Genomic DNA, 144,179 nt, shown 5'->3' with positions numbered 1-144,179 from the left:
TCGCTAAAACCGAAAACAACTAAATATAACAAGAAATATCTTTTAAAAATGTAGTAGGCGTATACACTGACTTTGAAATAAAGTTTGCAATTTACTTTTCTAAATAAATAAATCAAATGAAAACAAAAGTTTAACTGTTGTGTTTGTTTTTACTTGTAAGTTGCATATTCAACGCATGAAATGTGTGTTAGCATTGTCAAACCACACATTAGTGTAAGTAGATAACAATATACTACGGGAGTGCACACCATATGTGTCCTCACATGCCTTATTATGAGTATATTTCTTCACTATTGAAATATATTGTATGTTAATATTTTATTTAAACGCCTTTCGACACATTTAAATCACACGTTCATAGCCGCGTCATCCGAAAATGGGTCTTATGCGTTTCGGCCAGCATTTGTTAAAACCAACATGTGCATTTGCGCAGTCAGGTCAGAGGCGATGCTGTTCGCTATAAAATCACTCAATATGTTATGGTCTCATTTTGTATCTCCTGACAGACTGAGAGATGTGCAGGCTGAGTGGGCTATATATATGATGGGCGCATATGGAATAAGACCCATTTCGCATGACCACGGTCATTAAAAATCGCATTGCGAATTGTAAATGGCACATTTTAGCACAATGCTTTTTGATACAAAATTGAATTCAAAATGGCAAACTTGTTAATAATGTCTGCCTATCCAGACGTTCAGGAACGATTTCCAGACGTGCTGACCAAGTACGGCAAAAATGGTGGTTGGATAATTAAACGATTTTCTCTTATCGTGGCACTATACTATTTCGGTAATGATTGTTTTATCATCTTGAAAGCAAAACTGAAATTCTTCGAGATGGATTTTAACGCGTGATTGTAACTGGGCCACAATTTGTGTCGTTTGAACATTCAGAGAGTACCGGTAGTCCGGAATTCCTTACACTGAACAGTGCTTCATCCTTGCACTGAGCACATACACAGTGATGTAGCCAAAGTTCAGAAGTTGTATCTCGAATCAGCCTATGAAATATTCGAAAATATCCATGCGTGTCTGTTGGCGTTATGTTAAAGTCATTAAGATAAAAAGCTGAGTAAAACAGCTATGCCGAAAAATCGCATTAGTGCTCTATACCTATGTTTAGGTCAGACACCGTGTGAACTGCTCGAGTAACAAGTAATGCATTAACAACAATGTACGGGTCAACAGGGCTGTCTTGATGACTACCTAATTCGTGAGAAAAAAGTATTGCTCGCAGATTTATTGTATTATTTATTTTCATCAAGTATCTTATTGTTTATTTTTGAATTTGTATATGGTGTCAAAAATCCAAAGTTTTGTACAGGGAATTTTCATCATGAAATTATATTCTTAGTGAGATAGGTATGCGATATGATGGCGATTGCAAATTGTCTTTATATTCAGTTCTCATAATCATTGTCATCATACATTTTATTTCAGAAGGTCCAAAAAGAGCCATCTTGTTGTTATTTTGTCTAAGTTATCTCTATGAAATAAATAAGATGACAAAAAAATGCACACAAAGCTCGACCCGTATGGCGTGTCAAACGTTGCGAAATTCAATGTTTCCATATGTATGTGTTATATTTGTATATATATGGTGTATATTTCCATTTGTGTGTGGTATAATTGCATATATATGTTGTATAAATTCATATATATATATATATATATATATGGTAAAATCCGATATATGAATTGCATAACAAATATATGTTGTATAATTTCATATTTTTGTTTGATATTTTCATATATATGTTCTAAAAGTTCATATATGTATGCAATATTTTGATATATATGTGGTATAATTCTGATATATGTGTTGTATAATTTTCAAAATATGTGTGTGGTATAAATTCCATATATTTGTGGTAAAATTTTCATATATATGTCCAAAATTTGCATGCTGAGAAATCAATCTCCACGCAGAGTTGTCGTTCCTTGCTCTCACATACAACTCTGCAGGTTACAATATACTAAATCTTTTTGGAGTGCAATGCTATACTCTTTAAAAACCCGAACATCATTTATAAGAAGACACAATTCTCTGTGTGGGCACTTGCCATGACTTTATTTTAGAATGTTTCTTTGTGCATGTGGTAGGGAAAACATTGATGTTTAACAGAAATTCACTCATTTGCTTGAAGGTTAAAGACTACATGAGACTTTGACAGATGGCGGGAAACCCTCATCCACTGGTACGAACCCGGTAAATTGATGGCTGTAAAACAGTGACCGCATCGAGTTCTTTCTTGCAAAACGCATGACCCCCCTTTTTTATTGTCTAAATCATTGCGGCTTGGAATGCTCTTTAAGAAAAGGTAAGGTTATGGGGGTCTCTATGCGCAAAAGTTTGACTTTATTTTTTGTTGAAGTTATTGCTTTTACATTGAATTTGTGTAGGAAATCTTTTGGTATATTGTAACCTAAATATGGCTCAGCACGCCATTTTGTCTACCAAATAGCTAAAACCGAACAAACGCATACAATGTATATTTGAGTGGATATTTAAGATCGCATGCATTTAATTAAGATTTGAGTGGTGGTGGTTTGAAATGCATGCTTAGTGAATTCAAAAATGTGTCCAGTGCCTAGCCAGTGTGTCTGCTGGGCAGTCAAGGTCATGAAATACGTACATGCTGGTTTCTAGCTCCGAAGGCTAATTTTGCATGAATTTTAAAGGTGCCTCCACTCAACTGAATTTCTGCAAAAAACCGCGTGGATGACCCTAGGATTCTTCGGTGTCGGTCAAATATCTGGTTAGTGATGCAGTAAACCAGAAAGTGTTTAATGAACTGGCATTTGCAGTTTAGTGGTAAATTTGTGTTGAAAATCACAGAAATGGCCTCGAAAACAGGTGACATTCAGACCCCTAAATTGGCTGATTTTCCATGATAAAAATATACAGCAAGTGGGTGCACCATGGCTATCCATGTATTTTCTGGAAGACATACCCCCAACAATACTGAAGATATGTTTTGTATGATTTCAGGTGTAGACGTTGTGTTAGCTGTGAGGACGGACAGTGCCCCCACCCCGGCAGCCAGTAGCCGATTTGTGAAAAACTGTAGTGTGCCCCCTAAGTGCGTCTATCAAACATTATGGCCGACAAAGACATGTGAGTAAAATGATTACGCATTTGGTTTCAAATTCTGAGTCTCAAAATAGTTCTTCTTGAATGCTCTGAGCTTTTATGAGTACATACGTACAGACCCGGAGGGTCAATAGCTGGGAGTTGGATTATTGCAACTAAGTCTCAAAAGGCAAACTAATATTAAGTTTTGGAACATTACTACAGTATGAATGTGCAGATTTATTATCCTGCAATTATTTGTAACATTATGGTGTTTGAGCAGTTACTATTAATTCGGATATGCACACTTCGGCTTATGTTTTTATCATGAAAGACGGTGGTTTAACAAATGCTGTTTCCTGTAATTTCATCTTTTTCCAATATTTTATTGATATAATCTGGAGTATCATCGATTTTAAAGCATTATTTTGCCATTTGTTAAAGAAGTCTCTTTAAGCTAAACTGTATTTTCAGTACATTTATTGTCAGTATTGATGGAGAGGAGCATCACATCATAGGATCAGCAACCTTTGTAGAGGCCCTGAATTCAGATGGTATGCTTAAACTTATAATATTTATTTATAATATAGCTTGAAAAAAAGCAACACAATTATTATGTCATATTTGGAATTAATAAGTGTGATTATTGTCAATCAGTTACCAATACTTCAATTTCGATTTTATTCATGTCAAATAAAATATACCTTACCACCTAACTGACGCTCGATTGGTCATTGTCTGCTCGGTTCCGGTTACAGTAAATATACTAAAACGTACCCAGCCGATTTTAGACTGTACCCGACTGTTTATTCCCGCCCCAAAACGGATGTCTTGAAACACGCTACCAAAAACCGTAATTACGAAACAAACTGCTATTTAAAAAAATGCATCAACATGCTTGTTGAGTATGAGTTTCGATAATATAGATGCCATTTTAACAGAAAATTGACATAAATATGAAAATAATTAATTTAAAAAATAATTGCTGACAACGATCGATTTAGCGCTAAAGTTTCCGGGTATGTATGAGTATATTTACTGTACCCGGGGTACATGTACATATTCTTAAGTGTAGATGGGGTACATGTAACTAGTACTCAAGCCGACAATGACCAATCGAGCCTAACTGACCATCCCATTCCTTATTTACGCTCTGAAAGCCTCTTTAAACATTGAAATGCGTTCATCATTATAATTGATTGAAGATGTGGTGACACTTTGTATTTCAGACCATTCAACCAGGCAACATGCCTATGCGTACATTTTATCTGTGCTGAGGCAAGGTTTGTCATTCACATTTTTTCTTATCTCTTTACTTTCAAATGAAACTTGAAAATGTGATTGATTACATGTTTAATGATAATTAGGGATTCAAATAATACAAAAATGTTCATGTGCTTGTATTTTTTTCCGATTGTTTATTGCGAAAAAAGTGATTGATTTGTTTTAATTTCAAAGTAAACATTGTGATGTGGTCACTTTTTAAAATACTGAATGTTTTGTAATTGGCAAAATATTGGGTAGCCGCACATGCGCATATATCACAAAAACTTGCTTTACTTTCTGAAGAAGCACAGAGGTCAGGAGGCATCTAATGCATAAAATTATTTGTGGACCTATTTGATGACTATAATAACCGTGTGTGTAAACAATGTTTACCAATACTGTACATGAATTGATTTTGAACTTAGTTCATTTATGTTTGTTCATTTTAAAGACAAGCCTCTTCATTTAAAATTATTTGAAAATTAAACATCACAATGGAAAATGCCATATTGCAATGTATAAAAAAATCCTATATAGCTGCTGTGTTTTATTTATTTTGTATTGCATGGAAGGCAAGTGCTGGTACTCCTAGTGATGGTGGTGGCGGTGGTGGTGGGGGAGGTTAGGCTGTTGGTGATGATGATTGTGATTATGACAAGGATTGTAATGCTGATACGGATAATTCTGATGATGATAATGGTGACTATGAGTGGATAATTATACGCCCACAAACAAAGTTTAGGGGGGTATATAGGAGTGAGCTTGTCTGTCTGTCATTTGGTCTGTCTTGTCGGTCCGTATTACGTGTCAGCTCTCTAATTCAAGTTGTTTTCATCCGATCTTGACCAAACTTGGTCAGATGTTGTATCAAGATGATGTCTAGGTCAAGTTCGAATATGGGTCATGTCAGATTAAAAACTAGATCATGGGGTCACTTAGTGCGTTTTACACATTTAGCATGTTGTCCGCTCTCTAATTCAAGTAGTTTTTATCCGAGCTTCACCACACTTGGTCAGAAGTTGTATCTAGATGATGTGTAGGTATAAAGTTTGAACATAGGCCATGCCGGGTAAAAAACTAGGTCATGGGGTCACTTAGTGCGTTTTTAACATTGAGCATGGTGTCCTTTGTTTTATGTGAAGACAACATGCAAAATATTCTGTGTCAATGCGGCATGTGGGGGTATTGATTACGTCTGTGACAAAGCTCTAGTTTATGATGTTTATGATAGTTGTGAGGAAGATGATAGTGATGGTAAGGATGGTGAAGATGGTGACAATGATGATTGTGATTGTGGTAATTATGATCATGGCAATGATAATTATGCTTAAGATTGTGACAATTTTAATGATGATGATCACGGCAATGATAATTATGCTTAAGATTGTGACAATTTTAATGATGATGATAAATGAGGATGACAAACAGGGGGGGAGGGGTAATGATGATGGTGATAATTGATGATGTTTATTATAGTTATGATGATGCATAATTAACCAGGTTTTCCGAAGGAAAAAACTGGTTATTAGATTGGCGAATGCGGGCGGGCAGGCTGGCGGGCGGGCGGAGCAAGCTTGTCCGGGCCATAACTTTCTCGTTCATTGTGAGATTTTAAAATCATTTGGCACATTTGTTAACCATCATTAGACGGTGTGTCGCGCGAAGAAATTACATCAATATCTCCAAGGTCAAGGTCACACTTTGAGTTCAAAAGTAAAAAATAGCCATAAATGAGCTTGTCTGGGCTATAACTATGTCATTCATTTTGAGATTTTAAAATCATTTGGCACATTTGTTCACCATCATGGGACGGTGTGTCGCAAGAAAGAATCACGTCAATATCTCCAATGTCAAGGTCGCCACGACTAAAAATAGATTTATTTTAAAACAAACTTACAAAGGGGGTTAATTTTGTTTGTTCATTTCAAAAGTTCAGTTTGAGTTGTCTCCCTTTATCAGATTTTTTTTCACAATGAAAACCTGGTTTTGTGACAATTTTGTCCCTTGTTTGGTGGTTGAATTGGCATGACGCCTTATCTATGATCGCTCCGCCCACTTAATCACGTGGCTCAGCGGGTAGCAAACCTAGACAAGCTAACACCAAAATGGCTTCATTGCCTATATACTGCATGTAGAATAACGCAATATTCCGGATTATTTTTATGGACTTTTTGACACCATATGACACTTGTATAAGGGGTTTGTGTGATTTAGTAATTCTGCGAATGCAAAAAATATACGTTTATAGAGAACATCAGATAATTATAACGGGTTTTTCGGTACATGAATAACGCTCTCAAACGCTTGCGCGCTGACCATAATCGAACATGTTATTACGTATGATGTTGGTATTAGCAATAAAATAACACTTCTTCAACAGCATTTACCCATGTTATTTACGAAACATTTCCACTCGTGTATTTGACAAGAAATAGCGCTTGAAACTGGGATTTCGGTGAAGTTTTACACGCTTTCTGACACCGAGTGTACCAAAATCCCACATGTTATTACGTATAAAAGTGATATTAATATTATTAAACATTGTTTATGGGAAATTTATCAATCACTATAATTGAAAGTGCAAGACAGCACAATAAGTTTGGTTATTGTCATATATAAAGTAGCGCTGTATGAAGGGGAATTCAGTAAAGCTACCTGTATCAGACAAAGGCAGGTACCGACTTCTCCCAAGTTCGGCATTTATTGGTTATATCAGTAATAATAAATCTTATTATGTGGCATTTATCGATTCGATTCTATTAAAATTGAAACATATCATCGTTTGCACTTGTTTCTGACACACACAAAACTCGATTTATAACGGCGATTTTGTTAAGTTACGCAAAGTTTGGTACCAATCTATTCTATTATTCTACAAGCAAACGTGATATACCTGTAATTCATACTTAATAATGCGTAGCTATTTCTAACATAACATTTCCAGTTTTTTAAATAAATAAATGCTCCATTAGGGTGATATCGGTAATTCTACACATTGAAGCTTCCACTTGCTCTTGTCAAGACCGCATGTCCGCGTTTGAAATGGTATATATTTAATTAATCTAACTTATGGATACCGAATGTCAGAGTTACATAAAACCTATTCACACCGTTTTTGCCTTATTTCATTTCCGCTTTTTTTTTTAACAAATCAAACAAAACTCGTTGAAAAAATGAGAACTAGGCATTCGATCTCAAAGGTGGATTAAAAGCGTTCATTGGTGACATCACATGTCTGCACATGTGTAGATACCGTTTATAATATAATATATCACGTATCACCTTCTAATCACATGTATAATGGCAAAAGTGCATTACTATCAGAGTAATAAAGCACGAATTAGGCTTCATGCTGGGTTTTATTTCTCTTTAAGTAATGCAGATGAACCTCGCTTCTGTATATTAATGACCTAGTAACTGATAAAACTATTTTTTTTAAACGTGAAATATTATGTGATAATCAGGTCGATGACATAAACTATTTAAATCTGCTAGTATATCTGATAAAAATATATTATAATTGTCTTTGACAGTGTTGACGGTCAGTTGTTCGTGGTGACGACCGCATGCATTTATACATCTCTTACACTTCTCAAGATATCTTTTCGGCTTTGAAAACGATATAAATTAAATGTCACCAACTAATCTTTCAGGATATTGATTGTCCGAGTTACATACCCCGGTAGTCCCCATCGACACCGTTTAACCATTTTTAATCTACTTTTTTAAGAGGAAAACAAAAGAAACTCGCTAAAGTAAAAGTGAACCTATACATAGCTTGTCTAGAAAAATTGCGGACAGTGCGTTGCTAACTAACACGCCCTATTAATAGATGATTGATAGATCAGTTCTTAGATAAGAACTTGATTGACAGGCGGCGTCATGTCAATTAAGGGTACATGTATTGCTGACAAGGATCATTATAATGATGAATATGGGTGACCATGAGCGGATGATGATTGATGCTGCTGTTGATGTTGACAAAAATGAGGATTTATGATGGTGATGATGAAATTCATTGAGTTAATTTCCTACTTTGTATTTATAACACAAATACATTTTAGGAATGATCATTATATCACACATTTAACCTGTATTGTGTTATAAATTAAATCTTATTGTTACAACATAATAAACTCATGCACAATCTTATGACCAACCTCCAAAAGTGCAGCTTTCTTAAACGCAACATAGAAGTTGGCCTATCATGCTGTGTATGTTACTACACCCTTTAACAATGATTCATAAAGGAATAGTCAAGGCCTGCTCAAAAGTGATCAAAATTTGAAGTGTGTATGTAGGAAAGGGTTATGATATTTAACAGTTCTCTATTATTCACAATGTATTAGTGTTTATATCTTGCCATTATTTATAGATGTGTGTTAATTGTCATTGTTTTTAGATGCTGTAATTATACCCCCATTACCATTGGTAATGGGGGCTATGTAGGAGTCACTTTGTCGGTCTGTCTGTCTGTCCCAAAATTTCATCTGATCTTCACCACACTTGGTCACAAGTTGTATCTACATGATGTGAAGGTCAAGTTTGAATATGGGTCATGCCTGGTCAAAAACTAGGTCATGGAGTCACTTTGTGTGTTTTAAACAGAAAGTTTTTCTGGACTATAACTATGTCATTTATCGTTGGATTTTAAAATGACTTGGTACATTTGTTCACCATCATGGGATGGTGTGTCATGCGAAAGAAGTGCGTCGCTATCTCCAAGGTCAAGGTCACATTGGAGTTCAAAGGTCAAAATGCTTGTCCGTACCATAACTATGTCATTTATTGTTAGATTTTAAAATTAATAGGTACACTTGTTCACCATCAATGGACGGTTTGTGGCTCAAAAGAATTATGTCGATATCTCCAAGGTCAAGGTCACACTTAGAGTTCAAAGGTAAAAAATGGCCATAAATGAGCTTGTCCGGGCCATAACTATGTTGTTTATTGTGATATTTTAAAATCATTTTGCACATTTGTTCACCATCATTGGACATTGTGTCGCGCGAAAGAATTATGTCGATATCTCCAAGGTCAAGGTCACACGTTGAGTTCAAAGATAAAAAATGACCATTAATGAGCTTGACCTGGCCATAACTTTGTCGTTTATTGTGAGATTTTAAAATCATTTGGTACATTTGTTCACCATCATTGGACGGTGTGTCGCGCGAAAGAATTACGTCAATATCTCCAAGGTCAAGGTCAAACTTTAAGTATAAAAGTCAAAAATGGCAATAAATGATCTTGTCCGGGCCATAACTATGCCATTCAGTGTGAGATTATAAAATTACTCGGTACATTTGTTCACACTCATTGGACTGCGTGTCATGTGAAATAATTACGAGGTCAAGGTTACACTTGGGAGTTCAAAAGTAAAAAATGGCCATAAATGAGCTTGTCCTTTCATAACTATGTCATTCATTGTGAGATTTAAAAATGACTCTGTACATTAAGTTTGTTCACAGTCATTGGACGGCGTGTCATGCGAAAGAATTCAAGAGTTCAAAGGTCAAAATGTCAATAAATGATAATGGCATAATAATTCTTAAAAATCGCCATGAATAAGCTTCTTTTTTTGTGAAGACAGCATGCAAAATATTCTGTGTCAATGCAGCATGTGGGGGTATATGTCACGTCTGTGACAAAGCTCAAGTTGTTTCCTGTACAGACCAGTGTTTTATCTATAGGCTATATTAAACATTTGTTTTGATGAGTCTCTGCCTGAGAACCAAAGACCAGAAAAAGATACTTCCAGTACTACATGGACAAGATGACAAACCCTGCTCCTCCTTGAACAGTATGTAACTAGGCGTAAAACTTAGTATAGTTTAACCTGTATATTAAGGTTGCAGTTAATTATGATTTGGTTTGTCCCAAGCGGAAGTCATTCGCTTGTCAATTTTTCATAGAACGTATTTGGAGAAAGAAACAGAAATCCAGTTAGTTTTATATATCTCAATAGCCAGGAATCAGTAAATGATAAGTAAGTTACATTAACCCTTTGAATGCTGGGAAATTTGTCGTCTGCTAAAATGTCGTCTGCTGAATTTCTAAAATTAGCATTTCCTTCGATTTTTTTTCCAATGAATACTATCATAAAAGCAAACAGTTTGGATCCTGATGAGACGCCATGTTCTGTGGCGTCTCATCAGGATCCAAACTGTTTGCAAAGGCCTTCAAAATTCGGTTCCAGCACTGAAAGGGTTAAGAGGTAATATGATTTTAGGTGCTACCTAATTTACGGGCAAAAGCTTTTTAAGTTTTTTTGATAACCATGTATTTTTAATAAATATGGTTGTTACTGGTTGAGTCGTGGGTTCTGTTTGATTCGTGGGTATAGAAATCGCCTGAAATCTCGCGATAGAATGTTCACACATGATGCAGTTCGTTACGGAAAAATGTTTTGACACGGTGACCATTTTTTCCGATCAAAAATGCGTCAAAAACAAGTAATTAGTGTTATTCATCATAACTTGATAGGTCGGTATGAAATATTTCCCCATTTATGTTTTGTTCATATAGTGTTTCAAAGTAAAACAAAATCGTTTATTTAGAAGTATTTACCATGCTACATCGTCTGTTGACATTTTTTCACAAGAAATTAACCTGTCCTGCAAGGTCAGTTTAAAGGCTATTTATAGTATGCAAATCTTGAAATTCTGGCAGCCAATCAGAACCCACGAATTAACCGGAAGCTTATTTTCATGATGGTAGTTTGACACTATCAACACAGTCGATTATTTTGATGATTAAAGACGATAAACATTTGGAAAAAAGCAACAAATCTTAAAGAAGAAAGGTTAATTATTATTTTCATAATGATTCATGGTCATATATTTATAAAATATTTGTAATGTAACAACTTTATGAAAATTACCCACGACTCAACCAGACTATAGCATATATGTACATGATTGTGTTCAAAATATTATAATTGTTGCAATAATTAAGTAATGCATCCAAAAAAAATCAATCTTAAAACGAGTTACATGTTCCAAGCTTAAAGATCTAGCATGTTATAATTTTGTTGTTTTCTAGCCACAGGACTTTATAGCTGGTTCGGTGTCTGTGGTATAGTGGATGGGGTGTCGACTAACTGGCTTAGTCACTGGGAGGTCTCTGTATTGATCCCTTAAGTGGTACCATTTGGGTTGTAAGTCAAGAAGACCTACAAAGTAAAAAGAGAAATGTACGTCAAAGTACAATAATTGTACGTCAACATAAATATAAAATACACTTCGAATTATATATTTGTACGTCAAAGTACAATTTTTATTTCGACATACATGTTTGTACTTCGACGTACACATTTTCTGAACAACCAATCAAAACACTATTCTCTTGAGCCGCTTTTCCTTCAGATTTATTTTTAAAAAATGTTTAAAATCTCTTTTTTAATTGAGGATAATATGAATAAAAATATCAGAATGGCAAAAAAAACAACACATAGAAGTTTCAAGTATTTAATGCATTGAAATAGATTATATACAAATTTGAAGAAGATTCAATTGTTACCTTTTTAAAATTAAAATTATTCAGCATATTGTGAGTATTAATTGATCATGCGGGGCGGAGTATCACAACTGTCCAGCGCATTACTGTGTAGGAAATTCCCAACGGTAACCAAACAGTTACCAAACAAGCATTAACGGGATAAATAATGTATAATAACCTCCCCGTTGGTCGTATTTTTTGATAACGATAACTTGCATAAGTCAGAGGTTAATTCCGCCACGCCAGGTCAATAAATACACAAAATATCTATGAGTTAGCGGTCGATAGTCGCATAATTTGGTATAAATTATAATAATAATAATAATAATGTTTAATAAATAAGCGGTCGATAGTCGCATAATTCGGTATAAATAATAATAATGTTCAATGTCAAATATCTCTAAAAGCAACAGATGTAAGGTGTCTTCTGATTGGCTAACACTCAAGGGTCGGTGAAAATTGTACGTCAAAGTACATTTCTCGTTCTACCTAGTAGGTCTCGTAGACTTTCGAAGTCATGGTACGTCATATAGACACTAAGTACTGGTCCTACCCAGGAAACAGTTTGTTTCATCAAATGTCTCAATTCAACTTGACAGCTTGCTAAAGCAGTTGCATTTAGCATACAGTACACTGATTTAACCAGGGGTGTGATTTTTCCGCGGATTTCTGCGGATCGGGTTGTCCCGGGGGTCACTGAGACGAAGTTCTGAGATTCGCGGAAATTCGTTATAAAAAATGTGGGGGAGAGGGGCTACCACCGATTCCGCGAGCGTATTTCATAAGCGGCCAGAAATATCCGCGGCCTGCGAAATCTCTGCGCATTTTACACTTGTAGATTCTGACTAAGCATTTTTAAAACGAGCGATATAGTTGGCTATCGTTTCCCAATCTTTCAATTAAAATCGTTTTCTTAAAATGTGTTTGGTATTTCTTAGCTGATTCGTTTGCAAATGGCGCCGTTGTGAAGCGAAAATTAAGATTATTGAAATGACAAATAGCAATCGAATAAACGACTGACATCACCTAGTCTGATAGGAATAATGAAATGTGTTTGTCAACGAAAAAGACTACGTTTTAGAAACAAGCAACAGATATTTTGTTAAGAAATGTGCTCAGTGAATGTGTGTCACGGAAACCAGTGTTTGCAAATTGGAGTTTAGTCTACTCGCGAAGTAAAACAATTCATAAGAATATCGTTCGAACATTGACATAGACAAACAGGCATGCCGACAAACATGATATGATTTATATGTTAGTGGGTCTGTGTATAATCAGATTCATATGCATATTCTGCTTTATTATGTTTGTCTCGCTGTTCAGTTAACTGAAATAGCATTGAACTGAGTGAAATGAAAATGTGAAATGCAAGATATTGAAAGGTAAACAAATTAAATATATTAATTTAACTCAGTTTAATACATCAATCACACAAGAAGAACACTCAAGTGTGTTTGTTTATATTAAGTCCATTAACTGTAATTCAATACATTGAAAAACTGCTGCTATTGATCACAATATATACTGACTACTGTGTACTTTGCATCCTCAGTATGTTAAATGTGAAGTTTAACAGGTTTTTATAAAGAAATATTGTTATGAAGTTCAAGAAGATGTTTATTTTAATGTCTGTTTTAAGGTTTGTCATTGCGTTATGCGCGCCATTCGCGTAGTCAAAATCAGTCGACAGAATTTTCCTCCCCTCTGACTTTGCCTCAATCACACACCTGTTAAACATAATCAAAATCATGTGATGTGCCAAATCAATTTTGATTGACAAATTTGACAGGATTTTTTTAATCCAATAAGTTTTAGACTGTCAAATAACACACACTACGTATTGAAAGCCATACCTGGAGCTTTCGTCTGTATATCACTGACTTCATCAGAAGAATGATTTCTACTGTTGGGAAACGTTAACACCACTAATTGTCTTCTTATTTATTATCAAGGTATAATAATGTGTAACAGCATAACAACATACTTGTTTCGCAATTAAAATATTTAATAAATACAGGTATCTTGCAGGTTTCTAATTTTCTTTCGCAAACTATTGTTGAAAAGTTAAATTTTTGTCGCCACTAAAAGACTAGCCATTTTTTAGCAATTCTAAAATCACAGTCTAAACTGCATACACTTAGCTCTATAGTTACAATTTGAATGCAAATATTAGAATGCATCATGTTATATCATCCATATTTTTTATTTAAACATTCAAATAACACATAACACAGTACATATATAAATTGGTATGTGGTATTGTGTGGAGATACAAAACACTTCATATCATTTATTTGCACATAAAATAATAGTTACAAAATAAGTAATACTAAAGCACTGTCATCAACCTACAGGACAAGAATATTTACGTACTAGTATATGAAATTACATACAAAGTGGTTTTATTGTATTACCTTTTACAAAATTAACATTGCTGGTTTTGTACTAGCCATAAAACATTTATCGTGGATTAACAAGTAACAAACAAGTTATTAATTACACAATAGAACGGAAATCATATTAATTGCTTTATGCATTTACTAAACAAGCTATTTGCTACTGTTTGGAATTACACTATCTTACTCAAAATGATCACAGGTACTAAGTGCTTTTACATACTTGTGGCAAGTTTTGTATTACTAGTTTGACATTTATTGGCAGACACTTGTCGATATACAGACAAAATTTGCATGGGAACTTTCATATTTTTTCAGCATAATTGCCTTCAAATTGTTATTTTAACAACCCTTTGTCTTTGACATTGTTTGCACATCTGATCTTATTATACCATAGCTGATTTTGTTTATAGATAGACATATAAAGACTTTACAAAGTTCTATAAAAGTTCACTCATGTTCCATCCAAGTTAACCAACAGAACCAATAAAGATCACCACAGTTAATAACTGTGTGTATAGCTTGGAAATTTTGATAGTTCAGGAATCCCTCCTTTGTTGATTTCTGTAAACCAAAACTTTAGTTTTGCTGGATAGAATGGCTTGTATGATGCCCAGCTCTTGCCTTCGCAGAACAGCTTCTAAAAACGGAAAACCAACAAATATCTTAAAATTTGATAAATAATGCAGACCATTTATAAATGTCTTGTTTTTTGTTGATTTCGAATCTGGAAGATTTTTTTACGTAAGATTGTGATACGAAAATCCAACGGTATCGGATTTTGTGGTTTTAGGCCTAAACTAATCATAGTGATATGTAACCTTTCGGGATATCGGTAAAGTGCGAGCAGACGAGGTGTAAATACGTTAAAAATTAAAGCTAAAAGACTAAAGTTAGATCGGAATATCTTTCAATTTTGTGAATAAATGTGTTTCTGGTGGATAACAACGACAACTTACCAGAATATTGCTCATGATCACACGTAAAACTTCTTTTTGAGAGCGAATGGAAAATGCGTCACAAAATCTGACAAATAAACAGTAGGGTGTTGTTATTGAAATACCGCGAGAATACTGGAAGAATAGAGATGCCAACTAAAATGTCTAAAACAAATAATTTTTTAACAAGCGTTTGTGATTTGTCAGGATAATAATAACAATAAGATATCAAAAAGATCAAAGCAAATAAATTCGACAGAAATCTGAGATTCGGCAATATATTAAAGACGGGTTATGTTCACCTAAATTGTGTTTGGTAAAGACTGTCACTATATGTAGTGAACCAGTCTTCGGCTGAAGATGAGTATTCAGGGGGGATAATTGAGTAATGACTTAATTCTGGAACGGTTGCGAAGAAAAACAAATAATGCGAGAATATTTAGTGCAATTCGCTACACAAATATGATGTCATTGATATAATTTTTCCTGAAGTATGTATTTACATGTGATTTAGCATATGTCAAAGTGTTTTTGATTTGTTCAAGGTCAAAAATAGCATCGCGAAAATATACGTCGAGTGGCAAATTTTTTTTGAGACGCATCCCTATATGGTATTCTTATGTAATTTTATGGTCTAAATTTCCATATATATGAACGGTCAACGCCCGCTTTGCGGGCTTTTGCCCGTATTACTGCTTTTGTATTTGTGTTTATCCAGGGTTTTTTTTCCCACTTTTTGGGAAGATAGCCCATGGCTTTGGAATTGGGAATTTTATCGGCATTTTCATGAAATTGGGAAAATAACTTCATTAACCTTTTTTCACACGAATTCCACTGATTAGGGAAATACTAAATTTTATATAACCCTTTAAAATCATTCAAATTAAAAGAACAAAATCATTTAATACTTTGTTAGATGTAATTGAATTAAAATTGAGATAAAATACACATGAGATTTCTTTCTAAAAAAAAAAAAAAAAAAAAAAAAAATTTTTTTTTTTTGTTTTTTTGGTAATTGGGAATTTTTTGCCACATTTTGGGAAAAAAGTATACTTTTTGGGATTGGGAACATAGCCGAATTTCGGCTATAAAATCGGGCCAAAAAAAACCCTGTTATCATCCCCGATTCTTTCTTCTATTCTTTTATTTCTTTACTCAAACTATCGGGCTATCGGTAAAAATACGCTGTTATGAGTTATCACTTTCACTTTGTAATAATTAATATTTCAGCTAGCAGAACTAACCCCACCAGCCATATATAGGAACAGAAGGTCGTGAATAGCACATATTCAGTGAGTAAATTGTGTTTAGTTAGTCATTTGTATGTATTTGTTCATGTTGTATGTTTGTATCATTGTATGATGCAGTATGTGTAGGAATTAATATCTGTGCAAGATGATTTATTGTTTAACTTGTTTTAATATTAATTATAGTGCTTTGATTCTTGTGTGTATGCGTATTGTCATATACTCTTGAGGGGAACCACACATGTTTTAATAAATGTATGTTGTGTTGTATATTTTCAGGACGTCATCTTCTGCTACTGACTTCTTATAAAAGCTATACGTGTATTGACTTTATTCATTGAATAAAATTAATTGTAACTTGCTTGTTACGAGTACAAGTCATACAAAATACCCCATGTGACAGGAGGTTACAAATTGGCGCCCAACATGGGGCTTGAATGAGGGCTCTGACATACCAGATAGGGTGAGAACCCCGGAGAGTAGCAGCGTTGAAAATCGGTTACGTAACACCAGGATGGACGGGAAGACCAACTCGAGTTGTGTTTAATTTGGTACCATTTTTTTGTGATCACACACTTTGTCGTTATAACAGTGCCGGCACCTGAAACAGGACCAAGGAAGGACATCCAAGGACTCATGAACTCAGTAGACTTAAGTTACTTGTGCTGTGTGGTTCCTCTAAGTGTTGCTATAGGTGGTGAGTGATAGTGTTAGAAAAAATTAAGTGTACATTTTAAATTTTTGTTTTAATACCTTTTGATTATTTTTTCTGATAAGAAGATAATTTCCGAATAACACTACTTTAACATGTGGTTACTGGGTAATTAACAAGCATGCATTATACATAAAAAGAAAATTAACCTGCAACTTAACGTTCACGTTTCACTTGAGATCTGAAGTGCACCGGTATAAGCCCAGGAATTCTGTATATTCTATCTGACTACCATCCTTCTCACGTGATTAAGAGTACAGATGGTAGAGTTTTAGTGTGTATGGTAGTAATTTATGAATAATAATACTATTAAGTAGATACTAACAGTCACAAGTGAAGACTTTACTTATAATACATGATTCTTTCATTGAATAACAAGATTTATTTCAGTGTAGTTTTCTATTAGGTGCTGGGAATTAATGCTGAATAACAGTTCGGGAACCAGATTGCTGAATGGGATTCAGGTACATTGGTGAATGCTAAATGTGAAAACTTGTATATTTTGAGCTCTTCTGGTAAAAAGATTTACAAGAAAAGCTTCGAGTTGTGATCAATAATTGTCCGTGTCCAGGTGTCTTCAACCCACAAAATAACACAAAAAGATTTATTTTGGTACACATTGATTAGGAAAAGGAGGAGAAATTGATAGAAAATTTATGGTGTTTTATTAATACTTTTAATATGATTTTAGTATTGTGAAAACGCTGAACTTGTTCTTACGCAAATTAGGTAATGTAAGTTACTTTAAAGGTAATTTAGTTAGATTAGTGGGTAGTGCTGCAACAATACGTCAAAAACCGTATTGCAATATATTGTCAGTTCAAAAACCCGTATTGCAATATATCGCAATATATTGCTAACTTGTACCAAAAATATAACTTGCCAATTACCCGATAATCCCGTATATTCCAGCTTTAAAGCAAAATATGGTATATATTTACTATAAATGTGCTCAAGAATAACAAGAAACACAAACATTGGCAAATTTTCTTAAGTATCGAATGCATTTTGGCATTCGTTACTATTTAAAGATGTGATGAAATAACGTCCAACCGGGGCATTTTTTTCCACTGAACACTCGTTATTCACCTGATGTGAAGTTCCCGTTTTTATACAACACAAAATACACCCATACTTTCTAGACTATGCCACGTTCTACATGTCTGTATAATTTTCGCGCGCTTTTTATTGAGACAAAGGATAAAGCACTTTTTATTTGAAGCTAGAATTTTTTATTGTCGCATTAGCATTAAAATTTGGAAGCGTAATTCCGAAATTTGGAATACAAATTTAATAATGCTCAATTCAGAATCGAACAAAACATTTACAGCTGTGCGCAATTAATTCAAAGATAATCTGTTCAAAAGCATCGAACGAATGCTCCGATGTAACAACGCTACTTCATATAAAACACTATCAGAATGCTATTTTTATGGCAATTTTTTTTTTACACTGCTTTGTTTTGTTTACCTTGTTATCATTATTTCGAATGGCTTTTCTGGACGAAATGTGAATGCATTTTTGTAAAATGTTCGTACCGGTATGATGAAAATCGTATCGCAATACAATATGCGGATTGCGTATTGCGATATATACCGATAAACCGGTATATTGTTGCAGCACTATTAGTGGGCCCACCAATTATATTAGTGTTAAAATAAGGTAGTGGTAAACTAGTGTACATAATAGTTTAATAGTTATTAGAATACAGAACTTGTTCAGTGTTAAAACTATCATTTGTAAATATTTACATAAAATAAGTGTCTGTATACAATGAAAATGGCTCAAAGCATTAGTGAAGAAGAGATTGCTCTACTAAAAGTATTGAAGAAAATGAAACTCGAGGACCCTTAACAGTTAGAAGATGTGCTTACTAAGAAAAGCATGAAACAAGAAGAAAAGTACCAGGAAAAGGATTCACTTAAATTTCCTCGAATTTCCTTATTTTATGGGGAACCAGGGAAAGGAGAAGTGTCGTTTAGAGCCTGGAGGTATAAGGTCTGATCAAGGAAAAAGCATATTCACATGCCAGTATGCTACTGGGCATAAGGAGATCAGTGCGAGGTGAGGCAGCAGACATGGTGATGAGGCTAGGAGAAGAAGCTAAAGTAGAAGACATCCTAGAATTGTTTCAAAGCTCATTTGGTAATATTGAAACTCCAGAGTCCACTTTTCATGCTTGTGCACAAGGAGAAAATGAGCCTGTCGTGAAATATGCAAGTAGAATTGAAGAAATGTTCTCTAGAGCAGTAGAATTAGGAGCACCTGCAAGAACACAGCAACTCCTTTTGAAAAGTGTCTTCTATGAAGGCCTTAATGTCGAATTAAAAATTGCATCTTCATTTAAATATGAGACTACTTCTGATTATAATATATTCAAGGCAGAGATTAGGAAACTAGAACTGGAATTTCAGAGAAGAAAACCTAGAGGTAAATCAAAACAATGCCAAGCTACCACTTTGAAACCCGAAAACTCAGAATTAGGAGAAATTAAAAGTCTGCTAGAAAAGATGAATGCTAGAATGGAAGTGCTAGAGGAGGAGAAAGGTCAGACTAATGTTATGTAGCAGTACCCACAGAACAGAAAAGGGAATCCAGGTGAAACCGAAGCAAATCCACAGACAAGAGGTTCAGACAGGGGTTACCATGTAAGGGGACAAAGAAGACCTACACTTCAGAGGTATGAGAGACCAGTTTCAAGGAAGACGTCCATTTCGAGGTCAAGGTCGAGGAACAAAAAGTTACAGACCGACACACCCTTTTGGAAGCAATATGTTCAAACCTCATATTCAGTGTAACAACTGCAACGAGTATGGACACTTTGCTAGCGAGTGCCCTTTAAACGAGTGAGTGTTGCTATGTCGGGTCAGGATAGTGACACATCAGGTAAGTATGACCCCAAATTGATTGGTGAAGCAACTGAAGTCAGGGTATTTGTCATAAATATAATGACCAATGCACTTTGCGACACAGGTTCATGTGTATCCACTTGTTCTGAAAAGTTTTACTTAGAACATTTAAGAGAAATAGAGTTAAAACCTCTTAACAACTTGTTGAAAATTGAGTGTGCAGATGGAAATGAGCTACCATACAAGGGATATGTAGAAATTTCTTTGAAAGCTTGTGGTATTCCTGGAGATATTGAACAGATATGCTTGTTTCTTATAGTTCCAGACACTGAATATAATAAAGGTACACCTATTCTTTTGGGAACACATATTTTGACAGAATTAATTAAGGACTAAGGAAATATTTGGCGAGAAATTTCTCTAAAACTCAAAATTACATGTACCATGGTACTAAGCATTCAGATGCATGATTCTAAGAGAAAAGTCAATAAAGAACAATAACTACACATTAGTTATTGTGAGGTCTGCTCTAATTCACACTGTTTCATTAGGTCCAAACCAGTCTTTAAACCTTAAATGTTAAACTGACAGAGAATTGAGCCATTATCCCACGTGTGCATTAATACAGGAGACTAGACAATCTAATTTGCCCAATTTTACACAAATAACACCGGCAATTATACACTACTCTGGTAAGAAACAAGAAGTTGTAGTGAATATAAATAATACTACACAATCTACAGTAAAATTTTCACCGAGAGCTGTCGTAGCTGACTTACAACTAGTTACCTTTGATGAAGAAAAGAACAAAATGCCAACTGATAACGATACAACGGTGCTTAACCAAATTAATATTGATCAGGACTTGAATCCATCACAACATGAGGAGCGAATGAAACTTCTGGAAGTACACAAAGGCATATTCTCAACATCAGAGACAGACATAGGAAGTTGTGATATTATGAAACACAGAATAGTATTTATCGACAAAACCCCTTTCAAAGAAAGATATAGACGTATTCCACCATCAATGATAGAAGAAGTGATGAAACATTTAGAAGATTTGTTAGCCAGTGGCGTCATTAGGAGATCAAAGGCCCCATGGACTTCTGCTGTGGTCATTTGCAGAAAACATACTGGAGCTATGAGAATGTGTGTCGATTACCATAATTGAATGCGAGAACGATTAAAGACTCGTACGCCATTCCAAGAATTGATGATGTCTTGGATTGCTTACATGGATCAAAATATTTCTCCACTCTTGACATGAAATCGGGTTACCATCAAATAGAGATAGAAGAAAAACATAAAGAAAGAACTGCTTTTACAGTTGGTCACCTAGGATTTTTGGAATTTACAAATTACCTTTCGGATGCACGGATTCTCCTGCAATTTACCAAAGAATCATGGAAGAAATAATAGGAGATCTTAACCTTAAAATCTGCATTATCTACTTGGATGATATCATCATTTTCAGTTTCAACTATTCTGAGCACCTTTAGCGATTAAATTTGATATTGTCTCGATTGAAAGCAGCTGGTATTAAATTATCCCCAAATAAATGTCATTTTTTGAAGAAAAAAGTTAAATTTTTAGGTCATTATGTCAGTGAAGAAGGAATAGAAATAGATCCAGAAAAATGTGACAAAGTAAAAAATTACCCCAAACCAAACAATGCTGATCAATTGAGATCTTTTCTTGCTTTGGCAAGGTACTATAGAAAGGTTATAAAAGGATTCAGTACAATCAGCAAGCCATTAACAGACCTTCTTCCTCCAACAACTACGAAAAAAGGAAAAACAGCAAATAAGAAAGAATGGCATTTTGATGAAGTACATGAAAGAACTTTCAATAAAATAAAGGAACTTTTGACCTCTCCACCTATTCTAGGATTCCCTATATTCAACTCTCCTTTTGAATTGCATACTGATGTCTCTGGGTCAGGTTTAGGAACAGTATTATATCAGGAACAAGAAGGAAAAAAGAGAGTAATTGCGTATGCCAGTAGGAGCCTATTAAAAAGTGCAAAAAAACTACTCTGCGTTTGAATTAGAATTTCTGGCCTTAAAATGGGCTAAAACTGAGAAATTTTCTAATTATTTAATTGGACAGCATTTCAAAGTATTTACTGACAATAATCCCCTGACGCTTATTTTGACAACAGCCAAACTTGAAGCAATAGGGCAACGATGGGTTTCAGCTTTAAGTGATTATGATTTCGACCAGGAAAGAGCAATACTGACGCAGACATCATGTCAAGATACCCAGAGCAGAGCAATTCTACTGAAGTCATTATATATGCATATAATGCTATCAGACACGAATCGACAGGAAACTCTCCTTTTGAATTGATGTTTGGACGTTGTCCCAGACTACCTGTAGACTCGATGTTTCAAATAGAAAATGATAATTTAGATAAATACTGAGTATGTCCAAGACCTAAAACAGAAACTAGAAGTTTCATGGGACATTGCATTGAAAACATTGAATAAGTCTCGTGAAAAACAGAAAAGCAATAATGATAAAAAGGCAAAAGCCTCCACCATTAATGTCGGTGACAAGGTTCTAATAAAAATTCTTGCATTTTTCAAAACCGCATAAAATAGCAGATAACTTTAAACATGATGTATACCAAGTAATTAAGCAACAAAATTTTAATATACCAGTTTATGTGGTGAGAAAAGAAGATGATGTTGAAAAGACCTTACACAGAAATCATCTCCTATTGTTAGAAGAAAAAGATATGAAAGGAAATAAAGAAGAAGAAACGAAGAGTATGAAGCCAGTACCGAGACCTAGAAAAAGCGTCAAAGACAGTGTTCCATTAAACACTGGGAAGAAAATGGATATGAAAGTAGGCAAAAGTACACAAAGGGTATGTGCAGAAAACAAAAGAGAACAGAGATACGAGGAATCCAGTGACTCTGAATCAGACGCAGGGTTTGTAAGAAAAGTCAGTTCACCGGCCGGTGAGAAAAGTGAGAATAGGGAAACAAGTATACAGCCTCAAGCATCTTCTGTATCAACAGAAATAGAGGAAGAGGCAGTGCAGAAAGAAGTAGAAGAAAATATAGAAGAACAGGAAAAAGAAGAAACAGAAACTTTGGAGGAAGATCGAGATGGTGTTGACCAAACACATTTGGTAACAGACCCAGGTACAACTGAAGCTCCTAGAAGATCAAATAGAACGAGGAAGAAACCTGCATGGTTTCAATCTTACCACATAGGACAACAACAGAATATCACTTAATTACTGGAAATGCAAATACAGAGTACAAACTCAAATGCAGAATTGTTAAGAGCAATGCTCATACATTAATAACTGTATTGTTTTTGTGGTATGTGTAAATAATGTATGAGAATTACAGTAGTTTTATTATTAATTGTATATAGTATATTTTCAGGAGCAGATATTTAAGGTGGGCGGAGAAGTAATCCGTTTATTTATTTTCAGCTCTTGGAATGTTTGGTATTTTAATATGCAGATAAACACTCTTTTTATTTATTTGTTTTTTTTACTAATTCATAGTTCTTTTTTATTGCAGGTAATAGGTAATCCGGCGCAAACTATCCAATTTATTTGATATTTGCTATATGTATTTTTATTTAGTACTGAAAGTCTTCACTTAAGTAATTAAGTAGTTATTAGCAACACTAACATAGGAAGTGTAGTTGTATTTGAAGTATGGGGTTGTTTTATTTGGTACATTTCAAGTCAGGACGACTTGATTTTCGGAGAGGGGGAGAATGTAACTAGGCGTACAACTTAGTATAGTGTAACCTGTACATATAAGGTTGCGGTTAATGATTTTTTGGTTTGTCCAAAGCGGAAGTCATTCGCTTGTCAATTTTTCATAGAACGTTTTTGGAGAAAGAAACGGAAATCCAGTTAGTTTTATATATCTCAATAGGAATCAGTAAATGATAATTAAGTTATAACATGAAGAGGCATTACTGTTTTCGTATTTGTGTTTATCATCCCGGATTTTTTCTTCTATTCTTTTATTTCTTTACTCAAACTATCGGGTTATCGGTAAAAATACGTTGTTATGAATTATCACTTTTCCTTTGTAATAATTAATATTTCAGCTAGCAGAACTAACCCCACCAGCCATATATAGGAACAGAAGGTCGTGAATAGAACATATTCAGTGAGTAAATTGTGTTTAGTTAGTCATTTGTATGTATTTGTTCATTAGTGTTTTTCCCAGGAGGGCAAAGGGGCATGGCGCATTACTTTCAAAAAGGGCATTTTAGCGCGCAGTTTAGGCAAAAAAGGGCAAAAATGTTCCGTGAATACCTGAATAAGGGAGAAACATGTAATCGCATCAGAGGCAGTTGTGGAAAAAAATATAAACAAGCACATTTAATGGTTATAGATGTATTTAATTAACTATGATTTATATTAATATGTTAACCTTGCAATGTACATTTAAGTTCCATGCTGTTTCAATAAACTGTACAGCACGACACACATAATAAAGCAATATATGCATATGAATCTGATTATACACAGATCCACTGACATATAAATGAAACCATGTTTGTCTTATCCCATTTTCTAACAATAATCTTGACAGATGTTTAAGGTAACATTGCGAGTAAATTGATCGCTAACAATATGCAAACACTCGTTTCCGTGACATACATCCACTGAGTAGATTACAAATAAATAAATAATGTTGTTGCTATCTTAAACATTTTTATGCATCGTTGATTATCTGTTGAATATCACAGACATTTCATTAATTCCTTCTTAATGTATAATCTTCATCGTTAATTCGATCATTTACGACGTTATTTGCCATTTTTGCCGAGTCACAATTTAATTCTGTATTGTCCGCCATGTTGATAAAATGTCAAATGATGTAAGCGACAGGTGCGCATAGCAACGTTAAATCTTATACGTGATTCGCATTTTGTTAAATTAGTGTACGTCTCAGTAATTATTTCAATAATTAGATCTAATTATCTTAAAGACGAAAACGATAAAGAAACAATTTGTTTGTGATTTTAAATGTAATTATGCGTAAAAATATATGTTTTGATATAACTGAATAATGCATGCAATGCCACGATAATCACATCGAGTTTTTCATCAAAAGTCTCCGAAGTAATGATTTTATCGTGGAGGAGTACATATTGACGACCGGCATTATCGATTGATACTGACACCAGGTTATTCACGCATGACTAATTCACAGCTTTGGAGCAGTCAGTAAGACCTACCTATAAATCGAGCACTGTAATAGATTAAATCTGCTCAATTTATATAGTCGATTAGACGTTACGTCTCTCGAGTAAATCAAGCACAGTCGGAGCGTCACAGACAATCAAGGAAGCTGATTTTATAGATCGTATGGCAAAAGATGTTATCGATAAGGGCGCGTGGCGAAATTTGCCTTTGAAAAAAAAGGCTCGTGGCGAAATTTGCCTTTGAAAAGGGCAGAGTGGCGATCCGGGAGGGCGGCGTGGCTTTTCGCCACGCTAAAATGGCCTGGGAAAAACACTATTCATGTTAAATGTTTGTATCATTGTATGATGCAGTATGTGTAGGAATTTATATCTGTGCAAGATGATTAATTGTTTTAACTTGTTTTAATATTAATTACTAGTATAGTGCTTTGATTTTTGTGTGTATGCGTATTGTCATATAGTCTTGAGGGGAACCACACATGTTTTAATAAATGTCTGTTGTGTTGTATATTTTCAGGACGTCATCTTCTGCTACTGACTTCTTATAACAGATATACGTATATTGACTTTATTCATTGAATAAAATTAATTGTAACTTGCTTGTTACGAGTACAAGTCATACACAATACCCCATGTGACAGGAGGTTACAAGTACAAAGCAAATGTAGATAAGTTCAACAACCCCCTGTTGAAAAAAAACTGTGGGAAGAACTGTGCAAATCCCTTAACAGTAAAGGTAACCATTTTAATAGCAAGCAGGTTGAAGGGAGATCGAAGATCATCGTGGCAGCTTATCTTCGAGCTAAAGACAGCAACAGAGCGACGGGAGCAAAGAGAACATCCTTTGAATTTAAAGCAGATTTGGACTATATTCTAGGGGCATGATACTTCTCCAGCATATACAATTTCAAACTTAGAAAGTGCTTCTAGTTCATCAGCATGTACAGGGGACTCGGAGGAGGACACTGACCCATGTTCAAGATACAGTTGAACCGACAAGAAGTAGAAAAAGCTCTTCAAATCAAATATTGAAAATTTTGAAACAATATGGTGAAGAGGAGAAGCAGAGAGAACAAGCACGTTTAGATGTTGCTTAACAAATGCAGAATGAGAAAGTTGATTTATTAAAAATTCTTATTGACATGATGAAACAAAAATAAAAACTTTCAGAATTCCAATACATACATTAGCAACTGAACCCCGCGAACACAGTTTACAATTGGGTATATTGGAGTCACTCTGTCAGTTTGCTCACTGTTTGTTTGCTTATGTTTTAAGTTTGTGAAGTAAACCTCTAAATTTTGTTATGCGATTTAAATGACGAAACTTAAAATATGTCATCATACAATTAAGATATACGACACGCGTTTTCCATGTCCATTGATCCACATGTTCCTTACTTATTTGACCTTGAATTTTCTAATAGCACTTCATGGGGAATCAAACCCAGCACGTTAACGAGCAAAAGCTTATGCAATCACACTACTAAAATGGATTCTCAAAATGTCATGATGTAATTGTTCTCAATTATCAGGCAGTACAAGACCTAAAAAATAATTGACAAAAGGCAAAACCCTTCACTTATACCTTTTCTTTTAGTTCTACACCCATCCATTAACAAAATTTATTTGGCGGGGGATATCAATTCAACGAATTTGCTTGTGTTTACATGAGTGGAAGTTATAGACTAAAGAAGAATGTGCGGGGGTATCTGTACTCCACTGGCACATTATTAGTATTGTTTATTGTTCTTGGCATAGTTTTACTAGTTTTATTACATGGAATCTATTTAATTTATAGTTTTAAGCTCACCTGAGGGATTTTTTTCTTCAAGCACCTTTTTTTTAACTGGATTTTTTTTCTTTAAATTAAGACCCGCATTAGGGTGATATGTTACAGAAAATGCAAGGATTTGTTCAAGTGACACAATTCATAGATTGACAACCTAACACAATAATTCTTCTCAAGTGAGTGCTTTAGTTCCAGTAGCCTCCATGAATTAAAATGTTCTTTTGCCTGCCCTTTTAATAAAGGTAATACAGATTTCAATCTGTTTGAACATTTACATGTGTATTCTATATTTGCCTAGAGCAGTGGATCAGAAAAGAGTTACCTGTTTTTTTGTTTTGCTTTTACTTTGCTAAATATAAGGACACATTTTGCTCTTATATTCTTGAATATGTTGTTTACAATGACAGCTACATGTAGTCATATTGGCAGACAGCTATGTGATACTAAAACAGATTGTGATAGAATTTGACACTTAAAGCAAACATATATCTTACATTCGATCACCAGCTCAAGTATTGAATAATTACTTTGTGATGATTAGAAGTGATCTATGGATTTCAATGAAAGTAAACCAATGAAAACAAACACAATACCTTTATATTGATATTTATCCCACTTTTACAGCGAAATCGGTTGATTAAAGCCCCGTTGATTAAATTTCATCTATAATCAACGGCAAGGCTATAATCAATGGCACGAAATGACGTAATCAACTGCCGAACCGGGACTACTTTTTCCCACGCACCTCGTCACCTGTGTTTGCCAAGTGCATCAATAATAAAAACAATCTCAAATGTTTGTCAATCTTAATGACCTTAAAACAGAGGAAAGTAGCAAAAAAACGTTTTTTTGTCATTTATTTTTATTAAAACCTCAAGTATTAGGTAAATTTAACACTATGCATATCGGTTCTGTTGTTGTTGCTCCCCTTTGAAGAAGTCAGTGCGAGTTGCTCCCCTTTGACCGTAGAAAACAATCGTCTGGACCAAGAAATCCTGTGTTAATTTACAAGCTGTACTCGGATATGCATCCATCTGATTTTTCTTCAAAGCATCTTTTCTACCAGGCAATACGCACAAATGACACTGCATCCCGGTGATTCTTGCGTCAACAATTGGGTGTCAACAAGTTAGGTCAGATGCTGAAGGCCATGGCAAAAGACTCCGGCTTTCTCAAGCACAAGAGAATAACGAACCACTCAGTTCGCAAATTCCTGGTCCAAAAATTTCGAAATACAAATATCCACCCACTGAAACCATGGCAATAACAGGGCACAAAAATGTCCAGTCCTTAACCAATTATTCCAACATATCTGTTGAACAGCTGCAAAAGTGTTCATTCTTGCTCAGTCCAGTAAATGTAACAATCCAACAGTTCCTCTTGTACACCTTCACGCACCAAAACTATGGCCGAAATGCAGCCCAGACAACCACTGTCTACCGTCGAACAAGTTGATCTTGATGTTCGCCCCACCCAGTCACTTCACGGTTCACCAGCGTTCGAACAACTTTGCCTCACAATTCTTTGGTGCCACTTTCAACATCAAAATGTTAATGTATATAATTAGCTTAAATCCAAGTAATCTTTGTTATTTCGTCACGAAATAACCACATATTATAACAAAGAAGCAAATAATGTGCACCTCGTGATCGACTCGATAGTTTGATATCGAAAGTGAATTGTGTGTGGTGTAAGGCTACGTTGTAAACAAATGTAGTTCCTTGTATATAACAACTTGATGTCATATTGATGTCATAAAACTTAAAGATTTGCAATTCAATATGATTACAATTGTAATTAATAACGCTCGACACTTTGTTACAGAACGATATTCTGATTTAAAAAAATAATTATTTGATCAGCGGTTATTTTTGGAACGCGGAGTAATACACTGACCTTGGTTACACTACAGTCATTATCAAAGTACGACAAACACTCGTGAAAACTTATTTTGTTTAAATAAAAAAAGTTTACTGAATAAAAAGTGGGATAAATAGAATAATAGGTCAGTGTTGATTATAGATCAGGTTTATCATGCTCGGCACGAAAACGAAAAAGCACTCGCCAAGGCTCGTGCTTTTTGTTTTCTAAGCCTCGCATGATAAACCTGATCTATAATCAACACTAACCTATTATTCTCTATGTAATCATTACTAATGTCATCATCATAGACACTCTGAACATAAATACCTTAAATAAAGGTCAACCATATGATATTATGTTCCCATGTTTTTGTTTCTATATACATGCCTGTTTAGGCAATTATTTTTTGTGTAGTTCTGAATATATTTTAACGACAATTCCAGGTTAAACATTTGCATTCCAATTATAAATTGCATGCATGCAACTTTTTTACTATACACTGCAGTAAGAAGCTTCCAACACTTTAGCATTTTGCATTCACTCAAAGTTTTAATGAAATAAGTGTCAAATTCCTAATTATGGATGATATTATTATTATTGTTGTTGATTTTTGTTAAAAGATATGTTTTCGTCTGTTATGTAATTTGCTATAAAAGTGGAACAGCAATTGTTTTTAGTCAATTTATTTAAGTGCAATAGACTTATTTTCAAGAACATAGAATTGCATACATTTGAAAACAATTCTGCTGGATACACAAATACCTTATCATTTAACAGACATATGGACACTTTAATTTTTTATTACTTTTAATTAAAAAATATGAAGATTAATGCATGATCATGACTCAAAACTTACCGTCGGATTACAAAATAATGTAAATAACTACTGAGCAGTATTAGTGAAAACCAAGCATTTAAAAAAAAATGGTCAATGAAAATTTTTATCAGTATGTTTCATTATTTTTAATTTAACAAGAAACCGTCGGAGACGGGTGATGCTCCCCAAAGTTGTTTTTTTCACAATATTGCACTATAAATTCAGATAAAAGGAAACGTCTAGTAGTTGGGGGGGACAAGATTTGCACTATATGTACAGATTATAGAAAATTTCAAAGGGCCATAACTCTGTAAAAAATCATCCGACCAGAACCGGCTGATAATATGCACATCTCTTGGTAGTGAAGCTTCCCATAAAGTTTAATTGAATTCCGGTCAGTAATTGCTGAGAAATAGCCCGGACAAAAATTGTGCACGGACGGACGGACTCACACGGACAGATGAAGCGGCGACTATATGCTCCCACCAAAAAATTTGGGGAAGCATAAAATGTAAACCAAACTAAATCGTCTCAACAGGTAGAACAGAAACCGAAGGCTTATTAATTCAGTTTATCGTAAACTGCCTGTTTATAATTGTTCCTTTCATAACGCCTTCGAAATTATTTTGAGGTACAAATAATGGAAAGTTATTATCATTTTCCGGTTCATCATTTTCAAAAAGAATGTCAATTTCATCTTCATTTAAAATGCATAAATTATGCAGTAAGCAACTTGCAATGTCTGTTTTGACAATGACCTCTATAGCCACCATATCAATAAACAAGTCTGCAAAATCTACTCTTTAACATGCCAAAGCTGTTTTCTATGAGGACACTGGTGTCAGAAAGCGCTTTGTTAAAGTTCGCCTGTTCCCTTGAAAGGTGACCATTATCGCTAAATGGTGTCATCAGGTATCTAGAAATCGGATATGCTCCATCTCCTATTATGTGATTCATTCCAGTAAACCCGGGAAGTGCAGCAAATACAGGCGAGTTACAGGCACATTTCCAGGCCATCCACAATACACATCTGTAAAACGCCTGTCTTCTCGACAAACAGCTTGCAAGATTATTGAATAATGTCTTTTTCTTCTTTTTTTTATTCACTTTAAAGCAAAAATTGTATTCATACATGTCTTTCATTTGCAATCAATGGTTTTAACAAATTATACAGAAATATGCCTTATAATGTTTTAGACCTTGGTTTGTAACATTTCAATCAGTGAGAACAGGATGTGTTCTAATATATATATATATATATATATATATATATATATATATATATATATATATATATATATATATAATCAATGATGTTATAAGATTAAAAAGGAAAAAAAATGAATATATCAAATGATAAACTAACAGAAGGATAGTAGTATATTTAAGTGGACAAGCATTATGAAAATTTAATTCGATTCCATTTTTGTTCAAAAATATGCAATGTATCATTACTGAGGGCTATTTCTTTGTTTTTTGTATTTCATGTTAAAGATAAAAAGTTTCATCAATATGATAATAAAATTCACAATATTATTACCGTCTATGGATTTTAATGAGTTAATTCCAAAACTAACATTTAAGAGGGATAGTTTAATGTTTAGTTGCTGTTGGCCAAGAAAGGAAGTCAACTGATTCCAGATAGGTTGGATGTATTTGCACTCCCAAAATAGATATTCTAAAGTTTCGATATTTTCATCCCAGAAGTCACATAAATTAGAGTTAGATAATTTGCATTTAAAAAGGTTTTTATTGGCGATAATTCGATGTAGGTATTTGAACTGAAAGTTTCTTAGTGTGATGTCGATTGTTATTTTGTTAGACGTAATAAATAGTTCTTTCCAGTTTAATTCATGCTCTTGGAATATATTTTGCCATTTTATTTGGAATTTGGGTAGCTCGTTAATCTTGTTGTTTATTTGTATTCAGTATAATAGCTTGTTCGGTTTTTGTTTTGTTATGAGTTTTTCTAGAAATTGAGCTCTAATGTTTTGCGTGTTGTTTGGGTTTATAATAGATTTTATATGTGGTGGAATACTTTTGATCAGCGTGTAATACATAAGAAAGTCTGTTGCTGGGATTTCATACAAGTAGCATATATTATGAAAGGAATAAAAGTCGTTTATTCGGTAATCAAATAGTTGATCGACATACTTTATGCTCTTTTCAAACCAGTTTTTATAAAAGAATGTGCTATCATTTGCGTTTATGTTTTTATTATTCCATAAAATTATTTTGCTGTTACTTTTAACTTCTAACATATCTGTCACTTTACTCCAAGCTGATAGTATATTCGATACAAAAATTTTTTTTTTTGCTACATCAAGTATTAGAGACTCACTAATGTTACATTCAAAAATTAAAGAGCCACCATATTTGGCTAGTGTTTGTTGACAAAACAACGTCCATTTACTCTTGTTTGTGGTATCTAATATACGTTTGACCGAACTGGATTTGATTGAATTTATGAACGAATAAATGTCAGTCAGTTGTAGACCTCCAAGCTCTACAGGTTGTATTAATTGTATTCGTTTTATTTTATCGGGTTTGCTATCCCACAAAAAATCAAATACATGTATAGATGTTTCTATATCTTCAATAATTTTATTATCTGGGTTTGGAAGAACGGTCAGTACATATATTAATTTCGGAAGTGCGAAAGTTTTTAATACAGTTATTTTTCCAATTAAGGTTAGTTTTTTATGTTGCCATGATTTAAGACAGTTTTTGAATTTTTGTAGTTTGGGTAATATGTTTTTTAATATTATTTCATTCTCATTGTTTGTGAATGTTATGCCTAACGTTGATGCCTCGTTTGCTGTCCAATTGAAGTTCAATTCCGTTTTTAGGTGAATGTTTGAATGCCTATAATTACCTACTTTTAGCACAGTGCATTTACATTTGTTTAATTTTAGTCCTGATACGTTTCCAAACAGGGTCAGTGATTCTATCAAGTTGTTAAAGGAGTTAGGATTGTTAGCGCAAAAATAAGTTGCGTCATCGGCGAATAATGACTGTTTGATTTCTTCGCCTGGTTTAACGACTATACCGTTTATGTTTGGGTTCGATTGTATATAATGAGATAGGAATTCTATACATATAATAAATAAAGACGATGAGAGTGGATATCCCTGTCTAACACCTCTTTCGATATTAAAACTGTCAGAGAAGAACCCATTATTTATAATTATACTACTTATGTCACTATAAAAAAGTTTCACCCATTTTATCATATTTTCTCCAAGGTTCATTTTCTATAAACATGTGAACATAAAGGAATGGTCGAGGGAGTCAAATGCTTTTTCAAAGTCTGCAAAGAATATAAGACCTGATTTATTTGTGCTATTGAAGTAATTAATGCATTCTTGTATCAATCGTACATTTTCGCCGATATAGCGTCCTTTTATAAATCCGGATTGTGAACTTAAAATAATCGAAGGTTATATTATCTTAATTCTATTTGCGATGCTTTTTGTTGCAATTTTATAGTCATTGTTTAATAAACTTATAGGGCGCCAATTTGATAAGGTTTCTAGGTTTTTTCCATGTTTAGGGATAAGTGATATGATACCTTGTTTTTGCAGAACAGTTAGATTTCCATTATTGAAAGAGTAGTTTAGGGAGTTGATTAAATATGTTTTAATCTCATTCCAAAATATTTTGTAAAATTCAATTGTTATACCATCTGATCCAGGGCTTTTATTATTTTGCATTTCTTTACGTGCTATCCCACATTCGTATTCAGTAAGGAGTCCTTCACATGAGTGTTTTTCATTATCATTTAGAGTTGATTGAGGAGTATTGAAATTTGTGTTGGTTGAGGTTTGCTTCTTTTTATAGAGGTTTTCATAAAATAATCGTTGTTCTTCTAGAATTTGTATCCTATTGGCTACTTCAATATCATTTACGACCAGTTTGTGAATGTTTTATTGTTCACTTTTACGTTTTTCGATGTTTGCAAAAACAATTGTATTTTTTTCATTGTGTTCTACGTGTTTAGCTCTCGCCCTTAGGATTATGCCATTTAGTTGTTCATGATAAATGTCTTCTAACACTTGTTTTTTTTATGGAGTTCACTTTCAATACTGGCTTTGTCGATGATATTAGTGTTATGTAGTTGTGTTTGTAATTTTTCTATATCATGTAGTGTTTTTTCTTCAAGTTTGCGTGTTTCTTTTTGTTTGAATGATGTGTATCTTATTGTTGTATTGCGTATGTTACCTTTTATAATCTCCCATAAAGTATTTGGGTTTGCATCATTATTGTTTTGTACGGTATATGTTATTTCCTGTTTTATTTGGGCTTGATATTGAGCATCTAATAATATGCTGTTATTTAATTTAAAATAGCCCGGCCCTCGTTCTGGTTGAATGTTGTTTAGTTTGAGAGCAACAAGGGAGTGGTCAGTCATGAAACCTGTTTTGGTGCAACAATTGTCGATTATATTACATAATGATTCCGATATAAGAAAGTAGTCTAGCCTGCAATATATAGTTGGTTTGGAGTTTGAATGACATGTAAATTTGCACTCGGATGGAGTTAATGTACGCCAAATATCTAACAAGTTACAATTATCAATTATGTCATTCAACAATGTCCTATTTTTCAGATGTGTATATAAATTGCCATTTTTCTTGTCTAATATTGGATTTATTACGGTATTTAAGGGGCCTTTTCACGTTTGGGTAAATTAACAAAATTGAAAAAAGTTGTTTCAGATTCGCAAATTTTCGTTTTAGTTATGATTTGTGAGGAAACAGTAATACTGAACATTTACCACGCTCTAAAATAGCCATTATATGCATCTTTCGACGATTTAAAAACCCGAAAATTATAAAGCGTTGCAACGCGAAACGAGTTTATAATTTTGGGGAGTTCTGTTGTTGTCGTAATATTTTGTGAAGCTACGAGGATTGGTTATATGAAGTATAAAATACATCTGTGATTGTATCCGGAAGGATGGCCGAGTGGTCTAAGTGGTAGACTTTTTACTCCAGACTCCAGGGGTCAGTGGTTCGAGCCCTGCTGAGAATTACTTTTTTTTCTTTTTAAAATTTTATTCTTGATTTTTTACTGGAGCTTTTTACATCCAATGTTAACATTTATCAATATAAAGCATTTAAAGAAAAACTTCAAACTATGCCAAAATCCGTGAAAAGGTCCCTTTAAAGTCTCCGCCAATTATTATATTTTTATCTGAATTGTCATTAATAAAGGTATGCAATGTTTTGTAAAAGTTACTTTCATCTAAGTTTCCTATTAAAGTAGTCCGGAGACCTTTTCCTTGGTGCAGATATTTTTATGTGCGTCCCATCTATTTCCCCCAAGACTCCAAGAAAACCTTTCTTATTTTGAAATTCATCACTCACAGTCTGGTTGTCATTGTTTGATGGCCAACATATTACTGTCTTAAGAAGACTGTCACATAAAACTGTTAGCATTCTTTGGTTATGGTCTAAGAAAGTTGACTTTGATACGTTAAAACGGTCTGCAATAGACCTTACTGTCTCTAAATTACCCAAATACCAAAGCGTCATTAGTAAGTCCTTATCCAATTGAACTTGTTCACGACCCCCAGTGGCAATCCTACGAAACTGATAATCAGCTGAAATTCTCTCCAGAACTCTTTTAAAAGTACCCGTTATCATGCGACAAAAGGTCTTAAAGTCATCTGGGAGGAACTAAGGTACTGTAGTTGGCCACTTTTGGGACATCATCTAGAGCTGCATCTGAAAAGAAACCAAATTACTAGTTACTAAATGGATTTAGTTAAAAGCCTGTTATATTTCTTTGATTACGTCAAGCTTATTAATACTTTAAAACTCAATATGACTTTTATGCTTAGTAATCTTTATTACTTGGTTTAGAGCATTTTCAACCCAGGACCCTAATACAACCCTGTGCATTAAAGTTGCAATAATTATTCAAATAAAACTCAAATTTGAGTTTAGATGTTTGTTTTGATGGCTATGTTAACATCACAGGGCTGAAGCATGGTCCTCAGATGTTAGGGAGTATGGGTACACCCCTTTGAGTGATACACGTTATTTAGCATCTTTATCGTTTTTATAATTAATGAATTCCGACTATTAATCCAATAAATAAAATATATACTTTAATTGGTAATTGTCAATAGTTAATGCTCGATGTATACATTTAAACTATTTACGTCCCGAGGCCGAAATTACTGTTCTTTATATTGTCAAAAATTTAGTTAGCCGAAATAACATTGAATATAACAAGTGAATTCATTAATAATGGTAGAATAGATATTTCACAATACGTACATTGCTGCACATACAGCAGCGAATCGTGGCATTGTTCCACTAGCTTACCAAAGAGCAAGTCCATTTCATTTTCTTCTAAAAGCAAGTCATTTATCATAATGGTTGAATTAATTGTGATTCCGTCAAATCGGTATGATTGAATAGCGAGAAGTTCCCCTTTCCAAGGACAGGGTTTTCTATAAACGGGAAGGGTCTCATATGTTTTATTTTGAATATTTTCCGATAGATACAACAGAAATGTACTAATAATCTAAATAAAGAACTCATACATCATTGTTGAAATTTCATCTTTAATGTTGATGAGGCCTTTTCCTTCCACTTTAAGCGAGATTTAGCCATCTCCACTTTTCAGCCACGCCTGTTCAAAATATTTCCCGTGATGCAAATTAAAGGACATATATATGAAAATTTTACAACAACTATATGGAATTTATACCACACACACATTTTGAAAATTATACAACACATAAATCAGAATTATACCACATATATATCAAAATATTGCAAACATATATGAACTTTTATAACATATATATGAAAATATCAAACATAAATATGAAAGTATACAACATATATTTGTTATGCAATACATATATCGGATTTTACCATATATATATATATATATATATATATATATATATATATATATATATATATATATATATATATATATATATATATATATATATATATATATCAATTTATACAACATATATATGCAATTATACCACACACAAATGGAAATATAGAACATATATATTCAAATATACCTCTTAAATATGGATTTTACCATGTATATATCAATTTATACAACATATATATATGCAATAATACCACACACAAATGGAAATATACAACATATATATACAAATATACCACATACATATTGAATTTTGCAACGTTTGACACGCCATAGACCCGTGCGTTAAGACACACTTTTTATAAATTTGAATGGCGTGTGTTCATTTCAAACTTGCGATTTATTATGAAAAATGAATTGCGTTTTAAATTATGCAATAGCGAACAACTTCAGTGCCTTCAGCGCTTTGATTATTCATGTACTTACATTAACGCGTAACTCCTCTACTCCACTCGTCACCAATAAAGTTATAAACGTACCATCTTCTGCAATGTTTAATTCGTAAATAAACGTAATTTTCTATAGTTTCAAAGGGTCAAAGGGTCAATACTTTCACATCATGTGCATGTATTCCGATTTAAATTTTTCAAACTTAAATACTTAATGTATTGCATTGCACGTCTATATTTTGTTACACCACCTGGTTTGTTGCAAAACGCACTCTTACGAAGCGAAAAAAATAGTCGCCAGCAAACCCCGTCATCATTAGCATACTCAGAACCGATTGACGGCAAAAAATACAATTTGGCGACTAGAAGTTAACCTGCAAATCTCTCGGAACGCATCTTTTGAAGCACACATGATTGTAATGTGGCTTGTCAAATTTACATCAGATGCCCGGGTATTCACCAACGAATTCATTTTTATCCAAATAGAGCAGTGCACGGTGGCAAATTACACCTTAATGTGCAATGGAGGACAATTAAACGACAATTCATGTCTGGTTGCCCTTAAAAGAACAAGGTTACTCTGCAAACTGAGTGTTGAAAATTGAAGAAGATCTTCGTCCGGGTCGAGAGATGACGGTACTCGCTTGTGTAACAGAGCCGCCCGAGGAAGTTACCATGTCCGGCCCTCCTCAGGCGATGTAGTGAAACCAAGATCCTACTACGGACAATTACCATTCCGCTTGGCGATTCTTCGCAGTCTTCAAGAAAATCTTCTGCGAGTGACTCTCGCCCCGGTCGCGACGTGCATGCGCCAGCTGCTGACCGAGCTCTGTTAAACTAAAGACTACTAGGCCTTTATCATTTATAAAGTTATCTTTTTTGGCCAATAACCATTTTCTTTTACATTTTCAACTTAAATCGCGAGCTGACAGATTCAATTGTCATTTGCGATTGTGTCGATCGGAAACGCTCAAATATAATATCGTGACTTTGTGATAAAGTTAGAAAAATACGCTTTAAATAATTTAATTAAACAGAAAGATTTAAATTGTCGTTGTTGCTTTTTGTCACTTGTTTGTCGCATATTCCCCGTTGAAATGTGTGTTATTAATTACAAATGTATTCATACCACACGTACATGCTTGTAAATACAAATTATATTGCGGGAGATCAAATCATTTGTGTCCTCAAGTTGCTAATCATGAGTTTATTTTTTCACCATCAAAATATATGGTATTCAAATATTTGATTAGCATGCCGTTTTCTTTAGACATGCAGTTTTCTTTCGACACATTCAAATCATACTTTTCTAGCCGCGTCATGCGAAAATAGGTCTCATGGCGCGTTGGCTTGCGTAGCTAAAGCCCTGTCAGAGCAGTTTCGCAAGGTTTCGTGGTCTTATTATGTATCTCCTCACCTACTGCGAGATGCGCAGGCTGGACCATAGCTACGATAGCCGCATAGGGCATACGACCCATTTTCGCATAACGCAGATATATCAAATATCTTTGTTTCTTATACATTGCTCATCTTAGCACAATACATGTATGTTTTGATAGCAAATTGAAGTCAAACTGTGTTATTTATAGCGAACTGGCAAATTTCGGTAGCATTTCAGTCTTTTAAGAACGACTTCCATACCGAGTTAAGACTGCGGCAAACATCTGTGGATAGATAATGATCCGATTTCCGTCTTTTCATCACATTATTTTTTTCGGTAGTTTGCGTTTCTCAACTTGAAAGCAATACTGTGTTATCAACGTTTATCGAAAGTCTATTGTGTCTTCCCCGGACGATTAAGTACCGAGTCAAAATGCAAAGTATTATTTAAACATATATCGCACACACAATAAGTTCGAACATAATCAACCCAAACAGTTTTGCTGTTATCTGTAGAGTTTTAGAGAAAGTTGATAAATTATTTCTGATTGTCACGAATTTTCCCAATCAACTGCGTTTTACTTATCAATATAGAACACACTACTGAAATGGAATTCATATGAATATTAAAAGAAAAAGTTTTGATTTTCGTTTTTCTTTCGTTCATCTGATAAACAGAACAGAACAAATATTTTATTCACTTAAGCATTTAACAGCTCATCGTGATCAGAGAGGTAGATAACTATCTACGTCTCTGTCGTGATCAATACAAAACATTCATACATGCGTGAAAAAATACCGTAAATAAAGATAATAATAAATCGCTCGTGAGAGTGTTGTGTGTTTATGTACACACTGAATTGAGTATTCATACTCAACTATATATAAGCAAAAACAAACAAACAGAGGAAACAGCAAACAAATCACATTTCATAATCATTACATAATACACTGAAAATGTCAGCAAAAATTGGCGTCAACAGATGAAAGCACAGTATATTCGTTTCATATCAAACGGTAAATAAATAACCATTATAAACGTTGAGTTAAACAAAAATAAAATCATTTCTTTTCTTAAAGCATGTTATACAGTAAATTGCTAAATTCCAAATGGTACCTTTATTATTACTTTTTAAGAGTTTCAAAAAAAATATGCATACTTGGTCTTATTGAATAGTATTTTGATATGTATCAAACCAGAAATCAGTCAAGCGCTATAAAGGTGGTTACGCAAACGACGCATTATAGTGTATTGCAATCTCGCCCAGCAGATGTTTTATTTGTCCAGATTTATTAAAGTCTCAGATTTGGAATTAACCGTGCTGTGCAAAATACCACCTGCATGACGTAGCATGTAGTGGACTATTTTAATAATTCATAAACTTACTCTTCCGCGACACGTATAGCTAAAAAATGTTTTGTGACTTTTATATAAACGATCCTTTCAAAATTATTTTTTTACACGATAATAATATTATGTGTCTATTTGTAATTGATTGTAGTTGAAGAACTGAAACAACGCCGCGAAATGCCGGCGGTGATTAGGTTTTGGATCATCAGCAAAAGTGGCTTGCAAAACTTGATACTTTATTTTTAGCAAGCGAACAACTAAAACATATCAAGTTCGTTCGATGTGTTTTTGTTACAGTGGCTATCGCTCTTGTGCTATTGTCAAGCAACAGCCGTCAATAACCTCAGAATTTACCACGACGCAATTATCAACCGTTTCCGTTTAAAATGATAAAAGCTGTTGTGATAATATTTTCACGTTCAATGCACATATGTTTGGGTTTAAACTGTTAAACTGTCGTTAACACACTTATATTTCATCAAACTACAATTTAAACAAAGTGTAACATTTGTTTCGCCGTGAGTTAACAATACAATAAAATACTTTTTATATGTTAAGGTACAGTCAACTATATATGATTAGTTATCAAAATATCATCACAATTCAATGATAATACAACTAATAATTATATATTATTATAATTAAAAAATCATATTGTAACTTATTACTTAAAAGCACGCTCTAAAATATTAACTTAAACTAACATTTTCTGATGTTTGAAACCCTTAATAAAATCGCAAAAAAGTACACACATTTCAAGTCTAAATTAGACAAAAGGTTCTGTAAAGTGTTTGCCGTCATCACATTCGGTTACTTCTTAAATAGAAAACTACATTTATAAAGTCCAAGATTGCACGATTTTGAATTATAGTTACCATGGTTATGATGTGTTGACTCCAGTTGAAGATAACAGACTAATTCTGAGCACTGTGTAGATAATTAATTCATACGCTTTAGACCGTCAACCATCAGCATCAGTCAGTATATGTATATGTATTATGTATAATTTATTGAATATATTGTATATTGCACTGTATATTTCACAATACATGTATTATAGTTCGCAGCCATTCATTTTCTTAGATGTTTAGTCTGTTACATCAGTGTATTGAGTATTATTTCAAAAATATGCCAACTACTCGTCATTCGCCACCATATGTGAAGTATTTCATCTTATATTGAACGATTGGCCTAATACCCGAAAATTCAAATAAAGCCCGGTGTAGCGCATGCTTATCTGCTTTTAAATTGTAAAGTTTTAATTTTTTGTAGTTTGTACTTCATAAAAGTAATTGAGCATAATTTATATAAGGCAAACTCCTCAAAATGAATTCTTGTTAACGCGGAGTTGAGCATATCAGTTATTTAATTCACATACACACAATTTATAAACCGCAGGTAGACACATTAAAGTAGAGCAATAGGTGTATTGTAATTGTTTGCATGCAACATTCGATCTGATCTTTGTGTATACGGCTATTAGCGTAACGATTATGCGGCGTTAAGTTCGTTCCGATTTACAACGCGACAAATAGCCTCTTCTTTACCCATAATAAGCGCACCTTTCAGTATGGCGTTTTCACAGTCCAAAGGATAGAACATGTATAAGCGACTGCTGAACTCGACTTCTAAAGCTTCACGCACGTAACGGGATTGTGCAAAATCGCCAACAAGCCACAGTTTGGATATAGTCTCTGCCTCGGCCTTCCTTAGTGTTTCATAAATCAGTTCCTTTAAAACAGGCACAAACATAAATACAATGTCCATAATCTGGAGATGTAACATTATGCCTTCACTTTCAGTTTGATAGGATACTCTACAGGGGATTCGTCTGTTTCGTACTTGTCATGATTCAGTGACTTGATAGAATGCCCAGTTTCATCTGTGGCATATGACTGCAGTGTTTTGTCTAAGGGCATGTAAATCGTTGTATCTTTAGAAATAACCCGAGAAAATGTTCGACTTTCTTCGATAAAACTGTTTATAAATGATATGTGTTCACTCGGGAAGTCACATTCTATAAATGATCTGTGTTCACTCGGGAAGTCACATTCAAATTTCTCCCAGACATCTCCACCAATCAGGCTCTTCATAAATGTAGTTTAAGTCTCCGAAACAGTTGCCTCTCCTAGGTTTGAAACAGTTTCTGTTTTTAGCTCAGCAATTAAGGTTTCCTCTGCATATTCTAAAATCGATATGTTCGTTTTTAATTCATATAGTTGAACTAGCAATACTTTAGACCTCAGAACTATTGTTCTATGGTCGCCATAACGACACACTGCGAAGGCCGCTTCCGTATCCGTGACAACCCGTAGTCTCATTAGAATATCCCAGCATTTTCCGCCGCAGTAGTAACAATCATACGCAAGGAAGCCGACCAATTGCCAGGTATGTTGACAACTCAACGCCCCACATTCACATGTGATTTATATTTAATACGCACACATTCTTTAATCAATTCACGCAAATTCACGAACACATCGCGGAAATTTTTTTCAAGGTCTTGTTGTCTACCCTCTGTATCTTTAACGAGGAATGTGTGCTCATGATGCTCTGTTATATCAATTATATCTTTAATTTAGAAATAAATGTTTTTTTTACCTCACCTGCTAAAGATCTGTAGAAGGTTTCAGCATCACGCCCGAGGGAGTGGAACTTCCGGTCCGATGTAAGGAGGACTATAGAAAGTCCTCGGTCCTCTTGCCCGTGGATACCACGAAATGATGTCCGCAATGGTTGTTAAGTTAACAGAGCCGTATCTAAACCTGATGTCGCCAAGTCCTATTGCTGCTACTACATTAGGTTTATTTACAAATCCAAATAAGTCCATGTTTTATATAAATATACTTATTCATCACCGGAAGTCACGTACTGTTCCTTGAACCCGTTTAGGTCCTACGTTCTTGAATACACTTATTTGTGCTACAATTGTTTCAATTATAAATGCATAATCTAAACTTTAACTGCTGAAACCATCAACAAAATCCCATAGGTCTATAAAAATGAATTTGGGTTTCCTTACTTTCACTTCAACTGATAAGAAATTAATACAGAGACAACGCGTGTTTATATAAAATTTAGAACAATCATGTATAGGTCTCGTCGATATGCATGTAAGTATGAGTGGAAACAACTCAAGCAGCACATGTCGGTAATCAAAACATTCATGACATAGAAACACCGTTGGCGACAAATATCTGTCAATATCAATTTGAATATATACGCGCTCTTTTTTCTTAAAATGAATATGAATTATTGCGTTTGTGAAATAAGTTAAGTAATCCGCCTTTAAGCATTATAATCGTCATGTGGGATTCAATTTGTACTAACAAACACCGTTCATTATTTGAATATCTAATAGAAAATTGACTAAGATTAAATCATACGGTCTGCAATAACCAATGACGCGTAAAAGGAAGCATTATGTGAACAATTTATAAAATACACTTAGCTAAAAATAAATCACACCGTTTATAAGACAGTGATGTGTTATCTATATATAGAATGTTAGATCACATCATGCGTGTTTGAAATTTTGCTTAAAGTTCAAAATTGATACTTGTATGTGCACGGAATGTGTTTGTTAAATAATCGTAATAACAATCGATAAAAAGCATTTCTTTCGCAATGTTGGCCCGGGTGGAGCTTTCATGTAGAGGTATTCAACGACATCAGCATACTCATTAGTCAAGAGTATGTAACAGTACCAGTATCTATGAAAACAAATAGGGGCGTAATTATCGTGCAGCAATACATTTGCCATTTAAAAACACATCGAACATAAAATAAATCATTTTATTGACTCTTCACATATAACTAAACACTTAACTTCTTTAAAGTTATCAAATCAGGATATATTTCGCTGACTTAAATGAAAATCCATTCAGATTCAACATTGCTGAGTCCTTGCGGCTAAATTAAAGACGATACCTATTCGGATTAAATGACCCGAACAAGTCACGTCTGCAGCGTAACAGCTTTCAGTATTTCAATAAAACCCGTTGTTAAGCACATGCCTTAAATAGTTTTTGAGTGCAGTTATTATGATATTTTTCATGTCTATATCAAAGTTAAAATGTCATACATAAGAAAAATATTTATGTTGTGGTTTTCCTTTTGTAATAATTGTTACGAGTAGTTTCTTGCCACCATTTTTGTTTACACAAAATGCAAACAAATTTCAGCTATTTGTGCTTAGACCATCCACTGGTTTAAATATTTGGTAAGGAGTAAGCCTCTTAAAAAGATAAACTGGCTCAACGGTGTATACATATGTATATTTATCGATAAAGAATGAAAACGGATTAGGCTACGGTATCACGATCTTCTCGATTTATTATAAAAATAATGAAAGAAAAACGCCTTTTTAGGTCTTGAACTCAATTAAGAATTGAAATATTCATTTATTTATTTAACTTTGTATATTGTTCTGCTTATCTAAATATCCATTTATATATTCATTCATTCATTCTTACCATTGGTCCGTCCGACCGTCCTTCCGTCCATCCATACGTTTGTTCTTTCGTTCTTTGTTTCGTTTATGCGTTCGCGGTTCGAGCGTTTGTTGATTGGTTTATTTCTTCGTTGGTTTTATTATCAACGCAAGTGATCTAAAAAACTTTCGTTTGTAAGAGGGGTAAGGTATACACAAATATTTGTATTACTTTAGTTTGTTTCAGTTAACCAGTTAATAGCTAGTTATGATTAAACTTTGTTACATCTATTAACTATTTAGTTTCCGACAATGTGTAAGGACAACTTTATTTCAATTTGAGTATTTGGCGTTTAGATTAATATTTATTAAAGTTATTTATTATTTGTCGGCACAGGATCTGATCACAACGAGATGATGGGTTTGTGCTGAACATAGGGGCAATAAAACCATATATCTATCAATAAACAATATTATTTATCGACCTTTGATTAAACACCGCTATACAAATACTCAAACGCAGAGCGTCAAAATGTGTGCAAGCAATAGTTTAAGAATGAAAAAAAGTACTTCAATCAAGAGCTTTTATATAATGCATCAACAATCAAACTGTGAAGTATATATAACGGCTAATTTTGACAATCTCATCTTGTGTGGACAATATCATTATGCCGAAGAATGTTCACAAGAGTGAATGCTTGAAATTGGATGCGGCGTTGCATGGAACTATTAGAAATGGATACATGTTCAGCCTCGTTATGGAATTCTGCGAGTCGCGTGACTTCGCCTCATTATCAAATTTGGCTGATTGCGAAAAGGGTTTATTACCCTGCTGGCATGATATGTCATAACGTACCCAAGGTACCCTTCCTGCTGCTACGTGACGGTATCATAAATCGATTTTAACCTTCATTCAAAATTTATTTTGTTTCAACGTGGCAGCATTAACTAATGCATCTTATATAAAATAAAGTTCCAATAATTATAATAAATAATAAAAAAAAGTAAAAATAAAAACAAAAATAACAAGAGCTGTCAGAGGACGGCACGCTCGACTATTCGAGTGCTTGACATTATAACGTAAGCCGTCATGGGGAAATTGTTCATATTCAATAATTTATTAGACTTTTCAAAAATAAAAAAAGGAAAAAAAATAAAAATAAAAATTTGGGAGGAGAGGGGGTAGGGGGTGAGAGGGGGTATAATGTGGGGTGGGTAAATTATTAGATGATGTTTAAAAATTGGGGGTAGGATGGTGGGGGGTAGGGGGGTGTGGTGAAAGGGGGCTTTAATGTGGATTGGGGTGATTTATTAGATGATGTTAAACAAAAATTGGGGGGGGGGGGAGGGATTCTGGGTAGGGGCGTGGGGTATTGTTTGGGTGGAATCTATTGTGATATTCAGGTAAGTGTTGTTATGTCAAAGTAATAATAAAATGTAATCATAAACAAACAAGTTATGGCAATTTAAGCAAAATGTTCAATCATCTAAGTGTAAAAGGGGCCATAATTATGTAAAATTGCTTGATATAGTGGTCTACTTTTGTTTATAGGTTGGGGTCATGTTGGTAAACAAGTATGCAGCATATAAAAGCAATATGTCAAAGGATATAGGAAATATTTGGGGTAGTACGCAAACTTTAACATAGATTTATCAATAATATGCATATTCTAAGTATGAAAGGGGCAATAATTATGAAAAAATGCTTGATTATAGAGTTTTCTGCTCTTGTTTATAGGTTGGGGTGATGTTGTTAAACAAGTATGCAAAATATGATAGCAATATGTCGAGGGACAATGAAAATAAATGGGGTAGTACGAAAACTTTAACATTTGCTGCATATTCTAAGTGGAAAAGGGGCCATAATTATGACAAAACGCTTGATAGAGTTGTCTGCTCTTGTTTATAGGTTGGGGTCATGTTGGTAAACAAGTGTGCAAAATATAAAAGCAATATGTCAAGGGACAAAGAAAATATTTGGGGTAGTACGAAAACTTTAACATTTGCACGCTTACGCTAACGCAGACGCTGACGCAGACGCCGACGCCGGGGTAAGAAGGATAGCTCTACTATATATATATTTCATATATAATAGTCGAGCTAAAAAAGACGATGATAACGATGACCAACCGACCGACCGACTGAATGAATAAATTAATGAAAGATTGCAATGAATGAATGAATGAAATGAAGGAAAGAATGAAAAAAATGAAACAATTAAAGAATGAATTAATTTATACATGAATTAACGAACGAGCGAATGAACGACCCAACCCAAATAACGAACATATCAGTTTGTTATTCAAAATTTATAACATTTATTGTAATGATTTTGAAAATGTATGTTATATTTTGTATATATTGTTTCCTGCATAAAAGCTAATTTAAATTTTCAAGAACTACACACATGTTCACTTTCACGTGTCATAAAATTATTATTGGCACAGGTTATTAGCGTGTGGCTATAATATTTATTGGTAAAACATCACTGAATGGAAAATAATCAAATTATAACGAAAAATCAACTCTGAAAAAATATCTTGAAATATTTTTAAAATAAAGTGTCAAATTGTCTTGCCTTCAGAGTGAGTGTTCTTGAAAAGAAGGTCGTCTCACAACCGCATCAGCCACAAATAACTAGTGGACAAAGTAATTTTCTTGAACAAATCAATACAGTTGTTATGTTTTTTTCTGCATATATGTATGTTTGCTGACTTGTTTGAACTTTGGGATAGTATTTAGCAATTATTTTAAAACATGTTTATGTTGAGTTAATGTAAGTTTGAAATATTAAACCAGAATGAACAAATAAACACAACACTGTTGTGAGCAATGCAAAGAAAATGTTTATGAGCGGCCCAACCAACAATCAATGGTGGTAGCCTGTGGCTATGATATTAATTAGTTCCAATAAGTTTTGGCAATAAACATGGCGTCTAGACCTTTCACACAATTTCTTTTTAATCTGACATTATTTTATTCCCCACATGACCCAATTTCAACTTTTCTAAAATATTATTGCAGTGTTTTTTGTCAAAAATTTTGAAAATGTGTCCCGGAGCATTTGGATTTGGAAAAATCGTGGTATTTTTACAAAACTTGAGACATTATGTAAAGTGTTGATGTTTTTTGGCTAACAAATGCTTCAAAAACGAGAATTTAAGTGTTTTAAATAATAAATTTAATAATATTTAACTTGTTGAGCTGGCTAGGAGATGTTAATCCATACATTTTTATTTGAAATCTTAAATTGGGAAAAATATAATCATGTTTCATTGGTAATGGGGCCGGATACAGGCCAACATTTTTGAATAAAAAACACAGTATTGCGATCAATATTCTGACCAAATTTCATTAAGCAAAGACAATAACTGTGGTATCTAGGGGATTTTACAAGGTAAATGTTGATGGCCCCAAACCAACAATGTTTGAATGCCAATCACAAAAACTCATGTAGATCAGGTAAGCTTAAAAGAAAAAACTGAATTTAAAGGGCAAAATTAAACAATACGAAAGCAATAACTTCAAGTACAAAATTCCGTTCGATACAGAATGACTTATTCAAATAGTTCTGGGTCGATTCAATGTGTGAAAAGATGCTTAAAATACTTTCATATCATATTATATTTATGTATTTGCATTTAAAATTTAAATTGATTATCAGTAAAATCCAAACTAGACACATTGTATTATAGAACAGTATAATTTAGGTCCAGTTAAACGGGAACTAATTCTGGACCTCTTCTTTTTACCAGGACATACTTGGTACATGATATTATATTAAAATAACCTTGAGGAAGGTGTTAATGATAGATTTGTTTTTAATTTTCAAATTCTATGACACACTAGGTTTTGGTAATAAAATAATCAGTGCGACCTTTATGCCATACATGGAACTTGTTTGCATTAGATTCAAATGGTTGGAAAATTGTGACAAAACTGTGCTCAATTATGAAAGTTACTGGTACATATTAAAACAATTGTGTGTGTGTGTGAAAACACTGGATTCACATAATATTCTTTATATGTTCCACATAATTGATTGAATACATAATGGATAGTATTAAACTTATATATATATATATATATGTAGCAGATCTGCATTGTAAGTTATTTTGTATTTTGCAATAACGGTAAACAACAATTAGCATTTTATAACAATACATTTTTTAAATATTTCCGTTGAAAACAATTCTTGTTTCAAATAAAGTTTCAAGAATATAATCTGAAGCAAACCTTTTTTTAAGTCCAAAGAAACTATACATGTAAGCAGATAAATACAAATATCATCAACAAAGAAGCTTATAATATAAACTATGAACGATTAAAGCTAAACAAGTGATGTATCTGAAGAGTTAAATGGTTAATAGGAAGGTTGTGAATAGAATACCTTAATTAACGCGGTGTTTGGTTTATCTTTAATAGTATAGTATAACCTTACCATAACCATGATAACCATAAAACACTCAATACGCGTACGTTGTGAAACCATAGTGTAAGTGAGAGGACAATTCAATACCTGCGGAACAATTTTAAAGTCTACGTTATTTCTTGATTTCACAGTGGATACACACATGTCAGTTACTGATGCATACGAGGTGTCAAACAATAATAAATACACACGAAATCGAATATGATTATCAATTCACTTTGTAAACAAACTCGTTTGCGCTCCTTGTTTGCGATACTAATACTTACAGTGCGATATTATATCAAATAAACGCACAGGCTACACGCTACTAGCTATCTGAACAAGAATATGATAATGTTTATTTTCAGGGTACAGGATCACACTTTATGGGGTTCACAAGTTAACGTTCATAAATGTAAACACACCGGTATGTGGTTATTTTTTTCAAACATCTTTTTAAAAGATTTTTTTCTTAAGATTTTCAACAAGTGTGTAAAAAAAAGACTTTTATGCTGCGTATGGTGAAATACATCAGACCTACTTAATTTTATAAGCTTGTGTTTTGGGCCAAAAATTCGATATGTACAGAATTAATGTATATGGTGATACTGTACGAAACGTAGAACTTTGGCATCAATTTCAGACGTACCAAAGAATTCATTCTTAAATCTTAAGATTACGGCACAAACTGCAAGAAATCTGTCTTTTCTGCACTAAATAATTCTGGAAATGTATTTCAATAACTTGAGATATTTGCAAAAATAAAGTGTTTATATTATGTCCAGCCCGTGTGTAAACCCCATGTGAACCCCGTTGTTACTGCACCCGGATTGTGCATTGTCTGCTCCTGACAATTTGTTGGAGGTGTCTAAGTACGAGCCAGGTACCAGACCATTATGTACATACCGTGACTTTCTACTCAAGAAGCGAAAAACGTGGACCTAGTGAGATCATAATTGCTTCCAAGCTATATTGTTGCGTATAACAGTGTTTACAACTTTCAAACAAGGACCGGTATAACTATTTTAGAATAGACAGAAACATTTCATGTTGCACAGAGTAATCCAAATAAACAGTTATTAGATTGGCGAATGCGGGCGGGCTGGCTGGCTGGCTGGCTGGCTGGCTGGCTGGCTGGCTGGCTGGCTGGCGGGCTGGCGGGCGGGCGGAACAAGCTTGTCCGGGCCATAACAGTTTTTTCCTTCGGAAAACCTGGTTAAAAAATGGCCATAAATGAGCTTGTCCGGGTCATAACTACGTTAATCATTGTGAGATTTTATAATCATTTGGCACGTTTGTTCACCATCTTTGGACGGTGTGTCGCGCGAAAGAATTACGTCAATATCTCCAAGGTAAAGGTCACATTTTGAGAGAAAAACCTGGTTTTGTGACAATTTTGTCCTTTGTTTATTATAGATTTCCAAACCTCGCCCAGAAACTACCAAGTATTGCGTATTTACTTTAGCCACTGCATTTACGTTCAAAATTCCCTACGATGCGGAACGTTTATCGGTGTCCACAAATTTTCTTATTTCATTAAGGTTCATAGGGGGGGGGGGGGGGGATAAAATTCATTAAAAATTCGCTTTGGTTTTTCTTCATTCAATGTGGTACAATATGGTAAAACTATATATCATTTTAAAGCTAAAGACGGATAGAATAACATAAACACAATTTTGACATTCAATATTTGTGTGCTTTATTCATATTTTGATTTAAAACCAATACATTTTTACACTAATTTACAAAATCTCAATCTAAAGTTAGGAAGGATATGCACTACCTTAAGTTGAATAAATACAAAGCTATATACATATACAAGGTCAAGTTAGCAACATTTCACAGAAAATTATTGTTATAAAACAACAAATGAGTTTTATTCAACTGCCTATTTTGGATAAATTTCCTAAACAAAGTTCTAAAAATAACTAAAACGTAACTACTTTTTAAAAATCCAGGTATGGTGGATAAAAAGAGTCACAATTCTTTTTCAAATGCTTAACAATTTTGTTATTTACCTCTCAACCAAATTGCAAATTTAAACCATCTCAAATTGAAATAGATTGCAGACGACATATAAAACTGTAAAGGAATATAAAGAAATTGGCAAACCGATTGATTTTATATTTCGATTCCTTCTACCCATTTTGAAAGCGTGGCCCTCGCTGTGCTCCGTAGAAAAACGTGCAAAATAAATCGGTCGAAACCACGTGCAGTGGTGAGAAAACCGGGTATGTGTATACACATACCAGAGAAAACACAAACTTATTTTGACAGTTGGTTCGCAACTAGTAAAACAACTATTAACATTAATCAGCAAGAGATCGCACTCAATAAGAGAAATGACCACGTAGAGATATCATCACTTACCCTATTTCAAATATTTTCCAGCTGAAAATTGTCCCCCACACGTCTTTTTTAGTTTATTTGTATTGTTTTTCTGGAGCCGAAGTGCATCTCACAGAATATCCATCTAACTTCCGTTGTTTTCACTTTCGTTATTAAAAACTTTGTTTAAAAGAATTATTTCTCCTTTTAGATTGTTAAAGCGATGTGTTATTATATATTATCAATAGAATAGTATACCGTGATGAATTTAACGGAGTTACGTATCGATCTTACTGTCAGTCTGTAAGCGTACTATTTTATGCGCAATAATATAAGTATGGTGATTCGACAACAATTGTAAACATTGGTGAAATGCTTCTTACATAGTTATTCTTTTGAGTGTTTATGAGGTCTGATCGTGCAGTTTGCAAACATCAACGGAAAGATTACAATCCAATGCATTTGTCATCGTCAACCGTTTGGAATGTCAATTAGGCGATGAGTGAGTTTTTAGCATGTTTCTTTCAATTTTATGAATTTACAAATGGCTGCCCCCATGGTGATGAAATGACATGTGTTCGAGTTTTGATATTTCTATATATGTAAACTTTTTTTACTATTTAAGCGTAACTTGCCCTCGTCAATGTCGATATTATTCACTAGTTATATAATTTTCCGCCGAAATACGTGAAATAAACATGATTCAGATTTTTGAAAATTATGTATATGTTAGTGTTAAAATCGCTTTGTATTTTGATTGATTTTGTGGATGGTATGATACGTTGATGTACAAAATTGGTAGCAGTTTGAAGGAAAAACATCCTTTAAAGCATATATGTATACATTTTCAATGTGGCACTCTTCCTTTAGTCAAATTTGAGTTCAATGCTTGGGGTCCCACATTTTTCAAAATGAAGCCTCTACATGTACCTTAAATCAGCACAGTTTTCTATATACAAAGTAATTTTATGTATTGTTTACTGACAAGCAATATATCACAGAAAATGGATCATAAACCATTAAATTAATATATCAAACCAATATTTGAATCGACCAGCATGTATTGTGTTCAGAAATATGATTCCAGCTATGCACAAATATTCCGTATGCACATATATTACTACATTTAAGTCGCGGTCAGGGAAAAAAGGGCCTAATGCATTGGCGTAATGTGTCGTCCAAGCTTAGCCTGTGAAGTCTTTTGGGCAATTAGCAGGGACGACACTTTCCGCTTGTATGGTGTTTTTGTTAAAAGGAAGTCTTTTCCTAGTAAAAATCCAGTTCAGGCGGACATTATCGTCCTTGATTAGCGGACTGCAAATGCCTATCTGGGACGCTCTAAACTCACCTGCATCAAGCCCATTATTCTAAGAGCACCGCTTATATTTATCTTCATGTCTTGTGCCAAGGTATGGCGGCAGTCAAGGACGGGTCCTGGGGTACGTGGGCCCCTCTTTGGCTGTGCGGACAGGGACAAGAAGGCGCCACCGTCGGCGTTGTTGGTACGTATTTCACATTGATAGTATACCCATAAACAAATTATAAAGCCTCGAACTGTGAAAACGGGTTTAAATGCATGTGCGTGAAATGATGTCCCATAATAGCTTATGTAATCCGCACTGGGTAATCAGGGACAACCCTTGCCGCTGTTATTGTATTTTTCGTTAAATGAAAGTCTCTTCTCAGCGTAAATTTACTTTAGGTGGGAAGTGTCGTCCTTCATTTGCCTTTGTGGAGAAGTTAATCTGGGACGACACTGTCTAAACGCACATGAATAAAGCCCCGTTTTCACAAAGCAATTCTCAATTATTCATTGTCGGCGTAGTCGGTACGTACCTAGATAAAAAAAAAAACATTTCATAAAATCTTACACTTGTCGGCTTGGGAAGTACGTATTTACGTAAAAGCGTTGGGAAATAAACTATTCATGTCATGTTAAGTCAATCGTTTGACAGTTTCTAAGACGCGCCATATTTTTCACGAAGTATATTTTCGCATACATGCCATGTGAAGCATAGTACCATGTTTATCGTTTTTAAGACCGTGAATCCGATGTCATGAGTATTGGATATTGCTTATATATCTATAGTCGCCATAGTCGGCGTAATTAAGCGACCACAGTGCTAGCAGAATGGAATTTTAATGCCTGGTCCTCGCAAATTATTTTTTATAAAATCTTGTGAATACTGTTATTAGACAGATCTAATTCGAACGAGTCCAAATCGTTTTTGCAATATTTATTTGATCTACAACATTTGTTTATAAAAAAGACGTAGATTACATTTAATCTACGTCTCTGGTATAAAAAAGACAGTCAATGAAACAGTTAAAGAAATAAACGCTGTCTTAATTTTCCGGCTGATTACTCTATCTAACCTTTAAAGTTCGTATCTACAAAACAACGTTTGACAAATACAATTTGAGCAGTGGACGTGTGCTTTCAGCAGCAGTTGCATTAACGTAAGCAGCAGCAGTAGTAGTACGAGCTTGAAATATAATTTCCCTAGTTTGAATAAAGTGAATTAGAGGAAAATAATCTCCCTTGAATAAGATAAGTCGCCTTTAGAGGGCGTTGTAGAAAGGTATATGCGGGTGAACGAACGAGGAATTGTCATTCAACTTGGCGATACTGACCGGTTTTAAACATTAATTTTCCTGAAGTTTAGGTAAAGGGATGTGAAGTACAGGTTTCTTTATGAATTTATAGTTGATTACAGTGTTGCATATTTGTAAAGAACATCGAATGTATAAAATTATGTCTTTTTGTATGATGCATACTCGCATTACGAATTGCATTGTGTCATCCGGTAGTACGCAGGCTTATCCAATATAAAAGCTGTATTTCTCATATGTGTTGTTTTCATTTGAGAGAAGACGTTCGGGTTAGATGGAAACTATGAAACTAGTTTAGATCACTGATTATCATCATTTCTTTATATTCTAAATTTTTATTTTGGACTATTCTCGTTTAGGTCTGGGAAGAATCGGGTTTGCCGTGGCTCAAAGACTGAAACCTTTTGGCGTCTCCAAGATATTGTACACTGGTCAGACAGAAAAAGCGTCGGCCGCGCAACTTCCGGCTGAATACGTTACATTCGATGAGCTTCTAAACGACTCAGATTTCGTCATCGGGTGCTGTGCGCACAATAGCAAGACAACTGGTCTGTTCAGCGCTGACGCCTTCAGGAAAATGAAGAAAAATGCGATATCATCATTACAAGCCGGGGCGGTTTAGTGAATCAGGACGATCTTTACAACGCTTTAAAAAATGGCGATATTTTAGCGGCGGGACTTGATGTGACGTCACCAGAGCCTTTACCGACGTCACATCCCCTTTTGACCTTAGATAATTAAGTGGTTTTACCGCATATCGGCAGCGCGACGTTCAAAGCAAGGAACGCTATGTCAGAACTGAGTGCCAGAAATATTGTCGCTGCGCTCTATGGGGATCCTATCCCGTGTCAAGTGAAATAAGCGAACACACTTTGATATTGTTGTGTACTTAAGGACATTACATGTTATGTTAGATATGATTTTTACACATAACAAATTGATTCAGTTAATTGACGGAATTCTTCCCCAAGACATTTTGGAAAAACACGCGCAATTTATACAATGTTTTTATTTAATTTTCGATTTTGATCATGCTTGCCAAGAATAACAAAATATTTTGTTTTTTGTAGTTGTAAAATATTTGAGCCCAACGATTACAGCTTATTAAAAACTGTCATTGTAGACTTTTAACAATAAAACAGACAATTAATAGTGTATGTCGTAGAATGTGTTTTCTTGGCGAAAATGAAGAGGAGAAATAGCGTCTCCGCATTAAAACACATGGGTGCAAGACAAATGGACCACGCGGGTATGCAATACAAAAATAATAACTTGTATTTTAAAACATTTTTTTGAGAAAAATCCGAATAACGTCCGATCAAGTTGTTTAGGCCTATCTATAAGTATGTGTATTCAACACGTTTTTAGCATAATCATATACATGTCCATATACACATATAATATGCTAGTACATGATCTCGAAATGTATCCCGAAAACAATTCTTGGGTAAAATCTGTTAAACATCTATTAAATACACTAGGTTTTGGTGATGCATGGTTTTTTTCAGGGAGTTGGAGACGTTAATTGTTTTATATCCATTGTTAAACAACGCACATCTGATATATACGTTCAGAATTGGATAACCGAGTTACAACAAACGACAAGGGGTAAAAATTATTGCATTTACGGAATTTTTAGATTTCAGCCTTATCTCAATGTTGTAAATATTTCAAAATTAAGATTCGAATTTACGCGTTTACGAGTATCTGCTCACAGACTTGAAGTCGAAGCAGGGCGATGGCACAAGCCTGAAAAGACACCGTATGAAAACAGAAAATGTAAACACTGTAACGTTCTTGAAGATGAGTTCCATTTCTTACTCGAATGTCCAGTTTTTAATAGTCTTAGAAAACAATATATACGTAGATATTATTGGAATCGCACAAATATGATAAAATTTATCGAACTTTTACAAACTGACAACGCTAAAACAATTAAAAATCTTGCAACATTTATTTTTAACGCAGCTAAATTGAGAACTGAATTATATTATCAATAGCCTCTCTCCACATATTACTGTCTATGTGTTGTCAATCAATAAAAAATATATGTTTTCACATTGTTAGAACATTCAAGTTTATTTTGAATACGATAAGACTTTACAATATGCATATTATATAATTACCTTAATATATAAATGTTCAAAATATTTGTTTATTTTGAATATGAATGTCTTTAGAGTTGCCAATTCTTTCGTTACAAATTGTTAACTTATATTGCCTAAAATAGTATATATATATATATATATATATATATACCTGTATGTCATTGACCACGGTTTACTACATTGTGTATTATATGTTTGTGTACTCATGGGCTTAAAGCCTAATGTATTCTGAAATAAAACCATGTATATTAGGAGGAAGCAGTATTTTAATTTTTGAATCTGTAAAGTCAAATATGCATTTTCTTAAATGTCTCAGCATTTATCTACATAAGAGCGTATACACTTGGAAGTAACAACGGTCATCATAAACATTGACCAAATAGTTATAAATTTCGTATTTTTCGTCCATTACTCGATTTGAGAGTATTTCGACAATGACAGAAGTATGTCTCGAACCAATAAGGACCACCACGATGTCTTATAAGCCGTTGTTACTTCATGTTCTTACCTCAGTGTATGCATTTGTCATTTAACGCTCGACTGTGGCCATGGTTTTTGCATGCGCTCATATAAATTAGTAATACTTACATTAGTTAAAAGGTTATTCTCAACAAATTGTGTTGGTCAGTGTTACTGGCTTTGTAGCTGAAATAATTTATTCCGCCAAATATGGCTCGATGCGGTCACTGTGAAATCGTAATGCTTTAAGTTATGAAAGAACGTCACCTGTCTTTCTGTATTTAACCATACCAGAGTTTTATGTCATCACTTCATAAGTTAAATAACATGGATAGTGGTGAATGTCCAACGGTATTTTTCAAAAGTATACTATTATTAATTGTTCTGTTTCCATTTTCAGCCATTAATTCTAGATTATAATCATGTACTCATTTATAAACCCAACATCTCCCCACATACCATGATAATAATACCAAACATATCATCATCCTTTATCATCTGCTTCTTTGCCTCCTCTCTATTTCCGATTCTCTATGCATACCGACTACGGCTACATATTATGTTTATCTTATCATTACACATTAATACAAACCAGTCTATACGCATATCACTTAGTGTTTAGCACTCACACAAATGTGTCCTGATAGGAAAACACATATTGAAATGCTATTCTAAAACAGCGTCTTAGATATCTCTCGATTGTCTTGACAAGTTACTGGATCTCTACAGTCTTATGACGAGCAGGTGACAGGTTTATTGGTTTATAAAATTTACATTATACAAAGAGCCCATGAGTATATATGTTCAAATCAGAGTGAGGCATAAACGACCTGCAATGTGATCAGTATTATATTTCAAAAGTTGCAAAATAAAGTAGCAATACATTAGATAAATAAATCGCAACCCCACAGTACGCGATCAACTGAACACCTTCCAACTTCACCAATAGCACTTAAATCAAGCTCGATAGATGCCGGTTTGCAAACGATCTTAACACAAGATGTCAACATGTTGTATTTTAAACTTAAAAGAAATAAAACCTGTATGAAATATGTTTGTTTAAGTTTGCAATATTACATAACATGACATGTGTAAACAAGTTTGAAATAAAAACAATTAAACCACATTATCAGATAGGGATGCATCTATCTTTACTGTCGCCAGGTGAAACACACAGCGTTTACTAACTCAAAGTTAATTTTATGCAAAATATAAGTTAGGCGAAAAGAGTCATTTGTTTCCTCTAACGTGGCCAAATATAATGGTAGGTTTGCTGATTGTTTATTTTCTACAGTTCACAACTTAATACAAATATTAGATGATGTACATAAATAGTAAAGACCCCTTCTTTAGTTATATTTAATCAAAGTAAAGTTAATCAAGAGAATATGATCTAATTGGGCTTAAATACTCGTAGACTTTAGTATGATCGGTCGGGTAAGTGGAAACAAACAACTTGGTAACGACTTAATATAGTGGTTGCGGTGTTGCTAATTGTACCTAAGAATGTTGATTGTTTTAGAAAAGGTTCTCAAGTCTGACCAGTCATTTTCCAGTAATAAACAGCTAAATATGTGTCGTTCGCAGCAGTATTACGTTAAGTGTTGGCTGATTATTTAACTTTATTTAGTGGATACGTCTCAACATTAAAAATGCTAACATTACAACTATGGACAAGTTCGATTCCCCCAATGCTTGCAATCGACCTGTAGTGACCATATTTTTTGTAGTCTGTGGTTTTATGTAGATATTATTATATATTTGTGTATATATATGTTTTAGTTGCTTTTAGTTAAAGACTAGCGCCTTTTAACACAACTGAATTCCTTATATTTGTATGATTCTTCAATTTCTTAGAACGGACAAACATCTTAATATTTTCGCTAGCAAACAAGTACCAACAATAACCACATGAACACGCCAGTATATACATGGCATTTTAAAACCCTGCACATTGAATCGCGAATTTGAGGGGATAACATACACAATTTGACGTATCCAACATGATAAAACCATGATGCAAAATAAATGTGAACTCCCGCATTGACCCTAATAGGATTAATTGAGTATGAGTAAACACATTGGGTGTTCACAAGGCACATACTAAGGGTATTCATTATATTGAAAGCCATCTGAACCATCTGTCACCATGGACTCTTATATAAAATGCACTGCATCGTCGCACAATTAAAACAATCAGTATGGAAGTGGACATTGAAATGATGCATTTTTGATTTTGATTGTTGTTTGTTGCGCTATTTTTTAAACTTGTATCTTACACATGAAGTTGTGTGGAAAAATAAACTGATGTGTGAAATATATGATCTGGACGTATTACATGTAAACAGTTATTCATGTATAGTCCTACTCGTAAACTAATCGGGAATAGTTGCATTATACACGAATAATGAGATGAAAGGAGTGGCACTGCTATTCTATTGACTGCAATAATTGACAGAGTCATTAACGGCTTCGAATTGTATTACACCATATGGGTTGAATTGATTAGTCCCGTAATTAAGAGTGTTTATTTTATTTGTCTGTCTTTCGCGAATGTGCGTGATATTTTTTTTATTGTTACTCACAAACGTCATCTTTGCTGTTTTTCTATAGAATGCTTGACAGGAAGATTCTTGCTTGTTTGAATGTCTTTGAAATGTTATTAAATTATATATGATTTTTTAGACTTGATATAATGGCGTGTTTTCTTAAAAATTGAGAGACGATTATCATATAATTTCACTATGTGATGCCTAGAAATTTATTTGAAAAAAAAACACGATGTAGTTGATGGCTGTTTTTGTTTCGGTAAATCGTTCGCAGATGGTGCAATATATTGTCTCTGGTTTGCATCATACAATGATATGAAACTATGTAATGTAACTCCCACAAAACATTGCATCACTCTTTAATGTAAGTTTAATGTCAGTTATTATATATGATATTAATTTGTATTTAAACGTTGACGATTTCAGCGTACCTCTGGGCCGACTAGTACCATTCAAACCCATAATGCATTTGTCGCTCTAAGCTATAGACCCAGATTTTATGCAAGGTTTGTGTGTGTTGTTTTGTGATATATAGTCTCAAACTTCATAATGAAGTAAGCTTATATTTCTATTATCATGTGTAATATTGTCAGCATCATTATATATAGGTATTTGTATTGGGAATATTGGTCAATAAGTAGTTCATGATCAGAGGATATTACTAGATAACCTGTATTGGACATAAATAAGGTATATGCTACTTCTCATCAGATAATATTAATGTTCTTGCTAAATGAATCTGCTGACCTTTGCGATTGTATATTCGTCTAGAATTTATATTAAAAAACTGTCTTATTAAGGCTGTAAATTAGAAATAAAAGAAAGGAGCTCGTTTACTACAACAACGGAATAACGACTCCTACTCTCGCGCAATCCTGATCCGGCACAAATCGTAACAATTATGTACATAAACTTTACATCCTTACTTATTAGGCGAGGCAAATCCACTAATGCATAATATGATAAAATTATGTAAAAGGTCATGAATGTAGAAATTATTGTTATATACAAAATGTGTTTTTTTTAAAGAAAATATTTTTAAAATAAAAATTAAACAATTGTATAGTTATAAGTACTAGTTTAACATCCTTAGCCATGAGAAGTATGAGTTAAATAACAGACCGCTTGGATATGACGAAACTACTGTTGAACACAGAAACGAACAAAAAGTATGCGTACTACTAGTATTTGGTACTACATTGTATAAACCCTATAGAAAGGACAACATGTTGGCTAATGGTGATTTGTTATGTATTTGTCATCGCAGCAATACCGGCAGGCACTTATTACGTGTTTTTATGTGACATATTGCAGAGTGTCAATTAAATGGTAACAGCTCTTTTTTTGCGCACAGAAACAGCGCCGTTTTGCGTTTACTTCATAATATATTGCTTAAGTCAAAATGTTGTGTTTTTTTGACACGTATAATTTTAGGTAATAAGTGCATGAACAAAACATTAGAAAATATGATCTTGCTAAATTTATTTGAAATAATAATAGGAATTGCATTGATATTTTAATGTGCTTGTTTGTTCTTTCAAAAAACATGGTTGCCCGTAGACGAACGAAACATACCTCTTATAGAAAACCTATATAAATCGCATTTATTACTTGATTATGTCATAAACAAAGTAATAACAAATCAAATGTGCATGACACTTTAATTTTAATCTTAATTAAATATGATACTTATATCATCGCATGTACAGGGTCCATAAAATATATGTATTTAATCTTAATTGGTAAAAGTATGCTTCAAAAAAAGCAAGAAAGGTACAGACCATATGTGTCTGTTCTGAGAAAACTGGGCTTAATGCATGTGCGTAAAATGTCGTCCCAGATTAGCCTGTGCAGTCCGCACAGGCTAATCAGGGACGACACTTTCCGTTTAAACTAGATTTTCGGTTAAAAGGGACTTCCATAAAGCTAAAAATACCATAAAAACGGAAAGTGTCGTCCCTGATTACCTGTGCGGACGGCACAGGCTAATCTGAGACGACACTTTACGCACATGCATTAAGCCCAATTTTCTCAGAACAAGACACATATGCTTGAATGTATACATAGGGTATTTATTTACTGACGTAATGCTGATCAATTTCATCAATAAAGATGAAATAATTTTTTCTCAGCAAATTAAATCATAGCAACATTATCATTAAACTCGTTTGAGCTATATCGCCTTTGCAAGAGTTCATCGACCTACTGGGAGCGATCGTATGATCATCCGCTGTTAATGAATATCTCTTGGAAAAAGGAATCAAAACCTATTTATAAAGAAGTTAATGACATTATTAATAGGTAACAGTTAAACTTATACAAAAAGCTACTTTATCTCGATATAACATATTGTTTGACGTTAACATCAGCACGCCCATGCTCATACAAAAAATACGAAATAAATGTATAAAGCATTCGGCTCCTATGCTATTTTAGAACATATTTATAAATACTTATATCTGCCAAACAAATGAATGAAATTGAATATTGCCTACCTAATACGAAATAAAGGGCATTCAAACACTTTTTTGCCGTCATGATTGGGTAATTGGCAATACATTTTGGCCGTGCTCTGTGAAGAAGGGGTTTAATGCATGTGCGTAAAGTGCTGTTTCAGTCCATACAGGCTAAACACGTATATTTTCTTTACAAAATCATGTTAATGGTAAACACCAGCAACAATAATATAAACTAATTTATTCGTACACAATGATTCCACATGGGATAACCCGGATAAATAAGCACAAGAAAAGTCATATTTGCAATTAAGAAGAATGAATGACCCAAAAACCTGTTACGAAAGAACTTTTCTATTTTCTTACTATATATGCGGGAGTCACAGATATTCACGGGTCCGGCTCGATTGACAACCATCACGTGACTTCCGCGTGCTATAACGTCACACCGCAAGGGGGCACCACTGCTCGTGACACGTGTGCTCGTGCAGAGGTCCATGGTGAGCACGCTGTCTTCTGTCCCCACGTAAACCTTCCAGTCAAAGAGACTGATGTTTTCTCTGGAACAAAAAATTCGTAAATTTAAAGCCATTATCATGTATGGCACTTAAGGGCGCCAGTGCAAGAACTGTTTCCTCAGTTTCTTTGCAAATTATCCTATAAACGAAGAACGTGCAGTGTTCCACATGCCCTGGATATGGCAAAATGTTTTTGCAATCATATCATATTAATTTCATATGTAACAGATGCCGCATAGCTCCCAGTTGTTATTATACAAGTAAACGCTGTTCAGTTGGTATACCCAAGCTGTACGATGTGGTTGATAACGTCTGAACGGCTGAACACGATACTTAAAAAAACGTTTGTGGTTAAGAAAACACTTTTTACCAGTTAGTTTGGATACGCTATTGACGGTGACGTCATTATCCAACGTCACGGACCACCAGCGTGGCGACCCGGGCCGAGTGTGAGTACACGTATCGGCGTTGTCGTCAACTGCCATAGCACCATCGGCGTCGTTGCCGGCAGTCGCACTCTTCTGGCTGTTCCGCCGACGGAACGCTATATTTTCTTCAAATAAGAAAACGTTTGACATTGTGAAAATTTTAGTGTTATTCATAAAATATACTCGGTAACATGACTAGTATTTAAGTTAAAACAAACAGTGAACTACAAATACGCTTCAGCTCAATACTATATTACAAATTTGATATTAAATCATAATATTGACATATATTTGTTTTGATGAAACTTTTGTGTGTGTGTTCTTATACAGTGTCAGAGGGTAGCATGAAATATATGCACTTTATTATTGTTTGTGATACATTAATAATTTCAACCCATGTCATTACAATTGAGAGGTATATTTCAGCCACCTTTCGCTCAAACATTTTTTCTTAACAGGTTACTTTTTCTGCTTACCTCTTTGACACGAGGCGCCTGCCCATCCGTCTGCGCAACCGTTTGCGCATCTACCGGATGTGTCGTCACACGGCTTTTCACCGGCACAGTGGCAGCCGAACAGGCATTCGCGGCCGAAAAAAACAGAACGGCATGGGATGGCTAATCCAACAACATGCCTTTATAATAATAGTTAATGTCATTATGTTCTGTACGTTTTATAACCATATTAAATTTCACATCTGCATCCTATTTCCACAAGTGTTATTTGTCAGTATTTGTCATCGCATCATATTTCGGATTGAAACGAACTGTGAACCTGCTGACCGTGTAGTAAGCTTTTTTGAATGAGGTATGTCATATTTACTACAAGCTGAAAAAGAAGAAAAGATAAAGAAGAAAAGCTGGATGGACAGTGTGAAAGAGTAGACGTCCCTCTCCATGGATGAGCTACTCATATCAGCCCATAACAGACCTGGCCGGTGGCGAATGACGGAGTCCCTCACTTCCCGTCAACGACCTGATCAAAGTCAAGGAATGATCATCATGGTGACGATAAATTTGTTGAATTTTTTAAAAAATACGACGCCTGGAATCAAGTAAACAATACGAGTTCAAAAAATGCATTATAGCTAAATATTCTACTACTAAGCTTTTGTCCCCAAATATTCTTTTACTCACCCTTTATCACGCAGTAAGGGGTAAGTAAGAAACCGCGTAACTTATAACACGATAACTCCCATTTCACCAAAATTGCTGGCACCATAACTACTACTATTCGTATCCTGTGATTATGATCATCACCACAATATAACGAATCAAAACACCAACATCACTGCGAGAAGCAATAAGCGCCAGCGATAGAATCTCCACCTCTGTTGCCGCCGTACCTGTTACTTCAACCAACAGAACTATTTCGACCATCACAAAACTACCATATTTCACCACTACAAGTACCAGCACCTTACCATTAAATTAACACGACCATGACATTAAATACTTATCCTTTTTCGACAAGATATTTTGTTTGTAATATATAAATTTATCTAGTTTCTATTTTACCCATTCCATAACTCCGCAAATGAGTACGAACATAAATACAATTGCACGTGTCATTGTTTTCATCTTAAAAACATACACGACTTGTCCTTAATACGAACTAAATCCGACTTTGTTTAAGGCAATTTGCATATTTTATCGCTTTAAATCATTGAACGTCCATCAACACTTTAGAAAAAAATTACCTGTTTATCAATACCTATTCATACATATTCAAGAAATGATGCTTGTAAATAGACGTGTTCACTGTTTGAATTCAAGTCTATTTCATACGGAATCCGAATAGTGCCATCTATAATCTCGCCCTTCTTTCATCAAGGGCGACACTAGACACACGAGCGATACACGATATTTTTCGCGACAGTCGCGGCGACGCACGATAGTTTGCGCGACAGTCGCGGAAACGCACGATATATTTAACACGACATATCGCCTTTTGAGCTACCTTCACAAGGCGATATATCGTGTTAAATATATCGTGCGTCGCCACAACTGTCGCGCCAAATACCGTGCGTCGCCGCGACTGTCGCGAAAATTATCGTGCGTCGCCGCGACTGTCGCGAAAAATATCGTGTATCGCTTCGTGTGTCTAATGTAGCACTTGATGAAAGAAGGGCGAGATTATAGATGGCACTAACCGGATTCTGTAATTTTATAATGCAACAGACAACATACAAGGACAGTGACATGAACTAGCTTACTTGTATAATTATTTGTAGTCTCAAGTTTTCATTCCAGAAGCGAACATATGTGTAAATTTTTTTAATAGCACTACTTTTCGAATTATCAGTTTAGAAGAATAAAGATTTATTTATTGAATCTGTCGTTTTGATAGTGGATTTGAATCACTAGACACGGTATTTCATTTGCTAAGCTCAAGAAATAAATCGTTGTTCATTGACCGATAAATAACGCTACAAATAATAGCTTAAAATGTTCATTTTTTGAAGCAACAGTGTGCTCTATTGTCCCCATTTTAAGGGGACAGATAGAGTACATGACTTGTTATTACCTTTAGAGTTCTCATTCAACGTCTAAACTTGACAGCTTAAAAACAAACGAATTATGTGTTCACGTATACATAATAGCGAGAAAAAAAACTAAACAATTTACCTACAAGGATTCCAACCCTTACATTCAAAACCAAATGATAAATTCCATAATAATACGGAAGTTTTTGTAAGTACTTTGCCGACGTCAGATTTAAAATAAACAAGGGTTGCGATTGACACCTATAAACATTGCACATACTGTTAGATGCCCATAATATCACTTGAATGGTCAGTATTATTGTTTCATTGCAAATAACAGAACAATAACGAAAATGTGCAAATCTGAAACTGTTTTTTTTTTCGATTTTTCCATATTACCAAAATCACCAAGTCCTTTTAACAAAATCACTTGATATAATAGCGATACGACCGTTTAATACGTGTCAATGGCCAGTCGCTCGAAAATTACCGGTAACAACTGTGAGAGTGGTTCGCCGTCTAAGTGTATCGGACTTGTCGTTTTTGTTCTTGTTCATAAGCAAAATAGAAACTATACTAATAGTGCTAATTATTGATTTTTAATAAAAGCTATTCACGACGCTTGAACGCACTTTACAAACCTAGTTAAGAAGATTATTATGTTATGTTTACAATTTTGACTCCCGAGTTCGCAATATCGCATTGGAAAGGTTGCGGCGACTTTGAATGTTGCCAAAACGAGAACACTTCAGAACGACAAATACCTGAATTATCATATTGGTGCAAATATGTATCGCTCTGGTATGACGTTGCCTCTGCAGTATGTTGAGGACGACATATTTGTATGCGCCAGAACGACGATACGACTCTAATGAATGTCATACTGACGGTCCTTATTTTGCGTGGTGGCGCTATTAGTGTTTTTCTGTTTTAAAGTGTCCCACAATGACAACTGGTTTGAAACACACGATTATTTTATTGTATTTTATTTCCCTACGCGGTTGTATCTCTAGAAAATAATTTATTGCCGAAAGCAATTGGTTTAACCTCCATTTCTGGAACTGACTTTCTTTAAAGCGCATTTTGGGACATGCCTTTCACATGACAAACAGCTCTTTCATATTTAAAAAGGTTTGACACGAAATACATACTATTATTAAGTTTACATGTTTATTTCAATATCATAGTTTAATAGAATGATACATGTATATGGTGCAATGTAAGGGTTTTCTTAACCACGTTACTTACTGTAGAATTATAACAATGCTGTACGAAAAACCTGCCGACCAAGTTAATAAATTCACATTTTGAAAGAGGATGAGTTGTGAGATGGTATATACGAGATAATATAATGTAAATCAGCCCTTTTCAGTAACATTTAATGAATTTAGTGTATTTCATGTCGACCTTATTCTGGAAATTTTAGTTTAATCATTCTTTTAACGCTCTTTTCAGATTATGCAGGTTTCAGAGGGTGGTAATAAGTGCATCTTTCGTTGCAGTATATGTAATTAGGAATTAAAAAGTAGAGGAGGACTGAGATACAATGACCCCTTCATGGACCACATGAGTTTAAATGTAGAATATGCCAGAAAGAAACCTTCAACAGCTGATACAGAAACATGAACCAAACAAAAACACGTACAGCTGATGTTTGTAGTGTTTATTTTCCATATATTATAAAGTCTACAGAGACAAATCTGACATATAATTGCTATAAGTGCTACTTAATTACACTTGTTGTTCCGTTTATGACAGGATGCTATTTTCTTACGTTTCTTAATATTAAAATAAACCATTGTCTATGTTACTTCATTTCTGCATACGATGTCTCTGCAGGAACAATCAAGTTTTCTCAGCACTTATATAAATGATAAAAAAAATAATCAACTCGCGATTATTGTGAGTACTGCAAGATCGCCGTGGCGTGATGGATATAGTGTCCGCATAGAGATCGGGAGGTTCGAGCTCCACTGTGGGGGCGTTCTTTTGATCTCCCCCAAAGGCACCAAGTACTGGCTATTGGCACTTAAAACGGATTCAAGAGCGTTTCAAATAAGCCTGAGGCTTTCGATTCCATCGAGCTAAAATACATAGGTTTCAACTAAACTAACACAAATACGAATAAATGAAAAGAGTTCTTCAGCATTTCGTCAACTTTTGTAAGTGTCTATTTTTATTGCATAAAGCATGTTTAAAACTTAGACTCGATGCAAATTAGATGCACAGATCGATACGATAAAGCGTCGAAAATAGCTTTTCAAATATATAGACTGATTTTTAAGGTTATTTACGACAGAGAAGTTTATTTAAGTCCCGGAAGAGTTAAACCTGTAACGCGCCTTGCCAAGTATCATCCTAGTATCATCCACTTTTTGAAGACAGAGAAGTTTATGTGTAGGGACCAAACAAAACAAACAACAACAAACAAATGTATTTATTTCAGGTTAATATAAGTCCCGGAAGAGTTCAACATTAAGCTGGCGCGTTGTTAAGTCACACGGAGTCTACCAATACATGTTATTGCATAGTATTTGCACACCAAGAAATGAACGAATATCTCATGATTATACATACAGGGTGCGGGATCAACGGGATTCATAGGGGTTACGCACGGGCTGGACAGAATGAAAAAACATCGTTAAGAACTTTATTTCTGCAAATATCTGAAGTTATTTAAATATGTTTGCAAAATTCTTTAGTGCATACAAGACAGCTTTTCTTGCAGTTTGTGTCGATATCTTAAGATTAAAGGATTCATTATTGAATACGCCTGAAATAAGTGCCAAAATTTCATTACACATCGAATTTTAGGCCAAGAACACAGGCTTATTAAATAAAGAAATTCCGATTTTTTTTTCAAATAGCCATATGCCGCATAAAAAACGTCTTTTATGCACTAGTTGAAATGCTTCAGAAAAATTGTTTAAAAACGTGACGATATAGTATTAATATGTAAACTATTACATAGGGTGTGACTGTAATTAGAAAAATACGAAATTTACAAATTTGATCACACAGATTAGAGATAATGCTTGAAAAATTATACCAATTGTTCGGTTTAGTTTAGTTTAATTTTAGTTTAAACCTATTTATTTTAGCTCGATTGCATCGAAAGCCTTAAGCTTATATAAACGCTTTCGAGTCCGTTTCCTGGGCCTAGAACCAGTACTTGATGTCTTAGGGGTTTGTTCGGTTTGATTCCATTATTAAGTAACGAAGCTTTTCAATTTATATTTTTAATTCAGAACCAATGCCGACATAACTTGTTCTTGGATTGTATCCAAATTTTAAAGATAAGATACATAGATTTCGTCTGCGAACATTATATTAATCAGTTGGTAATGAACGGAACTCGGGTTGCAACGGCAAGTTGGATACGAAAAATAATACAGTAATATTTTTAAAGCAAATCCTCTATCACGAAGTAAACATCAGCAGTTAAACTTCACATCTGGGTTAACTTATTTTTACTGATAAACAAAACAACAACAGTTTTTGTCATCCAAAGTACCTCGACGATCTGGATATAAAAAATGGCCTGATAACATCATTGACAATGCCATTTAATTTCCTAAAGCTGCGAAGCTGAGTTGTTCTACATGACTTGTGAACATTCAACTATTTATCTTTTTTTAAACAAAGAGACAACATAATATTGACACTTGTTTAGTTTAAATCAGGTGATTGATATACGGCCAGCATGTCTGTTTTGTTATCTTTCTCACCCGATAATTGTTCACATACAACTATCGCTAAGTGTATAACGTGTCCAGGTGATAATAAACTATTTCAATATGAATGCGCAAGAATGCGAAACTCACGTTTAGCATATTCGATTGCATCATTATTTGAATCGCGTCGTGCGAAAGTGGGTCTTATACCATATACGGCCGGCGCAGCCATGCCCAGCCTGCACATCCACGCAGTCTAGTCAGGAGAAACTCTAACCGTTAACGAGACCAGAACGATTGTTTGACTCTATAGCGGACTGAATAGCCCGTGACCACACTGGTCGCATGTTGCGCAATACCCATTCACGCTATTTTTTCTCTTACAGTCGTACAACGCAATCACTGTTATGGTTAAACGCAAGCACACAAATACGCTTAAAACAATAGAATTACATTTGAAATGAATAATTCGAGGAAAGCATGTGCATACCGAGAAGAAGTTAGTTTCAAAATAACATGTGCGAATTCACTTGAGAATATAACGTATCTTTCATACTAAATTTGTACTTATATTATACTATCGGCATTCTTCAAGTGCAATTTTGAGCAATTCACACTTAAGCGACCAAGCGGTAATTTTATGAAAATCTTAAAAAAAGTTCTTTATTCAAACACCATTACTCTTAAGGGCACTAGGCTGAGTTATTTCCGTTTTGCTCGCTCAAGTATTTCAGAAGATATATTCATTAATTATAGCAGTTAAGTTAAGATTTCACTTTCAATTTACGCAATGAGCTTTCGTAAGCCAAACTATTCAAGCAAACCGTTTAGTTCTCCTCATCTTATGAACGTTTTTTTTTACATATAATATGTCCTTATCTGTGTTATTCATATTATGAAGTTCTTTAAATCGAGAGCCCTCTACAAAACATAATTATTGAAACTTCAAGCATAATCCACTTATATGACCGCTTCGACAACACTTACATTTTTACGGCATTTAAGCCATGATGACATATACGTATTCGCGAGTTTAATGATACCTCAACGACACTATTATACCAATTACATTCTAATGATTACGTCAAAAGCTTCTTTTGAGGACAAATTTTATATGAAAACAACTCAAAAATGATCATGATTATAGGCGTTTGTTTGTCAAATCATATTGCGGGGATATTCGGCATCTACTTGGTTGTTCCGTTACTTTGATTGACATTGTCGAGAGGTAATTTTAATATATAACAATGTCGGAGGAGAGGAACAAGCATTTAATGTAAACAAAACAGAGTGGGCGGGGCGATCTCTGATTTGGCTACTGGTAAATAGCTAAATGGTAATGCTTACAACAGTATGATCATAAAAGTTCCAAGGACTTTTACATTTTGCTACGAGTGAAAGACTGACTTCAAAATGTCATCCAAAACATAAGATTTTTTTTAAAGATTCGCAGATAATCACAACAAGTCTATATCATGTTTACAAAATGTTAACACCATTATTTACTTTTTATGATTAACATACTTTCTTGCGTCATAATACATTTGATTACAATTAAAAGAAAATAATATATTAAACAAATAAAAAAATTCTAATTACCAGTTCGGACATTGCACAGTGTGGTAAAAATATAAAGGAATTTGTGTGAAAATATACAAGGAAATGCTCATTTTTATGAATAAACATGACCGTTCATTAAATCTACAACCATACATACCTAGTACACTGTAAATGTTAATCATAACAATACAAATTTATTAATTTTGTTAATTGTTTTGCATTTACTCCAACTGTCATGACTTGTATTACTGTTAAAGATTACTTGCAGAGAAAATACCTAATTGTCTTCGCATACAGGCGGAAAAGGACGTAAGTATAAAAACATACGTGTTGACTACCATTTTTCATGTGCAACTGTACGGGGAAAAAAGACTTTATTTTACACATTATCAATTTATTAATGCACTCATTGTGCATTTACTAGTAAAGCTTTATGCAATAGGCATAGTTAATCGTCACAAGAAGCATATTGTTATGTACCAACAAAAATCAAAGGATCTAACATTTAATTTTTATACAAGCGCATTGGTCAAGTGTTGAATTGAAGAGTGTTAATTATATGTACTTAAATAATCTTAAGGAATAAAACCATATGATTTTAAGACGTTTAATATATAATAATTAAGGTAATTGCACTTGCTGCAGTAATAAAATATTGTAATTATTATCTCGGTTAGTTTGACTCCTAATGTATCATTGATACACGCTCTAGGATGAAATCCATCCTGGAGCTTCTATTTCTGGCAGGGGGTTCATTTCAGATTGAGCGCGTGTTGTTGGTGAAGAGCCTGGCTCATTTGGAGACTTCGAGTTTGATATACTCGATGTTGCTAAAACGCTTTTTGCAGATATCGTGATTTGTTGGGAGTCAGCGCTCTCTGGGGGTGGGGCCGGGGGTCTTCGTAACCCCATGGTACTGAATTTTTTTTAGTCTGTCGTTTTCGGTTGCGTTGTTGTCTGATTCGTCTATTCGATTGTCTGGCATAGATTGTGAACGCCTGTACATGGGATTGCTAAGATACCCGCCTGGTTCTCTCATTTGTTCTCCTCATCTTTTGCGACGTCGACTTTTAAAACGTTTCTTGAACAAGCTCTTGATTTCCATGTGAACGTTGTGAAACAGGCCGATTTTCTTCTTAGCGATCTCCGAGGCCTGTCGCAACGATACGAAAACACAGTTTACATGATACAACAAGAAATGCAACAATATCATTACTCTCTTAGTAAATTGATCACAGGTATTCCTTGATATTATTAAATAATTAACAACAAAATGTAACAGCTAATTATTTACTTTAAAAACAATTTTACACAAGATATCTAAACAACTATAACACAATACACCTACAACTATTCAATAAAACAATAACTATTCTGTAGTTGACATTACCTGAGGACAGATGATTGGAATTCGTTCTGAAACAAGCCAATACAGAGAAATATATGACAAAACATAAAAATAACTTATTAGCATGTGATCTTCTGAAGGCATCCACCATTGATACACTTTATATACGTCAGAGAAAATAAATGAACTACCGTATTTGTCCATTAATGCCACTCATTTACCCTTATCACAAGCACTTCTCTTACCTGGTATAGGGGGCGCTATTTCCGCGTAGTCGCTGTCGTATGATTCTTCATCCGTGGAGGCTGCAAACACAAACATCTTAGGTATACATCGCCTGCATTAAAGCCCCATAAACACGACAAATCAACGAATATTTCGCAAAATAAAGTTAACCCATAAAAAATTAGTGTTCCTTACAGCAATAGCCAAAGTTTCAGCGCTAGATATGGAATTGTAACATAGATTCAACGAGATACATTATTCTCATTTATATTTTTGTATGACAATATATTCGATGTAAATTTAGGGCGTCGAGATCCGAACATTTACAAGCGAACGCGAGTATGGCTCCGCGCAGGGTCGGAAGCACGAAATATATTGCGAAATATTAATACATTTTGGGTGTTAATGAGACTTGAATAAACCTCAATCTGAACTCAACTATTCCATGGGTATTAAACAACTTTTTACTTTTATGTTTAACACATATCGGCATACTGAAAATAAGATGTGTGGCTATTCAAATTTTAATTAATACATGTAATGTTGCGAATTTAGCTCATTATTATGTGTACCTAATGTAAATAAACTTTCTATAAAATGAGTTAAAACGTGGAAAAACATGGTGAAAACGAAGCTCACATATTTTTCAAAAGTAAATGAGATTCTAAATTTATGTAAATTTATGTAAAATGGAGCTCAACCATTATTTCTGTAATATGAGCTATTTAATCTTTTTCTTTATTTAACGGCTGTTATTTGCCTGTAGCAAAGGATAACATGATGTCATGCTTTTCACAATGCCTTTTTGGACAAAAGGCCATAACATAACAACGACATCTTTATTTTTCAAAGTAGGCCCTTGTTTTTGATAAATTAACTTCAAATTAAACAAGATGTGTTTGTGAAACACTATGTCCCCCATATATTTGACCTTTTACCTTGAAGGATGACCTTGACCTTTCACCACTGAAAATGTGCAGCTCCATAAGATGCACATTCACGCCAAATATAAATTATCTTCAATATTGCAAAAGATATGGCAAATGTTAAAGTTTGACGCAAACAAACCAACAAAACAACTACCAATAAACCAACAAACAGACTGGGAAAACACATTATGTCCACCAGTATAGACTGGTGTACATAAAAATTGAAGCGAGGTAGCCATAAAAGAAGTGTGTATGACACGCCGCCCTGGTGTGAAAAAAATATTATATATAATAACAAAAAGCCCTTCATCAGGTTTGTTTGCGGGCCATTTCGTCTCATTTAGGCTACAGCGTATAATAAATAATAAACTGCGACCTACAGACAGGTGCGATGGATTGATGGACTAATATAAAGGACGAGAGAACGAAGTCTGATACTAATCTCTAAAAATCCTCCAATCTGTTATTATATTAACAACTCTTTCTTTCGTAAAGGGACAAGCTTAAGTTGTTAATTTTGATGATGAAAGATATATTTGTTTTGTCGTTGAGAGCACCATTGTTGTCTATTTTACTTACGATTGAATGTAATGCCGTCTTTTGCCACGCGAAGTCGACATGCTTTTGGGTCGTAGAAGAAAAGATTTGGACTTTTCAGACACACAGCGTTCGGTGGATCCTGCGGTATTAAATACAACTTGTCGGAGACAAAATCCAGATGTGTGCAAGCCGTATACTTTCTCTGCATATAGTTGTTCTTAGTAAATTTGTCATCAAAATGTTGTTTCTGAACCATCAGCGTTCTAGCGCGAGACTCTGGTATGACCAACGTACTGTAAGATTTTGCTTCGTGTTGGCGTTTCCAGGCGATGACAACGTTTAGGTGCTCTGTACCCAGCAGCTCCAGCGGACCTTCCGCAACTGTGAGCGCAACATTTGCCTCGTAGTTTACGTAGTGCACAACGTCGTCTGGTTTGGGATTCTGAAACTCGAACACTGTGGGAAACACGTTGGCCATCTGCAAGTAGCGCATTGTGTAAAGAGAGTCGTCGCCGATGGCGCTGAACTGCACGCGTAATGTGTCCTTGAATGACACGTGCTTGGATTGGAACGAGCACTGGAGATATTGCGCCGTGTCAATAGAGCACGTAAACACGCGCTTAACTGTGAGTACCGTGTTGGCCGGAACCAAAGTGTTCTGACCGCCGCCGGGCGGGATCGAAATCACATCTTTGTGGACCAGAAGCTTCGTCGGCATATCTTCTATAACCTGAAATATGGGGATAATGCTATAAGTAAGTGATGGGCAGCTTAACAGATATAACAGACTATTCAATGATACGAGATTATCTATGACACATGTTGAATTCTAGCGATTTGAATAATTAAGAAAATATAAAATATCGTAAAGTACCCATTTTAAAAATAGACTTAAGTATCCTTTTAAATATTCACAAACCTCTCACCGTTAATATCATTATGGCATTCAATGATCATTTTAACTTCAATTTAGCCAAGGTATGCGACAAATACACGTCACGCTGTTTCAACATCGATTGGATAGACGCATGGTCCTCAAATAAATCTTATTGTGAAAGGTCCTAACATTGCATGTTAACAGGTTGACTTCAGCTGTTACAGCTGTGATCGAGGACAAATAATACAGTAGTTCAGATTAGGTCGCATTTGTTATAGGTGACCATAATACATATGTAGCATAACAGAAATACCACTATGATTACGTTACAATTCGTTTGTTCAAATATTATATGTTTGAATCTTGGTTTTGAAGTAATTGTGTACGGCATGGGTTAGCTATATATAAGCCTCTTAATGGCACATATTTAATATATGTAACACATTAATCGTACGCTTATTATGGGTCACGACATTTTCATTACTTAACACATCATGAAAGAAAAACATTTTATGGTTGATAATTTTATGATAATAAACGTGTTATGTTAAAAGCGCTAAACGATAGGATGAAAAACAAGCAACCAAAATATTTGAAATATAGCTGTAATTTCTAACTGTTTAGGGTTTTAATGAAGTATATTCATTATGGTATGGCTTTGAGCTGATGCGAGAAACCGCTGTTCCCGGAGGAAACCCCACATGGTCTGTATTGTGGCCAACACACATAAACGCCGACGGATGGATACCCACCCGGGTACTACAAGTTAGCGCGTGTACCAACAACACTTAAGTAAAACACCTTACACAATACATACGCACCTGAGCGATTGAAGTATACTTTGTTGATTTCCCTGGTCTGGTGACACGTTTCAATTTCAAAGGGACGTTCATAGGTATAAGGTACACCTGATCCAAGAACATTTGCCTCTCCCCCACGAAATCGTCATAGTGCGCCTTTTGCGCGTCTTTCTCGTTATGTACATCTAAAACCCGTATTCGGGCGTAAGCGATCGAGCGAACCCCTTCGACCATTATCTCTAAGCCGTCCTCAAACCAACCTGAGTCGTCATAGTCCTCGTTTTGATACGTCTCATTGATGCGGACTATAATGGGGATGTCGCTGCCTGACGCCGCCTCCAACAGAGTCTCATCCGGTGTGTGATAGTTGTCATCCAGACTGTCCGACATGTTAAGTCTATTTCAGATGTTGTTCGTAGCTTTAAAAGTGTTACCTCATTAAATCGAACCAACAGTTCTCTCAAACGTTTGTTAAATGCATTGTTTGTAATATTGAACTATCTATGTATTACCTCAGGTATATTTAGCGCACTCTTCAATGGTTTGACAATTAGATAAACACCATGTAATTTATGAACTATAATTGAATAAATTACACCATCACGTCATAGAGTATGCTTGAAGCCTATATAACAAGAATTTTTACCGACACAATTTATTTAAACTTCAGGACAAGCGAATACAATATTACTGCAACCTGATAGCAACAGTATATTTGACAAAATATAATCCTAACCTATGTTAAATGCTCACATTGAGTTATATCCAAATATCCAATGCATTGTTTAAACCCATTCTAACTTTGTAACCATAGTAGATAAGTCACATGTATTTTTCAGTCATCTGGATGATTAACACTTCCTGAATGATTTTAATACGCACTAAACAACGTATCGTATAGTATAAGCGATAACAGCCATACAACCACTCTGTTCAATGCAACGTTCAAAATGAGGACCTGTAATATGACACCAGGTGTACGTGTTTATCCAAAAGAAGGTGTTGATTTATTTCACTGATTTAGTGTTGTTTTTTTTATTTGCTTACACGAATGAAGAACAAAAAAGATAACAGAGTTGCATAGTGTCCGTAGTTGCTATAAGTCCAACAGTCTTACGATGGCAGTGTAGCAGTTATTGAAATACAAAAGAAAAGTACAAGAAACACATGAACGAAGAAACCGACAAACAGGAAGTTTATTCAGACTTATAACGAGTACAACGGCTTCATACTCAGATAAACATTGTTTTGTGTGACGTAGTGAAGTCACTCTGGACCCAACCGGCTTTTTATTGCATAAACCAGCCTCCGGTATAACGTCGGCGCCATTTTTTTCGGACTTCTTTCGAGCAAAATGGCCGCGCCCATGGACAGTTGTCACTTGAAGGAAAACAAAGTGCAAATCATGTCCAATACTTAGTATAGCGATACATAAAGTATGCAGTGTAGTTAAGGTATAGATTGCCTCGATTTAGACCAAAATTATGAACTCTCGGTCCCGGGCATTGGAGAGGAACAAGGAAAATTCGGATATCTAAGTTATGTAGTATAAATTTGTTTTAAACTTCTCCCCATGGTTCGAGTTGTCGTCAGCAGTATTTCTATGAAACTAACAATACATATTTTTGTTTCATAGCTATAGTGCTTTAGACATAAAACACAATCATCCTCGAAGTCAGGTTCCTTGAAGCAAGTTTGAAATAAGCATTCATCCATTATCGTTAATACTTTTTTTGTAAACACAGATGCACATTAACTTTCCATGGTCAGTTTCCAAGACTTGCCATGCCAAACATCTAAATATATATTAAATATCTGGCTTATTTCGCATTTTCGACACATGTTCTTATTAACTTTTATTTTAATTTATATTGAAATATATATATAGTAAGATTTTTACACATTTTATATGAATTCATAAATATTTGACAAAATCGTATATACCAGCTTTAAGCAAAATCTAAAATTTTACTATTCATGTAATGGCAAGGAAGTTAAATCACTCGGTTTATTTCTAGATGCAGATTTGTCAGGTACCTCAATTGTAGATAGTATTTTAAGTAAAGTTAATTCAAGAATTAAATTTTTAGAGAGTCAACCCAGTTTTTTTTAAATAAATCTCTTAGGAAGACTCTTTGTAATTCCTTAATACAATGCCATCTAGACTACGCATCATCTTCCTGGTTCTGTGGTCTTACACAAAAGTTGAAAAAGAAACTACAGCTAGCTCAAAACAAAGTTGTACGTTTTATTCATAAATGCCATTGTAGAACATCACTTTGTAATGCAGATTTTAATGATCTTAAATTTGTGAATATTAAATATAGATGTAAACAATTGCGACTAAATCATGTATATAAGATTTTTAACAATATAGCTCCCAGTTATATGCACAACAATTTTCTAAATGTAGTGATGTCCACTCGTACGTGACTAGATCGAATGATAAGGGTGATTATCACGTACATCCAGTTGATACTTTTACTTCCAAATCTTTTTACCATAATGCAATTAAAGAGTGCAATAACTTGCCACAAAATATACGATGTACACATTTAAGAAGACGTTCAAATAACTTGTAAAGAATCATTTGAAGAAATGGAAATAGTTGAGAAACTAGAGTATCTGTATTATAAGCTTTTTATCATTTTTTAGATCTGTTAACTATATTGTAATATACTTTTGCGTCACTTAGATCTACATGTGATGGCTTGAGACTTTTGGAAATACGTTTTGTAAGATTTATTGTCAAAACTTTACGGGTAATCTAGTGCACTTATATTTCTATACTTAAATATAATGTAATATTGACCAATAAGTGGGATAAATTGTGATAAAGTATGAACCATATATATATATATATATATGTGCGTGTGTGTGTGTGTGTGTGTGTGTGTGTGTGTGTATTAAGATCCTTGATATATCTGAATTGTTAATAATTGTGACTGTTGATGGTATTGATATATCATGTCCACAAATAAAAATATTATTATAAAATTATTATTAGTTTTATTATATAAAAATAGCGTACATGTACGTTCAGCTACAATGACATACCATGTTCATATAAATGAGTACTCCTCAAAGCAAATTTTGTTAAAGAATGTAGCAGCACAAATGAAAATAAAAAACACACTTGATTAAATGCATTCTTACTAGTAAGTTTAACTGGCATGTGATATTTGCACTGGTCCGAGAATTTAAATGTGAACACGTCGTCAATAATATTAGTAAACTTAGAAAACAACAGTTGCTGTTTTATCTTTTAGTTTTTCCTTTAAATCTTTGAGTTAATAAATGCTGTACCGAGTGGCTAAATTAGTCTTAAAGGTATTTTGAAATTAACTAAGTAAGATTATTAATGCAACCTTTTGTGAACTATGTTTAACATTTTAAAGAAAGCAGCCCATGCAATGTAAAAGCAATACTAGAGCACAGCTTGTTTTTAGTATTAATATGTAATATTCACTAAAGTCTAAGAATAAATTTACAAAGGGTATTTAATTTACTATTAATTTTGTTATGACATTTGGGTTTCTAATAACAAATTGATCAGCCTCTGTCAACTTTTGTTTATTGGAAAATCCAGACAGAATGTAAGAATCCCAGAATTAAACTCAAAGCATGTAATCAACAGTTCCATTGACCCTGAATAGACATAGTACATTGGTATTGTTAAACTAGGTTGTGAGAGTATAACATCAAAAAAAGAAGAATAATAAATAAACGAATAAATATTTGTAAAAACAACAACAACTGCATTTACACAGTTATTTCTTTGTTCTTTACAAAATTATTATCATCCTCCTGTAAATATTAGTTTAAATTGATTGCAATTTTCAGTAACTGTTACTTAAGTGATATACATTTTGAATTAAAAAGGTGAATTACATGCAGGTGTTTCAATGTATCAATATTTTCTTACTATTGGCATAAGTGATCTGATCATCACAGTGAGACTCATAGTATAAAACTTTAGTTATAAAAGTCTTTCAATCTAGGTAAGTCACCCGGTAACACAATGATGTTTGACAGTAATTATTTTCCTAAAGTTATACACACTTTTTCTTTAAATATATCATTTGTTTGGTTGGTAAAGCAGATTCTTGATTTTCCAGCACTGAGAATGATTTTTTGAAATAGGTCTCACAAAACTAATACAATTACAATGTGTTGAAGCTAAATCTGTCTACATGTAAGAAAAGAACAACATATATAAGTAATATTTGTATTACTTTAAATAACAATAAGAAGGAATAAGAGTATGCTCAATAGAAAAGTTCATATAGTAAACTAAAATTTAAAATATAACAAACATAATTAATTTGAATTATAATGCTAATCAAGCGTTAACACAATGTATGCACTCCCGCTGAACTACGTAACAATGAGAGGTGCGTCTGTACGACAACGCGATACGGCGTCTTAACTTCAACGGTTACAGCGTCTTGACAGTTATAGACATACACACGCGTTTACACGGGTAAATTTTTTGTTTTAACTTACACGTACAACGAGATATGGTTTTTATTTCCATTTATTAATGTTTCTTTACTCGCTACCTAAGCTATCGAGACATTTTCAAGCGTGAAATCATGATAAAAGAAAGAAGTTCAAATTCAACACATAGAAAATCCAATAAATTCGTTGTTTCTGGCTTGCAGTTTCTGTCATGATAATTGTTTTCAATGATTTGTATCAAGTTCACTCTTTTACGAACATGTGATGCCCATGTTTATTCTATTATTGGTGATTTCTATCCGATTTTGCAAAAAAGTACAGTTACGGTATTTTCTCTTACGACTAAGACATGTTACGGTGTCTTCTTTACAGCGTTACAGCGCCAGCAGGAAGTCAAATTTACAACCATGGAGCATTTTGGACGTGAGTACGGTGGTCGTCATTGATTGCAACAACAACAGTTACTAATTACCTCAATTACTGTAAAGAATTTAACAGGAATGTAGAAAATATTTCACTCATCGAAAGTGGGGAAGTCAATAACATATTAAAGTCATTTAAAAGCAAGACTTCAGTTGGGTAATATTTATTTGTATTTCTTTATGGCGTTTTTTTAATTAATCAGTTATACAATTTTTAAAGTTTCAGTACATTTATTTTAGATATTTAAAAAAAATATAATAGTAAAAATATTTAATTAAAGACTGAATTAATCTTAGAATCGCAAATTTATTAATTTTTTTTTTTAATAAATCAGTTTTGCAATATTTTACAAGACTTTAAACATTGGTTAATAGCATTAATCTAAATTGAGGATCTTCTATTAATTCAGTCTTTAAATCAATATTTAGTATTACAATTTTTTTTAATAAATGCACCAAATCTTTAAAATTTTTAGAACTGATTTATTTAAATTGTAAATTTACTTTCAATAAAGTTAAATTTTAAATTCAATCTACATTTTTTGGTATGGTACCTAAAATTATTCTTTTCAAAAAGTTCAGTGGTAGCTCATTCATGCCCCTAAATTCTTTACTGTAGGCATTGCATTAATAAATCATTAAAAAAATAATCACCAATTTGCAAATATATGCCCCTGATGTAAGACAATAATAGGTGGCATTAACACCTCATTGTAGGTATACCTCTATAAAGATCCATTTTACCGAAACCTCCACAACATTTACTATATAAATACAATTTACCGAACTTGTTATTTACCGAAACCTTTAGTACCTGTCGATACTATACCGTCCGTAACCTTAAACATGTTGTAGTAAATGCACTGTAACACTCTCTGTAAGACGCCGTAACATTTTTATTCATCAAAATTTATCTCGATACACTTACATGCAGTTAATAATAATAATAATAATAATAATAATAATAATCATCATCATTGAATCGATGTTATATCGTGAATATTACATCACTGAACATAAAATCTTGTTTTACTTTCAGTTTCGCCTATTTGTAAATACAGCATAGTAATTTTTCATTTATAAGAATAATTCTAACTTTTGTTGCTTTCAAAGACAGTTCTATGATCGTTCAATGTATTCATTCAAATAAAATTTATTACCCTAGTTTTACAATTATTTTGGATAAAGTATTGAGCTACTTCAGTCTTCGTCGTGAATAGCATTATAACGTAGGCGGATAACGCGTTGGTATCAAAACCAAGATGGTGGGCATTAGGTACGAGTCCACTCTTTACGGTGACTCCGGAGATTGACAAAGTGTTTCGATTGGTAATAACGTATATTTACATGGCATAACATAACATAAAATGGTAAGTTAAGAATACAAATATGAATAAACAAAATCAATTGCAACAATACCTAAATTCTATCGAAGCGGTTATGAAAAGTAGTAGGGACATTTTCGTGTCATAAATAAGCTTTATGAGAGCTCGACTTTCAGGGTATCAGCCTTAAGTCCCGGTCACACCGAGGTAACGGACGAGAAACGGACATAAAATCGTTTAATCCGTTCGTGTCCGTTCTTCTCCGTTTAATGTCCGTTTCATATCCGGTGAATCCGCTCATTGTTCGGCGATGTTCGGTTACATCCGTTCCGTCCGTTGGGAAGTTTTGTGCATGTTCAAAATTTTCCACCGGATAAAACGGACAGAGATTTCCGTTTGATGTGCGGTCATCATACGTTGGTATACGGTTTGTTCGGAACTCGTGTGTTACACCTCCTGAACGTATCCGGTTTATGTCCGTTAATGTCCGGTGGTCCTGGTCCTAACGCATATTTAACAGATAATAACGGACAGCTAACGTATACAAAAGTGTGGCGGAACAAAACTGTTGACATACATTTATCCGTAATTAACATGTGGGTCGAAGTATCATTTCATTTTGGTACGCCTTGTGAGAAGGACATGTGCAATGAAGTGTTGATTAGGGTGTCAAGCCACCCTCGTGCAGGCCTAGATTGGCCTTTTGAATGCTAATCTAGCCATGCATCGTCTTGCTCAAAAGAGAGCAAGGAGACGGAGGAAGCGCAGATGGTGGATCAGGGCTTGGCTGGGTCCCGAGCGGAGGCGTCAATTCGGTCTGTATGACCAACTTAAAGTCGAACTACGACGAGATGACCAACGCGCATTCATCAACATCATGAGAATGCCACCCGAGATGTTCGATGAGATTCTCGCACGAGTGGGCCCAAGGAAAACGAAACAGTGCAACAACTACAGACTTCCAATTTAACCGAGGATGAAGCAAACAATTGCGCTGCGGCATCTTGTGTCTGGTTCAAAGTACCGTGATATGCGATTCGGATGGAGGGTACCCCACAACACTATTTCTCTTCTCGTGCCAGAATTAAGTACCGCTTGATTTACTATAGTGCTAAAATTAATTTTAAAAGGCTTCTGTTAATCATTTTAATATACTTATATATTTATATGTCTACTTCTATCATCATTTTATATGCATATCATTGTGTTTAGTTATTGGTATAGGATAAAAGGCAAATAGATGAGTGCGCGTACTACAACTTTAACCTCCTAAATTGTATAATACCATTAGTACTGTCTTGTGCGCATATCTTGAAATGCGCACAGTTATATGCACCGTTTATCAAGTAGTATATTTTTACCTAATCGTCAACTCGCTAAATGTCATGGATTATCTACTGTGTCATACACTTATAATTCACGCTAGCTTATCATACACATCATCTTTTACACGTCAGGTTTGTAGAGCAGTTATAGATGAGTGTGCTGACGAGGTGATGCCGTTGCCAACAACAGCTGCCGATTGGACGCGAATAGCTGACGGCTTCAGAGACAGCCGGAATTTCCCGCATACGCTTGTTGCTATTGATGGCAAACATATTGCCTGCAAATGTCCACCAAGATCCTGGTCTACGTATTTTAACTACAAGAAGTACTTCTCCATTGCCCTGCTAGCTCTGGTGGATTCTGACTACAATTTCGCTGACATTGGATGCCGTGGTGCTGCATCCGATGCACAGTTGTGGAACGAGTCAGACCTGAAAGCAGCAGCTGATAACGGAGACCTTGACCTGCCAGAACCTGAAGCTTTGCCACATGATACTGAGGACGTACCCTACTTTTTCATCGGAAAGAAAATATAAAAGTGTTTGACCGGCCAAGATTTATTTATTTATTTTAATTTTGGCGTAAGTATACATAAAAATTCATGATAAAAAAACAAACGAGCATATGCATTAAAAACAAAGCAAATATCATTTTGATACTTTGAAATATAAATAAAGCATGACATAAAATGACCGTTTTTTGTACGTTGGTGTTCGGTACGTTTCCGTTTCTCTCACGCTGGGAGAACGTTTTGTCCAGTACTAATGCGCTACACTGCCGTTTTATCCGGTATAAGTCCGTTACTCGCACGGTAATATCCGTAAGCCGACCGTTTATTATCCGGTACATATTCGTTAAACGTACGTTTTTTCCGTTACATCACCGGTACTTGTGCGGTCATTGTGTGTTTCCTACGCTTCCTACGATTGCGAGCGTCTTGAGCGGCATAGTAGGTAAATTTTTATCACCGGATAACCAAAATCTGCATATTTTGTCCGTTTTCTCTCCGTTACATATTCGTTAGTCGGTCTGACCGGGCCTTTAACCACATTATACAATAAAATAAGTAGTTTACAGTATTGAAAGCAGAACATGAATGCGTTGAAGGTGAAAACTACTATCAATACACATGTTATCACTACCAAGTTGTGTAGCAGTGTCCCATACTGTTAACCTCAATAGAAAATCTGGGTCTACGTATGAACATCAAATACATGGTACAAGTTGGCGACTACAAAACATTAAAAAACATTGTGCGATACTTTGATTGGAGTGATTGTGCCATTCTGTGACACTGCATAACAATGTTATAAAGTGAATCGTAAATATAAACTTAATTCCTTTTTAAAACATGAATCTACTCTAGCTATAACCAGTATACTTATACACATTTTAATTTCCTTACAGATAAAACTGCCGCACCTTAGACGACTTCACTATTTATCGTCAAGAAGTCTTACGAATTGTCATTCGTTCAAAGTTAATAAACGCGGAAATGCCTGTGGACTGGATTTTAAAAAAGCCCATTATTAAAGAAATCGCAGATTAAATGGATCATCCACTTCGAAATATGTCTTTTTTCTGTTCGTGAACCCATGCAATAGAAAGTAGCGAACAAATGAGGAATTCATCAAGGGTCTGATCCTCAAATTGTAGAAAACACTTTTAATAAATTCCCGTTCTTCCTTAGTTCTTCAAATGATCTTCAATCATTTTTGGTCTACTAAGATGTTAACCATTCAGTAAAGGGGGTTTATACCCACAGGGATGCTACCTTTAATCGATAATTTTTTTTTAAAGGTCTTGACGGATTGCAAGAGGTAAGAGTCGTTTTATTGTGTGACATTTCCAAGGCATTTCATAGAGGAAAGCACGAATGACTAATTAATAAGCTTGAACTATGTGGTTTCTCGGGTCATTTACATTCGTGGTTAAAACACTTTTTCGGAGCATTACAATACACGTAAGGAAATCCGTCGCCGTAAACGTGCATACAAGAAAGTCATGGCTTCTTTAATAATACAGTCAATGACACATTTATCACCAGTAACTGAAGTTCGTTGAACGTGTGGTCAAATGAGCGAAGAAAGTGTTCAGTTTGATTAACATGTCAAAATAATATATGAAAATTATCGCTTATTTACTGTTTCATGGAAACTTCTTTATAACATCTAAATACAAACCACCTGAGATTACGAGTTGTTGCCAATCAACGAGGTGTCGCCCTTAATGTATTATGTTATAAAGTGAATCGTTCATTTATAACGCAAACTAACTTAATTCCTTTTTAAATCACGAATCTACTCTAGCTATAACCAGTATACTTATACATATATTTTAGTTTCCTTACAGATTAAACTGCCGCACCTTAGACGACTTCACCATTTATAGTCAAGAAGTCTCACGAATTGCTATTCGTTCATAAAGTTAATAAACGCGGAAATGCCGGTGGACCGGATCAAATAAAAGGCCGATTATTAAAAGAAATCGCAGATTAAATGGACCATCCACTTCGAAATCTGTTTTTTTCTGTGTGTGATCCCATGCCATAGAAAGTAGCAAACAAATGAGCAACTCATCAAGGGTCTGATCCTCAGTATGTAGAAATAACTATTAATAAATTCCCGTTCTTCCTTAGTTTTGAAAGCAATTGTCTTTAAAAATAAATACATCTTCAATCATTTGTGGGCTTCTAAGTATTAACCAATCATTAAGTGGTTTTATACCCACAGGTATGCTACTTTCAATCGATATTTTTTTTTATAAAGGTCTTGACGGAGTGCAAGTGGTAAGAGCCGTTTTATGTTGTGACAATTCAAAGGCATTTAATAGATGAAAGCATGAATGACTAATTCATAAGCTTAAACTATGTGATGTCTCGGGTAATTTACATTCGTGGTAAAATCACTATTTTAGGACATACGTGAATTTGTCGTTATCAAGGTCAAGGCCAAAGGGGTCAAAATTTGTGTGCGTATAGAAAGACCTTGTCCATATACACATGCATACCAAATATGAATGTAACATCTGAAGCGGCATAGCAGTTATGAGCATTTTTCGAAACTTAAACGCAAAGTGTATGGACAGACGGACAGTGCAATTACTATATGCCCTCCTTTGGGGGCATAAAAATGTGTTAACATATACACATGGAATGCTTATTTCTATGAAAAAACATTACTATTTATTAAATACACGACCCTACGCACCTACACTATAGATATTAATCGTAACGATACACATGTAATAATTTTGCTTATTTTATGATATATACTCCAACTGTAATGATTTGTATAACTGTTAACGATAACTTGCAGAGGAAATACCTAATTGTCTTGGCCAGAGATCTACGTCTCTGTCTTGTCAGAGAGGCGGAAAAGGTCATAAGTATAAAACATACGTGTGGACTACCATTTTATCATATGCAACTGTACTGGACAAAACGACTAACGTTACGCATTATCAATTTATTAATACACACATTGTGCATTTACTAGTTAAGCTTCATGCAACTGGCATAGTTAATCGTCACAAGAAGCATATTGTTATGTATTAATCTTATTGTTATGTATTAATACAAATCAAAGAAATTAACATTTAGTTTTTATACAAGTACATCGATGAGTTTTAATTGCAGTGTATTAAATACTTGTATTTAAATAATCTTAATGAATGAAACCGTATGATGAAACCGTATGATTGTAAGACGTTCAATACATAACTATTAAGATAATAACACTCGCTGCATTTATCAAATATTGTAATTATTATTTCAGTTAGTTTGACTATAAATGTAACATTGATACACGCTCTATGATGAAATGTTAGGACGCCATCCATCCTGGAGCCTTTTAAACTTCCGTATCTGAATGGTAGAGGCACTGAACGGTTGATCTTGAAGGAGCTCCTGAACATCTTCGTTTGCGAAGAACTTCCCATCATAAAGGTGCTTGTAGCAAATGTTAGCGATGTCATGAAGGTTGCAAAGCTTTAACAGGTGGTATAGTTCTTTTACGGACAAGCTGTTAAAGTCTTTACACGTTCTTCCGTGGCCCAGAATGCTTTGCATGTCTTTCTGAGATATCGTCTCATACCCTGGTTTGTCATTGCCGTGTTCGGATTGATTAGAGGCCGAAAGTGTTTCGGTGCTAATATAGGCGCTCGAAACAATCCCATGGTCACCATGGCTATTGTCGCTTGGAATCGGCGGCGCCGGCCTACTGGGAGTTGATAGGCGGCAATGTCGCGGAGGTACCAAGGGACATGGAATTATATATTCACCTGAATCCTCGTCGCTGTGGGTGGAAACTATTTCCTTCAGTGGTCGCATTTCTCTTCGCGATGTTGGTACAACGCTTTTTGTAGCTACCGTGATTTGTTGGGAGCCAGCGCTCTCCGGGGGTGGAGCCGGGGGTGTCCGATATTTTATTTCGTCTCCGGTTGCGTTGTTGTCTGATTCGTCAGTTAGAATGACTGGCATAGATTGTAAAGGCCTGTACATGGGATTGCTAAGATGCCCGCCTGGTTCTCGCATTTGTTCTCGTCTTTTGGGAGGTAGACGTTTCTTAAACAATCTCTGGATTCCATTTTGAACGTTGTGAAAAAGGCCGATTTTCTTCTTAGTAATATTAGAGGCCTTTCGCAACGATAAGAAAACACATTTTACATGAATCAATAAGAAACGCAACAATATCATTACTCTCATTATTAATATTATATATAAATTGATCACATGTATCCCTTGATATTATTAAATAATTAAAAACAAAATGTAACAGCTAAGTATTTACTTTAAAAACAATTTTACACAACATATTTAAACAACTTAAACAAAATAATAAATAGCAATACACAAATATCATCAATAACACGTAAAAATATTCCATAAAACAACTATTCTGTAGTTGATATTACCTGACGGCAGGTGATTGGAATTCGTTCTGAAACAAGCAAATACAGAAACATATGTTACAAGAACATAAAACTAGTTTATTTGCATGTGATCTTCTGAAGGCATCCAACATGGATACAATTTATAAACATCAGATAAAATTAATGAAATACCGTATTTGTCCATTAATGCCACTCATTTACCCCTATCACAAGCACTTCTCTTACCTGGTATAGGGGGCGCTATTTCCGTGTAGTCGCTGTCGTATGATTCGTCATCCGTGGAGGCTGCAAAAACAAACATCTTAGGTATACATCGCATGCATTAAAGCCCCATAAACACAACAAATCAACGAATATTTTACAAAATAAAGTTAACCCATAAAAAATTAGTGTTCCTTACAGCAATAGCCAAAGTTTCAGTGCTAGATGTGGAACTGTAACATCGATTCAACGAGATATATAATGCTTATTTTTAATTTGTGTGTGACAATATATTAAATGTGAATTTCCGACGACCAGATCCGAACATTTACGAGCGAACGCGTGTTTGGCTCCGCGCAGGGTCGGAAGCACGATGAGATCTACGAACTATTTTGCGAAATATTAATCAATTTTGGGTGTTTATGGGACTTAAATAAACCGCAATCTGAAATCTGGGATTAAACAACTTTTTACTTTTATGTTTCACATTAATATCGGCATACTGAAAATAAGATGTGTGGCCATTTGATTTTTAATAAATATATATAACCTTGCGAATTTCGCTCATTATTTTGTGTACCTTATGTAAATAAACTTTCTATAAAATGAGTTAAAACGTGGATAAACATGGTAAAAAAGAAGCCCACACATATTAAAAAAATATATTAGATTCTAAATTAAGGTAAATGTATGTTAAATGGGTCTCAATCATTATTTATGTTATATGAGCTATTTTAGCTTTTTTTGTTTAACGGCTGTTATTTGCCTGTAGCACAGGATAAAATGATGTAATGCTTTCCACAATACCTTTTTGGACAAGAGGTCATTATACAAACAACGACAACTTTATTTTTCAAAGTAGGCCCTTGTGTTAGATATATAAACTTTAAAATCAAAAATTGGATCGAGGTAGCCATACAATTAGTGAATATGACACTCCGCCCTGGTGTGCACAATTATTATTTATCATAACAAACAGCCCTTCATCAGGTTTGTTAGCGGGCCGTTTCGACTTATTTAGGCTACAACGTGTAATAAATAATAAAATGCGACATAGAGACAGATGCAATGGATTGATGGACTAATATAAAGGACGAGAGAACGAAGTTTGATACTATTCTCTAAAAATCCTCAATTCTTTTATTATATTAACAACTCTTTCTTTCGTAAAGGGACAAGCTTAAGTTGTTAATTTTGATGATGAAAGAAATATTTGTTTTGTCGTTGAGTGCATGATTGTTGTCTATTTTACTTACGATTGAATGTAATGCCGTCTTTTGCCACGCGAAGTCGACATGCTTTTGGGTCGTAGAAGAAAAGATTTGGACTTTTCAGACACACAGCGTTCGGTGGATCCTGCGGTAGTAAATACAACTTGTCGGAGACAAAATCCAGATTTGTGCAAGCCGTATACTTTCTCTGCATATAGTTGTTCTTAGTAAATTTGTCATCAAAATGTTGTTTCTGAACCATCAGCGTTCTAGCGCGAGACTCTGGTATGACCAACGTACTGTAAGATTTTGCTTCGTGTTGGCGTTTCCAGGCGATGACAACGTTTAGGTGCTCTGTACCCAGCAGCTCCAGCGGACCTTCCGCAACTGTGAGCGCAACATTTGCCTCGTAGTTTACGTAGTGCACAACGTCGTCTGGTTTGGGATTCTGAAACTCGAACACTGTGGGAAACACGTTGGCCATCTGCAAGTAGCGTATTGTGTAAAGAGAGTCGTCGCCGATGGCGCTGAACTGCACGCGTAATGTGTCCTTGAATGACACGTGCTTGGATTGGAACGAGCACTGGAGATATTGCGCCGTGTCAATAGAGCACGTAAACACGCGCTTAACTGTGAGTACCGTGTTGGCCGGAACCAAAGTGTTCTGACCGCCGCCGGGCGGGATCGAAATCACATCTTTGTGGACCAGAAGCTTCGTCGGCATATCTTCTATAACCTGAAATATGGGGATAATGCTATAAGTAAGCGATGGGCAGCTTAACAGATATAACAGACTATTCAATGATACGAGATTATCTATGACACATGTTGAATTCTAGCGATTTGAATAATTAAGAAAATATAAAATATCGTAAAGTACCCATTTTAAAAATAGACTTAAGTATCCTTTTAAATATTCACAAACCTCTCACCGTTAATATCATTATGGCATTCAATGATCATTTTAACTTCAATTTAGCCAAGGTATGCGACAAATACACGTCACGCTGTTTCAACATCGATTGGATAGACGCATGGTCCTCAAATAAATCTTATTGTGAAAGGTCCTAACATTGCATGTTAACAGGTTGACTTCAGCTGTTACAGCTGTGATCGAGGACAAATAATACAGTAGTTCAGATTAGGTCGCATTTGTTATAGGTGACCATAATACATATGTAGCATAACAGAAATACCACTATGATTACGTTACAATTCGTTTGTTCATATATTATATGTTTGAATCTTGGTTTTGAAGTAATTGTGTACGGCATGGGTTAGCTATATATAAGCCTCTTAATGGCACATATTTAATATATGTAACACATTAATCGTACGCTTATTATGGGTCACGACATTTTCATTACTTAACACATCATGAAAGAAAAACATTTTATGGTTGATAATTTTATGATAATAAACGTGTTATGTTAAAAGCGCTAAACGATAGGATGAAAAACAAGCAACCAAAATATTTGAAATATAGCTGTAATTTCTAACTGTTTAGGGTTTTAATGAAGTATATTCATTATGGTATGGCTTTGAGCTGATGCGAGAAACCGCTGTTCCCGGAGGAAACCCCACATGGTCTGTATTGTGGCCAACACACATAAACGCCGACGGATGGATACCCACCCGGGTTCTACAAGTTAGCGCGTGTACCAACAACACTTAAGTAAAACACCTTACACAATACATACGCACCTGAGCGATTGAAGTATACTTTGTTGATTTCCCTGGTCTGGTGACACGTTTCAATTTCAAAGGGACGTTCATAGGTATAAGGTACACCTGATCCAAGAACATTTGCCTCTCCCCCACGAAATCGTCATAGTGCGCCTTTTGCGCGTCTTTCTCGTTATGTACATCTAAAACCCGTATTCGGGCGTATGCGATCGAGCGAACCCCTTCGACCATTATCTCTAAGCCGTCCTCAAACCAACCTGAGTCGTCATAGTCCTCGTTTTGATACGTCTCATTGATGCGGACTATAATGGGGATGTCGCTGCCTGACGCCGCCTCCAACAGAGTCTCTTCCGGTGTGTGATAGTTGTCATCCAGACTGTCCGACATGTTAAGTCTATTTCAGATGTTGTTCGTAGCTTTAAAAGTGTTACCTCATTAAATCGAACCAACAGTTCTCTCAAACGTTTGTTAAATGCATTGTTTGTAATATTGAACTATCTATGTATTACCTCAGGTATATTTAGCGCACTCTTCAATGGTTTGACAATTAGATAAACACCATGTAATTTATGAACTATAATTGAATAAATTACACCATCACGTCATAGAGTATGCTTGAAGCCTATATAACAAGAATTTTTACCGACACAATTTATTTAAACTTCAGGACAAGCGAATACAATATTACTGCAACCTGATAGCAACAGTATATTTGACAAAATATAATCCTAACCTATGTTAAATGCTCACATTGAGTTATATCCAAATATCCAATGCATTGTTTAAACCCATTCTAACTTTGTAACCATAGTAGATAAGTCACATGTATTTTTCAGTCATCTGGATGATTAACACTTCCTGAATGATTTTAATACGCACTAAACAACGTATCGTATAGTATAAGCGATAACAACCATACAACCACTCTGTTCAATGCAACGTTCAAAATGAGGACCTGTTATATGACACCAGGTGTACGTGTTTATCCAAAAGGAGGTGTTGATTTATTTCACTGATTTAGTGTTTTTTTTAATTTGCTTACACGAATGAAGAACAAAAAAGATAACAGAATTGCATAGTGTCCGTAGTTGCTATAAGTCCAACAGTCTTACGATGGCAGTGTAGCAGTTATTGAAATACAAAAGAAAAGTACAAGAAACACATGAACGAAGAAACCGACAAACAGGAAGTTTATTCAGACTTATAACGAGTACAACGGCTTCATACTCAGATAAACATTGTTTTGTGTGACGTAGTGAAGTCACTCTGGACCCAACCGGCTTTTTATTGCATAAACCAGCCTCCGGTATAACGTCAGCGCCATTTTTTTTCGGACTTCTTTCGAGCAAAATGGCCGCGCCCATGGACAGTTGTCAATTGAAGGAAAACAAAGTGCAAATCATGTCCAATACTTAGTATAGCGATACATAAAGTATGCAGTGTAGTTAAGGTATAGATTGCCTCGATTTTAGACCAAAATTATGAACTCTCGGTCCCGGGCATTGGAGAGGAACAAGGAAAATTCGGATATCTAAATTTTGTAGTATAAATTTGTTTTAAACTTCTCCTCATGGTTCGAGTTGTCGTCAGCAGTATTTCTATGAAACTAACAATACATATTTTTGTTTCATAGCTATAGTGCTTTAGACATAAACACAATCATCCTCGAAGTCAGGTTCCTTGAAGCAAGTTTGAAATAAGCATTCATCCACTATCGTTAATACTTTTTTGTAAACACCGATGCACATTAACTTTCCATGGTCAGTTTCCAAGACTTGCCATGCCAAACATCTAAATATATATTAAATATCTGGCTTATTTCGCATTTTTCGACACATGTTCTTATTAACTTTTATTTTAATTTATATTGAAATATATATATAGTAAGTTTTTTACACATTTTATATGAATTCATAAATATTTGACAAAATCGTATATACCCGCTTTAAGCAAAATCCAAAATTTTACTATTCATGTAATGGCAAGGAAGTTAAATCACTCGGTTTATTTCTAGATGCAGATTTGTCAGGTACCTCAATTGTAGATAGTATTTTAAGTAAAGTTAATTCAAGAATTAAATTTTTAGAGAGTCAACCCAGTTTTTTTTAAATAAATCTCTTAGGAAGACTCTTTGTAATTCCATAATACAATGCCATCTAGACTACGCATCATCTTCCTGGTTCTGTGGTCTTACACAAAAGTTGAAAAAGAAACTACAGCTAGCTCAAAACAAAGTTGTACGTTTTATTCATAAATGCCATTGTAGAACATCACTTTGTAATGCAGATTTTAATGATCTTAAATTTGTGAATATTAAATATAGATGTAAACAATTGCGACTTAATCATGTATATATAGAGAATACTAGGTTAGCGTTGAATACAGAGAAGTTTATGTTGCGAGGCTTAGAACGCCGGAAGCGCGAGCCTTGGCGAGCGCTTTCGGTGTTCGAGCCGAGCAACATAAACTTCTCTGTATTCAACGCTAATCCTAGTATTCTATTTATCCCATTTGATTTTTTCAACGTGACATTTAACATAAATAGATCTAATAACCTTAACAATAATTTTAATTCAGTCATAAAAGCGCTTAAAATCTAACAAATGTAACCATGCGTAGTGATATACATGTATTTGTTCTGGTACGCAAAATAGTCTTTAAAAAATTCACACACAAACTGTCAAACAAGTAAAAAATATCACCATATGCCTACATTTTATTTTACGCAGTATGCGAATTTTAACACATTGCGACCGCGAAAAGAAGATTTTACTTTACTATAATTCATTTTATTTTCGAAAGAAAATGATCAAATCCAATATGGCGGCGATTGCTCCTGACAAAATGCTGTCGATGTCAACATACATGTACACCATCGACGACCTAGTTCTGGCTACCATAACTTTAAATGTCGCTTTTTTATGATTTTTGACTGGCGCGACTTTGTACAGGTCTTTCAATACTAAATAAACTGTACGCTGAAGTTTCTTTAGCTATCGAAGACCTTGACAATTTTGACGAGTAAACAGACAATTGCAGCGACTGACACTTTATTTGACAAAATATACAGGGCAATACGTTTTCCGACTTCGGACGACGAATTTAAGGACGCGCAGAACGTGTTTTTTATATAATGTTATGGGTATGCCGTGTGTGATCCGATGCATCAATGGCGCCCATGTTAAAATCATTTCCCCGAGAACAGGGAACGACAAAGGTACAATTTCAAAAATCAAAACACGTAAGAACTAGTATCTTACCTTTAATAATCCTTTAAAATCCATCTAATAATCCATTTAACTCAATAATTGACGATTTTGCATCTAGGGTCTTTAATAATTATTTTAGCATAGTTAAATAAAGACCCTTATGCCATTCTAACACTTTGTTCAAATGGGTTTATGAACGCGATTAACTTTCTTCTTCGTCACACGCTACGTCATGTACTCTACATTACTGTTATGCAAATGAACCGGAGCAGTTTATCTAATAATAGCCGTTGGTAAACTCGGTTGCATTTGCAGATTTCTGCATACAAACATAATTATGTTTAAACTTGCACAATGTTTTATTTATCTATGGTAAATGCCCTTATTGTACGAGAAAATAATTTAATATATAAATACACAAAGAATGGAAAACATTCCAGTACACAACAGATAAATAAGTAGAAAATACCCGTGTACAAAATGGGACGTTCCCAATTCCAGTGTGGTGCTATTTTTACCATCTTATACTTTACACAGCTCTATGCCTAACGTGAATTAAATAGGAAAGCAAACATAGCAGATTATTCATGAACTGTGCGATATGTGTATGGCTTGTTGTACATTCTTAATATTTAAGGTAAATGTCAAAAGTATATGCTTTGGTTATAAACAATGCACATTACACGAAATAAGGAAAATGTGATCAATTGACAATTCAGATATGTCGACATACAGTACATGTAGAAAAAATGTGAAATAAGTCGCGTTTATAATAAATCGTCAAAAAAATGGGGAAAATGACGCAATAAGTATGTCATTTTATGACGCCATCAATCAGCTGATTCATTATACGGATGGCGAAAAATTATGTCATATGACTAGTTTTAAAGGTTGAAGGTCGTATAATTTTGAAGCTTAAGTTTTGTCGACTTTGTTATAAATAAAAAAATAACAAAACAAAAATCGTGTAATTTCATATTTTATTTCAACATTTCTTTTGGTGAATATGTCAGATATATGTTTTTCTGCAAAATATGCACATTTTCTTCTAATGGGTGACCTTAAAATTCGATCAATGAACCAAACAATATCGACCTAATTTTAGCGCATATCGCATGACGTCATTTAAAAAGTAGTCCGTGCACGCGACAGGTATATTCCACAGTGTTGAATACAAGCAAGTATATCCCACAACGTGTTATACCGTCAATGTCGCGGTGAAAATGGGATAAAAGATTTTTAACAATATAGCTCCCAGTTATATGCACAACAATTTTCTAAATGTAGTGATGTCCACTCGTACGTGACAAGATCGAATGATAAGGGTGATTATCACGTACATCCAGTTGATACTTTTACTTCCAAATCTTTTTACCATAATGCAATTAAAGAGTGCAATAACTTGCCACAAAATATACGATGTACACATTTAAGAAGACGTTCAAATAACTTGTAAAGAATCATTTGAAGAAATGGAAATAGTTGAGAAACTAGAGTATCTGTATTATAAGCTTTTTATCATTTTTTAGATCTGTTAACTATATTGTAATATACTTTTGCGTCACTTAGATCTACATGTGATGGCTTTAGACTTTTGGAAATACGTTTTGTAAGATTTATTGTCAAAACTTTACGGGTAATCTAGTGCACTTATATTTCTATACTTAAATATAATGTAATATTGACCAATAAGTGGGATAAATTGTGATAAAGTATGAACCATATATATATATATATATATGTGCGTGTGTGTGTGTGTGTGTGTGTGTGTGTGTGTATTAAGATCCTTGATATATCTGAATTGTTAATAATTGTGACTGTTGATGGTATTGATATATCATGTCCACAAATAAAAATATTATTATAAAATTATTATTAGTTTTATTATATAAAAATAGCGTACATGTACGTTCAGCTACAATGACATACCATGTTCATATAAATGAGTACTCCTCAAAGCAAATTTTGTTAAAGAATGTAGCAGCACAAATGAAAATAAAAAACACACTTGATTAAATGCATTCTTACTAGTAAGTTTAACTGGCATGTGATATTTGCACTGGTCCGAGAATTTAAATGTGAACACGTCGTCAATAATATTAGTAAACTTAGAAAACAACAGTTGCTGTTTTATCTTTTAGTTTTTCCTTTAAATCTTTGAGTTAATAAATGCTGTACCGAGTGGCTAAATTAGTCTTAAAGGTATTTTGAAATTAACTAAGTAAGATTATTAATGCAACCTTTTGTGAACTATGTTTAACATTTTAAAGAAAGCAGCCCATGCAATGTAAAAGCAATACTAGAGCACAGCTTGTTTTTAGTATTAATATGTAATATTCACTAAAGTCTAAGAATAAATTTACAAAGGGTATTTAATTTACTATTAATTTTGTTATGACATTTGGGTTTCTAATGACAAATTGATCAGCCTCTGTCAACTTTTGTTTATTGGAAAATCCAGACAGAATGTAAGAATCCCAGAATGAAACTCAAAGCATGTAATCAACAGTTCCATTGACCCTGAATAGACATAGTACATTGGTATTGTTAAACTAGGTTGTGAGAGTATAACATCAAAAAAAGAAGAATAATAAATAAACGAATAAATATTTGTAAAAACAACAACAACTGCATTTACACAGTTATTTCTTTGTTCTTTACAAAATTATTATCATCCTCCTGTAAATATTAGTTTAAATTGATTGCAATTTTCAGTAACTGTTACTTAAGTGATATACATTTTGAATTAAAAAGGTGAATTACATGCAGGTGTTTCAATGTATCAATATTTTCTTACTATTGGCATAAGTGATCTGATCATCACAGTGAGACTCATAGTATAAAACTTTAGTTATAAAAGTCTTTCAATCTAGGTAAGTCACCCGGTAACACAATGATGTTTGACAGTAATTATTTTCCTAAAGTTATACACACTTTTTCTTTAAATATATCATTAGTTTGGTTGGTAAAGCAGATTCTTGATTTTCCAGCACTGAGAATGATTTTTTGAAATAGGTCTCACAAAACTAATACAATTACAATGTGTTGAAGCTAAATCTGTCTACATGTAAGAAAAGAACAACATATATAAGTAATATTTGTATTACTTTAAATAACAATAAGAAGGAATAAGAGTATGCTCAATAGAAAAGTTCATATAGTAAACTAAAATTTAAAATATAACAAACATAATTAATTTGAATTATAATGCTAATCAAGCGTTAACACAATGTATGCACTCCCGCTGAACTACGTAACAATGAGAGGTGCGTCTGTACGACAACGCGATACGGCGTCTTAACTTCAACGGTTACAGCGTCTTGACAGTTATAGACATACACACGCGTTTACACGGGTAAATTTTTTGTTTTAACTTACACGTAAAACGAGATATGGTTTTTATTTTCATTTATTAATGTTTCTTTACTCGCTACCTAAGCTATCGAGACATTTTCAAGCGTGAAATCATGATAAAAGAAAGAAGTTCAAATTCAACACATAGAAAATCCAATAAATTCGTTGTTTCTGGCTTGCAGTTTCTGTCATGATAATTGTTTTCAATGATTTGTATCAAGTTCACTCTTTTACGAACATGTGATGCCCATGTTTATTCTATTATTGGTGATTTCTATCCGATTTTGCAAAAAAGTACAGTTACGGTATTTTCTCTTACGACTAAGACATGTTACGGTGTCTTCTTTACAGCGTTACAGCGCCAGCAGGAAGTCAAATTTACAACCATGGAGCATTTTGGACGTGAGTACGGTGGTCGTCATTGATTGCAACAACAACAGTTACTAATTACCTCAATAACTGTAAAGAATTTAACAGGAATGTAGAAAATATTTCACTCATCGAAAGTGGGGAAGTCAATAACATATTAAAGTCATTTAAAAGCAAGACTTCAGTTGGGTAATATTTATTTGTATTTCTTTATGGCGTTTTTTTAATTAATCAGTAATACAATTTTTAAAGTTTCAGTACATTTATTTTAGATATTTAAAAAAAAAATAATAGTAAAAATATTTAATTAAAGACTGAATTAATCTGAGATTCGCAAATTTATTAATTTTTTTTTTTAATAAATCAGTTTTGCAATATTTTACAAGACTTTAAACATTGGTTAATAGCATTAATCTAAATTGAGGATCTTCTATTAATTCAGTCTTTAAATCAATATTTAGTATTACAATTTTTTTTAATAAATGCATCAAATCTTTAAAATTTTTAGAACTGATTTATTTAAATTGTAAATTTACTTTCAATAAAGTTAAATTTTAAATTCAATCTACATTTTTTGGTATGGTACCTAAAATTATTCTTTTCAAAAAGTTCAGTGGTAGCTCATTCATGCCCCTAAATTCTTTACTGTAGGCATTGCATTAATAAATCATTAAAAAAATAATCACCAGTTTGCAAATATATGCCCCTGATGTAAGACAATAATAGGTGGCATTAACACCTCATTGTAGGTATACCTCTATAAAGATCCATTTTACCGAAACCTCCACAACATTTACTATATAAATACAATTTACCGAACTTGTTATTTACCGAAACCTTTAGTACCTGTCGATACTATACCGTCCGTAACCTTAAACATGTTGTAGTAAATGCACTGTAACACTCTCTGTAAGACGCCGTAACATTTTTATTCATCAAAATTTATCTCGATACACTTACATGCAGTTAATAATAATAATAATAATAATAATAATAATAATAATAATAATAATCATTGAATCGATGTTATATCGTGAATATTACATCACTGAACATAAAATCTTGTTTTACTTTCAGTTTCGCCTATTTGTAAATACAGCATAGTAATTTTTCATTTATAAGAATAATTCTAACTTTTGTTGCTTTCAAAGACAGTTCTATGATCGTTCAATGTATTCATTCAAATAAAATTTATTACCCTAGTTTTACAATTATTTTGGATAAAGTATTGAGCTACTTCAGTCTTCGTCGTGAATAGCATTATAACGTAGGCGGATAACGCGTTGGGTGTATCAAAACCAAGATGGTGGGCATTAGGTACGAGTCCACTCTTTTCGGTGACTCCGGAGATGGACAAAGTGTTTCGATTGGTAATAACGTATATTTACATGGCATAACATAACATAAAATGGTAAGTTAAGAATACAAATATGAATAAACAAAATCAATTGCAACAATACCTAAATTCTATCGAAGCGGTTATGAAAAGTAGTAGGGACATTTTCGTGTCATAAATAAGCTTTATGAGAGCTCGAGTTTCAGGGTATCAGCCTTAAGGCCCGGTCACACCGAGGTAACGGACGAGAAACGGACATAAAATCGTTTTATCCGTTCGTGTCCGTTCTTCTCCGTTTAATGTCCGTTTCATATCCGGTGAATCCGCTCATTGTTCGGCGATGTTCGGTTACATCCGTTCCGTCCGTTGGGAAGTTTTGTGCATGTTCAAAATTTTCCACCGGATAAAACGGACAGAGATTTCCGTTTGATGTGCGGTCATCATACGTTGGTATACGGTTTGTTCGGAACTCGTGTGTTACACCTCCTGAACGTATCCGGTTTATGTCCGTTAATGTCCGGTGGTCCTGGTCCTAACGCATGTTTAACAGATAATAACGGACAGCTAACGTATACAAAAGTGTGGCGGAACAAAACTGTTGACATACATTTATCCGTAATTAACATGTGGGTCGAAGTATCATTTCATTCTGGTACGCCTTGTGAGAAGGACATGTGCAATGAAGTGTTGATTAGGGTGTCAAGCCACCCTCGTGCATGCCTAGATTGGCCTTTTGAATGCTAATCTAGCCATGCATCGTCTTGCTCAAAAGAGAGCAAGGAGACGGAGGAAGCGCAGATGGTGGATCAGGGCTTGGCTGGGTCCCGAGCGGAGGCGTCAATTCGGTCTGTATGACCAACTTAAAGTCGAACTACGACGAGATGACCAACGCGCATTCATCAACATCATGAGAATGCCACCCGAATTGTTCGATGAGATCGCACGAGTGGGCCCAAGGAAAACGAAACAGTGCAACAACTACAGACTTCCAATTTAACCGAGGATAAAGCAAACAATTGCGCTGCGGTATCTTGTGTCTGGTTCAAAGTACCGTGATATGCGATTCGGATGGAGGGTACCCCACAACACTATTTCTCTTCTCGTGCCAGAATTAAGTACCGCTTGATTTACTAAAGTGCTAAAATTAATTTTAAAAGGCTTCTGTTAATCATTTTAATATACTTATATATTTATATGTCTACTTCTATCATCATTTTATATGCATATCATTGTGTTTAGTTATTGGTATAGGATAAAAGGCAAATAGATGAGTGCGCGAACTACAACTTTAACCTCCTAAATTGTATAATACCATTAGTACTGTCTTGTGCGCATATCTTGAAATGCGCACAGTTATATGAACCGTTTATCAAGTAGTATATTTTTACCTAATCGTCAACTCGCTAAATGTCATGGATTATCTACTGTGTCATACACTTATAATTCACGCTAGCTTATCATACACATCATCTTTTACACGTCAGGTTTGTAGAGCAGTTATAGATGAGTGTGCTGACGAGGTGATGCCGTTGCCAACAACAGCTGCCGATTGGACGCGAATAGCTGACGGCTTCAGAGACAGCCGGAATTTCCCGCATACGCTTGTTGCTATTGATGGCAAACATATTGCCTGCAAATGTCCACCAAGATCCTGGTCTACGTATTTTAACTACAAGAAGTACTTCTCCGTTGCCCTGCTAGCTCTGGTGGATTCTGACTACAATTTCGCTGACATTGGATGCCGTGTTGCTGCATCCGATGCACAGTTGTGGAACGAGTCAGACCTGAAAGAAGCAGCTGATAACGGAGACCTTGACCTGCCAGAACCTGAAGCTTTGCCACATGATACTGAGGACGTACCCTACTTTTTCATCGGAAAGAAAATATAAAAGTGTTTGACCGGCCAAGATTTATTTATTTATTTTAATTTTGGCGTAAATAAATACATAAAAATTCATGATAAAAAAACAAACGAGTATATGCATTAAAAACATAGCAAATATCATTTTGATACTTTGAAATATAAATAAAGCATGACATAAAATGACCGTTTTTTGTACGTTGGTGTTCGGTACTTTTCCGTTTCTCTCACGCTGGGAGAACGTTTTGTCCAGTACTAATGCGCTACACTGCCGTTTTATTCGGTATAAGTCCGTTACTCGCACGGTAATATCCGTAAGCCGACCGTTTATTATCCGGTACATATTCGTTAAACGTACGTTTTTTCCGTTATATCACCGGTACTTGTGCGGTCATTGTGTGTTTCCTACGCTTCCTACGATTGCGAGCGTCTTGAGCGGCATAGTAGGTAAATTTTTATCACCGGATAACCAAAATCTGCATATTTTGTCCGTTTTCTCTCCGTTACATATTCGTTAGTCGGTCTGACCGGGCCTTTAACCATATTATACAATAAAATAAGTAGTTTACAGTATTGAAAGCAGAACATGAATGCGTTGAAGGTGAAAACTACTATCAATACACATGTTATCACTACCAAGTTGTGTAGCAGTGTCCCATACTGTTAACCTCAATAGAAAATCTGGGTCTACGTTTGAACATCAAATACATGGTACAAGTTGGCGACTACAAAACATTAAAAAACATTGTGCGATACTTTGATTGGAGTGATTGTGCCATTCTGTGACACTGCATAACAATGTTATAAAGTGAATCGTAAATATAAACTTAATTCCTTTTTAAAACATGAAACTACTCTAGCTATAACCAGTATACTTATACACATTTTAATTTCCTTACAGATTAAACTGCCGCACCTTAGACGACTTCACTATTTATCGCCAAGAAGTCTTACGAATTGTCATTCGTTCAAAGTTAATAAACGCGGAAATGCCTGTGGACTGGATTAAAAAAAGCCCATTATTAAAGAAATCGCAGATTAAATGGATCATCCACTTCGAAATATGTCTTTTTTCTGTTCGTGAACCCATGCAATAGAAAGTAGCGAACAAATGAGAAACTCATCAAGGGTCTGATCCTCAAATTGTAGAAAACATTTTTAATAAATTCCCGTTCTTCCTTAGTTCTTCAAATGATCTTCAATCATTTTGGTCTACTAAGATGTTAACCATTCAGTAAAGGGGGTTTATACCCACAGGGATGCTACCTTTAATCGATAATTTTTTTTTAAAGGTCTTGACGGATTGCAAGAGGTAAGAGTCGTTTTATTTTGTGACATTTCCAAGGCATTTCATAGAGGAAAGCACGAATGACTAATTAATAAGCTTGAACTATGTGGTTTCTCGGGTAATTTACATTCGTGGTTAAAACACTTTTTCGGAGCATTACAATACACGTAAGGAAATCCGTCGCCGTGGACGTGCATACAAGAAAGTGATGGCTTCTTCAAAAATACAGTCAATGACACATTTATCACCAGTAACTGAAGTTCGTTGAACGTGTGGTCAAATGAGCGAAGAAAGTGTTCAGTTTGATTAACATGTCAAAATAATATATGAAAATTATCGCTTATTTACTGTTTCATGGAAACTTCTTTAAAACATCTAAATACAAACCACCTGAGATTACGAGTTGTTGCCAATCAACGAGGTGTCGCCCTTAATGTATTATGTTATTAAGTGAATCGTTCATTTATAACGCAAACTAACTTAATTCCTTTTTAAATCACGAATCTACTCTAGCTATAACCAGTATACTTATACATATATTTTAGTTTCCTTACAGATTAAACTGCCGCACCTTAGACGACTTCACCATTTATAGTCAAGAAGTCTCACAAATTGCTATTCGTTCATAAAGTTAATAAACGCGGAAATGCCGGTGGACCGGATCAAATAAAAGGCCGATTATTAAAAGAAATCGCAGATTAAATGGACCATCCATTTCGAAATCTGTTTTTTTCTGTGTGTGATCCCATGCAATAGAAAGTAGCAAACAAATGAGCAAGTCATCAAGGGTCTGATCCTCAGAATGTAGAAATAACTATTAATAAATTCCCGTTCTTCCTTAGTTTTGAAAGCAATTGTCTTTAAAAATAAATACATCTTCAATCATTTGTGGGCTTCTTAGTTTTAACCAATCATTAAGTGGTTTTATACCCACATGTATGCTACTTTCAATCGATATTTTTTTTATAAAGGTCTTGACGGAGTGCAAGTGGTAAGAGCCGTTTTATGTTGCGACAATTCAAAGGCATTTAATAGATGAAAGCATGAATGACTAATTCATAAGCTTAAACTATGTGATGTCTCGGGTAATTTGCATTCGTGGTAAAATCACTATTTTAGGACATACGTGAATTTGTCGTAATCAAGGTCAAGGCCAAAGGGGTCAAAATTTGTGTGCGTATAGAAAGACCTTGTCCATATACACATGCATACCAAATATGAATGTAACATCTGAAGCGGCATAGCAGTTATGAGCATTTTTCGAAACTTAAACGCAAAGTGTATGGACAGACGGACAGTGCAATTACTATATGCCCTCCTTTGGGGGCATAAAAATGTGTTTACATATACACATGGAATGCTTATTTCTATGAAAAAACATTACTATTTATTAAATACACGACCCTACGCACCTACACTGTAGATATTAATCGTAACGATACACATGTAATAATTTTGCTTATTTTATGATATATACTCCAACTGTAATGATATGTATAACTGTTAACGATAACTTGCAGAGGAAATACCTAATTGTCTTGGCCAGAGATCTACGTCTCTGTCTTGTCAGAGAGGCGGAAAAAGTCATAAGTATAAAACATACGTGTGGACTACGATTTTATCATATGCAACTGTACTGGACAAAACGACTAACGTTACGCATTATCAATTTATTAATACACACATTGTGCATTTACTAGTTAAGCTTCATGCAACTGGCATAGTTAATCGTCACAAGAAGCATATTGTTATGTATTAATCTTATTGTTATGTATTAATACAAATCAAAGAAATTAACATTTAGTTTTTATACAAGTACATCGATGAGTTTTAATTGCAGTGTATTAAATACTTGTATTTAAATAATCTTAATGAATGAAACCGTATGATGAAACCGTATGATTGTAAGACGTTCAATACATAACTATTAAGATAATAACACTCGCTGCATTTATCAAATATTGTAATTATTATTTCAGTTAGTTTGACTATTAAATGTAACATTGATACACGCTCTATGATGAAATGTTAGGACGCCATCCATCCTGGAGCCTTTTAAACTTCCGTATCTGAATGGTAGAGGCACTGAACGGTTGATCTTGAAGGAGCTCCTGAACATCTTCGTTTGCGAAGAACTTCCCATCATAAAGGTGCTTGTAGCAAATGTTAGCGATGTCATGAAGGTTGCAAAGCTTTAACAGGTGGTATAGTTCTTTTACGGACAAGCTGTTAAAGTCTTTACACGTTCTTCCGTGGCCCAGAATGCTTTGCATGTCTTTCTGAGATATCGTCTCATACCCTGGTTTGTCATTGCCGTGTTCGGATTGATTAGAGGCCGAAAGTGTTTCGGTGCTAATATAGGGCGCTCGAAACAATCCCATGGTCACCATGGCTATTGTCGCTTGGAATCGGCGGCGCCGGCCTACTGGGAGTTGATAGGCGGCAATGTCGCGGAGGTACCAAGGGACATGGAATTATATATTCACCTGAATCCTCGTCGCTGTGGGTGGAAACTATTTCCTTCAGTGGTCGCATTTCTCTTAGCGATGTTGGTACAACGCTTTTTGTAGCTACCGTGATTTGTTGGGAGCCAGCGCTCTCCGGGGGTGGAGCCGGGGGTGTCCGATATTTTATTTCGTCTCCGGTTGCGTTGTTGTCTGATTCGTCAGTTAGAATGACTGGCATAGATTGTAAAGGCCTGTACATGGGATTGCTAAGATGCCCGCCTGGTTCTCGCATTTGTTCTCGTCTTTTGGGAGGTAGACGTTTCTTAAACAATCTCTGGATTCCATTTTGAACGTTGTGAAAAAGGCCGATTTTCTTCTTAGTAATATTAGAGGCCTTTCGCAACGATAAGAAAACACATTTTACATGAATCAATAAGAAACGCAACAATATCATTACTCTCATTATAATATTATATATAAATTGATCACATGTATCCCTTGATATTATTAAATAATTAAAAACAAAATGTAACAGCTAAGTATTTACTTTAAAAACAATTTTACACAACATATTTAAACAACTTAAACAAAATAATAAATAGCAATACACAAATATCATCAATAACACGTAAAAATATTCCATAAAACAACTATTCTGTAGTTGATATTACCTGACGGCAGGTGATTGGAATTCGTTCTGAAACAAGCAAATACAGAAACATATGTTACAAGAACATAAAACTAGTTTATTTGCATGTGATCTTCTGAAGGCATCCAACATGGATACAATTTATAAACATCAGATAAAATTAATGAAATACCGTATTTGTCCATTAATGCCACTCACTTACCCCTATCACAAGCACTTCTCTTACCTGGTATAGGGGGCGCTATTTCCGTGTAGTCGCTGTCGTATGATTCGTCATCCGTGGAGGCTGCAAAAACAAACATCTTAGGTATACATCGCATGCATTAAAGCCCCATAAACACGACAAATCAACGAATATTTAGCAAAATAAAGTTAACCCATAAAAAATTAGTGTTCCTTACAGCAATAGCCAAAGTTTCAGTGCTAGATATGGAACTGTAACATAGATTCAACGAGATATATAATGCTTGTTTTTATTTGTGTGTGACAATATATTAAATGTGAATTTCCGACGACCAGATCCGAACATTTACGAAGCGAACGCGTGTTTGGCTCCGCGCAGGGTCGGAAGCACGATGAGATCTACGAACTATTTTGCGAAATATTAATCAATTTTGGGTGTTTATGGGACTTAAATAAACCGCAATCTGAAATCTGGGTATTAAAAAACTTTTTACTTTTATGTTTCACATTAATATCGGCATACTGAAAATAAGATGTGTGGCCATTTGATTTTTAATAAATATATATAACCTTGCGAATTTCGCTCATTATTTTGTGTACCTTATGTAAATAAACTTTCTATAAAATGAGTTAAAACGTGGATAAACATGGTAAAAAAGAAGCCCACACATATTAAAAAATATATTAGATTCTAAATTAGGTAAATGTATGTTAAATGGGTCTCAATCATTATTTATGTTATATGAGCTATTATAGCTTTTTTTGTTTAACGGCTGTTATTTGCCTGTAGCACAGGATAAAATGATGTAATGCTTTCCACAATACCTTTTTGGACAAAGAGGTCATTATACAAACAACGACAACTTTATTTTTCAAAGTAGGCCTCTTGTGTTAGATATATAAACTTTAAAATGAAAAATTGGATCGAGGTAGCCATACAATTAGTGAATATGACACTCCGCCCTGGTGTGCACAATTATTATTTATCATAACAAACAGCCCTTCATCAGGTTTGTTAGCGGGCCGTTTCGACTTCATTTAGGCTACAACGTGTAATAAATAATAAAATGCGACATAGAGACAGATGCAATGGATTGATGGACTAATATAAAGGACGAGAGAACGAAGTGTTAAACTATTCTCTAAAAATCCTCAATTCTTTTATTATATTAACAACTCTTTGTTTCGTAAAGGGACAAGCTTTAAGTTGTTAATTTTGATGATGAAAGAATATATTTGTTTTGTCGTGGAGAGCACCATTGTTGTCTATTTTACTTACGATTGAATGTAATGCCGTCTTTTGCCACGCGAAGTCGACATGCTTTTGGGTCGTAGAAGAAAAGATTTGGACTTTTCAGACACACAGCGTTCGGTGGATCCTGCGGTATTAAATACAACTTTGTCGGAGACAAAATCCAGATGTGTGCAAGCCGTATACTTTCTCTGCATATAGTTGTTCTTAATAAACTTGTCATCAAAATGACGTTTCTGAACCATCAGCGTCTTTGCGCGAGACTCTGGTATGACTAACGTAGTGTAAGATTTTGCTTCGTGTTGGCGTTTCCAGGCGATGACAACGTTTAGGTGTTCTGTACCCAGCAGCTCCAGCGGGCCTTCCGCAATTGTGAGCGCATCATTGGCCTTGTCGTGTACGAAGTGCACAACGTCGTCCGGTTTTGGATGCTGAAACTCGAACACTGTGGGAAACACGTTGGCCATCTGCAAGTAGCGCATTGTGTAAAGAGAGTCGTCGCCGATGGCGCTGAACTGCACGCGTAATGTGTCCTTGAATGACACGTGCTGGGATTGGAACAAGCACTGGAGATATTGCGCCGTGTCAATAGAGCACGTAAACACGCGCTTAACTGTGAGTACCGTGTTGGCCGGAACCAAAGTGTTCTGACCGCCGCCGGGCGGGATCGAAATCACATCTTGGTGGACCAGAAGCTTCGTCGGCATATCTTCTATAACCTGAAATATGGGGATAATGCTATAAGTAAGTGATGGGCAGCTTAACCGATATAACAGACTATTCAATGATCCGAGATTCTCTATGACACATGTTGAATTCTAGCGATTTGAATAATTAAGAAAATATAAAATATCGTAAAGTACCCATTTAACAAAATAGACTTAAGTATCCGTTTTACTATTCCCAATCCCCTCACCGTTATTATCATTATGGCATTCAATGATCATTTCAACCTAAATTTAGCAAAAGTATGCGACAAATACACGTCAAGCTGTTTCAACATCGATTGAATAGACGCATGGTTACGGAGTCCCATCATTGTCTTACGTTGTTACATTTCTTTATGTCTCCTAAAGGTGTATTATAATGTCAAACCGTCGTGATATCTTGTCCATATATGTTGTTGTCTAGTGAAACCACAGTCGTATTATGTCAAACCGTCTTGTTATCTTGTCTGAATGTGGGGATGACTCGTCTAAATACAGTCTTAATATGTCAAACCGTCGTGTTATCTTTTCCAAATGTGATTTTGACTTGTCAATACACAGTCTTATTATGTCAAACCGTCGTGTTATCTTTTCCAAATGTGATGTTGACTTGTCAAAACACAGTCTAATTATGTCAAACAGTAATCTTGTTGAAATGTGGTGTAAACTTGTAAAAGCACAGACTTATTATATCAAACCTTTGTGTTATCTTGTCCAAATATGATGATGAATTGTCAAACAGTCGTGTTATCTTGTCCAAATCTTGTACTGCTTTGTCGAATTACAGTCCTATTATTCAAACAGTCGTGTTATATTGTCCATATGTGATGTTGACTTGTCAAAATACAGTCTTATTATGTCCAACAGTCGTGTTATCTTGTCCAAATCTTGTGCAGACTTGTTAAAATACAGTCCTATTATGCAAAACCGTCGTGTTAGCTTGTCCAAATGTGATGTTGACCTGTAAAAACAAGATAACATGACGGTTTGACATAATAAGACTGTATTTTGACAAGTCTACGCCACATTTGGACAAGATAACATGACTGCTTGACAAATAAGACTGTATTTGGGCAAGTTAACACCACATTTGGACAGGATCACACGACTGTTTGACATAATAAGACTGTGTTTTGACAAGTCAACACCACATTTGGACAAGTTAACATGACGATTTGACAAGTCAACACCACATTTGGACAAGATAAAACGACTGTTTGATATAATAAGACTGTGTTTTGACAAGTCAACACCACATTTGGACAAGTTAACATGACGGTTTGACAAGTCAACACCATGCGCATTTGGGCAAGATAACACGACTGTTTGACATAATAAGACTGTGTTTTGACAAGTCAACACCACATTTGAACAAGAAAACATGACGGTTTGACAAGTCAACACCATATTTGGACAAGATAACACAACGATTTGACATAAAAGGACTGTATTTTGACAAGTCAACATAGAATTTCAACAAGATTACACGACGGTTTGACATAACAGGACTGTATTTTGACAAGTCAACACTACATTTGAACATGATAACACGACTGTTTGACATAATAAGACTGTATTTTGACAAGTCAACACCACATATTGACAAAATATTACGACGGTTTGACATCATAAGACACCATCTGAAGAAGACAGAAAGAAATGTTACAACGTAAGACAGCTATGGCGTTCCATACATGGTCCTGAGAAGTAAGTCTTATTTGGAAGGTGAACTGAGTGGTATTGATAAGTCTTTTTCATAACATTGCAGGTTTAAAGATTGAAATCAGCTGTTACTGGTGATTGAGGCCTGTATTATTAGTAATCGAGGACCGGTAATAGAGAAGTTCAGATTAACAAATTAGGTCACATTTGTAATGGGCGTCGCTTATAAATGTGTACGATCATAGTAATGCCATTATGATTACGTTACAACTCGTTTGTTTACATATTATATTTTTGAATATTTGTTTTGAAGTAGTTGTGTACGGCGTGGGTAAGCTATATTATGAGCCTCTTAATGGCACATATGTAATATATGTTACACATTAATCGTACGCTTATTATGGGTTCACTTCATTTTCATTACTTAACTCATAACAAAAGAAAAATATTTTATGGTTGATATTTTTTTGTTTATAAACGTGTTATAATAAAAGCGCTACACGATAGGATGAAAAAACAAGGAATCGAAATGTTTGAACTATAGCTGTAATTTCTAACTTTATAGGGTTTTAATGAAGTATATTCATTATGGTATGGCTTTGAGCTGATGAAAACGCTGTACCCGGAGGAAACCGCACGTGTCCTGTATTGTGGCCAACACACATAAACGCCGACGGATGGATACCGGGTTCTATAAGATAGCGGATATACCAACAATACTTAAGTAAGCCAATTAACACAATACATACGCACCTGAGCGATTGAAGTATACTTTGTTGATTTTCCTGGTCTGGTGACAAGTTTCAATTTTAAAGGGACGTGCATAGGCATCAGGTACACCTGGTCCAAGAACATTTGCCTCTCCGCAACGAAATCGTCATAGTGTGCCTTTTGCGCTTCTTTCTCGTTGTGAACGTCTAAAACCCGTATTCGGGCGTACGAGATCGATCTCACCCCTTCCACCAGGATCTCCAAGCCGTCCTCAAACCAACCTGAGCCGTCATAGTCCTCGTTTTGATATGTCTCTTTCATGCGGACTATAACGGGAATGTCGCTGCCTGACGCCGCCTCCAACAGAGTCTCTTCCGGTGTGTGATAGTTGTTATCCAGACTGTGCGACATGTTACGTCTATTTCAGATATTGTTCGTAGCTTTAATAGTATGACCTCATTAACTCGAACTAACAGGACTAGGAAACGTTTGTTAAATCCATTCTATATAATGTTAAATTATCTATGTATTACCTCATGTATATTAAGCACTCTCTTTATGTTTTGAGAATGAGATCAAGATCATGCAATTTATGAACTATAATTGAATAAATTGCACCATCACGTCATGGAGTACGCTTGAAGCCTATATAACAAGATTTTTTACCGACACTATTTATTAAAACTGCACGACAAGCGAATACAATATTACTGCAACCTGATACAAGAAGTGTCTTTAAAAAATATAATCCAGAACTATGTTAAATGCTCACATTGAATTATATAATTCAATGCATTGTTTAACCCATTCTAACTTTGTAACCATAGTAGATAAATCACCTGTATTTTTCAGTCAGCTGGATATTTATATAGAGACAACTGTTCATGATTCAAACTTCCTGAATGATTTGAATACGCAATATGCAACTTAAACCTTTCTGTTCAAAGCGACGTTTAAAATTAGGACATGTAATGTGATACCAAGTGTACGTGTATATCAACATGGAGGTATTGAAGAGTGATTTAGTGATTTATTTTTAATTGCTTACATGAAGGAAAACAACATAATGATAAAAGACTTGCATAGTGTCCGTAGTTGCATTGAGTCTTATGATGGCAGTGTAGCCGTTATAGAAATACAGTAGAATACATGAAACACATGAACGAAGAAACTGACAGACAGACAGTTACACAGACAGTTTATTCAGATTTATACACAAGTACAGCGTCTTCATGCTCAAATAAACACATTATTTTCTGTCACGTAGTGAAGTATATTAATATAACATTACATAACATAAAATAGTCATTTAAGAATACAAATATGAATATACACAATCAATTGCAAGAATACTTAAATTCGATCGAAGCTGTAATGAAAAGTAGTAGGGACTTTTTCGGGTCTTAAAAAAGCTTTATGTCAGCTCGAGTTTAAAGGATTGAGCCTTAACTATACTATACAATCAAATAAGTAGTTTACAGTATTGAAAGCAGTACATGGATGCCTTGAAGGTGAAAACTACTGTCAATACACGGGTCACCACTACCAAGTTGTGTATCAGTGTCCCATACTGTTAACCTCAATAGAAAATCTGGGTCTTATTCTGAACATCAAATACATGATACAAGTTGGCGACTGCAAAAAAATAAAAAACATTGTGTGATACTTTGAGTGGAGCGATTTTTTTATTCTGTGACACTGCATTACAATTCAAAATAGTTCTTTTATTACGCAAACAAACTTAATTCCTTTTTAAAGCATGAATCTACTCTAGCTATAACCAGTATACTTATACATATTTTAATTTCCTTACAGATTAAACTGCCGCACCTTAGACGACTTCACCATTTATAGTCAAGAAGTCTCACGAATTGTCATTCGTTCAAAGTTAATAAACGCGGAAATGCCTGTGGCAAGAAATCAAATAAAATGCCGATTATTAAAAGAAATCGCAGATTAAATGGACTATCCACTTCGAAATCTTTTTTTTTCTGTGTGTGATCCCATGCAATAGAAAGTAGCAAACAAATGAGCAACACATCAAGGGTCTGATCCTCAGAATGTAGAAAAACTATTAATAAATGATCCTCCTTCCTTAGTTTTGTAAGCAAATGTCTTTACAAATAAATACATCTTCAATCATTTTTGGGCTACTAAGATGTTAACCAATCATTAAAGAGGTTTTATAACCACAGCGATGCTACTTTCAATCGATAATTCTTTTAATAAAGGTCTTAACGGAGTGCAAGGGGTAAGAGCCGTTTTATTTTGTGACATTTCAAAGGCATTCAATAGAGGAAAGCACGAAGTACTAATTAATTAGCTTAAACTATGTGGTTTCTCGGGTAATTTACATTCGTGTTTAAACAATTTAAGGACATACGTGAATTTCTTTTTATCATCTGCTGCAAATCGGACGTATTTGTGGAGATGTTCCACAAGTGTCTGTATTAATGCCCGTTTTTTCTTCTATGCGTATACGTTATTGTATGTGATATTCACTATCTCCTTCGACTATTTACAGGTTAGAAGACATTGCATAGCTGTTCTTATATAAACACCTGATAAAGAGTTCATGCTAAGCTATGCATTATTATTTAAACATATTATGACGATATAATGCAAAGCTTGTTTTTTGTACATCTGAAGAAGATAGTGTGCCTATATTTTCATTAAGCTTTGAACATTTGATGAAGATTTAACGCATAACAATGCATTCTGACTTCCTCATGTGATGAAGCTTTAGCGCAAATCATCTGATGAAGACCATTGCGCATATTATGATGTCGACTGATGAAGTTTTATCTAATGAATATCAAGCGCATATATGCATGCATGGATTACAAGTAGGTCAATCCATTGATAATTTGGATGTCTCGTGCGCAAATTACAAACAAAGCGTTTAAAAACATACGATACATTTATAATTTTGTTTCAGCTTAATGACATTGTCTAAACATTTACCCTGGTCGTATATGTTCCCCACACTGGTTTCAAAACATACAATACATTTATAATTTTGTTTCAGCCAAATGATATTGTGTAAACATTTACCCTGGTCGTATAAGTTCCTCACACTGGCCACCAGGCCAAATTTAAGATAACGAACCAGATCTACTCAAAACAACACATGTCATTTCAGTTAGTTGGCCGTTCATGGGAGCGATAGAGGGCCACAAAGTCACCATAAGTGTGCGTTTTCTTGTTTGGAAAACATGATTCATGACAGCGAAATATTCAAATGCGAATTCGTTTTAAGATGTAAGGGTAAATTAGTTAGTAAAAATACCACGAACACAGTTTTAGTTATAATTATAAAAACCTATCGAGACCAATTATAGTCAAATCCTTTCTGGAGGGAAATGTTAAGAACCTGTCATTTTACGGTAAGTTGAACAGGTCTACAGATATTTTAGCGTTTAAGTACTGCTCTCCGCTAATCAATGTTCTTCAAGCTCCCCCGCAAGTCGTACACTAAATGGAGAAGTTTCAATTGCGTATTAAAACAAAAACACTTTTCGATCATCGGTTGAAACATCTGACTAGATATTCACACTTGGGCGTGTTTAAGTACTGCACTTAGCATATCTGCCTCCTGTAAGTTCAATCGCGAGGCGTACACTCTAAGCTAAAGAGTTAAATTGTATAATAAAACCATTTCACTTTCAAGCATCGGCACTCGTGATAAAAATATGCGCAACGGCGAATTTAGATTTTTGTCTCTTTTGTATGTTCAAGTACCAAAACAAGTTCAATGACCAATACGTTTTTTTCCACGACGATTTAGTTATTTCTAATATTTTCATAACTAATCGATTGTAAAAATATATGAATATTTTAAGCTCACTTTACTTATAATAAAACTAGAATTTCGTTATAACACCCCTAAGACAATTAATTTGTTTTTTTTTCGTTCTTTATTCTTCTGAACATTTCATTCATTCATCTTAAGCAGAAAGTTTAATACTGCGATTTAAGCTAGAAAAAAACAAACCCTATTTTAATCTTAAGAATGGAACTCCACGTACAGAACGGTACAACGTGAAATATTTTAAAGTTTAAATTATACCGAAAATGGTGAGTTAACACCAGGATGATTATCACGCCGTAAGCTTCGTGTAATCCCTTAGTACAGCTCATTGGGTCATTGTCGACCAGAAATGGCTTGAAGTCACCCGGGGTGACTAGAAGCCGATTCTTGTCAACCTAGGGTGACTCCAAGCCGATTCATGTCACCCTGGGGTGACTTCAATCCGACCGGGTGACTAGAATTGGCTTGAAGTCATCCCAGGGCGACATGAATCGGCTTCTAGTCACCCCCGGGTGACTCTAAGCCATTTCAGGTCGACAATGACCCAATGAGCCCTTGTACATTATTAATTAATAGGTTCTTGTCCACTCCAGCGCCGATGGGTTGCCGATAACAAAACGCTAATTTGTCCATGTTATTTCAAATAAATGTGGGCACGTATTTGCAGATTCTTGTACAATACATTGCGGTTTACACCAATAATCTTCTTATAGTTCTCTGGATTCATTCCACATCATGCAGGATGCGCTCGGGGCTGATAAAGCATACAGAAACCTTGCAGTTTTCTTTACGATGCCGATTCCATTGCGATGGGTCCACAACATTCAGCGTCCGCATTGAACAACTTTCAATTTGAAGGCCGAAGTATTTTAATTCTTAACAGGCACATTCCAGAAGGCTGCAGAAGAGTTCAAATAAGAGACGGAATGGTCCCGGATCGTCGCGAAAAATCCCGATTTAGTGAAATTCGCTTTCGTGAACCCGTCGGGAGCCTACTGGACAACAGTTTTCATGAAAAAAAACAACGATCATTACAATAATTATTTTGATGATCAGATCAATACTTTTTAATAGAATGCAATTGCAAATTAACTCAAACCTGAAACGTATATGTCGTCAAAATTAAATTTATTTCAACAATTGCAAAGATGAAAAGAGTGAATGTATTTGACGGTTTCAAAGATTTCACACGACTGTTTTTAATGATGATCAACTATAACAAGCAACTTAGTTGAATTGATATCCCCCGCCAATATGCCTCTGGACACAACAGTTTTATATTTGACACTCAAAAAAGCATTTTTTCAAGATACAAAGGGCCATAACTCCGTTATTAACAGATGATGTACAATGCCATTTGGCGTGCATCATCCTCTGATCCATATATATACTCATACCAAGTTTCAAAGAAATCCGCCAAAGCACTTCCACGATATGGCTCCGGACGGACGGAAAGACGGACGGACGAAAAGACGGACGGACGGACAACGCCAAAACAATATCCCTCCGCCTATGGCGGGGGATAATAATAATTGATACTAATATTAATCTAAATTAATATGTATTTTAGTTTATAACGCGCGCTTTAAAATGAAATTGTCTGACTTAATACAGTTTGTTTACACAATTAACTACAATGACGTCGTATTTTGTGCCAAGAAACCAAGGCATGTAATTTTTTATTATTCAAAATTGCTGTTCCTTAAATTCATTTCCCGTGCATGCGCGGATATACCGATAAATGTTAATCGTGACGGCAAACACTTAATTAATTTTGTCTTTTTTAAATAGCATATCTCATCACACTGCTGAGTATATTTATCTTCAATGTCAGTTGTAAACAATGATTATCATTAAATATATTCAGAAATAGAACATTAGTTTCAATATTTGAAGACGGTGTAATGTTTGCAAATATACAGCATATAAGGAAACTTATTCAACGCATTATTTCAGTAATTATAACAACAACAATTGCTTACTTATAAGGCCAGCCTCGTGCAAATTGGACTGCAAATCGTCCTAAACAGCATATATTTCAATAAAAAGACAAGTAAGAATACGAAAGGATGCAATAATATGTACTTAGTCATTATTGTAGATTTTGAGTTCTAATTGAACTGCATTATATGTATAGTGTAAATCAAACATAATGATTCATATTATTTAAATATTTATCCATTTATTTCAGTTATGCACTATTGTCGTTTAAGGCGTATATTAATGTAATGGATAGCGTAACTTTACGACGCGCCCTAAGTGTAAGTACTAGGACGCCATCCATCCCGGAGCTTTTTAAACTTCAGTATCTGAATGTTAGAGGCACTGAACGGTTGATCTTGAAGGAGCTCCTGAACATCTACGTTTGCGAAGAACGTCCCATCATAACGGTGCTCGTAGCAAATGTTAGCGATGTCATGAAGGTTGCAGTTCGTTAACAGGTGGTATAGTTCAATAACGGAATACTTGTAAAAGTCTTCACTCGTTTGTCCGGGGCATAGGATACTTTCCATGCATTTCTTCGATATCGTTGCATACCCTGCTTTCTCGTTGGCTTCTTCGGAGTGAGTAGTTACATTCCAAACTCGCCCCTATATGCCACACGAAAATCAGGATTCGTAACGCTTTCCTGTGTTTGTGATGTACAACATATATTTATCTCGTTGAGTGATACAGTGGTTATTGCTTAACACAGACGTCTTCAGCCGAGTTCCCATCAGTTATCAGGTGTTTCACTCCTTATTTCAGAACACCCTCTTGATGGCGGGGTAGCAGTGTTGATCAAGCACTGCTCGTCTGTGATGGCTTCCATGTTGTTTCATATCGTCGTAGCAAGAGCCAACTGGACGCCCTCTCTGCTTCCTTACCAAGGGTCCGTTCAGAGCTTGTCCTAGTCCTGCCTTTGGTGCCCAAATTTCTTAGCGCTTTCCACACGGATTGTGCAGGGAATCCCCTACATCCTACTTCTACAGGGAAGATCCAGATGGTGAACCATCTCTCTCTGCACATACCTGCCAGTTCTTGGTACTTTGACTTCTTCCTTTCATTTGCCTCATCAGTTCTTTCTTCCCAAGGTAGTCAGTTTAATTAACTAAATACTCTATTTTATAATACCAAAAGGAAATCCCAGACGGCTACAATACTGATCAGTTATCTTAAATATATTTGTAAATATCTTTTTAAGCACATTGGTGCATTGGTTTCAAGTTTTAATTTTTACGAAGATTTTACAGCAGATCAGATGCCGAAAGGTACGCGTGATGCTGGAATGAAAAAAACACAGTTTTGCATTACTCAGACTTTTATATTTGTTTAAAAACGTATGAAAATAGTATTTAAGTGACCGTCTTTGGTATTTATATTTTTTTTAAAGGGCTTATTATCATTGGAAACTCAAGGCGACACGTGTCAAATACAAACTACGATAAAACGACTGTTTTCTAATATTAAGATTCGACTAGATTAAAACAAGTCGCACGTGTTTAACTGAAAGTTTAAAGAAGTCTTCAAGTACAATTTATAACTTTATATTTTCACAAAATTAATGTGCAAATAATTAATTGTGGAGCGCATCGTTATCTACAATATATATTTTGAGAAACATAAGTTTGTTTGACAAAGGTATGCTATGTGATTTGCCTTTCTGATATAAGTTTCATAGCGAAGAGTTTGAATAAACATGTGTTCATTATTTGATATATTGTGTTAAGAGTAAGATATAATGTCATATAAATACTACTTTTTAACAAGCAGTTATATGTATATATGTATATAAAGTGTATAGAACATTGGATTATCAGACTTCGCCAGAGGCTGCCGAAATTGGATTCATAACATCAATAAATTATTGGATAATTACGGGTTCAGTTATGGCTTTAACTGCGTTCATGAAATTAATGTTAAAATTTTATAACTCATTAAAAAATTTAGAATTATAGATACATATAAACAAAATCGGCACCGTACACTAGAAAATAGTACATTGTTAGCCATGTGTAGAACATTTAAGTCAAATCTTAATCAAAGTACTGGCAGCACTGGTGTGACGATGATTTTGAAGAGGATGGATATAAAACATCAATTTTAGTTTATCTATATCACCACAATTGTGTATGTTGATACGAACATTTGGGTACGAAAAAAAATTTGGTACGAAAAAAATTTGCGTACGAAACATATTTGGTACGAAAAAAAGTTTAGGGGTACGGGGAAGTAGTACCCGTGGGTAACTTGACCCATTGAGCGAAACTGGGAGGCGGGTCACATTCTTGTTCATTAAGTATGGCAATACATTCATGATGATTCTCGAAAGTAGGTATGAGCACATAGCCGGACCATGTGAGCTCAATCGTATGAGCACTTGACTATCCGAGTTCGCCCACGAACATATGGATAAGTTAACTAATAGCGAAATGACCTTATACATGTATATGCTGAAATCTAACAATCGAACGAAATATCAAACATGGTATGTACACTTAGGTGGTTGTGTAATTTCTGTTAGAATATCGTATTCAATATGTAAATTTTAAATGATTGTGCCCGCACTTGAGTTTGTTGCCTTGTTTGAGTCTATACGCGCCTAGGCTGCACCCAGTGTGTGTATTTGTGTTTTTCCAAGGTAATGAGTTACCTCCGCGCTGAGGCTGCATAATGTTGGGACCCGGAGTGTGTCCAGCACTCCTACCTAATAAGATTAGATTGACGACAGTTGTGACGAATTTTAAATGATAGCTGCAATTTCCAGCTATTTGTTTTGTACTGAAATACTTTTTAATTTTTATATGGTTAAATGCTGCGGGGGGGGGGGGGTGAGATTTTCCGGAAAAAACAACTGTCAGGAATGGTGACCACAAAACATACAAAATATAAGATTGCGCCGGGAGCGGGAATCGAACCGGTGTCGTAAAGGTGAAAAAGCGAACGTCCTTACCACTGCGCTATCGGGACGGACAATTATGCAAAGAAATGTTGTTTTATCTATATATATCATAGCAGTGCAGCGTTTACAATTTGCAGGTTCGAAATCGTTCGCATTCTTTAGTTTTGTGATCACGTAAAAAGTTAATTTTACATGTTTTTATTCGCAATTTATTTACTAAATCGAGAACAAATATCAAACAAAATAGAGAAAATATATAATTGTTTCATTGGTCCATAAAAATAAAATGGATGTAAAATTACTAATTTGAAATTAACGTTCTGATACACTTATTGAATCTGTTTCCCCAGGATATGCTGTTCTATTAATATGTACCTTTATCAACACGAACGACAACTCTGCTAGGAGAATGTTATCAATGAAAATCAACGAGCAATCTCCTACGCAGTGGCGAATGCCAAGGGAAGTAACTGAAAAATCGAGTTATCTCAAACGGACTGGCTCGGTCTTTTACATAGGTCGCCATTGTGAAGAATTGTTTTACTAGTTATCAAACCTTGGACGCTGCTGTTCCAGCATCGTCAAAAATGAGAATTACCTAGACTTAGTTCCGAAATTTTTTATTTATGCCGATTAAGATTATCGGTTCACCCCCTTCGTATAGAGTGGTTGATATAATGAAAACACTATTGCTACACAAGAAAGATATTGTCTTTGTTGTAATGCAACGGATATTGAGGCCGAATTTAATTTTGTATGTATTTGTTCAACACTTGTTGATATAAGAAATAAATAAATAAATAAATGTTACTATTATAATCCATCTGTTATTCCGTATGTACAATTGCTACAATCAACCAATAGGTCTGAACTAATAAAACTGTGTTTATTTGTTAAGGAATAGTTGAGTATCAGATCGAATGTGTTAACGTAATTTACCAATTGTTTATCCTTTGTACTTCAATATACATTTGGTTTGCATATATTTATGTTTTGTTGCCATTTATTTTTTCTGCGAATATACAAGTTGACATATATCAATACCAACCACATATGATGTTGACGATATACATTGTGCAAGTCAAATAAAATGTCTGTCTGTCTGTCTATATGGAAGGAAAATCTATAAAACTTAAATTATACACCTGTATACCCATTAAAAAACTGGGAAGGACATGGATTCAATACATGAGAATGGTAACTTTATGTAATGAAACGTCTTCGGATACACGACAGATATATCTATGAAATGTAATCCATTTATGCCTAGTGGACTCTCCAATCCTTCTAAATTGGATCAATTTATTTCCAAAATTAGGGATGTTTAGTATATTTATTTCTATATTCAGAATATTTCTTACAGAAATTGCTTAAAGCAAACAGCGCAGACCCTGGTGAGACGCCGCATCATCTGGGTCTACGCTGTTTGCATATATGGTTGTTTCTTGTTGAGTCGTGGGTTCTTAAGAGTCGTGGTCATAGAGATCGCGTGAAATTACGTAATAGAACGTTCCCACATTATGCATTGTTCAATAATGTCAAAATAAAGTTTATATCAAACTATTTTAATACATTCTACTTATAACAATACTCATAACCATAAATATAAATAAAGTAACCTGTTTGTTGAAATCCCAGCAAAGTGCTCCCTGTCTGAGAAAGTACTTCCTGTTGCAATTGCACTGACGAGTAGGAAGTTCACCTGTTAGGCATTCACGTATCACTGAAATTGCACATTTTTGTTTGCTTTACGAAAACTTATTCAATAGCGCAATAAATATAAGATAAATTAAACTCCTGAAATAATTATGGGAGATCGATTCTTGTTAACTCCGTTAGCTATACATTTCATTATTCGAAAAATGTCTACCCTATATATAAATTAATTAATAACATTACACAAAAAAATTCAACACAGTTATGATGAAACACAAAATCAAATAAAACATGTGATTTCACTAACCTACTCCGAAGTTGAAATAGTCTACCGTCTTGTCCAAAAGTAAGTTCACTTTAGCGGGCATATAACCTTCAGTTCTTCCAAGGCGAGCAAGCTTCTCATCCGCACATTTTATTTGTTTTTCGCCTGCTGCTAAAACTTTGGCAGATCCAAAGTCTGTCATCCGTACATTTAAACTTTCATCCACAACGATATTCATGGACGTGACATCTAGGTGCAAGATCCTTCGTCTTAAATATATAGATGTTGAACTAATAACAGTTAGTGTACTTAACAAAGAGTGAATGTATTGTTAGTACATGTATTACTATCTACTTTATTTTTGGAAAATGTGTAGTTACAAAGCACACACGCAGACAGAAGACAGGACATAACACTCTTTTCAATACAAAAATAAGCAATAATCATCCAGCTGCATTATCTGGAGAAGAACAATCTATATTTTGAAATTGGAAATTATAAAGGAAAGGAACATACGCGAGTTTTAAACTTAATGGGACATTTTTAAATCTAAACAAAGCAAATTAAATCAGTTTATAGAACAAAATACGTGAATGGGTAATTTAAAGTGCTAAGCTTAATTAAACGAACTCCAGCTGTATATATTTGAACCTTATTTGCAACTTGAGGTACGTTTCAAATCAACAAACATCTGACACTTTATTTTGTCCATTTATTATTTTAAATGTTCTGACATGCTTTAAATGTATGCGATTAGGATCGAGATTGGGCTTACATATTCGTTCACATGCTTTTAAAGCAAATATTTCGGGACCAATAAATGATGTTTATTTTGTAAAAATTTTGTTTTGCACTAAACCAATATTGTACAAACACTTTAAAGTGTATGCCAAGTTTCTTACGTTAATTCTTGCATACATGTATTCTAGCTTTTTTGCCGCAAAATAGAATACAGTTTTACATTTATATGTAGATCTATTCTAACCTGTGAAGGAATGCGATGGCTGAGGCGACATGATATAGCACACGTACTCTTTCCTGCCAGTTCAATAGTCCTTCGTCTAACAGTTCTCTTATGTTGACGTTTAAAGCGGCCGCAAAGAGAGTCAAACTGCAAATTGTTTTATTTATAAATCAGATTTAGTAAATATAGGAAAAAGATGTTCAACTTTGTGAAAAAAGCATGAAAATTTGTATATAACCATTTTAAGGTATGTTGAATTCAATAAGATGTGAGGACACACGATTGGATAACGCTATATGCCCTAAAATGAGGCCCAATAAGGGGGCCCATTTATCATTTTTTATTTTTGAGTAACAGGATACAAAACAAAAACCAATACATATTTTTTCCATTTACTATTGTTTCTTTATCTAAAAATGTATCAATATTTAATATATCAAACATTTTTATACTAACAACACAGTAAAATTACGAAAATGAGGCCCCAAAAGGGCAAAAATCTAAAATAATGGTTTAGATAGACATTTAATGCTTAAAAATGTCCATTTATTGAGCTTACATATAATATTTAACTAAATTGATCTTAATAAATGTCCTACAACTTTTTAAATCCAAAACTAAACAATTCCTGCCCCAAAATTAATGAGGCCCCTAATGGGGAACACTAAAGTAATACGTACTCTTTGGTAATGCAAATAATACAAATAATGTTGAATCACTTGACCAATAAAAAATCTTAAAATAATTAATTATTTTTGCATTATTAATATCTCATAACAAGTATTACATATTTAATTATTAAGGTAAAAGCAATATATGAGGCCCGACATGGGAACATACTAATAATTGTTTGGCGTATATCAGCTTCAATACTGAGTATCAGCTTCAATACTGAGTATGAGTAAAATGAGAACATGATTAAGCCAAACAATACCTAATATATTTTTTTTCATATCTATTCATAAACTTCAGTTCATATCAAATGCCTGATATAACATATAATAATTATATTTCAATTACAAGCAAACAAACTAACAAATGAACTTGATCAAGTCTAAACAACTTCAGTGTTGAATATGTTATCTTAATTCTGTTAGGTTCTTGTAATATTTGATAGTAGTAATTGTCTCCAAAACAATGGTAATTCAATCGTCTGTTCATGTATGGTTAATGCATAATTATACACAACTAAAATGATCAGTAGATTATTATAGATAATTCCATAAGTTCTATACAGCAGTAATTCGTACTGATGTCATGTATTCATATCATATAAACCTATTTATAATAGAGTGTATACTTAAATGTATCTAATACTTTTGTTTTATACTCGTATTATGCAAGTATCTTATTCTCTTACACAAAGGCCTTCACGATGGCACAACTGTGTACAGAGTAAATTTGCCTTGATGCATTTACAACTACCAGAGCAGGTGTTTTTACAGTTGCATTTGATAAGCTCTCTACAACTCTTAGCAGCTTCCGGAAGAGAAGTCCAAAATGGGACCCACGTGTCATTATTTTATATCCATCCCCAGTCCCTAGGATTAGACAACTCAGGATTCCCAATAATGGCTTGACCCCAAACGTGACCTGCTTGATACACAGCCCTATTAACATGCTGGACAAGTGCGCATCTGGTAGGTGGAATGTTTTCAATCTGTCTATTTCATTGAGAAAAGAGATGCTTCCTAGCTTCATTTACAGACGCATTGGATGAGGTTTTGCTGTACAATAAGATAATGTATCATTCCACAACTTTGAAATCCTCATCTGTCTCTGAATGTAAGGGACTTGACAACCGTTTAAATACTGGAAAAAGATGAGGGAGCGTAATGAATAGCGTGAATGCTGTATTTTTGCCAATGCCTGCAAATGCAGAGACGGTATCGCATCCTGAAAATGCATGAACAAATAAAAGGCCAAACGAAACATCTTTGCCCAGACGAGTGGCTATTAAATGAGCTGGTATGTACCTGAAATGTTCGGCGTGTCCAAATGCTAGCCACAGTTCACAATTTTCAAACTGACTGATGGTGCAAATCGTTAGCACTAAGACATCTGTGTCAGTTGCATAAAGGCATTTCTCGCTTGTAGCCTTGTTTATACGTATCCACAACATGCAAAATCATACGAGAATCAGCTTCCTCATGGTTGCAAAGCTGGATATTGCTGATATCTGGTTCCACTGGCTCAATGCTGGTGTTAGCAACTAAAACATTCTCTCTGTAAGTGGTCAGAACCACCTTCCCTTGTGGTATTTTCAAAAGACTCATTTGTGTTGCCAGAAACTCGTAAAGTGTTGTTTTGTGTTCATCAACCCTTAAGAATGATTTCCAGTTAGCAGGAATTCGAGTCGATCCGTTTACTCTGATTTTATCGCCTGTCCCTCGACTGTGTCTAGTATGTGCTTTGAGGCTGTCGGGTCTGTATGTATCCCATACTACATCGATCCTGTCGACTGACATAAGCTGCATAGATATATAAGGTAATACAAGCTTCAATGCATAATCACTGAACGTTAGAACTCTCTTGTCTGGCCTGTTGGGATCCAGGGACTGAACAATGGCAGCACCATTTATTATGCTAACCTCTACAGGACGACTCATCTCTGGCGATTCCTCTTCTCTTTCTAGACACTTCAGTAGGTCTGCTTTACTAACTAGTCTCATCTTATTATTTTCTGCTATAGATGGGGGCCATGCATGATTTTCGGGTTCAAAAAGGTGACTAAATCACCGTCTCTCACCTGACATGAAATATACATTCTAGAAAATAATTGAATGTCACTTTTCATACTCTTAACTTTTGATGCCGTTGCTTCTTTCTTTCCGGACCTAGTTCGAAAAAGGGGAAGTGAATTTTTCTTTATTGTCTCGTAAAAACCTTTCATATTGTTGCATAGACGTTCAACAATCATAGATTCGTACTGAGCTTTTCCAATTGATTCTTCTGTCTTGACTGACATGATTACCTCAGGATACATAACAACTTTTGTGTCAAGTGTATAAAGGTCTGTCGTGTCTCCTTCAAAGGGATTTCCCATATCATCTATTGTTTCGACTAGCTGGCGTACCTGAGTCTGAAACTGCTTTTGTTCAGTTTGTTTCTCCTCATGGTGTTTCGTATCATCTGAATTGTCTGTATTATCACTCCATAAGAATGCGTGACGTTTCTGGTGCAGACACCATCCATCTTCGAAGTGCATCTGGTTTTTCGGTTAGATCAACGAATCCACCGTCACCCTTTATTATAGCATTCTGCTTCTCATAAATTTGGTGGTGAGCAAGTGCTGAAAGTCTGTGTTTAGTTTTATTTGTTACAAATTGTCCTCTTGTGAACTCTTCGTGGACATCGATACTTCTTTCTTGAAGTAAAATTAAATCTTGTGAATGGACCGTCAGCCAACGAGCATAATTAACATGGTCCATTGCAAACATCCATGGCACCATCTTACCCAAGCATTCTAAATACATCTCGTAATTAGCCGCCCTTTAAGATTTCATAAACTGTAAAAACAGTATTTCAAGCTCCATTGTTTTATTCCAGTACGCAAATTGAGGATGGATATTATCCATCATATTTGACCACTGCTGATAATCTAACTTTTTAGCACTATCTGTGACTCTTTCGGTATACTCTTTATAAGCTTTACACTTCAATATATAAAGAGCAGCTACCATCACTTGGTGGGCCCACTGACCACGTGAAGTACTAGCACCTTTCTGTATGCTGTCAGCTCTACCAGCCGTGGCTACTCCAGCTGTGGTAATTTATATCAACCACAGGAGACTAGATCTAATTAATTCATTTAATTATATAATTTAACTCCATTTCAACACTCCACTACCATATATCATGCTGGATACTCATGTGGATAATTCCTGTAAAGTTGATTGTTAAAAAATGTTGTTTTTTAACTTACTGATTAGTAACATAGTTATGTATATTATGTGAACATTTGTTATGTGATTTACAAAGGTGAAGTTAGTATTTGGTGTAAAAAAAATTTTTTTTTCATGAAATTTCCTTGCTAGAAAAGTTTGGCTTACAATTATGACAATACTAAATATGCATTATATAGCAGCTTATCATTCTATTATTATAAACTGACAAGAATTCTATAACGTTTATGTGGCATACTATTTATGCTATCTCAACTTGTTTATATGAACATTTATAGATGTACATTGAAAAAGTAAGGAATATTCAATTGTATACTTCTGAATAATTTGATATCTTTATTATAATTTTATATAACATAATTATAATTATGCTCTGATATCATTACATACTCTTCGCATACATATATATATATATATATATATATATATATATATATATATATATATATATATATATATATATATATATATATATATATATATATACTTTCCATTACATAGTTTAATTAACATTAATTAATATGTTGTTTAATTAAATAATAAACAATGTACATGTTCTGTTTTGTTCTTTATATTGTAATCCATCATTAAAATACAAGCACGATGCTCTTTATTAAAATGTGCTTTAGTTAATCAATATTATCTCTTTAATACATATAAGCTCGACAAAATAAGGTTTAATAAAATGATTTACCTATAGATTTGAAATGAAAGTAAATACTATATGACACGGGTATTATATATATTTACTTCTTATGTTATACAAGTTTGTATATATACTAAAGGTAATGTACTTATAATCTCCCCTTTCAAGTACGAATTTGGAGGATTATCATGTAATGCATTAATGCATATCCATACAATTTCAACAGTCCACACACCTCTCATTCATAATATTGCATTATTTTAATATTTAAATCATTTTAACACAATAATTGTGACATATAGCAATTTCAAGAAAATGTCTATCTCAGAAAAGCCGTTTTTACCTCCCTTTTTGTAATTGGTTTAAAAGTAGGTTCAGGACAGATAGAGCGTATCCTCACGTCTTATTTTATTAAGGGTATATTAAATAAGCTTCATACAAATGTTGGTGCTTTCTTCAGAAAGTTGAACATCTTTGTCATTTTATGTGCCATAACCTATTCACTGAATGTTGGTATTACAGTTTTAACATAATCGCCTAACGATACTTGGCATCAGCAACATTTTCATTTACTCTATCGGTCTCTAAAAGCACTTAGTTAAATTATGCCTAACTTTCAATGTATAAATTACGCATTGCGTTAATGGTATTGCGGAATCATTAAATGTTATTCAACATATCATAAACGTGTATTATATCATTGAAAATCAAACATACACGTGGTATGGTTTTAAATGCAAATATTACAATTTACTATTTAAAATTTCAATGATTCTTTCGTAGCAGACGAAAGTATTATCTTTACGGTGAGTGAAAGCGGCACGCATATACCGGTGCAATGGCGAAATGTCTCAAGACAGCTGTTCGAAGAACCTGCATAACGGATCAATATGAACATTTTCAAAGTGTACTTATATATCTGTGTACCAAGCGCATAAATAAAAGCAATTGCTTTAAAACATAATTTGAATTGAAATGGTGGTGTTCATCCAATTTCCCTAAATACGAACAATAAGTCTATCTGCGGCCGTTAGAGAGAACTCTTATCAATGTCATATTTTTATACACTTTTGATTCTGTATTACGTGTCTGGGTGCTAAGTCTAGCGATGTCGGACTGTTTAGCCACTTCCCTCTTGTTCGATTAAGTACTTCGAGCTGTAATAATATTACTCTCCTACTAGTGCAAGAGTGTACAATATTCATATTATTTTAGCAGCTTGAATTCCTTTAAATAAAGTTTGTTTTACATTGCTAAACATGCCAAATAAAGCTGCACAATAAATTGAATACAAAAGGCTGACTGGAAAAATATCCTAAACAATAGACTTAACAAACCAATTCACTAAGCAACCTTCCATTGTACAGTCTTCGTCATCTGCAACTTTACATCGTTTTATAAACAGCTTTCGTCTAAATCCTGGTACGGACTTGTTGCCTATCACAAAAAATATGTAGTTAATAGTTTTTACTATAAACCTAGTAAAGCCTAGTAATACTGAAAGAATTGATTACAATACATGTTTCATAAGCGAACACAAATTCTGCGCATAGTTATGTCTATTTTTTAACATATCTTAAATCAGCCTCTTACATATTACGTTAGGATGGTCGTTTAAAACAGTAAATTATGATTGTTCATTTTTATATGATACGTTTAATAGTTTACCACGTATACGAAATATTAAAATCAAATCCTGATATATATTCCACGTCTCTAAGAATTGTACTCGTAATTGCAGTTTTCACCGCCTTGGAGCTATTTTTTTTTATCAAACAATCAGATGTACATTTGAACTCTCTTATTGAAATTTTAGTGTGCTTTACATATTCGTCGACACCACATATACATACTAAGCTCGAAGAACGTAACATCCTGGATCCCTTCTCTGGTATCCATGGCCGATGGAAAATAATTTACAATTAATTGATATTGTTGTTGATCTAGTAACCATATACGACCGTCAAACGGACTTGCTGTGTTATCACACATTTGCCGTTCTAGAGGAACCTTCTGTGAAAGCAAACAGTTTTTCAGTTTTGAATCAGACATTCAAATAAATCTGACAAACAAATAGGACACTACAAGACAAATATTTGACATTATTGACCAAATGTCTGGTAAAATGTCAACCTGGTCAGACAATGTTTCTAAAAGAGCATTGCGATGTTTATAGTCATACTTGTATAACCATTTGAATGACTTGTACAGATCTGTTAACAATAGGAATATAAATTTAATCATAACAGTTAAATGAATTAACATAAATAAAAGCATAATTAATACAGCTAGATACAACTTGTAAGATGTTTAAACGGTTAATATATATTAAAAAAACAAATGACGAAGCACACGATTGTCCATTCATATACCGACATTACAACATAATAACCATCTACATCTGTGATTTTGCACACATTGTCAATAAATAGCATCATATAATTAAACATCGACAAATTTCCACGAACAAGCCGTAAACATATAAAAAGGTAAAAATCCGTTTAACAAAGCATTGATATTTATACTTTAGAATTAAACAATGTTGTTATTTTTCATGGAAGCGACCATATATGCAGACAAAAAATGACAACCTTTGTGCGTTTGACTAAACTTAAAGTCTTACACAAAACATCTTCGTCGCAGTTTCGATTGATATAAGGATATCCGAGTGTGTTCTGATACAACCTTTTTTTATTTGTTTTTCCCTGCCTTTTCCAACCAGAAACATCATGCCCAATGTTGAATGATTGTCTGAAATTATTTTTGTTTGTTTAAAAAAACGTTGTAAATACGTATACGTATCCACCGTTTGTTATAATTAACAATAACGGTTATTATATAACGAGAGTAATAATAGAATAGGAAGAATTTAAAGTAGAACTATCTGTTGTTGTTCTAGTATTAGTAGTAGAAGAAGTAGTATTAGTAGTAATAGTAGTAACAAAAGTAGTAGGATATTGATGTACTACTGATGAAGGCTATGACCGAAACATGTTTGGTACTTACGACATTTTAATAAACAAAAGTGAAGTGTGCGTACGATATTTAAATTTAGTAATAGTACTAGAAGTAAAAGTAATAGAAGAAGTAGTAGTAGTAGTAACAGTAGTAGTAGCAGTTGAAGTAGTAGTAGAAATAGTAATAGTAGTTGTAGTAGTAGTAGTAATAGTAAGTAGTAGTAATAGTAGTAGAAGTAGTAGTTACTGTAGTAGTAGTAGTAGTAGTAGTAGTAGTAGTTAGAAGTAGTAGTAGTAGTAGTAGTAGTAGTAGTAGTAGAGTTAGTAGTAGTAGTAGTAGTAGTTGAAGTAGATAGTAGTAGTACTAGCAGTAGTACTACTACTACTAGTAGTAGTAGTAGTAGTAGTAGTAGAAGTAGTAGTAGAGTAGTAGTAGTAGTAGTAGTGAAGTAGTAGTAGTAGTAGTAGTAGTAAGTAGTAGTAGTAGTAGTAGTAGTAGTAGTAGTAGTAGTAGTAGTAGTGTAGTTAGGTAGGTAGTAGTAGAAGTAGTAGTAGTAGTCGTAGTTGTAGTAGTAGTAGTAGTAGTAGTAGTAGTAGTAGTAGTAGTAGTAGAGTCGTAGTCGTAGTAGTAGTCGTCGTCGTCGTAGTAGTAGTAGTGTAGTCGTCCTCGTTGTAGAAGTAGTAGTAGTCGTAGTAGTCGTAGTCGTTCGTAGTCGTAGTAGTAGTAGTCGTAGTCGTCGTAGTCGTAGTAGTAGTAGTCCGTCGTAGTCGTTGAGTCGCCGTAGTAGTAGTAGTCGTCGTCGTCGTAGTAGTAGTAGTAGTAGTAGTAGTAGTAGTAGTAGTAGTAGTCGTAGTAGTAGTAGTAGTAGTAGTCGTAGTAGTAGTAGTAGTAGTAGTAGTCGTAGAAGTAGTAGTAGTAGTAGTAGTAGTAGTAGTAGTAGTAGTAGTAGTAGTAGTAGTAGTAGTAGTAGTAGTAGTAGTAGTAGTAGTAGTAGTAGTAGATGAAGTAGAAGTAGTAGTACTAGTAGTAGTAGTACTACTACTACTCTAGTAGTAGTAGTAGTAGTAGAAGTAGTAGTAGAAGTAGTAGTAGTAGTAGTAGTAGAAGTAGTAGTAGTAGTAGTAGTAGAAGTAGTAGTAGTAGTAGTAGTAGTAGTAGTAGTAGTAGTAGTAGTAGTTGTAGTAGTAGTAGAAGTAGTAGTAGTAGTAGTAGTAGTAGTAGTAGTAGTAGTAGTAGTAGTGGTAGTAGTAGAAGTAGTAGTAGTAGTAGTCGTAGTAGTAGTAGTAGTAGTAGTCGTAGTAGTCGTAGTAGTAGTAGTCGTAGTAGTAGTCGTAGTCGTAGTAGTAGTCGTCGTAGTCGTCGTAGTAGTCGTAGTCGTCGTAGTCGTCGTTGCCGTAGTCGTAGTCGTAGTAGTCGTCGTCGTCGTAGTCGTAGTCGTCGTCGTAGTCGTAGTAGTCGTAGTAGTCGTCGTCGTCCTAGTAGTTGTAGTAGTAGTCGTAGTCGTCGTAGTCGTCGTAGTCGTAGTAGTAGTAGTAGTAGTAGTAGTCGTAGTAGTAGTAGTAGTAGTAGCAGTAGTAGTAGTAGAAGTAGAAGTAGTAATAGTAGTAGTAGTAGTCGTAGTAGTAGTTGTCGTCGTAGTAGTAGTAGAATTATTAGTAGTAGTTGTAATACAAGTAGTAGTAGTAGTAGTAGAATTAGAAGTAGTAGTAGTAGTAGTAGTAGTAGTAGTTGTAGTAGTAGTTTTCAGAAGAAGTATTGGTAGCAGTAGTAGTAGTAGTAGTAGTAGTAGTTGTGTAGTAGTAGTAGTAACAGTAGTAGTATTACTAGTAGTAGAAATAGTAGTAGTGGTATAAGTAGTAGTTGTACTAGAAGTAGCAGTTGAAGAAGTAGTAAGAGTAGTAGTAGTAATAGAAGTAGTAATAGTAGTAGAGGTAGTAGTAGTAGTAGTGGTAGTTGTGGTAGTAGTAGTAGTAGCAGTCGTAGTAGTAGTAGTAGTAGTAGTAATAATAGTAGTAGTAGTAGTAGTAGTAGTAGTAGTAGTAGTAGTAGTAGTAGTAGAAGTAGTAGTAGTAGTAGTAGTAGTAGTAGTGGTAGTAGTAGTAGTAGTAGTAGTAGTAGTAGTAGTAGTAGTAGTAGTAGTAGTAGTAGTAGTAGTAGTAGTAGTAGTAGTAGTAGTAGTAGTAGTAGTAGTAGTAGTAGTAGTAGTAGTAGTAGTAGTAGTAGTAGAAGTAGTAGTAGCAGGTTGTTGCTGTTGTAGTTGTCGTTGTAATATTAATTTGGTTGTTGTAATAATAGAGGAATTGGTATTTGTAAAACCTTTTTTAACTTACCATCATCACTTTTGAATATTTTCACGGAGAGCAAGTCATCAAGATTGTAATTGTCCGCAGTGCCCTGAAAATATGTTCAATTTCTTAAAAAAAATCGCAAGTCGGTATAACTAGTTGTTGATGTTTAATTTAAAACAACATCCATCCATTTTGACATTTACTGATGCACATCCAGAAATGGAACTGATATTGTTTGATTCAGTCATCTCACATAATTTTAAGAGATGCTAGTTAATAAAAAGCAATTAAGGAACTGGATACAGTTTTTGATACATTTCTTTTAATGAAAGACAGCTTTTTAACAGTTTGCAAAGTATTTGCTTGGACTTAAAACATCTTAAAAAATCTTTTTTTATCACTTAATGCTTAAACCATACGTTATGTTTTGAAAAGACAAGTATGAAGCATACGTTATCGCCTAGATGTAGTAACTGGTCATTAATCAATACAATCCATGTCTTTGTTCCCACGAAGAACTGAAAAATGCAAATAATTGATTGAGCGTTTTTCTTCTCTGGACATAACATGTCTGTACACTCACATTTTTTGGCAAATGAATACTTATATATATTTATTAAACCATAGATAAACTATCACAAGGAAATTAATCTGATAGACGAAGAATGAAGAAGAACATGTTAACAAAAACTGGAAATATTTGAGTCCATTAGTCGTGCCAAAACAGTATATTGGTTAAATTTAACACCTATGAAATGCTGAAACATACACGTACCTGGTGGATATCTAACAGTCGTCTCTTTAAATATGTGATTGCTGCTTGCTCCGCTAAATGAAAATGTATGACCTAAAATAGAAAGCAAAAAATGCAGAAACCAAATTTAGGGTTAAGGTTGCCTAAACTATGCTTGCAATTAAAACACGTCGTTATGTCTTTATTATCATGCAAATTTATTTAAATTATTGTCATTACTGCCATTTCATTTCCACATTATAACGTATTCCTTAAAATCATATGCAACCGAAACTGAAATCTTTACGAAAACATTACAACATTTGTTTAATTCTTGTAAATTATCCGAACCATAATCAGTCACAGTCATTAAGGCACTCCATTTGAACGTGATATACGTATACATTTTTTACAAACAGAGTTGAAACGATGAAACAACACTATGACTATGGTCTGTCTCTTTGAATCCTGTTAAAATTAAAGTGTAATGAATACTTAACACCCAACTTACAAAAAGCGGGTGGGGTGGGAAACAAATACCTGTGAGCCTTCAACTGATTGTCCTTCGAACCCTTTCTCTTCTGTGAATATTACTATAATGCCCTCATGCTTTTAACATAAAAATAAACAACATTCAAACATGACAGCATATTATAGATGTATAAAGTACGGAATATTCTCTATTGATTATCATTACAGTTTAAAACATAAAACAATTATTTTTATATATTTTGTGAATAATTATTATGGATATACATGATTAATATTGCTAACTGCGTAAAATATAAGTATGTGTGTATTATAAGTATTCAAAAACACACCTTTGTTTCTATACTATACTCAAAAATTAATTGCAAACCTAATATTAAAAACCAACTTACGTCTTTTATCTCCATATATTGTTTACTTAACTGAACTAATAATACAAACAATTGTTCACAAACCAATAAAATACACAGTTTACGCCTATGAACATGTAATATTCATATAAAACGTATAATATACGTTTAATATGTAATACTTTGTAAAACAGTTATATTGTTGTATGTGTGCAATATGCCCTGAGATCAAACGGAGAGTGCACATACAGAGCAAGTGGCACGCTGTGCGCTATCTGTTGTAATACTTTATGTTTCGTTGAGCTTTTTTCCATATTCTTTTTTGTTGGTTGTGTAGAACTGTCTTTAAATTATAATAAGAGTTTAGAGAATTGTTAAAGTTATTCCTCGTGCTCACATCTAACGTGTAAGTAACGTTTTTACTTCAAAAAACTTAAATTTGTATAACGGTTTTGTTCCACTTTTTGTTTGATTTTTTATTTTTATTTTTTAGCAGTCAAATAAATAATCAATTCATTTTATATGGATCCTTTACACCCATTATTGATGCTTCTTACTGTATTTGCGATGATGATCTGAAATATTAACTTTATGATGCTATATTCTTAAATATTTTTCTACCCCCTCCCCAGCTTTATTCTTATATGCCTTTATGTTGTTTTGTATTGTGCTGTTTTGTACTGTTTTGGCAATTGGCTACTTGCCTTAAATAAATGACCAACTAAGTGTATCTAATACGAATGCAATACTGCTCCATCAGCTGGAGTTTCACTTCTTTATATTGTCAAAGGAATAAATTACACCGAGGACAAAGCAGATTGTTATTTATACCGAATTAACCGTGACTAATAATGTTCAGTATTATCATAAGCCGCCAGAAAACTTCCTTAGACATAAGTTGTTCTTCAGAACGAGACGAATAGACGTCATATGATGGTATATCTAAACAAACATTAAAAAGTCAGACAAAAATTCTAACTTGCTTGTTACATTATTATAGGAATTTCGAATATCCACACCCATTATAAGGAAATATTTTTTTAGCAAGCTACCGTTTATGAAAGGAAAACCGTTCATAAATACCAAAGGGCAAATTGCCAATAAAATATGAGGATAACACACAATATGACATTAAAGTTAAAACAATAAAGCTTGGGTAAACATCTTTAAAACAATATAACATGCTTAAACACTTCATGAGTCATGTCGGTGATCATTGAAATATACATGGTTAAATAGTTATACCCTTACCTTCAAGGAAACTGTTAACTATGTCTTTGATATCTTGTATGTCTTCTCCCTTACACGTAGAAAAAGTATACACTATATTTTAATTTAAGCGGGATTAGGAACACAAACCAAAATATGACCAAGTAGCTGGGAAGAAAAATGTTTACCATAATAAATGCTGTTACCAGAGACTCTTTTTTGCCAAACATTTTAACATAAGCGCCACAAAAAAATCAACATTGGTTTGCCATTGCTTTTATTTGAGATAGCGTTAACGTGTCTGATGTTTAGTGATCAGTTGATTTGAATGTAACATGTTGTTTGATGAGCGCAAAATAGTCCAGACAAGCAAAATATTATTTGAATGCAGTGTTATAAGAAATATTACCATGTTGCAAGTGTTTAGTATGCTGGTACTTACCATATTCATAACAAATCTGAATCGCACAATTGTTTCCACGCTCTCGACTTGGCGTTTTTGTACAATTTTGAGAAGCGTGCGACTTATTGTTTCACTTTTGTTACACAAAGTTCGAGGCCAAAGCCCACTTCATAAAGGCAGGAAAAGAAGCATTGAGGGGATATCGACGATATGCGTTCATAGGGGCTAAATTATTTGGTCTTAAAATAAGAAATTGGCCTTAAACAAGGATAACTGACTGATGCCTTCTGCAAATGTCTTTAACATATTTCCTAAGTTTGCAAAATCCATTAAAGGGTACAGAAGATACGGAGCGGGCACGAACAAAATCGCTTAAATTGTTGAGTCCTTGAAGAATGTCATTGACCCTGAGTCGGCGTATCTGAATCATGTCTTTTGCACTTGGTCTAATTACCCGAAAATTTGAGGAAATGGTCATAAAAATCCGGACATAGGCGGTACGGAGCGATGACTGACAGCTGACAGACAAATTGACAGAAAAGGGGCATTTCTAAAATGCTCTACACACGTTGCGTCTGGGAATGAAAAACACTCTATAATAAAATTACCTTTATATATTTGGCGTCTATCGGATTGAAACTGACCATCGCCGTGATGCCGTTTGCAACTTTTTTCTGAAAAATGTATTTTTATAATAAACAAGAATATTATCCTTTCTAACATATACTTAGGTATCACAACTCTTAACACTTGTCCAAACATGTGTAAATAAATCATTTCACGTTGAGAGTAATGGTTAATTACTAGTTGTTATATTGATGATATTTTATTGCCATTGTTGAGTCGAGCTAGAATACAACTGTTGTACACATTTGTTAACTTTTCGACAAATGTTAAATGTAAATATAATAAAAGGCTTTATAGTAAAATACTCAGTCCGTGAAGTTTTGGGATCAAGTACCTTTTCTCCGTAGTTTTGGACCACATCATGCACATCGAATTCTAAGGCCTTTGTATATGGCATTGGACTTGCCAAAATCATTTCTAACACCTCTTTGTGTCCGAACCTGTAGAACAACTTAAAATCGTGAACTTGTTTACATGGTTATCCCCACTTTTCCTACTTAGGCTTTGAAGATGTTCTAACCCTCTAGAACCCACTTGTCAACATTGTGCTTTCATTATCTCAAAACAATAATTACATATTAAGGAGGAGTGAAGTAAAAAGAAAACAAATATTAACGAGGACTGTAAAATAAAATGCGATAATTAACCACATGTTGATTACTTCAAAGTAATTTAAAAGACCAAACTTGAGACGATACCTTCATTTTACCTCGTATTTATTTTAGAGCCGAAAATTGCGTCATTGTTTAATATTAACAAATCTGTACAAAAGAGTGAGGCTTTCTTAATAGTGTACATGTTTTGCGTACATTAATGGGTTTTCGATGGTACATTAATTATTTGCAATTGTATAAATCTGTGCATTTGTTAATTGCGCAAACTATGTGGGATGAAAAATCAGAGGCGCCATCGAGCCAAACATGGGCGAAGGAACGATTTGTGTTGTTGTTATAGCTGGTAAATCATTTCATGTTGGCGCCTCTGATGTGTTGTTATGGCCTGTTTGGTTTTGGGAGTGGGGGGGTAGGGTGTGCGTGAAAGTATCCAACACGCGGGAGAGCCAAAACAGCAACCTCTTTTATTTTTTAGCCTGAAAGGTATACTGGAATTTGAAATTCTGGCCCATCCATGTTTAAGAGCATCATTTCAAGTATGACATTTCGACGAAGGATTATATGAAAGTCAGACATTATACTCTCCCTTGTTCACATGCAAAGGTAAACTTCCGCGAAGTGAAATTACTTATTCCGAGCATAGCCTGGCAGTTAAATAAAACGTGATGACGGTCGGTTAAAATATCATTGCTATTCCATTGGATTGTTGTTAAATATCACAGGTTTTACTGTGAACCATATATTTTGTTTCCATTACAAGGAAAATAGGACAGATTTTCAGAAAATACAAACGATTTGCAGAAAATAAGAAAACTTAACTAACAGAAGGGCATAGTTGATATTGCTGTATGCATTATTAGGAAAACGAAAGTGTCATAAAAATAACAAACACATTCATACTCCAATACTTGAATTAGAACGTCACCGTTATACATTAGTACTTGTTTGATGTAATATCAATAGCAATATTTATTATTAAGTTATAATTAGTAAATTGTTAGTATTAATTTTTTTCGGGAATGCATTTTTCTTGTCTTAGTTGTTTATTTTTTTCTATTATCACTTATTGGTGTTTAATGCTAGAAATCAATTCCAATTATATTGACTAGCACGTACTTTATCTAATTGAAATATAAGTTATTAAATAGTAGAAAATATTGATACAAATCTAAATCTCATAAGAACATACCTACTTCGCTGGATGCATCTAATCTCCGAACAAGGTAATTATACCGAGTTGTCCAACAATATATTGGAAAATGAAACACATAACGTATAACTACGACGGAATATATAAAACAATGAGGTGATTATGACACAAACAAATAATTTAATCATCTTCAAATATGCTTAAATCCTTAGTATGGTGAATTTAAATTGGGCAAGTTTATACCTAAACAGAGCTAAGAATTCAGACAATCAATAGCCTACAAGTATGTTCGTGAAAGTTTACGGAAATCTAAAGTAAGATACCTAAACAGAGCTAAGAATTCAGACAATCAATAGCCTACAAGTATGTTCGTGAAAGTTTACGGAAATCGAAAGTAAGATTAGCATTATTTTAATACATATATACAGTTAACTTTTTGTTAAAATTTGAGACGACGTTCGTTCTTATTCTATGTTCACGCATTTACGCACATAAAAGATAATGTTACCACGATCGAATGGCTTTGAAAACCTTTTACGACATTTTGAATTTTGTAACAGCAGATGGCCACTTACTTCTTGTTGTGTTAACATCCAAAAGTAATGAAAACACGGAGCGCGCAACTTTGCGTATGTGTAAAATAAATAATGTGTTTTAGTCCGGGTAGATACTAACTTTGCAATAAATCTTAGTTTCGGGTCTGCTTGAAATTGGATACCTTGAATACATGCAAATGGGTTATTTGATTATGCGTATTAATATAATAGAGCTATAGCTTGAACAAGCAATTATTATTTGAATACATATTTAATTATATATTAAATACTAAAATTGATTTACGCTATTCATGAAGTTTGTAATAAATACAAAGTAAACAAGAGTAAAATACACTATCTTAAAAACAGAAGAAATTTATAATCAAACATTGACATTTAAATTTGGTTTTCGATCCTTACATTGATTCACTTTAAAACGAAATTGTGAAGAGACTGTTATATCAATGTTTTTCGGATTAACACAAGGAAATGTTTTTACTCATGCTTTGTTTTGTGGAAGGCATCTTATAAGTATTGCTCGGAATTAAAAAACAACAACAAAGAAAATCGAAAAGAATCAGTAAAAAAGATGTGACCAATATGCACTCGCGTCCTACAGTAATATTGTGTGTGCCACACATAATAAAGAAGTCCGGGCCGGGTACAAGGCTATGTCAATCGTTAACCCGCTCGGGGAGGTTAACACTGCAGTGAGTGTTACACTGTGTTCGTGCTGTTTAAATGATAGGAAATCGAAAGTACCTGAACAGGTTAAATATTCGCAACTTAATCTAGAATTTCAAACGTTTTTATATTTATACTTTTATGATGTAATATCTTTATAAATTGATTGCACCGAGTCCTATGAAATTGTTATTTGTGAACTTCATTATTACCGGTAATACTTGTATACTTTTCTTGATTGTATTGTGTTTCTATTGCCATTAACGAGGTGTGTTTAATTATGATGGACGTTTATTTAATATGTAACTTGTGAAGATATAAGGAGTTATAAAGCCTACATGTATGAGTTAACAGGAGTCGACAGTAAGAAGAAAACTATTACAGTACATATATGTTTTTTTCTGTTGCATTATGTTGTTCCTCATGGTTTTTTTACGCGAAAAGTACTTTAACCATCCGTTTAAACGATCTAATGGTTTTGATAACATTTAAATACAGTGTAATTGTGAGGCAATCCTATAATGTTTCGTCATGTTATCTTACCTGAATATATGGTGCTCATGGTAGGGTAGTGTGATCACTATATGTGTTTGTTCTTCTTGCGTAGTCACATTTAGGGACCATCTGTTTCGTTTAACCTTGACGAAACATGCACATAATGTTTGTCTAGACAATATCTAGGCAATGCTTAATCTGGGTCAAGTGAGTTTAGACACCACTAGTCTAGTGGAGAGGGTAAAATCTAAGGAAAGCCTTTTTATCACTCTTGAAAAAATAATTGATTAACTGAATCTTGGTTAAACTTGCCCGTTGCAAATGGTGGCTAAACGGTACCTCGCATTATGTTAATATGTTAAACATATGGCTATCATAAAGCATGACTTGATTGTGTAAGGTTATTGAAAGAAACCATCATATGGTGTTTTGAAATAATAAGTCTGGTCCGTTTATAAAATACTTTAAACAAGTTGGATTTATTAAAAACTGGGGAATGGTTTATATTTTCCTAAGAAACGTCTTTAAGTGAAAAAAACCCAGTTCTTATTTAAAATTGTAATTTTCTTCTAATGTTAATATTCAAAAAAATAAATATATCCTTTTCATGAAAAGGGACTTTTTCAGTGTATGACTATGCGGCTAATTGTTGATTTTAAACTGCTTGCAAGAACCTGATTTGTTAACACTAGTATTAATCTCTTTGAACTTTATGAATAAGTTGGATTCGTTCAGGAATGTGCTCGTCAGTGAGCGCTTTTGTTCCACAATGACTAAGTAGATTATATTTTTTTTTCAAAAGAATGTTTTTTAAATATTGTTTACAAATGTTCATTGTTTGGTCCTCTCCCAAAATACTTTAAAGTACCTCGACCTGATTCAAAAACATGATTAGAGATTGCAAATGAAATACCTTTTCAACGCTAACTATAACTTGCTTATGCCTTAAATTAGAGAAATCTACACAAGATTTTACGCAACTGTTTTTAGTTGAGTAACTCAAAGTGAGTTGTTTTGTTCTGTTTCAGGAATGGCTGATACAACGTTGGTTCAAGTGTTTACTCAAAAGCGCGAGTTTGAATTAAACTGTGGTAAGATTGCCTACGAGCAGGTATATAAAGGTCATTCTGGGGTGAATGTAGACTTTATAGCTATCGATAAATGTTTTAGAAACGAAACAGTTACGATGTCCGACGATTTGAAACGGGCAATAAAACAAGTGAAGAGGTAAAACAATGATTCACTAACCTAGCGGACGGACATGGTCATGTAAAAGCTACCGACTACGGAACATTTATTTTCATTTTTCTCACGACTCTCAAATCCAACCGTCGTCTCGTCGTGGATAAAGACGATTCGTTAGCATTTGAAGACATATTCGACACCATCAAAACTAAACCCGTAATGGCAGGGAAGCCAAAGATTTGTATCGTTCAAGCGGATGATGAAGAGATTGTCAAAAAGATTGCCGAACAGCAGCCGCAGGATAAATCGAAATTAAAACTTCCACAAGATGCCGATAGGCTTGTAATAATGTCAACTCTTCCTCAGGTGTTGTCAAATCTTGATATAATCAATTTGCCTAGACCAAACATACCATACTATGAAATGTACAAATCAGAGGGCATGACACAATGTTATAACTTGAAGTATACCCCTGTTGCATTATCAGAGGGTATGGCAGATATTCGAACGAAGGAGCAGGAAATGGAAGCATCACCACTAATACAGGCATTTGTTACAATTGTCAAAGATAATAGATCGAAGGAAAAAGTTCTTGACCTTTTTTCTTTAACACCATTGCTAAACGGAAAAGTAATGATATGATAACTTCTTTCAAAGAATCGCTGACAAATATTCATTTTCCAATTCCATTTGTAAGCTCTACTTTAACACGAAAAGTCCATCTGAAGTAATAAAAGAAATGAAAAACGTAAATTTCAAGTGAATGGTAGATAGAAATGTTGGATTAACGACTGTATTAAAGATTTTTGGATTGTGGTACATAAAACAATAAACATCATGTTTATTATGTTTGAATGATGAGTTTATTATTTTTGAATAATGAAGTTTTCTTTCACACTGTATTATTACCATTGGCAAATATGTCATGCACGAGTATTTGACTTAAGTAATATTCATATGAAAAGGAAAGGCAAAACTGTCAAATTGTGTCAATTAGGTGTCTACAAAATTGTACTGAAGAGAAATGTATCTTCTGAAAACGTTTGTATAGCATAGAGGCGCAAATCATTCGAATTAATTTTACACGGGTTTATAATTATTTACATCAGTTATAATTCGATTTTGTTATAAGTAAGAGCTCAAAAGCTCAGATACTTTAAGACACATACGCAACCACACTTTGTGTTTTGGCCCTTTGATCTATAATTGTGTCAACACCTTGACCGTGCTTTATATTTATCAATAATATAGGTCTCAAAAGTGTTTTTATAAAAGATGATAGATTTATATTATTAAGGTTTTAGGTCTGTTTCATCTATTATTACAAAGTTACAATTCGTTTGGCTCTGGTTTGCATCTAACTATGTTGTAGTTCATTCCTGATGTCTATAACCTATATTCTAATTTCTTTCTACACGATTTGAATTGTTAAGCCATGCTGGTCATTTTCTTTTTTAATTGCTCTGTACCAAGAATGATGCTTGGGCTATTACAGGTGGTTATCCCAGTTGTATTTACTTTTTGTATGTGGTGTTTTGTTTCTCGCTGTTTAATATTTGGTTCCGTGCTATAAATACAATTACTTTATCTCCAGCTGACGCACTTGAATGTTCAATTTTTTATTTGTTTGATGAAAATTGTTTTTAAAAACCACTTTTACAAGGAACATACACTCGAATTTGCGGCTCTAAATTGCTTTTCGTCTGTACATTTCTAATTAGAAATAAAATAGCCGTTTGTTACATATATATCGGATGTTGGTATTTATATTTGTGTCAATTATGATTGCTTTGACTTCTAGGACATTTAACTATCTAAACGTTAATGCAATTTTATCAATAAATGCATCCTCTCAAACGATGAACTACGTGTTTTCACTGAACATGTATTGGAGGTAACAGCGGCAATGTGTTCGCTGAAACTGACAACAAAGAACGATTGATCTGTTTTGAGAGAAATTTGAAATCGAAAGAATGTTTCACCGTCATCCATTCGTTTTTTTTCTTTACATACACCTGTGGTGTTTAACATTATAATCTTATCTAATATGCTGCGAAGGTTACTATAATATTATTGACTATATGATTTATTTCCTTAATTATGTCAACTGTTGACCTTTGGACACGTTCATGGTATTTATTTAAACTAAGACTAAGTATAATCACTTTATTCGATTGTTTTCCGATAACAATAGATCTTCATGGTGATGTTATATTTCATCTTGTAAAGACTGCATTTGATTCTATAATGTAAGAGAAATCTTCCAAATTTACCGTTGCTTTAAATTAAATGGTAATGGAAGTAAACGGCATTGTCTGAAAATGTTTTATTTGTAGACATTTTTCTGAGCGCTTAAAAGGCGCCAATAAGTAAACATGTCTCTTGAACGCGCTTTATTGACAATAGCATATAAAACGACAGTCGCATGTGAACATATTTACTGAAACATTATCTTATTTTAAGGAAAAGTCGCACTTTCCACTTAAACCAGTCCACCGTTTACATAGTTTGCGAATGCATACCTGTGCTAACATGATATTTCTGTAAGCTGATATTACTATAAACCAGAAAATGTACATTGCTTGAACTAGTGTCGTTTGGATTCAAGTCAAGTCCAATTCCCTAACTACAAATCAATAATCTTGACTGTAATTTATTAACAAACATTTTATAAACTCACTTTTTTATGAAGTTCAAATAAGACATCAATGTTCTTAAAAACTATGTATTTTCAACAATACATTATATATCATTTTAATTTGTTAATCTGTGATACAATTTAAACATCATTTAGACAATCTTTAAACAAGCCCCTTTAACTATGGACATAATACATATTGTCCGTCTTTTAAAATTATACTCTATCTTAATTAACTTTCCCCATATTATCTTCAGATCACTGTGTTAAGGCAATACGTCACAAGCAGCGCCTGTATCAACAGCCTAAAGCTCATTTAAAGTACAAATTCAAAAATGCCCGCAGTCCAGACTGTCGCTACAGTATGTTCAAATCAGTTCTACTCGTGCATGTTTGAATTAAGATGGCATAAATGGTCACTATGTTATGGTGCGCAACCCCTGACAACTTACATCAGGTCATGGGCTAATTATTTGCATGATGCAACTTGTGTTTTCGTTTTTCAATAAGTAAACACACAAGCTATGTATGATACCATACATTTTGGTCGACTAACTTGTTGTATTTGTCAAAACATGAGTAACTTTAACACTAGGTAACTATTTAGTTGAACTACTGTGGATTCATTTAAAGGATTACGAATATAAATATTAATTGGAGTATTGAACACTCATGTTATTGTTTAAATGTCGTCTTATAAAATGACTACGCTGACAATATTTAAACAAACTATGTGCACTGATGTTTTTCAGTAATGTCAATTTATGTATCCCATGGTATGTAAAGCATAGCAAAACATTTTGACTTATCAAGCAAGAGAGCGTGTTAAACACAACTGCTATACAGGTGCTGGCGTCTTCATGTTTAAACTGCATGTATTTGTTACATGCTTCAATAGCAGCAATGTCTAGATTTATGTGCTGATATGCAAATGTCTGTAAAACTACCTACAATAATGTTATGTAGTAAGCATATTTGGTGAGGTGTGATGCTATACATTGTATGTTTGAGACTTCTTAAGTTCGCCAGAAGCCACCAACTTACCCTTGCCAACATGCTTCACCCTCACAAACCGCTCAGAGCATAGCAAAACATTTTGAGTTATCAAGAAAGAGAGCGTGTTAAACACAACTGCTAAACATGTGCTGGCGTCTTCATTTCATGTTTAAACTATTTGTTGAGGTATTCTTAAGTTCGCCAGAAGTTAACAAATTAATCTCCCCAACAGGGAAGAGCGACCTGGCGTGCTCCAAATAGGCAAGTATACAATCAGATCGATTGCAAACTGTCGCCCAAACGGTCCAAGTCCAGCATCAACAAGGCGAACACAAGAACGTTTCCCGGCCCGGCGCAGACATAGGCAGTGATCATAACTTTATGAGACAACCATCAAACTAATTAAGAAGCAATCACACTACGAAGAACCCTCGCGTAAGATTTGAAATTGAAAGATCCTGTGATAGCAGAGGTATTTCAAGCAAGTTTTCAGCCCTGAACCTCTTAGACAAAGACACCATAACCAACTGTCGGCGATCGTATAATAATTGTAGTTGTGAAATAAGACGAGAAGCGCAATCCCGGTTTGACCTTTTACTACCGTTTTAAATTTACAACTTACAATTTATAAACAACAACAACAATTATTATGACGTCTTCAGAACGTAAACGTTCGTGCCATCAGAGACGTCGTATGACATCGCGCTAAAATTAAAAATTAAAATAATAAAAACACCAAAAACATCAAGGATGTCCTACTGTCATCGGCCGAAAAAGTGGGAGAGAAAGAAGTAAGAAGAAGCCATGGATGACGATCGCAATCATGGACCTATGTGACAAAAGAAGAGAGCTGAGCCATGAGAAGTACATCAGTCTAGAATCTAGGGGAAATTCCAACAAAGCTAATATGGAGGTAAGAAAAAGATGAAAGAGGCCGATCAGAAATGGATTGAGAAACAATGTATCATCATCGAAAAGGAGATTACCGCAGGCAGCAGTACGAAGGCCTACAGCAACCTCAAGACCCTCACGAAGACCGAGACAATTGTAATATCAGACGCTGACAGGATTCTCTTTATCGAGTGCCGCAGTCTTAAACCGGTGGAATGAGTAATGCAGTGACGTGAGCAACTAACCCTTCAACCAGACTCCTAGTGTCCTTCAGAATGATCCCAGACCAGAAGACCAGAAGCGGGCGAAAAAAAGCACAAGGAGCGTCAGGTAACTGGTCATACCAGTACCAAAAAAGGGCAACCACAAGTTGTGCGAGGATCACCGCACCATCCACCTAATCAGTCATCCCAGCAAAGTCATGCTTCGCATCATACTTAATCGATTGAAAAGTAAGTCAGAAGACCTTCTTTTTGAAGAGTAACCTGAGTTAAGAGCTGGGCAAAGAACAGTGGAACAGATCTTCATCTGCAGAATCATGATTGAGAAAAACCTTTACCACACACAAAAGCTCTTTCACAACTTAATTGACTTTATGAAAGCTTTTGACTGCGTGTGGCATGATGGCCTAAAGCAGGTTATGAGAAGATGCAACATTGACGAGGGCTTGTGCAAGTCATTCAAGAACTCAACGGAAACGCCAACATCGCAGTACTTCTCAATTTACTTTGACTTTACAGCAAATCAGAGGTCGTCCGTCAGGAATGTCAGCTCTCTCTCGTCCTGTTCAAAAATTTTCTAAAGACAAAATGCAAGA

The 144,179-nt window shown here is 34.4% G+C and overlaps 3 protein-coding genes and 2 long non-coding RNA genes across 12 annotated transcripts; 2 read left to right on the top strand and 3 right to left on the bottom strand.

The window, feature by feature from the left end:
• The first annotated feature begins 2,793 nt into the window (after positions 1-2,793).
• On the top strand, positions 2,794-6,636 carry LOC127848582 (uncharacterized). The gene is made up of 3 exons (XR_008034590.1): positions 2,794-3,120; positions 3,550-3,629; positions 4,305-6,636. It is a non-coding gene; the product is annotated as an uncharacterized LOC127848582 (long non-coding RNA).
• Positions 6,637-69,408: 62,772 nt separating this feature from the next.
• On the bottom strand, positions 69,409-75,377 carry LOC127848138 (uncharacterized). Its single transcript, XM_052380442.1, has 5 exons — positions 74,456-75,377; positions 72,797-73,487; positions 71,309-71,368; positions 71,106-71,131; positions 69,409-70,868 (listed from the first exon to the last, which is right to left on the bottom strand). Exons 1-5 carry the CDS (start codon positions 74,822-74,824, stop codon positions 70,764-70,766), a joined length of 1,251 nt encoding a protein of 416 aa, XP_052236402.1. The 5' UTR covers positions 74,825-75,377; the 3' UTR covers positions 69,409-70,763.
• A 10,039-nt stretch (positions 75,378-85,416) lies between these two features.
• On the bottom strand, positions 85,417-112,087 carry LOC127848136 (uncharacterized). Of its 7 annotated transcripts, XM_052380437.1 has the most exons (7): positions 109,827-109,866; positions 109,030-109,490; positions 106,054-106,626; positions 88,319-88,436; positions 87,087-87,146; positions 86,883-86,908; positions 85,417-86,604 (listed from the first exon to the last, which is right to left on the bottom strand). In XM_052380437.1, the coding sequence occupies exons 2-7, from the start codon at positions 109,396-109,398 to the stop codon at positions 85,780-85,782; spliced, it is 1,971 nt and encodes a 656-aa protein (XP_052236397.1). In that variant the 5' UTR covers positions 109,399-109,490; positions 109,827-109,866; the 3' UTR covers positions 85,417-85,779. The 7 variants fall into 7 exon arrangements, with proteins under 7 accessions (XP_052236397.1, XP_052236396.1, XP_052236401.1 ...); XM_052380441.1 differs by lacking the exons at positions 109,030-109,490; positions 109,827-109,866 and adding an exon at positions 112,042-112,087 and having other exon boundaries at positions 85,418-86,604; XM_052380440.1 differs by lacking the exon at positions 109,030-109,490 and having other exon boundaries at positions 85,418-86,604; positions 109,827-109,887.
• Positions 112,088-114,440: 2,353 nt separating this feature from the next.
• Positions 114,441-136,341, bottom strand: LOC127847900 (uncharacterized). The gene is made up of 17 exons (XM_052380131.1): positions 135,981-136,341; positions 134,508-134,613; positions 134,155-134,220; positions 133,186-133,234; positions 132,801-132,876; positions 131,977-132,007; positions 131,636-131,704; positions 131,138-131,209; positions 130,815-130,880; positions 130,405-130,468; positions 127,740-127,867; positions 126,970-127,129; positions 126,454-126,553; positions 120,587-120,712; positions 119,644-119,870; positions 119,300-119,403; positions 114,441-116,061 (listed from the first exon to the last, which is right to left on the bottom strand). Exons 1-17 carry the CDS (start codon positions 135,992-135,994, stop codon positions 116,026-116,028), a joined length of 1,494 nt encoding a protein of 497 aa, XP_052236091.1. The 5' UTR covers positions 135,995-136,341; the 3' UTR covers positions 114,441-116,025.
• Positions 136,342-136,541: 200 nt separating this feature from the next.
• On the top strand, positions 136,542-140,694 carry LOC127847901 (uncharacterized). Of its 2 annotated transcripts, none has more exons than XR_008034237.1 (2): positions 136,542-137,243; positions 138,681-140,694. It is a non-coding gene; the product is annotated as an uncharacterized LOC127847901 (long non-coding RNA). The 2 variants fall into 2 exon arrangements; XR_008034238.1 differs by having other exon boundaries at positions 136,542-137,371.
• The last annotated feature ends 3,485 nt before the right edge of the window (positions 140,695-144,179 follow it).

The sequence above is a fragment of the Dreissena polymorpha genome, chromosome 10, assembly GCF_020536995.1.
Source record: "Dreissena polymorpha isolate Duluth1 chromosome 10, UMN_Dpol_1.0, whole genome shotgun sequence".
Lineage (NCBI taxonomy): Eukaryota > Metazoa > Mollusca > Bivalvia > Myida > Dreissenidae > Dreissena > Dreissena polymorpha.
The sequence above is the reverse complement of the archived record's forward strand: the minus strand, read 5'-3'. Positions and strand labels throughout refer to the sequence as shown.

What these genes read in the sequence shown, in the direction of transcription:
- LOC127848138 (XM_052380442.1), bottom strand. Translation starts at nt 74,824, where the DNA reads ATGTCGGACAGTCTGGATGACAACTATCACACACCGGATGAGACTCTG. An exon ending in AGACGGCATTACATTCAATC is followed by an intron (nt 71,369 to 72,796) that starts GTAAGTAAAATA and finishes TTGTGTTTGCAG; the next exon opens with CCTCCACGGATGAAGAATCA. An exon ending in TTCCAATCATCTGTCCTCAG is followed by an intron (nt 70,869 to 71,105) that starts GTAATGTCAACT and finishes TCGTTGCGACAG; the next exon opens with GCCTCGGAGATCGCTAAGAA.
- LOC127848136 (XM_052380437.1), bottom strand. Translation starts at nt 109,398, where the DNA reads ATGTCGCACAGTCTGGATAACAACTATCACACACCGGAAGAGACTCTG. An exon ending in TGGATTTTGTCTCCGACAAA is followed by an intron (nt 88,437 to 106,053) that starts GTTGTATTTAAT and finishes GTCTCCGACAAG; the next exon opens with TTGTATTTACTACCGCAGGA. An exon ending in TTCCAATCACCTGCCGTCAG is followed by an intron (nt 86,605 to 86,882) that starts GTAATATCAACT and finishes TCGTTGCGAAAG; the next exon opens with GCCTCTAATATTACTAAGAA.
- LOC127847900 (XM_052380131.1), bottom strand. An exon ending in GAAGGTTGCTTAGTGAATTG is followed by an intron (nt 120,713 to 126,453) that starts GTTTGTTAAGTC and finishes AACAATTTGCAG; the next exon opens with TTTGACTCTCTTTGCGGCCG. An exon ending in GCCATCGCATTCCTTCACAG is followed by an intron (nt 119,871 to 120,586) that starts GTTAGAATAGAT and finishes TATATATTTAAG; the next exon opens with ACGAAGGATCTTGCACCTAG.